The 121,896-nt window shown below is 46.6% G+C and overlaps 3 protein-coding genes across 12 annotated transcripts; 1 reads left to right on the top strand and 2 right to left on the bottom strand.

The window, feature by feature from the left end:
• Positions 1-2,356: 2,356 nt before the first annotated feature.
• Positions 2,357-13,433, top strand: TOMM34 (translocase of outer mitochondrial membrane 34). Its single transcript, XM_075901271.1, has 7 exons — positions 2,357-2,562; positions 4,657-4,756; positions 6,488-6,640; positions 8,455-8,624; positions 10,222-10,369; positions 11,281-11,407; positions 12,297-13,433. The coding sequence occupies exons 1-7, from the start codon at positions 2,442-2,444 to the stop codon at positions 12,399-12,401; spliced, it is 924 nt and encodes a 307-aa protein (XP_075757386.1). The 5' UTR covers positions 2,357-2,441; the 3' UTR covers positions 12,402-13,433.
• A 4,674-nt stretch (positions 13,434-18,107) lies between these two features.
• Positions 18,108-55,838, bottom strand: PABPC1L (poly(A) binding protein cytoplasmic 1 like). Of its 10 annotated transcripts, XM_075901264.1 has the most exons (17): positions 55,807-55,838; positions 54,208-54,303; positions 39,077-39,290; positions 37,373-37,566; positions 36,698-36,813; positions 35,286-35,425; positions 34,102-34,196; positions 33,554-33,691; positions 32,107-32,202; positions 31,195-31,461; positions 29,889-29,979; positions 29,320-29,448; positions 26,101-26,240; positions 23,973-24,066; positions 21,043-21,173; positions 19,546-19,636; positions 18,108-18,562 (listed from the first exon to the last, which is right to left on the bottom strand). In XM_075901264.1, exons 3-16 carry the CDS (start codon positions 39,267-39,269, stop codon positions 19,553-19,555), a joined length of 1,908 nt encoding a protein of 635 aa, XP_075757379.1. In that variant the 5' UTR covers positions 39,270-39,290; positions 54,208-54,303; positions 55,807-55,838; the 3' UTR covers positions 18,108-18,562; positions 19,546-19,552. The 10 variants fall into 10 exon arrangements, 8 of the variants coding, with proteins under 8 accessions (XP_075757379.1, XP_075757381.1, XP_075757380.1 ...); XM_075901266.1 differs by lacking the exons at positions 54,208-54,303; positions 55,807-55,838 and adding an exon at positions 45,792-46,023; XM_075901265.1 differs by lacking the exons at positions 54,208-54,303; positions 55,807-55,838 and adding an exon at positions 45,608-45,757.
• YWHAB (tyrosine 3-monooxygenase/tryptophan 5-monooxygenase activation protein beta) lies at positions 51,809-76,592 on the bottom strand. The gene is made up of 6 exons (XM_075901272.1): positions 76,435-76,592; positions 60,130-60,431; positions 59,161-59,284; positions 55,807-55,970; positions 54,208-54,303; positions 51,809-53,683 (listed from the first exon to the last, which is right to left on the bottom strand). The coding sequence occupies exons 2-6, from the start codon at positions 60,421-60,423 to the stop codon at positions 53,627-53,629; spliced, it is 735 nt and encodes a 244-aa protein (XP_075757387.1). The 5' UTR covers positions 60,424-60,431; positions 76,435-76,592; the 3' UTR covers positions 51,809-53,626.
• Positions 76,593-121,896: the final 45,304 nt, after the last annotated feature.

Here is a 121,896-nt window from a genome sequence, read left to right as displayed (position 1 = left end):
ACACTGGCAACTCTGTGGATTCAGGAGATGGGTTGTGCATAAATGAGGCGAGGAGAGAAGTGGAGCTAGAATCTCAATAAGGGGTTCTAGAGAAGCTGTAAAAGGGGCTACAATATGATGTACCGTAGCTAAGTCTCCCTCTGGCTGCAGAGATGACAGATGTCAGGGGAGTCATGAACTGCATTAGGGACATATTTGGGACCATGTCCCCATGGAGGAGCCACCAACTCTCCAACAAGCCATTAAAACAAAATTAATACAGGCTGTCCCACTGGGTTGAATGTGCTCCAAGCTGCCACTGGAGAAGATGATCAGTTATTCACTCAAGAACTTGGCATAGTTCATCAACACTAGCTCCAGAAGCTAAAGCTAATTGCAAGAGGAAGAGGAAGACTTACCGTGTCATCCCAGGAGAAATGGGAGCTCCCCCCTGTTATTAGCAGAAGAGGGAATCAGAAGAGAGATGTATTCTCTGTTCTCCTTTCCTTTTATCCAGGGGTTAGCAACTTTTGGCACACAGCATATTAGGGCCCTGAGACAATTTGTTTATGTTGCGCATCCTCATGCACAGACTTCTCTGCCCCTAGTGGCCATAGTTCCTAAGTTTCCTGTACTCCTGGTAGTACTAAGTCTTATCTATATCATCACTGACAGGTGTTTGTGTAACCTGCTCTTTAAAATCTCCAGTGATGGAGATTCCATAACCTTGCTAGGCAATTCATTACAGTGCTTAACCACCCTGATAGGAAGGTTTTCCTAATGTCCAACTCAAAATGCCCTTGCTGTAATTTAAGCTCTTTGCTTTTAGTCCTATCCTCAAAGGTTAAAGAGAACAATTTTTATTCCTCTTTCTTGTAACAACCTTTTATGTACTTGAAAACTTTTATCGTATCCTTGCTGAGTCTTCTTCTCTGATCTAAATAAACCCATTTTTAAAAAAAATATTCCCTCATAGTCATGTTTTCTAGACCTTTAATCATTTTTATGACTCTCCTTTGAATCTGCTCCTAGTTTGTCCACATTTTTCCTGAAATATTGTGTCCAGAACTAGACACAATAGTCCAGCTGGGTTGGGTGGGTGGGTGGGTGGGTGTGTGTGTGTGTGTGTGTGTGTGAGAGAGAGAGAGAGAGAGAGAGAGAGAGAGCCTGGAGCTGGGGGTGAAAGGAGCTGTGGCTGAGGTGATAGCCCGGAGCTGGGGGTTAGAGGAGTTGAGGGTGTGTGATAACCCGGAGCTGGGGGTTCAGGGTACATGGGATGAGGGGAGCTGTTGCTGAAGGGAGCTGGGGGTGAGGGTGATAGCCCAGAGCTGGGGGGATTAGGGGAGCTGGGGGGGAGGTGATAGCCCAGAACTGGGGATTAGGAGAGCTGGGGGGGGGGGGGGGGTGATAGCCCAAAACTGGGGATTAGGAGAGCTGGGGGGGGTGATAGCCCAAAACTGGGGGTTAGGGAAGCTGGGGGGGGGGGTGATAGCCCAGAACTGGGGGTTAGGGGAGATGGGGGGGAGGTGATAGCCCAGAACTGGGGGTTAGGGGAGCTGGGGGGGAGTGATAGCCCAGAACTGAGGGTTAGGAGAGCTGGGGGGGAGGGTTAGGGTTAGGGGAACTGGGGGGTGATAGCCTAGAACTGGGGGTTAGGGGAGCTGGGGGGAGGTGATAGCCCAGAACTGGGGGTTAGGAGAGCTGGGGGGGAGGGTTAGGGTTAGGGGAACTGGGGGGGAGGGTTAGGGGAACTGGGGGGGGGTGATAGCCCAGAACTGGGGGTTAGGGGAGCTGGGGGGGAGGTGACAGCCCAGAACTGGGGGTTAGGGGAGCTGGGGGGGAGGTGATAGCCCAGAACTGGGGGGTTAGGGGAGCTGGGGGGGGTGATAGCCCGGGGCTGGGGAGTTAGGAAACCGGGGGGGGGGGGGTGATAGCCCGGGGCTGGGGAGTTAGGAAACTGGGAGGGGGGGGTGATAGCCCGGGGCTGGGGAGTTAGGAAACCGGGGGGGGGGGGTGATAGCCCGGGGCTGGGGAGTTAGGAAACTGGGAGGGGGGGGGTGATAGCCCGGGGCTGGGGAGTTAGGAAACCGGGGGGGGGGGTGATAGCCCGGGGCTGGGGAGTTAGGAAACTGGGAGGGGGGGGGGGTGATAGCCCGGGGCTGGGGAGTTAGGAAACCGGGGGGGGGGGGGTGATAGCCCGGGGCTGGGGGTTAGGGGAGCTGGGGGGGTGATAGCCCGGGGCTGGGGAGTTAGGAAACCGGGGGGGGGTGATAGCCCGGGGCGGGGGGGTGTATCCCTCCCCCACCACCGACCCCCGCCCTGCGCCAGGGGAGCGGAGCCTCCAGCCGGGGCAGTTCCGGAGAAGGGGCCGGGCTCCCGGGCGCAGGAGGCGGGGCCGCCGGTGCCGGCCGGCAGGAAGCAGTAGAAGGCTCTAGAGCGGAGACTGCCGCTCTCCGAGCTCCATGGCCCGCGCGGGCCGGGTGTCCGAGCTGCGCCGCGCCGGGAACGAGCAGTTCCGCAGCGGCCAGTACTGCCAGGCGGCCGCGCTCTACAGCCAGGCGCTGGGGCTGCTGGAGGCGGCAGGTACGGGCGGGGGCGGGCCCCGGGGGGGCGCAGCTGCCGTGTCCCGTGGGGGGGGAGGGCGCGGATCTGCTTCCCCTTGGGGCCCGGGGTCTGAACCCGCCTTTCCCCTCAGCCTGGGCCCGGGCCCTGGTGTTCAAAACGGCCCCTCCCCCGCATTCTGGGCGGAAGCGCCTTTCCCTCCCCTAAAATCACTGCTCTTCCCTGGCCCGTGGACTTGGGGAGGGTGTTAAAGCCTCCCCGCTCCCCTCCGTTCCCCCGCTTTCCCGTGGGCGCAGAGCTGCGTGTGCTCGTTCCTTTGAGCGATGGCATATGGCCCCGTGCCTGTGCCTTACACCGCTGCTGGGGCCCCAGGAGGTAGGTAGAGGCACTGAACCAGGTGCTGGGGAAAGGGAGACCATCCCTGTAGTGTGACCTCCACAGCTGAGCCCGATCCAGTATTTACAGGCATGGCTATTCAAACACAAATCACTAGGACACTGCAAGGGTTCATAAACTCTTCTCCCCCCCCCCCCCCCATTTGAAAATGGTTTCATATAGACAGCAAATGGATGTCCCTTTAATAGTCTAGGTGACAAAATGTCCACAAGGCTGCACCCCCACATCAGAGATGGGCAACCTAAGTTAGTGAGTGGGCCACATGAGTGGCCCTTCTTCATCTCACTGGGCCACATGATTGTTGTAACCAAGACAGTCTCCTGGGATAGGGTAGTTTTGGTAACTACGCTTGCATGCCTGGAATTTTCTGGTGTGCCGACTGAACCTTAGCGGCGCTTTGATTGGATGCAGAGGGAACGCATGGCTTTTACAGTCAGTGTTGTGTGCAGTCAGTATGCACCTCGCTTCACGTGCCCTTGCCTTAAGTGCATGTCACTTTAGTAATACCTGAAAGGAAAAAACTATGTAGACAGAAATGGCTGCGTCTAGATTGGCATGATTTTCCGGAAATGCTTTTAACGGAAAACTTTTCCGTTAAAAGCATTTTCAGAACAGAGCGTCTAGATTGGCACGCACGTTTTTCTGCAACAGCACTTTTGCGGAAAAGCGTCCGTGCCAATCTAGACGCACTTTTCCGCAAAAAAGCCCCGATCACCATTTTCGCGATCGGGGCTTTTTTGCGGAAAACAAATCTGAGCTGTCCACACCGGCGCTTTTGCACAAAAGCTTTATGCAAAAGGGACTTTTGCCTGAATGGGAGCAGAATAGTATTTCCGCAAGAAGCACTGATTTCTTACAGTAGGAAGTCAGTGCTTTTGCGGAAATTCAAGCGGCCAGTGTAGACAGCTGGCAAGTTTTTCCAGAAAAGCGGCTGATTTTCTAATAAAACTGGCCAGTGTAGACATAGCCAAATCAGCAGAATCTGTCAACCTTGCAGATGGGCAACAGTAAAAGTGTTTTGTAGGCCACACATAGAACCCCAATGGGTTAAGTGTTGCCCTCTGGCCAGAGGTTGCCCACCAGTGCCCTACACTGAACAGCTTTATGGACATATACAGCTTGACTTTGTTGCCATGCGTGTGTAAAAGAGTGTAAAGGAAGACCGCTGCAGGTCTTTAGGCCGCAAACTTACCCTGCCATAAAGTTACTAGTGCTTTTTGAAACTCTTCTGCAAGCCATGACGTTTCACTAACTCTGACTACCACCATATGGTGTGTCTACCTATTGCACCATTGAAAAGGCCAAATTACTGAATTATGGACAGGTGAAAAAGAGACAGCCTGGCAGCTAGGTAGTTGTAAGCTCCAAGCCTAGAATCTGATCCTTACGTTGGGCAGTTCACTTAGCCTGCCTCTCTCTCTTCATCTTTAGGACAGGGAAAATAGTGTTTTTCTGCCTCTCAGGAGGCCTGAGGATTAATTAGCTAATGCTTTGGAGATAAAAAATGTTGAGTACTATTGCTAGTACCGATAGTGATATCAGCAGTAAACCTCTCTGTTCTTTCTCCATCCGTGACTTGAATACCTGTAATTGCCACGGTGCATGGAGTCTTGCTTTCTGCAGCAAGTGGCTGCCTCAAATGAGGTAGCTTTAAGGTCTATTGAATACTGTTATGCACGTCACAATTTGATTTGTTTTGTTTTCTGTCTCTGCTCTTAGGGGAGAGGAATGCTGAAGAAGCAAGTGTCCTCTATTCAAACAGAGCTGCCTGCTACTTGAAAGATGGAAATTGTAGTCTCTGTGTTAAGGACTGTTCAGTGTAAGTGTAACCCACACACCTAGTGTGGTTCATTGTTGCACATGGTGACACTTAGACCACTTCCAGCAAGAGATAAGAACAAGGGAGCTCCACAGCCTGAGCTGAAAGCCAGTTGGCTTTATAGCTCAAGCTGTAAAGGCTCCTACACTAATGGTCCCAGGTTCATACTGCCCAGTGGCAGTTAAATAAGCATCTTCTATCTAGAGATAGAGACAGGATTGAATATAGAATTTGCTATATATGTACCCTGTTATGCGGTGATGATATTCTGTCCTGATATAAGGAAATGAATCTTTTTTAGTTTCTCTTTTACTCCATTATGAATATTTTACTCTGTTGGGGTCAAGTATAGGCAGATTCTGCTCTCAGTTATATTGGTATGAATCTGTATTCGCATAGGTGTAATTGAGAACTAGATTTGGCCCATACTTTTTGAAGAATTAGGTCAAGGATTTTGGTCACTCCCCACTCCAAATGCCTCTTTCCCAAACACTTGGAATGTGGTATGACAGAGACTTGTTCCTCAGTAAGAGGCAAATTTAAGACTATGGCTATGAGATCCTAGACAAACCTGGAAAAGGCCTCATAGCTCATGTAGGTTATGCCTTCACTGTGTCCACAAAAAAAGTGTTGCTAACCTGAGTTAACGCTGGTTTAAAATAGCAATGATTACACAATAACTTGACATAACCCTAATCTGCCCTCTCCATCTCTTTTGGAAAACTGTAGCCAGATGCTCTTACCTTTAGGGAACAATTAAGTCTGTATAGCACCAACAGCATGTTACATATACACTCAGCTCTGAAGACAAAGGTTCTGTCTTAAACAGCTTACTACCCCAACTAGTGCAGTGGGATTCTGTGGTTGCCGTATCACTATTTCTTTATCCGTCTTGGAAATCGAAACTTTGAAGTGGAGGGGTAGCCATGTTGGTTCCAGGATATTGGAGAGACTAGGACCAACTTCTGCTAGTGACAACGATGAGCTTTCAAGCTACACAGAGCTCTTCTTAAAGTATTAGAAAGGTATTCTGAGTGTCACAGCTAAATACAAGGTGGTACAGATTAAGCATAAATAGCACATAATATGTATTAATTACACTTCTGCAGTGTACTAACTACACCTATGTGTAGCTCAAAAGCTTGTCTCTTTCACCACAGAATTTGGTCCAGTAAAAGATATTACAGCACTCAACTTGTTTCTCTAAGCTTAAAATATGACAGGTGAGCTGTTTCTCCTCCCCCCCCCATACATTATTCTGGTGTGGATTGGTTAAGAGCCTTCTGCCTATCCTAGTATGTTTCATAAGCAATCAAATGGATAGGAATAAATTTTAAAACAAGTTTTAATGCTAGTGGAATTATTTTAAGTATGGAGAACCTACCTATTGCAGCAAGGAATGAACCATTAATTCTATTTGGAGCAGTGTTCTGGATAGCATAACCTTTCTTCTTTACTAAACAGGTTTTATCCTTTTTTTATTAGACAGTCCCTCAAATTGGTCTTTGTGATTGTCATTGGGAGAGAAGATTAATATTTTCTTTCTTTAACCACTAGTTACGTTATCACAGGAATGAGAGATGAAAAAATTCACCAAAGTACCCACTTCTGCAGCATTTGTTCCCTACGTGGAGGAATCTGATATTAAATAATTGACTTTCTGACTACCTCTCTGATTAATTTAGCTCAGGTGGCTCAATGAGCTGTGTTGCTTTCTCCCCACTGATCTAGTGCATTGGACCTGGTCCCTTTTGGAATCAAACCCCTACTGAGGCGGGCAGCAGGCTATGAAGCTCTGGAGAGATACCAGTTGGCCTATGTGGACTACAAGACTATTTTACAAGTTGACTGCACTGTACCAGCTGCGCATGATGGTGTCAACAGGTAACTCCTAACTCCATATAGTTATGCAGATCAGAATTGAATGTACAGTAAGTACTCGTTTAACATGTGCCCACTTAACAAGTTTTTGCAATAGCATGATTTTTTGGGGAATGTTTTTCGAATAACACGTCCATCTTCGAAATAACACGAAAATAATCAAGTGGCAGACTACTTTGCGCGGCAGTATAAGTTGGTGAAAACGGTGGTAATATGCATGAGCGGATGAATACACGTGGTCACAGCACTCCTCTGCTCACTCCACTTTGTGTTTTAACAGACTGCGGCAACTTGTGTTGCTAGATATCTAATGTTGACGTTGACAACCAGCACTAACAAAAAATTGATTTTGCCACCACCACCTGAAATGCAACCCCCATCTTTTCCATTATCTTTAATGGGAAAATTGACCCCGCATATCACATTTTTGCTTAGCACGAACATTTTCAGAAACACATCTAAGGTGTTAAATGAGGAATTACTGTACAGCAGATCTCATTCAGTTGCCTCTGCAAATCCAGCTCCACATTACAAGGAGCAGGTTGGGTGCATTGGAATGCTTTTTAAATACAGAGATCCAGTTGTTGTGTGATCTAACATCTCTTCTGTGGTGTGAGCTCTTTGGTAATATTTGCTGCCAGCTCTATAGATGCCTGTTCCCATCAAGTTGCTACTTCCTTCTATTATAGCTAAGAAATAACTCCATTTGGCCATGCAACTCTTCAAATTGCCACCTGAAGTCTCCTTGGCACCTTTCTGTTCCCAAGAGGGCTGAGAATAGTTTGTATAGACACAGTGGCTTCAAAGTAGGAATAAGAGATCCTCCGGAATAGGGCTTTATTCCGGAGGATCGGGCCAGTCTAGACGCTTTTTTTCCGGCTTTTCCCCAAGCCGGAAAAAAGCGGCGGACATGTTTATTTAAATCCGCGGGGGATATTTAAATCCCCCGCGGATTTCCCTATTCCCACTTTCAAAATTAGCATGCCCCTTCCGAAAAAGGGGCCAGTGTAGACGTAGCCAGTGTGTTCTACAAAACTAGTTTTGTGATGAGCAAACAGCATCTGAACCTCTGTGCCACTCCATGTTTTCTTATGTTTCAATGCACTGGTGAATTCTAGTGAATTCCTAGCTCCCTTCCTATATTTTCTCGATATCGACAATGCCAAAAGCAGGAAGAGACTTCTTTCACTGAAACCCTTTGTGTATGAAGAGCTTAGTTTTACTTTTCACAAAAGGGAAAGAGAAACTTTCCTTGGCACCTGAGCTGACAGAAATTGGAAAAGGGGACCTGGACAAGAAATATGGAGAATATGTAGAGACTGAAGCTTGTTTTAGATGCATTTTAAGTTTGTTGCAAAAAAAAGTATATAACATTAGCTTATAAACTGCTGTTTGTGGTAACTGGATAGTCTTTTTTTTTTTTTTTTTTTTTTTTTAAAGCTTCCTTTCTGAATGGCATTTCAGGCACAGATGTTCTGTTTATCTGCTCATTGCCCCAGATAGCCAGATCTCCTCATGAAGAAGCATGGCCTTGTGGTTCAGATTCAGGACTGAGTCAGGAGGTCAAGATTCCAGTCCTGGCTCTGCTACCAATTCACTGTATGAAGACATGGGTGTACAAGAGGCTTAAGTCACTAAATATTTGAACTACTCAAAGACAAACACTAAAACAACAGTTTTCCTACCGAAAAGGCACTTTTTCCTGGCTGCACGCAGTTAGCAGGGCTGCATGCACAGTGGTCGCAATAATTGCTCGGTTAGGTGGCCTGCTCTGTCAGCAGACTTGGAAGCTGCATAGACTATATCTCTATTTCCAGAATGACAAAAGTCCTGTTGGAGAAGGATGGCCTCGAGTGGCGCCAGAAGCTCCCACCAATCCCTTCAGTTCCTCTTTCTGCTCAGCGAAGATGGGACTTACCTTCTGCAGGAAGCCAGGAGGCTGCCAGAAAACACAAACCTAATGAAACTACATCTGTAGAAAAACATGGTGAGCCTTTCCCACATTTAGCTAGCACATGGAATTGTGGGACTAAGACAGGACAGGAAAGTACAAGGCATCTGCTAAACTTGGCTGGGTCCTTAAGGCATTGGCCTTGATCTCAGGAAAAGTAGTCTCAGTTCCTGGCTCTGCCACAGACTCCCTGTGTGACTTTGGCCAATTCTCTGTCTCTACAATGGGGATAATATAATACATTCTTCCACCATTTGTCCATAATGGTAAGCTCTTTAAGGCAAAGCCTGTCTCGTACAGTGGGGTATTATTCTTGTATGGTATATGTAAACTTTAGTATAGGGTGGGGAACCTCTGGCCCACAGGCTACATATGCTTCATCAGATTTAGCTGCTAGTGGGTTCCCAGGTGATGTGGTTCAACATTTCTGGACAATGGAAGCTGTGGGTCGCAGTAGCCTGGGATGCAGGTTCCCCGTCCCTGCTTTAGTATCTACTGTATATTTGAGAGAGTCCATCTCTTTGTTCAAGAACTCAAACAGTGAGAGCTAGGACCACCACATTCAGTATACAGCTTCCTCTTCTAACTTAAAGCAAGGTAAGGGTTTGGTTGTGTGGGAAAATGGGAAGCTCCTGGCATAGGATTGATTCTCATAAAACCATACTGAAAAAAGACAGAATCACCAAGCAGGTGAAAGGGACTGGCTGGGAGTGTGCCTTCCGCCCCCGTCCTCATATGAGACTGCACCAGGCCTGAATCTCCTACTCTAAGGCACCCTTTAGGAAGGGCGGGGGGGAACCTGAAGCTCCCCTGCCCCTTCCCTCCCCCCCACCCCATTTGCTGGCAGCTCCCCTTTGTCAGGAAGTATGGGGGAAGTTCACAGTTCAGTTTTTTTGCATTCCTGGTTGGGGAGCGCAGGGGGCAGAAGAACCTGGACCTGCCCCAGATGGGGGACATACACCCCTCTTCTGGCTGTGCTTGCTGGAGCTGTCTCAGCCATGGAGAGGCGCTTCTCACCTGGCCCCAAGATGCTATGGTGAGAGAGGCCTGGGGTAGTCTTCTCTCCTTGGGGCAGCTTGCATGATGACCCCTTCATCCACGGCCCCACCCCAGAGCAATGATTTAAATTAAGCATGTACATTTTAATTTTATTTTCCAAAAAACAAAAATTAATGGAGTTAAGGACCCAAGCAACACTAGGTAAATCTTGTAGTAATACATATAATAAATACTAAAAAGCCAGTTACTCCATTCTGTATCCTGTTGCTGACCAGTCATCCCCTCAGGATTCTTAAACTCTGCTGAACAAGGAATGAAAGTTTTAATCGCTGAATTTTATCAGATGTGTGATTCTATAGCCAACTCCTCCTCCTGTGGCCTCTATTCCTTCGGGCACATCTAGCCATTTCATTCTCAGTGAAGCTGTGGTGCCCAGATATTTAGGTAGGTTTCTGTCCAAAGATAATCTTCCCACAGTGCAGGTCTTCGGGAGAATTCAGGCTTTTCTGTGGTTACTTAGGTTTTCATACTTAAAAAGCTCTAATTTTTATTAACTGTATTGATCAGTCATTAACACGTGACTGCTCAGCTCTTTTTTTATATAGCACTATGTTCTCTTAAATACAACTTCCAGTGCCTACTGCTGCTATGATTGAAAGAGCAAAAACTCTGAAGCAAGAAGGAAATGAACTTGTGAAGACAGGGAACCATAAAAAAGCTATTGAAAAGTACAGCGAGAGTCTAAAACTCTGTAATCGGGAAAGTGCGATATACACCAACAGGTAAAGTACAAGCACCTGTTTACTTTATTTCCCTTTGGGGCACTCCTTAAATAACTGCAGTAACTCTTTCCAAATTGGGACCCAATCCTGTTCTCTCATGCTCACACACAGCTCCCACTTACATGAATGGGAGCTTTGTGCATGCATAATGGGTAGAGTTTTTCCTTTAACATCGATCAGTGTTGGTCTCTGATCAGAATACATAGCTTTGTGTATTATGTGTATGGGAGATTAGGGGAAGTATTTTCTCTGCATAACCTATGTTTGCTCTGCAAGTAGGGATGCTTTTATTTTCCAAAGAGGCTTTCAGGAGACTGCATGGAAATTCAAAGTTTAAATTGTTAAGTTTTGTTTTTCTTTTCTAATCTTTGGTTCTGCTAAGAATGTCCTGGTTTTGGTGATACAATGACTTATCTGAAACCTCTGTTACTTGTGGTGAATTTAAAGGCAGCTAGAGAGGATTTTCCAGGACAGTATAACCGTAGAAACTCTTAAAATGACAGCTGAGGAATGAAAACAATTGAGAAAAATATTAATTCTTGCAGATTTGTGGAGCTATTATTTTCTTCTCCTTTTTATCCAAAATAAATACTGAGCTGAGGAAATGAAAAGATTTTTAGTAGTTAGTAGAATTAACTAAATTTATAGAGAAGTTTTAAAAAATATATGATTAAAGGGCAGCTTGTGACTGGGAAGAGGTTGAGACGAGGTCTTCTTTGGGTACATGTATGCTGCACATATGATTTGCCTTGCCTTGGTTTAAAAAATCCTATCAGTCATTGCAGGGTTTGTACAGTGACTCTGTCCAAGAAAGAAACTTAGCTGAGATTGAATATAGTGCCCCAAAGCAGGGGTCATTGTAGCTGACTACTTGTTGCCTGAAACATTTAATCAACATTGTCTTATGCCAGAGCTCTTTGTTACCTGTCTCTGAAGCAGTACAAGGAAGCAATACAAGACTGCACAGATGCTCTGGGGTTAGATGCTAAAAATATTAAGGCATTTTACAGACGCGCTCAAGCATTTAAAGAACTAAAGGTAAGTGCAAAGGAGTTTCAGACCCCTTTCAGGACTGCAGTAGAGCAGCTGCATTCTCACAGGCATCAAAGAATCTTGAAATCACAACTGTGGAACTTCCATAGACCATTTATAATGCACTTTTTGGGAAATAACTATAAATTTACTACCTAATTATCCTAAGGTCTGGCACATAATGAAGGAAGATTCCTAGTACTTTCACTGTCTGACAGCTGTATAGATATGTGCAAATCTGTTTGGGAGAACAGAGAGACCTGAATCAGGGTGTTTGCCCTTTTAAAATGGTCCTGCAAGTCATGTTTTCTGGAAATAATGCTTGTTTTACTTTAATGAAGTCATTAGCAGCTAACTTCACCTTCCTGTGGATTTGTCATTTGCTAGCTTCAGGTCTCTTGCTGCATTGAGTTGCCTGAAATTCCTGGGACCAGCTAGATCCTGTGTGTGGGATTGAAAATGCCTATAGAATTTATTAATTTTTTTTTGGGGGGGAGCAAATAGCTGTAGTTAAGATTTAGGCTAATAGTGGGGTTCTACAATATTTCATCAGTTAATGCAGCTGGAGTTAAATGATCTGTAATCTAGGTATAATATTAGAATAATTGTATGACTGGAGGAAGTTAATGCATGAGTGTCCCCTCCAGAGTGCATTTGCCATATAAACAAAGTGCCTTTCTAGTCTCCAGTTCACGTGCATTATAAAACAGCTATGCTGTTGTCAGTCTCTTCTGTAAGAAGCACATGTGAAGTAAAAGAGGCTATGGCAGGTACAGTTACGCAGCACGTGTACTGGTAAGAACCATTTACTATTGGGCTAGTTCTTCAGTGTGTGAAGGCCAACCTTAAAAAATGTTAGCATTTTCAGTGTTTTAAAAATGCGTTTTGCTTCTAGGATTACAAATCAAGCATGGCCGACATTACCAGCCTTCTGAAAATTGAACCAAAGAACACAGCTGCACAGAAGCTACTGCAAGAACTGAACAAGAACTTAAAATAAAAAGCAGAATTAAATCTGTCTGCTCTTTACTGCAGAAGACAGGCTTTCCTTTTAATACTCATGCAGGGGCCAACACCGTACAGCCAGCTCTGAAATCTACCATCCTGATTTGCTGAGTAGTAGCTAGTTCTCTACTGCTTAATTACATGTACATTAGTATGTATCATTATTATCAAAACTGGTATCTCCCTGTAAGATCTTTAAAGGTTTTAAATAACCCTGTCTTTGAAAAGCATTCATCTTAATTTCCTTGATATAAGGGAATTGTTTGTAACTGTATTGTTTAAATTAATCTGTTTGCAAAGATGGGTAAAGGGGATAGGACTCCTCCTCTTTTGGCTGAGGCGTGTCTTCAAGAGCAGTAAATTGCATTTATGTATATGTATTGCAGTTGGAGAGAAGCAGATCTATTGTGTCTAGTGGGGCTGCTTACTTAAGCAAGCCACTTACAGGGGCTGCTGCATGAGAAACTAAAGGCAGGGTTTCCCTAGTAAAGTTCAACTCCTTTAAATATGAGTGAGACCTCAACATGAATAAATGGCTCAGGTGTTTCCTCTTTTAGCTGGTGCCTACTGGCCTAAAGAAGCTTTTGTTTGGAATAACTGTTCAGAAGCTTGTGGCTTCTTCTATATCGCTCTTCTTCTTCACCAAAATAGCTACCCACTCTTTAAAATTTCCTTGATACTGTATTTGTGGGCTGTCTTTAATGCACTGCATAAGTTTGGGTCCCAAGTGCTTTGAACCCTCAGAGCTACTTTCTAAATAATGTTTTAGCTTTGGTTTATGTCTCGGTGACCAGCTGCTATTACTACTAGTACAGGCAAGAGGCTGTATAATAGTTCTTCACAGGGGCCTCATGTGAGGTACCATCTTCCTCCATCAGAGACTTACAAGCATGTTATATTCTGATTCTTCCCAGCTGATGGTGGTAATGAAGTTATTTGTTAATACTGAGACTGAAATAGATACGATTTGTTTGGCAAAGCTACTGTATGAACAATGCAACTCCTATTAAAAAGCCAGCATATGTTACAGCTGTATGTTATTAGAATTGGGTATTTAACACTGGGCTTTGTGCATATGTTGCTACCATAATTGTTGCTGGTGGCAGGCAAGACTTTAATCTTTTGCCAGTATAAAGTACTATTTCCTGTGTGCTTATGGTCTAAGAGCACCCACTGTGTAATGGAACTACAGAGATATTTATATACTGATAAAAACACAGCTGTTTTCCAAACTTCTATCTAGGTGTATGCTTAGGTTGTTGGATTGTTGCATCCAGCAGAACAACAGTCTTACAGCATAGCTCCAGTGAGAAACAGAAGTGCTGACAAATCCTAACTGGAGATGTTTTCAGGACACTTACTACCAGCAAGTGTTGACTACTCACACTGAAGTACATGGAGTCTGCTCTTCCCACCTATCATTCCTCCTGCAAGATGAGTGAATGTTGGTTTTATTTCCACTTCTAATCTCTAGTAGGGTTGGGAATGTTACTGGTTAGCCAGTGGGGGGCTGGAGCAGCCCTGTAGGGGCTGCTGCAGCTGGAAAAGGGGAGTGCTCTAGCCTGCTCCGTGCAGCCCCTGTCTGGTGTAGGAGGAGGACTACCCCACCCCATCTGCAGGAGAGCAACAGGTTAATTAAACAGGATTTTATATCCCTACTCAGGACAGCTCAATATTTTTGAATTCAGGAATTATACAATGCCCTCACGATGTTAATGTAGCAAATAGCTTTTTTCTCAGCAAAGAAAGTGTGTGTTCACTTCACGGCCACACAGCTGTACTGTAACACTTCACCTTTTATTGTAAAATCTGTTTACCTTTGCAGCTGCAGGAAAAAACCTCAAACCATGAATTGCATGCAGTGATGTCTACAGCAAGCCTAGACCTGTAGGTCCAAGCTTCCATGGGCTCTTTATGACATAGCTATACTATGGCAGGCCCCCAATTTATGACCCCCCACACTTATGACCTTTTCTGTAACTGCAGAAGGGGCTGAAATCGACTTGTGTCCTCAGCCCCGCATTTACGACGGCGTACAACGTACAGACTCGAGTTACGACGCGCCCCCCCCCCCCCCCCCAACTTGACACAATCTCCAGGACGGATCATGTTACAAGTCAGAGGCAGCCCATATGAGCCATTCTGCTGCACACAGACAGGTATCTACTATTAGGTTTCATCTTTGTGTTGCCAGGTCCTGCCTGCAGTCTGCCTCTTCAGTCTTCCTCAAAAGAGAGAGCTGAGTGGAAGACAGCATCTTGTCCCTCTGCTAGCCCATGGAGCCAGATAGCAGGGAATCAGCTAAGTAGCGTAGGAGGCTGGTTAGTGGTACTGCCTCAGAAATGCTAGGGGCTTGACTTAGTAATCTCCCAGTCTGGTGTGGTGAGAGACCAGGGGCTATCCTCTCTCCTGGGGCAACCTGCATACTAAACCCCTCAGGCCCGCCCCTCCCAGAGCAATGATTTAAAAGCAAGCGTGTACATTTTCATTTTATTATCCAAAACATAAAAATTCAATTAAGGACCAGAGCAACACCAGGCAAAGTGTCTAAATTATAAATCAACTAATATAAATAGCATAGTTACATTTCAGTATATAGAGCATCACAAACAAGTCATTGAAATCTGAATTTGTACTGACTTCAGCAGTGCTTTCTATGTAGCCTGTTGTAAAACTAGGCAAATATCAAGCTGTGCTAATATACCCCTGAGGAGACTTCTCAACCAGGAACATACATACCCCTGAGGATATGCAGAATCACTACTGCCCTAAGCCATTAATACTTGGACAGTAATAGGCCCATGAATACCATCTAACATTGAAATACACTGTCTCCATCCTAAAGTGGAAATGTTTAGATGGGAAGTATCAGGCAGTTGAAAGTGAAAAACCTCATCTTTGTTATAGAGCCTAAATTGTAAATACAGCTATGCTTAGAGTGAGCACATTGCATTCAGGTAGTTTCACAAAGTAACCACAGGAACCCATGTCTACACTCCTGGCCATTCTTGGGCAAGAATCTGCAGAGCATCCACACTGCCCACCCATTCTTGCACAAGGAAATTTACAGTACAGTGTGGTGAGGGCTTCTTGCGCAAGTGCTACACTTATCGGCTACGTCTACACTGGCCCCTTCTCCGAAAGGGGCATGCTAATTTTACAGGTCGTAATAGGGAAATCCGCGGGGGATTTAAATATCCCCCGCGACATTTAAATAAAAATGTCCACCGCTTTTTTCCGGCTTTTAGAAAAGCCGGAAAAGAGCGTCTACACTGGCCCCGATCCTCCGGAAAAAAGCCCTTTTCCAGAGGATCTCTTATTTCTACTTCAAAGTACATTTTTATTGTACTCGTTATTGCCCATGAAGATTCACTAGTGAACTCAGTTACATAAAAATTAAATTACGTTGAAAAATGTTAAGGTTGCAGAGTCAAGTACTCAAAATTAGGCAACTGCAGAATTAAGGTTGACAGTACAACTTTACCCTTGCATTTGTATTATTAGTCAATTATTTGATCACATCTCTCTCCGCCCTCCCCATCCCCAAACAGCATTCAGCAGAGGCACACACATAGCATGGAACATGCCTAAACAGTTATAAATTTAAAAAACGAATGGTCTAGCAGCACCTTAAAGATTAACAAAACATGTAGATAGCATCATGAGCTTTTGTGGGTATAATCTACCTCTCTAGGGGGAGGGATAGCTCAGTGGTTTGAGCATTGGCCTGCTAAACCCAGGGTTGTGAGGTCAATCATTTAGGGATCTGGGGCAAATCTGTCAGGGATGGTACTTGGTCCTGCTGTGAGGGCAGGGGACTGGACTCAATGATCTCTCGCTATATATATATATATATATATATATTCATTTATTCAGATGAACCGTGTATCCACAGATGAACTGTGGTTGTACCCACAGAAGCTCATGATACCATCTACATGTTTTGTTAGTCTTTTTGGTGCTGCTAGACCATTCATTGTTTAAGTTTTCCCAGTTACAGACTAACTCGGCTCCCCCTCTGAAGCTTTCAAACAGTTACAGTTTGGCAAAGTTACAAGAGCTGAAGGAATGCGTTGGGCAACCTTAATGATAGGCAACACTACTTGCTCCACCTACGTTAATGGTATTATAATATTTTTCCATGTTTGCTTTTTATCACATCTGTATTTGTAACAGATAAGAACGGCAATACTGGGAAAGACCAATGGCCCATCTAGCCCAGGAGCCTGTCTTCCAACAGTAGCCAATGCCAGAGGGGTGAACAGAACCGGTAATCATGTGATCCCTCTCCTGTCAGCCATTTCCAGTCCCTGAAACAGAGGCTAGAGGGACACCATTCCAGCTAATAAATATTGATGGACTTAACCTCCATGAATTTAACTTCATGGAGCAGTACAATGACAGGCAGGTCCCTTTCCAGACTGCATGCAGCTAAGCTAGAGTCAAGTAAGATATAGTGATTTCCTGCCCCCGCCACACACCACTTTGCATTTATCAACACTGATCTTAGTTTGCCCATTTACCTAGCTTGGTTACATCTCTGAAGTTCCTCACAGTCCTCCCTGGTCTTGACTAGCAGATAACTGTGTTGTCTACAAATTTTGCTGCTTCACAGCTACCCTCCCCGACCCCCCCCCACTTTCCAAACCATTAAGATGCTGTAACTGTCCAAGAACCTCTGCAGCAGCACTGCCTACTGATCACTACAGCAATTAGCTCATACCTCAGCACGGTGCCCCCTTCTGGCTGGTGTCTCACTGGTCATTGCAGGCCAACAGCAGAGTGTGGAGAGCGTGTAGAGCATCACGCCCAGGACCGTGGCATCCTCCAGGACACTGCCTTCTGGCAGTGTTTCCACTCTGATCTCTCATCCCTTTCCGGGATTATCTGTAGTCAGTTTCATACCAGCTACCATGATCAACTGCAGCCAACATCTAGCCCCCCCACTTCAGGGGCAAGCCGCAGCCTGTATAGGCCACACTCCAGTGGTGGCTAGATGCAGTGTAAAGGGAAAGGGGGGACCCAGGCCTGCCCACTTCTGTGTCTCAGCCCAGGGACCCTCTGGCAGCAGCCTGGTCCTACTGTCCTTCACTCCCCACTGCCACTTCTCATTCCCTTACTCTGGGCCACTTTCCCATGTTCCCTTTGCACCTTCTTGGCCCCTGTATCAAGGCCATAGCCTGGGAGGTATTAAGGCCAGAGCCCCTCCCTCTGGCTCTGAGCTTGCTCAGCACTTTGTCAGATGTGCTTCTTCACTAGGAATCAGTCCTATACCTTTGCTGGTCAGGATGCAACTGCCCTCTGTTCTGTTGAGCAGCTCCTTATAATCTGGGCTTTTCCAGCAAGTTGCCTTTTGATTGGCTCCTTCTAAATCTCTGATTGCCTGGGGCTCTGCCCAGGCTCCCGCCAGCCTGTTTTAACACCTTCTGGCCAGAGTGAGGCAGCCACCCCACTACAGATGCATTAAAACACAGGACCTCATACAGAACTGTGGGGCAGCCAACTATTAGCCTTGTGTCATGATGAAAATGGACCATCAATCCTATTCTTTTTGTCTTTGTTTTTCAGGAATATTATGGGCCTCCTACCCAGCCATCCCGCCATTTTTGCTGCAGATCAGCCTTAGGTCTAATCACTTTTACTGCCATTTGTACAAAATAATTCTTCTTGAAAGAAAGACACTGAAGAGTACACAGTGGGGGTGGCTGTATTAGTTGTTTATGGTGTCAGCTACAAGAAAAAATAAAACATGACAGAGCCCAAAGAACACTTAAAATGACAAGCTCTGATGACTTGTCATCTCTTGGAACACTACAACTGAACCAATCGTGTCTCCCTCCTCACCACTCACAAGGAGAGGTTTACATTCTACCACGTGCCCCCCGTGTTAACATTTTCACCTCCTGCTCTCACTGGCGAGAGTTGACAGAACAGAGCTCTCATGGACAGCGTTACATAGGATGCAGTTCATTTATGGGGAAAATAATTTTGCAGGGTTTTTCATGTACAAAGAAAAAGTAATGCCGGACTTCGAATGCAAATCAGTGTCACTGTCTATACACAGAAAAAAATAAATGCTTCCAGAATACGTGGTGATGCACGTCAGGGTTGTAGTTGCTTTGTCTCCAGAGCCAAGTGTTCTTCAGAGTCCCTCCTCTACAACAAAAACACACACATTAGACACGTTCAGCACAGCAGCTCGGTCCACACTAAGCTAGACGTTCACGCGGCAATACTGAACCTGAATTAAGTAACCAGTGAGAGCAAGGAAACAGCATGACCAAACTATCTTACAAAGAGGTACCTGGAAGTTCTGCACATTTGTTTACTGTTACCAAACAAGAAGGCTCGAAGCTTTCGCCAGAGTTGTACTGGGAAGGGGCGTGATCACTGCTAAGAGCTCCAGATTTGTGACTAATTCTAAAAAGGTACTAGGTTAACAGGGTTGCCAGGTGTCCAGTATTGAACTGGACAGTCTGGTATTTTTGCCTCCTGTCCAGTAAAAAAAATTAGAAGATACCAAACACCTAAAATGTCCAGTATTTTCTAATGTTTTCCCAGCCAGGAGGCAAGTGCTGACCAGGTTCCATAAGGGAGCTATCCGGCCTGGCGCAGGGAGGCAAGATGGTGGGCAGCCGCCAGCAGTCTGCTAGGGCCAAAGAGCCTCAAAAGCTTCTCTTAAAGGGGCCTTTTTTTGCTCAACAATTTTGGTTTCTCCCCCTCCCCCCAACAGAATTTTTTCCCTGGTGTTTTTTTTTGGGGAGGGGGGGTTGGTATTTTTGGTTAAACCATCTGGCAACCCTATAGGTTAAGCTATTCTGCAAATCCAGGTAGAACCATGAGAGCTATTCCTCGATTTTTTACCTCCAAGTTACCGCCCCAGATTTATCTTGTCATTTGCCACTAATTTGTGTCTGGTACAATCATCAAGTTTTGGAAGATAGCAGGAGACATTGGTTCATATGAAGGAATTAAGCTTGAAGCACAATCCAAGACAAATCACTCACATGCTGCTTTCCCAAGTCCAGCTTGACTAATTTTGGAAAGACTTCTCTGGTGCTCACCTTCCAGGCAGAAAGGGACCCTTCTGCACATTATACCCAGCCCTGAGACCAGCTCCCACACTGCCTCTCACCTACCGGTGTCTCACAGGAGGAACGTTGCAGCACTGCTCTTAAGAGACGATTCCGTAACCTGGTGTGCTTGGAGCACTGCAACCGCTTCCTCGATCTCCCAAAGCAAAGCACAAGATAGAGAGAAATTTAATTGTCCTGACATCTGGAAGTTCCTACATAGGCAACAGTTAGCATACTCCATGCTGACTCAAACTTGACCCTAGGACAGCTGTCCCTTACAAGAGGTAAGTTACTGAGCAGGGTCACTATGGTTCAGCAACATTACATTTGGGCTGGATTAGTATTTCCAAGTCTGATTCCCCAAGGCCTCAAAACCCCAGAAGTCTCACTCACTCCGATACTATGAGCCTTACTGGAGCCAGTTCTTAGGTCCGTAAGGAGTTTCTGCATCTGTGATGACTTCACAGGAGGCCTAGCTACCCGAAGACAGACAGAGTCAATGGCAACTCTGACTAGCAAGACTGCAGCAGCTCTCAGCACAATGCATCCCTCATGCCTCACTCAGCAGCCAGCAATCCACCTCCCTCTTCATACAGCTCTGCATGGTTGCTTACTTCAGCTTCTACTTCTGCAATGTCTTCAAAGTGTTTCTAGAATGCGCCTCTTAACTTCCGTGGCGTTCACAATGTGGTAATCTTTCCTGTCTTGGTCCAGAAAACTAGGACATTCCCTGCCTCCACTCCCAAAACCAGCAGTTTCCTATCCATCTCCAAACAGCACCACTGTACCCTAGCTTGGCTTCTTCTCTCCCGCCCCCCCCTTCCCCCCCAGTTTTGGGGAATGAGGGGAAGAAGTAACGATGTTACTCAAGCGGCTTATGTATCCGGATCTGTACCTGCTTTTCATGTTTCTCCATAAAACAGTGACGACATTTACCTCACCCAACCACGTCCTCCCTTCCCTGCAGCCTCTACGCATGTGCGCGCGCGCACACACACACACACACACACACACACACACACACGCGAACAGCTTTACTATTTGCACTACCAGATTCCTTCCCTTTGTGACACACATTCAAGGCCATCCTTACCCTTATGCAGAATATACAGCTGCATAGGACACCTGAACATTTGGGGCACTACTGGGTTTTAATGTCCACCCACCGACCACTTACGATCCCTGGTCTGTGGCTCTGCTTCCTCTGGAAAGTATCTAGTTAATTTAGAAGTGACAAAGCCTGCCAGGCCTTTTAGCAGAACACTGAACCTGTGAAAGAGCCATTCAAGTGGTAATGAAGCCATTTAACAGGCATTTGCCAACCTCAGGTGTTACTGTCAGTTTCTGAATTTACTGAGTTGGTCAACAGGACCTTAGTTTAAAATCTGCTTTAGCAATATTTAATTAGTGTGTTGCTGAAGATCATAAAAATCACATCTCTAAAAGTCACCCCCCCACCCTTGCTGCCATCAGGAATAGGGGCACCAGTTTAACAGTACTGCATAGGGCCCTGTAAATCCAAAGGACAGCCCTGAATACATTGCACTGGCTACTTCCTACCTTGGAGTGGAGAGATTCAGGGGATTCCAGCATAAGCAGCAGCTCTGAGTTATCGATCTCTAGCAGCATTCCTGTGATCTTTCCAGCCAGCGACGCATGCATGGCATGGATGAGGGGGTAAAGGCGTTCACCTAGTCACAACAGCAAGGGCAGCTTTACTCATCACAGAAGAACGCAAGGTGACTTCAGACCATTTCAATTCAATAGCCTCTCTCCAGCCCCTCCCCTTCTGTTGCTGCACAGAATGAGTTCCAGCTCTGGTCTGTGCCCCCTTCAACTCTGATGAGAGCAGACCAAGGAGATCCCCTTGCACACATCTAGGTTTGCTGCAGAGGTGCTTGCACACCCAGACAGGGCTAGATAAATTCATGGAGGTTAGGTCCATCCATGGCTATTAGCCAGGAGTAGTAGGAACGGTGTCCCCTAGACTCTGTTTGTCTGGAAATGGGTGACAGGAGAAGGAACACATGAGGATTATAGGTTATGTTTCCTCCCTCTGGGGCATCTGGTATTGGCCACTGTCAGCAGACAGGACACTGGGCTAGATGGACCTTTAGCCTGACCCAGTGTGGCTGTTACGTAGATACCATGCTCCAAGAAAGCATCTGTGTCCCAGTGAGGGTGTAAATGCACAATCTTTCTTTATGCTGAACTACAGTGAGAACGTGGTGCTAAGATGAGGAGCCAGGAACAAGGATTTTCAACCAGGCTGGTTCTCCACAAGCTCCCCACCCTCATAGGTCTGCAAAAACCCCTCAGCCCTGGGGTCCCCCTGCAACCCCGCTCCAAGGACTGACAATACTCCTCAGCCCTGAGCACACTATGTTCCTCCCTGCAGCTGTTCCATTCCTGAGCCTCTCTTGAGCAGACAAGGGGGGGGGGGTTGTAACATGCACAGATGGAGGCCTGGATGATTTCAAACACTGACAGCGAGCCCGGTGGGTCCAAGAGAAAGCTGAAATCAAAGCCCACTGAGGTGACAAGACTGATGGCCCTGACTCTGTGCCACTCAACCTTCCAAGAACAGCATCAGACATGTCTGCCAGCCAGTCACATTGTGCAAAATGGAGCTGGTGTCAACACACAGTGGCTGAGACCTCTTGTACTTATGTGCTGAATTGGGCTAGTCCTGGTTCCAGCCTCTCGCTGCTTGAACAGGAGAGCAACTGAGTGTAGCAGCATTTGTTCAATCCTGCTGCTTCGCACTAGCTTCCAAAAACCTGAAAGCCTTGGATTAAAATGCTACTAGTTATGGGATGCTTCAGAGATGTACACAGAAAAAAGTTCAGAGGCCTGTGTTCACTAACAAGAGGCATAGCTGCTGCTTCCCTTACAGTCTGCCATCAGAGAATGCAGACCAGAGTCAAACAGGTAAAAAATAACTGCCTTCCTCAGCTTCTTTATCCTGCAGGAGCTATGGTCAGATATGCCACTAAGTAGGTGTGGAACATTGCTACTCAGGATTAATAGTCACAAGCCAACTGAAGTGCCACCTAGGGGAAGGAATGTTCAGAGAAAGTAACCAATTAGTCAAGTGAGGTGGGAGGAGCCCTACCAAGCTCCTCCCGCTAGAGTGATGTTCTTGTACTGACCTTGTTGGCAATGTTTCTAATTCACTGAAAACAGGCCAAAGAAGATTGCAAATGCCACAGTTTGGTTGGGCCATGGAAACAGCCTGCATCACTAGTGTTCCTCCTATGGAACTAGGATTTAGTAATTAAGAAGCAGCACTGAAGCATATGGTAGCCCAGAGGAGAGCTTCTTAGCCTGCAGGCATGAACCCCTGGGTCCTTCAGCATGCACGCTGGAGAGAGAACACATGCCAGGGAGTGAGGCTGCCGGCTGAAACTGGATAGCAGCAGCCACCTGTTGCCACTGGGCTATACTGAAAGTGCAGCCAGCACTGAGGAGTAGGGATGTAAAATCCTGTTTAAAACGTTAACTAGTTAACTGACCCGTCACGTCAGGTCACGGGCAGTGGCCCGCTGGAGCAGTTCCCTGCCTGCACCACAGTGGTCCTGGTCAAGCTGGAGCAGCCCCACCCAGCCCTCACAAGCGGGGGCTGCTCTAGCCAGGCCAACCACAAGCTACCTGTTTACATCCCTACTGAGGAGAGGAGGCCAGCGCCTTCCAGACCCACCAGGAAAGATACTGGGAGACGGGCGGCATGGAGAGTAAGACGTGTGTCCATATCTGCACGGCCCAAGGCCCTTGGACAAGTGCTTTACCCATGGAATCTCCAGCAAAGCTGTGTCAATGGTCAGCTGTTTTAATATGATCCCACCGCGGCTGTGGGGTCCCACTGCTGGGGGTAAGTGGCAAGGGCTGGTTAACCAGTAAGGATGCCATTAGCAGGAGGCTTCCTAGTTAACCAGTTAAGATCCGTAGAACCCACTGCTCAGTCAGAAGGAAGTGCCAGACTCCACGTGAAATTGAACACTTTGGCAAAGCCCAATTGCCTGCTGGAGTCAGCCCCGAGGAGGCAAACAGCTGATTGACAGGCCCCCAATCCTGCACAGGCCAAGTGGTCACCCAAAGCCTGACAGCAGCAGCAAACGGACTCTTTGGAATTCAGGGCAGCCTGAAACCTTGTCCCCATTGTAACCTGGCAGAGCAGGTGGGGTGGAGCCCACAGGCTTTCCCTTAACCTGGCCGAGGATGCGGTGACCCACTGTACCACTCCCACAGGTTACAGAACAAAGGGGCGGGGGAGGGACAGGTCTACAAGCAAAAGCAGCTTTCAGCCCAGATTTAACAAGAGTTAGTCTCCAAGGCAACAGAAACTATCGCTCAGGCTGTGAAAATCCCACATGTACCACGTATGGGGGTAGGAAGAAGTCTCGGGCTTGTTGACATGCAATGCACGTGCAGTGAAGCAACACAGCCTGCATCCTCTCCAGGAGATTAACGACAGCTGCACCGGCACCTACCTAGCATTTGCTTCTGCTCCTGGGGAGGAGCTGCAGCGAGCATGGATGCAGTCAGGGGCTCCTGCCCGTGGATATGAACGGCAGATTCTCCAACCTGAACAAAGCACCAAAGGATACAATCATCCAGAAAGGCAAGCAGCAGCACTTGAGCTAATCAAGGTGCATACATCATATTTTAGAAGTAAGGACTCAGGGAAGAAGGGTGCGATCTATTGGCAAGGCTTGGTAGTTACAGCCCCTTTTCATCTGGGGATCTCAATCATTAATCTTAACCCCTGTTTGGAAGGCAAGTCAGGGCTGGAGTAAGGCAGCCCTGGCCTAAGCATACCAGGACACTGAGGCCTGCTCTGCACTTAAAACATAGGTTGACTTGGTTGTCCCCCTCAGGACTGTGAAAAATTTCACAGCAATGGAAAACCCCCTTCCACACCTCGGCACAGCTTTGTACCTGTGCCACTGCGGGCAGCAGCCTGGGGCCTCCTATCAGCCCCCTCACGAGGAGCAGCAAGAGAGGCCTGCTCTCCCAACAGCAAGGCAGGGGTGGCAGCAAGGAGGTGTGTGTCTTCCAGCGGGGTGTTGTGCCTGCTGCCCTCTTGCCACACTCTCTGCTAGAGTGTGTTGCCAGGGCTCCTCAGACCAGTAAAGCACTAAGCGCATTGGGCAGAGCTGCCAATACGGGATGGGGGAGGGGAAAGGCCTGCAAATGCCCCAGGGCCTGGCAATTCAAAAAGGTCCAGGTCTCTTGGCTACCACCACTGCTACTGCAGGAGCAGCCAGAGCCCTGGAACCTGTAAAACAGCTACTGGAGCCCTGGCTGCATAGTCTAGGTGATGCCGAAAGTCTGGCAGGTGGAGGCTGGCTCCTAGCCCCTCCCCTTCCAATCAAGGCTCCGCCCTTTCTGGGAGCATGGAGCCAGGCTTCCCTCCACCTTGCCCAGGGGCCCAGTAATTGTCAGCTCCTCTGGTATCGAGACTATTGACAGCTCCGCGAGCTAGTGAGTAGCCAGCCTGACGCCAGGCGGCATCTGTTACACTTGACTCAAGTTTTCAAACTTTTCTTCACAGTCATGAGGTAAAATAGTAGTGGCAGCATCCCGTAACTCCAGCAGCTGGGTCCCTAAGCATGGGCCTGTAGTGCCTAGGCCTTAATCCAGCCACAAGGCAAGTCACCCCATTTTGCTGATGAGAAGCCTGAGCTGTATGGATTGCCAGTTGCCCTTGGTCACAGGATCCAATGGCAGAGCCAGAAGTGGCCTCTAAGTGCTGGAATCCCAGTCCCTTGCCCTGGTCACTAGCGCACAGCGCTTTTAACTTACTGGCTTCCTTCAGGGCCACCCACACCCAGCATCTCAAAACTTGAGTTTAAGCAACACTTAAAGCCATTTGAGAAGTCCCATTTGTTATACCAGAGGAAGAGCTTCCCCATTCCCACCGAGGAGGAGGTGCTCGATTCCAGCTTTGCCACCAGCATTAAGAACTAACTCTGCGAAGTGACAAGGGCCTCACAGTTTCCAACAGGGACAGGAGTTGTAAGATAAAAATAATCTGCATGCTTCAGGAGACTCAACTCAGTCTCCTCTTGCCTCCCTCCTTATCAGGGCTGGCCAGATCTGGCCCAGCCGACCGTATTCATGTAGGGTGAAGGTTGCACCAATGTATCGAATGGAGCAGACTACAGCATACAGATGAGGCCTCCACTCAAGGCACTGGACTCGGCCTGCAGTGCTTTGCATTGCTGAGTGGTCTGGCTGAAAAGGCCAAGATGCAGCACTGACTATGTGCCTGTCGTCTCCACAGACCGCCCCCCCTCTCCCTTTTACAGGCTGAGCATCTAGACAGCAGTGCTCAGTGGGCGAAGCTATAGCCAAGTCCCCCCCTCTAACAGGTCCATGCAGAATAGCACAGCTCCCTAAAGGTGAGATTCCACCCTTCATCCCCACCAGACACTCTAGCAGCAGAGTTCACACCACATGCCAATAGGAACCCGAAAGGCCTTTCAGACTGCGGCCACCAGCCTTGCCCTACAGGAGAGGTTTGGAGCGGCCCTGGTTCAGCGTTCTATTCTGCTTCTCCCTTCCTTTGATGCTCTAGCCCCGCGCCTCTAGGGCAGAATCCTGTGAGTGGGTTACCTGTGGTACCGGCATGGATGCCACGCTTCCTATCGGCTGGACGTTCCTCACCGCTGAGGAGTACTTATACTGCGGCATACCCCGCAGTAGGGATGGTGAGGTGGGTGCCCGGGCACCAAGCGTCTGGGTCCCTATGTTGGCTGGAAGAGACAAAGGAATGTTGGCAAGGGTCAGACCTGCCTATAAGCATCTGCACATGCTTTAACTACACCTGCAGAGAGCATGTGGGCAGCATGCCAAGTGGAGCTGGCAAAATACGCCCCTCAACTTCAAGGCAATGTGCTGGTGCCATTCAAATGCAAAAAGGGCTCTCCTAGCACAGGGCAACCAGTTCAGGGCATGGACAAGTGCCCCCAAGTCAATCTGTCTCTGTTTCCCCCCATAGATTGATGTGTGTCAGTGTGACGGTGCGTTGGGGGTCCCCCGTCTCCTGCACCCCGAAATGGCACAAACAGACTGCCCCAGCCGGTGGAATAGAAGAAGTTTATTGCCTCTCCAGGTTACAGCACAGCCCAGATGTAGTCTGGTCACAGAGCTGGGCTAGGATGCCTCAGGCCCCCTTGAGATGGGGGAGACTGGGCCCCTAAACTCCAGCCCCTTTCCCTAGGCTGTCTCCTCCATGCTCCCAGCCTGCAACCAACTAACTCTCTTCCAGCCCTGCCCCCCAGCCAGGGCAGCATTCCACCTTCCTTTGTTCCTCTCCATGGGGGGGTGTCTGGCCATACTGGTTTGCATAGTGACTCATCCTGTTTTGCTGGGTCGTGGTACCCACGGCAGCCAGTGGGGGTTACCCCAGAGCCAGCAGCATAGAAACCAGCCAGGTACCCCCACTACGTCACAGTCAGCATCAGCAGCTAAAGTGCAGCAGCAGGCTTGGGACCAAGGATTTGCCCCAGGACTCCTCCTGGATGGTATGGTGCTTGCGCACAGCAGGGGCCACAGACAGCGTGCTGCCATCCAGGCAGGAGCAGGAGGCTGCCCTCCTTGGGCTGCCTGCCTGACTCCACAAAAGGACAGAAAAAGGACAAAAAACTGAGGAGGAACAAGATCGACAGGTCCCACCACACATGCTCTCTCACACAAGGGTGTTCACAGACTGTGGAGCCGCTGGAACCTCCTTGCCACTTGGGAGCAGCACTGCCACTTCCTAGTGCGTCCTGCTCCAAAACTCCCTGGGGAACCACCTTCTTTCCCCTCAGCTCCCAGCTGCTGGAAGCCCCGGAACCTTGTCCACAAGCATGGACTCAAAAGTGTCTCACCCCAACTGCTTCTCATCTCCTGTTCATTTCGAGCACAGAAAAAGCCAAGGGCCAAATACAGGGGCAGGTCTAAGTGCCAGAGAAACGAGAGTGAGAGTTTAGGCCAAAGCAATTTATTCTCTCTCCTGGCACCTCCAGACAGTAGATTACATCTCTTAGACAGCTTCAGACTCCTACCATGTTCCAGCGTACACTTCTGCATCATCCCCTTTACACACCACCTACAGTTTGAACTACAAGTCCGAGGGAGAGCTTGTGAGAGAGCCTGAGCTGGTGTAACTCACACACTAAGGAGCCACGAACGCAGAAAGCAGCAAGAAGAGCATTAAGTCCTGCATACACGTCACCTCTGCACCTGGCCCTTAGATTCTGCTATTAAACTTCCTCAACTTTCCACCATGTCACCTATGCTAGAGAGAAACATAAGTAGGTAAACTGACTGACAAGCCACTAAGTCTCTCTCCTAGGCATCCTGTGCTAGGTATAACAAGTCAAAAGAGCCAAGATAGTCAGAACCATTCCCCAACCCCGAGGAAGCAAGAGTTGCAAACCAGTATGCCCTGGTCTATCGTAGGGCTTGATTTTGAAATAGGGGGATGGAGGAGAGAGTTAAGTTGAATTTATAAGCGGAGCATCTACACTCCCAAGCCTGTTATTTTGAAATAAGGGTCCACTTATTTCAAAATCTGTTCTCCCACTTCTCAGGGAATAACGCTAATTTCAAAATAGTTATTTTGACATTTCAAAGTAACTATTTTGAAATTTCAAAATAGCTATTTTGAAATAGCGTTAGTGGCACCGGAGCATCCGCACTATTTTGAAATAGCTACTCCCCAGAGTAATTCAAGCTAATTACTCCCCAGTGCTTGCTGGAACTCTAAATTGAGATAGTTAGTGTGGATGCACTGAGTCTGTCTTGGACTAAATTTGAGGCTTCCCCACAGTGGGAACAGGCTATTTCGATTTTGTAAAAAATCAGGAGTTAAGTAGAACGTAGTTATTTCAAAATAGTTTCCTAGTGAATAGACTAGTGTAGACATGGCCTAGGTAAGCCCAGGGAGATGCAGTCATGGGCAGGTGCTCATTGCTCCGAGAAAATCCTGAGAGTAACACACAAATCAAATCTAAAAGGCACAAGATAAGCACAGAGCATTTTCAGACCACACATCTCTGTCAGTCTTCACTCTAAGCAGTGGCAATCTCTATTCCACTTAGCATCTCAAAACCTTTGCTGTTGTTTAACTGGAGCCCATGAAGAACTATTTCCTTTGTCCAGGGAATCCCTTAAAATCTGGTTTTGGCTGAAGAACACTTTGCGTAAACATTAAACCTAGGATTCCGTGTGGTCATTACTACTGAACGGCACACAGTGGGACCAATCAGGCTCAGGGTCCTTTTTGCATTAAGCATTGATCCAAAGACGACAACGTTCCCCGAGAACCACAGACAGCACTAGTAGCACATGGGTTTAAGTCCCTTCTGTGCACTGGGGACAGCACAGCATCCTACGGCAAGTGTTTAGGGCAAGTGTTTTTACCCACTCTCCAACTTTTGAAAATACTGCTCCTGAAAATGGGGCTCAGCAGAATTCAATTTATTTATAGTTCTGACAGGTAATATCAATGCTTATTGGGAAGTTACATTTGCACAGATGTGAGAAGTTATGGGGGCATCAGGCAAGGACTTAACCATATAGGCTGAGATTGAAAAAGTTTCATAACCATTAAAAATACAAATCGTTAAAAAAAAAATCACACAATAAATAAAGGCAATAGTTGGAAATTGTAATAAGTACTGCAGCAGCATTTTTCTCCTTTTCTCTCTGCCAATTTGGATCACCATCAGTGGTAATATTTCAGACTATGTGTACTATGAAAATGACACAGAACAAGACTGTGGCAAATGCCCTCTTCGACACATGTTCACGAGATACTTCTAACCCACTGCCTCCTAGACTTACCCACTCTCTGGGCATGCGGTGGCACTCGGGGTACCTGCGTAGATGCCTGTCTCATGGTGCTGATGTTGGATAGCAGGCGCCTGGGTGGAGCTGTCGCTCTCAGGAGTGGGGTGGCCGTTTGGTAGGCTGCTGTAACAATTGAACATTGTAAGTTTCCTAATGGTGAAGGCCAGGAAGAAACATCTGTGCTGGGAAGTGAACCCAAACAAGCAGCATTTACCCGGGGGGGGAGGGTGAGGGGGGTGAGAAAAGGAAAGGTTTGAGATGTAGATGAAAGAGGAGGTCTCTCTTACTCAGTGCGATGCAGACAGTTTTGCTTCCCAATGCTTATCGCCTGCAGGTGACACTCAACCAGCAATGTCTGCACAGCAGTTTCCCTAGCCTCATGGCTTGTGCTACTTTTTGAGCATGTTCATTCCTAAATCATCCCAGCACCAGAAGGAAAAAGCCAAAGCCCCACACCAAGCTGCTGAGAGCACACACAGAGGCACACACTGGCTCCCTCCACCACACGCAGGCTTCCCACCATGAGAGGCGGGAGGAGGCACTGCAGAGTTAGACTCACTCACAGGGAAGTCTGGAGGGCTGCGTGCTCCAGCGAGGGGCAGGACGCACAGGGGCCACTGGGCTAGGACTGTAGAAAGTAGCTCTAGTTTGTGGCTATGAAAGGAGCAGAACACAGAGTGACTCACTCGCCAACCTGAGCCAATTACTACAACCCTCCGGCAGCAGCAACAGACACCGTGACATGGGAACTGCAGACGTAACTGGATGAATGGATCGAAGCAGAGCTCAAAAGAGCCCTTCATGGAACTGGCAGCAGCAGGATTCAAACACCTCCATGAGTTACCAGAATGTCTACAAACCCAGGGCCCACTAATACCCAGTCTGCAGGCTACACAAGTGTTAGTACCCAGGGAAAGAGGCCAGTCAGGGCTAGGACATCCTGAGGGGCTGGAAGCAGAGAAGAGGCCTGTGATAATTCAGAGATTTCAACAGTGTCTCAGTAATCTGTGTAGAACGGCATCATGCTAATGCATTCTAGGCCTTTATCCCATGGGTAGTGCAGTATCCTGAAGTGTTTCACAGTCCCCTTTCCTGCTGCTTCCCCTGGCGCTAGGCCATATCAACTTACTCCTCTCCTTGTCTAACAAGCCACATCTTTGCTATGAGCCTATCCCTGCATCAGACTTCTTCTGCCAGGCTTTTCCACAGTAACTAGCTCAGCGTGCCGCTCGCAGGGGAGTCATGTGAACCCAGGACTGCTGACCGGAGCAAGAAGAGAGGCAAACCCCAGCGATACAAAAGGGCCCGGGGCTTTAGGTACCTAACTAGATGGCCTGATTTTCGAGAAGCATTGAGAAGGTAGCACCCACCAGCAATTCCAAGGAAAACAAACCAAAGGTTTGTTCATTTAAGGGTTGATGCAGAGACTTTAGTCGCCCAGACTTGAAAATCTTGCCCGTTGTGTTTACATGCTGTACTATGCACAGTTAGACTAAGTTCTTCGGGGCAGAGACTCTGATGTCTGCAGTGCTGGGCATCCACCAGGCAAGCAGACAGATGCTCAGGACAGATTCTAATGGCAACCGATTTGGAGGGGCTGAGCACACAGAACAGAGCAGCACTCAGCATGTCGCCTGTAGCTCTGGCATCCCTAGAATGACAGTCATTGGCTTTTCACCTTTGGGTCCCTAGATAAGCTAGCTGGTTCAATTATTCTCAATGCTGGAGGTGCTGAGGTGCCAGAGAATTTATACACTCCTCCCCCATGTCCATTCCCCCCACCCCCAGACTGGGGGTCTCACCCCAGGCAAGCTCCGAGTTCATATCGGTCTGCTGACAAGCCCGTCAGAGGGGTGAACGGGGTCTCACCTGTGGGATGGCAGGCAAGAAGTACCCTGTGGGTGGCTGGAAGGAGCCCAAGAGAGGGCCAGGCAGGGCCCTCATGGTGGCCAGTCTCTGCATATACTGGTTGGTGAGAATTGCTTTTCTTTCCTCCTTTCTTTGAGCGAGGGCGACGTACAAAGGCTTGGTGCTGACGATCCGCCCGTTCATTTCCGTCACGGCTTTGGTAGCCTCTTCTGGGGAGGAAAAACATACAAACCCAAACCCTTTGCTGTGTCCACCCTCTGTCATCACCTAAAATTAGATTAGAACACAACAAAGTCCACTGAATGCCAGGCACACCATCCGCGCAGCGCACACAGCAGTCATCACAGGTGGGGACGTGAGCAGGGAAGGAGACCGGCATGCGGACAGCAGCCAGTCTTTGGACTCTAAGGCAACCGACACTCTGGCCTGAGGCTCTTGGGGCTGATTTCTTTTAAGCAAGGCTGGAGGCAGGTGCTCCCATCACATAACCAAGGATCATTTTTTTCCCTTAAATGGCTATTTCTAGGCGCCTATCCCCAGATGACCAAAACACAAAAGCTCTAGTAGCAACCCAACATGCTACCACTTCAGGGTGGGGCAGGGGACATATCTGGGGGGGGGTCCCAACCTGCATTCCCCAGATTAGCAGGGGCTGTAAACACCGTGGAGACAGCAGGTAAGAGACTCCCACGGCAGCAGGGAGTATCAGCAGTGACTTATCTGAAAAGCTACAGGCAGAAGATGCAAGCCAGTCACAACTCATGTGCCAGGGTCTACGGCTCACACAGCTCTGAAGTCTAGGACTTACTGTGTTCAGTGCCCCGCAAAGCCCAGCCAGACCCAGAGATTGGTGACTGTTTAGGATCTAATGCCTTGTGAATTAGACTCCCCGGGGTAGCCCACTTCTCTTACCTTCGCACTAGTAATGGTACCATACGGAGCAAACTCCTTCCTCAGCCGATCATCATCAATACCATCATCCAGATTTTTCACATATAAATTCACCCCCTGAAAAGAGAGGGCAGTAACTAGATTTCTCCAAACAGCACAGCAAGCACTCCCAAATTCAGGGTGGCTATTGAAGGCCCACCATAAACATTCCATAGGAACTAGCTGGGCTGTGTCTTACTGACTTCTTCCCCTAAGGCCAGATTTCCATACGACTAAAACAAACTCACTGTCTTCTGGGCATGAAAGAAGGCGGCAAATACAGCCAGGGTTTAGGACCACACTGGCTTTCCACATCCTCGCTTACAGGTGTCACCTCTAAGACATGACCCGGAGGAGTGTGTAATGCAGGGAACCAGGCTGGCACCTTTAAGGATCCAGTCCCAGAAATGCAGATCTATGAAATCCCAGTACATCAGACAAAGAAGGAAGGAAGCTCGTTTCCCTGGCAGAGATGCTGGTTGCTGTTGGGATTCCCACTCAGCAACAGCCTGGTCTTTGTATTAGAGATGTAATAGTGTAGTCGATGAACCAATAAGCAACCTCTTGTAAGTTAATGCTATACTACACACGTTCCCACCCGCCCCAGGTAATTTTTTTAGCAGGCTGGTCAGCAACCTGGCTCAGTCCTGGCTTGCAACAAGTCCAGGACCTACCCCCTGCTGCAGTTGTGCATTTAAAGTGTATTAGGAGTTAGGCTAGCAGGCAGCCCAGCTCAGTTCTGGCTCATGCTGGGTCCAGGAGCACAGACACGCACCCCCGGACAGGGGCTGCTGCCACCCCGCGCTACTGCCTCTGTATGACAGGGGGCTCCTTGGAAGTGGGGCTGGAGCGTAACTGGCTGCTAGCCCCACCTCCGGGAACTACAGAATAGTCGATTAACCAATAAGAATTCATGAGGTTACTCAACTATTCAATTAACTTATATTTACCATCCCTACTTCATATCGAGTAGGCCCAGCTGAAGCAAAATGCAGAACGATGTAGCACTTTAAAGACTAACAAGATGGTTTATTAGATGATGAGCTTTCGTGGGCCAGACCCACTTCCTCAGATCAAATAGTGGAAGAAAATAGTCACAGCCATATATACCAAAGGATACAATTAAAAAATGAACAAATATGAAAAGGACAAATCACATTGCAGAACAGGAGGGGGATGCAGGGGGGGGGGGGGGAGGAAGGAAGGTAAGTGTCTGTGAATTGATGATATTAGAGGTGGGGAGAGTGGGATGTTTGTGAGTTAATGGTATTAGAGGTGATAATTGGGGAAACTATCTTGGTAATGGGTGAGATAGTTCAAATGTTTGTTAAGTCCTTTTTGGAAAGTGTCAAATTTTAACATGAATGACAGTTCAGAGGAGAGCAAACAAGAACATGGCATGAGGCCCCCTCCGCTTCCCTCCTGTTACCTGGTATCTGCTCACTCTCTCCTGTTTGATCTGTTCAAATTTACGCTTCAGTTCACTCTGACGCTCCATCCTCTTCTGAGCTCGGCCAACATACACCATCCGGCCATTGATCTGTTTCCCGTTCATGTCCGCCACAGCCTGCCAGATGACTCCAAGTCTAAGCCCACGGAGAAACCAGAGCACCAGCAGCTTCCCAGCCCCGCCCCCGCCCATGGGGTAGGCTCCATCTCCCCTCCCCCATGGCTACCAGAAAGCTTTCCAAATTAAAAAATAAGGCATAAAAGCAACTTGGCTTCTAAGCTTGGATTGCAAGGCAGGTAAGAGCCTCCCTTTGCATAGGACGACTGTCCACACAGACTCACCGGCCACCCAAACACATGTTGTTAACAAGAAGTTACAGGAACTGAAAGTTATGAATCTTTCAGACTAACAGATCATTTAGTTACATTCCAGCAGCTGGCACGAGTCCACCCCTGCTTGTGAGACCAAAGACCCAACCAGGCTTCTAGTCGTCAGCGATTTGATTAAATACACAAAGACCCTCTTGCCTTCTGGGCTTCTTGGTGCTTCTCAAAGTTGACAAACCCGAATCCTTTCGAGCAACCAGTCTCATCCATCATAACGCGGACACTCAGCGTCTTTCCTGCAGACAGAAGAGCACAGTAACCGAGACCAGCAAGATACAGTCTACCAATGCCTCTGCTCACAGGTTGAGGAAATCCCATTCCCCCCACATCTCCTGCTTTGGCTAGCAATCTAGACCTTTGTTAGAGGTCTAGCCAGTGCTGAGTAATATGGGGGCCGTGGCAGCTGCATAGGAGATCCAGATATTGGGGTAACTCCAAAAAGACACAGACATGGAACAGGGACGACCATAAGTGCCTACTGCAGTGTGGATATTCCCCTGCCAGCAAAGACATCCAGCCTTACAGGTGCGACAATGGTGTTAGGAAGTATACAGACACCCCCAACTTACTAGCTTGGTCTCCCTAAGTCCTCTCCCCTAGAAAGGACTTTACAGGAACTAGCCAGCCAGCGAGTCGTGACCCAAGTATCTAATGATTGTACAGCAGATCTGGGTTCTATGCCTGATGCCCGCAGTTAGTCACAAGTTCTGGGGCCTCAGTTTTTTTCCTGTAAAATGGAGAGAAGTATCCCCGTCTACGCAGTGCAAGGAATCTAGTCACAGACGCAGCCTTTGAGAAGCACAGATGAAAGGTGCAACAGAAAATGGCAGATGATTTAGTATTTCCTCAAGCACCAACAGTATGCCCAGGGCTCTACCAGAAACGGATGTTGCTTCAAGAATGTAGGAGACAGTCGCAACCCGTTGGAAGACTCAGAGGAAGGAATAATTTTTGCTTTTCAATCAAGACTAGTCACTGGCCCTTCTGTAACTGGCTTCCACACTCCAGTGCAGCTTTGAGACGTTCTATGCACTCACTTGGCTGGCGAGAGCAAGAGTTTGGTTTTGAAAAGCAAATAAGCAATCGGGTCACCCACTATCATGAGAGAGAACAGGCAAACTGATGATTAAATTTACGATAGTTTTGCAAAGCTGTACTAGATCATTTGGATCGACTGGTGTGGCCCTCGGATAAGTGCTCACCCTAAAACGACTATCAGTAAGAGGAGAGGTCTCATGCCTCACTCAGGTTCTTGCCCTTGGACCAGTCCCAGTGCCTCCTATTCACCCTACGCAGTGCAGGCCTTGCTGTGGAACACTACTCACCAAACCTGGAGAATATTTCCCGCAGTCGATCATCATCCATATCATCCCCGAAGTTCTTGATATAGACATTGGTGAATTCCATTGCCCGTGCCCCAAATTCTGCCTCCCGCTCTCTGCGGGATTTAAAATGGCCGACAAAGCTGCAGAAGGAAAATGGAGGAACATGAATCCTCACTATACATCCACTGTGCAGGGGGAAAAGACATGGGAACCTACCGGTCAGTAGAGTTGCTCCTGAAGGTGATGGTCTCTATCACTAATAGCTGTGCATTTATGCATCTCAGCAACCTGCGCAGATCCAATGTGTACACTCCCCACTTCCCCACAGACACTGGCTATTGTTACCTAACTGTAGCACCCAGCGGCCCAAGTCAGGACAGTGTCCCCTTTTCTTGAGGTTGTACAGACATAGAACAGACAGTTCCTGCTCCAAGCACCTCACAAGCTAATAGCCATCCCATTCCATCCCATCCCAGGCATTCCTGAAGGTGATCTCACCTGATGAAGCAGATCCTAAAGCAATCATTTGCCCTCTCCCTCCTGGATGGAGACCAGTCTACCCCTCCTCCCCGCAGTGCCAGGTTCACCTTCAGTGGACCCTCACCCTTGCATCCCAGCTGGGCAGAAGTGGCAAAACACAGGCAGCAATCTAGAGAGCTCACTAGACCCAAAAATGGCAACATCTTTCCCAGGAAGGAGTCTAAACCCTCTCTCTTCCGCATGATCGGAAACCGAACTCCTCAGGGGTCAGGGAGCTTCGAACTGCAGCATCACCAACATGACGTGCACCTGCTCTTGCCTAGACTAGGGATTGTTCCCTCAGTGCCAGCAGTTCTCACACTACAGCCTCCACACTTCAGCCCTACCAGTATCTTTGGCATAACCCTAAAGCAGCGGTAGTCGACCCATTTAATAAAGAGCCAAAACAGCAGCGGGGAAAAATGTGAAGAGCCGCACCATAATTGTTGGGAGGGGGAGGAGGGGAGAGAAGGAGGCTGCCCCTTTAAGAAACAAGCTTAGGCTTTTTGGCCATAGGCTCCAGTTGACAGTCGCAACCTTGGGCACCATTCTGAATTGCTGCCCCAGTGGACACAGGGGAGCTGAGGGCGGGGGCCATTGCGGGGGTGGAGAGGGTGCAGGAGCGGCTCCATGAGCCGTACCTCTGGGGAAGAAGAGCTGCATGAGGCTCACGAGCCACGGGTTGGCCACCTCTGCCCTAAAGCCCAAAGGAAAGAGGGCAGAAACAGCAAGGGCCCTCATAAGGAGCCTGTTTGCCCACTGTGCTGATCACGTCCCACCCCACTGAGCAAGCAGCAATAGCCAAGAGTTTAGCAGCTCTCGAAAGGCTGCCGTCAGAAAGCATTACTGAAGGGAGAAGCAGACCAAAGCAAGGATCCCTCCTCCCCACTTACACCTTGCGGTCATTGAGCAGCATCCCGTTCATGGTGTCAATAGCCCGATTCGCTGCCTCATGAGTCTCAAAGTGAACGAAGCCATAACCGCGGGATCCGTTCTCATCGCACACAACCTGCCCAGGAGAAAGGCAGAGCAAGACACACAAGAGCCCTGATAAACAGAAGGCAGATCTGTCCCTTAACCTCCTTAGCACCCACCCACGTCCCCTCGCCAACGTTCAGCCTCACTAGCATCTGCTTTTTCACCAAGCTACAATACCTAGACCCCCACCATTCTTGTGCCATGTGGGCCCGTGCAGGAAGAGATACAGGTCACAAGCTCAGCTCCCAGGGTTGAGAGATGCTGGAAACACCCCTGAGGAAATGTGCTGAAGCCCTGGGACAGGAAGTGGTCTGCACTGCTCCTAGCAGATCCCTTCTAGCTGAGTCAGCATGCATCAGCTCTGGAGGCAGTTGCATCCAGCCTTCTTTGCTGGGGGAAGTAAGATAGCAGAGATCCTCCCCAGTAACTCATTAAACACTGGCTTTATTTGTTTCATGAGCGAAAATTTAAAGACAAGGACACAGCACGACGCAAAGAGAATTCATCTCTCCACTCGTTTGACATCCCTGGTGACAAAGTGCAGGCAAGTCCTAGGATAAATCTTGTTCTTGCAGTCAAAACATACATACCTTGCAAGAAAGGATATTCCCAAAGGCTGAGAATGTATCGTACAAGGCTTTGTTATCAATGGAGTCGTCCAGATTCTTGATAAACACATTCCCAACTCCCGATTTCCTGAGTCCAGGGTCTCGCTGGGACCACATAATTCGAATGGGCCGACCTTTGATCACTTCAAAATTCATGGTGTCCAAGGCCCTCTCAGCTGGCAGGAAACATGCACATTTATTACAAACAAGTGAAAACAATTATAAAGAGACACTAAGTGGTACATGGCCCAATATTCCTCCTCTTGTAACAGTGGCTGTCTTATGAGCAGATTGTTACAATGAGCAGGGAAGTGTTATTTTCTAGCCTCATAGATGGGAAAAAAGACCCCCATTAAATTACAATTAGGGATGTCAGCAAGTGGTCGACTAGATGATTTATCAGCTGCCCGTGCGGACCATCTGCCTGTCACCCCATGCTGCTACCTCTGATACAGAGGTGGCAGCAGCCACTGTCTGGGGTGGGATCTGAACTTCTGGAGCTGGTATGAGCTGGAACTGAGCTGGGCTGCCTGCCCGCCTAGCTCCTAATATACTTTAAATGCAGAGCAGGGACAGGGGCAGGTCCCGGACCTGTTGCAAGCCAGGAGTGAGCTGGGCTGCTGGCTAGTCTGCTAAAAAATGTACTGGCGGGGGGCAGGATGCGTGTAGTCTATAGCATTAACCTATAAGCTTTTGCTTATCGATTAATCGACTACACCCGCATTTCTCCAACTGTGGGTCCCGACCCCCTGGGGGGTCGTGAGCAACTTGGGGGGGGGGTCGCAGTATTACAAAGTTTGAGAACCCCTGGATTACACTATTACATCCCTGCCCAGGGGGACTATAAAATAGTTGACTAATCACTAAAAATTCATGCGGTTAGTTAGTTATTGGGTAATAGAATAGTCAACATCCCTAATTATGACCAGAGAAGCAGCTGCGAAGCTATATTGCAAGCCAGGTCCCAAGCCACAGCAGACACACTGGATGATCCTCTAGTAACATGTACAATGGAGGAGTCAGGCCTGGGGCTCTGTTCAGGTAGCCACCCAAAGCTCATCATCTCCAGCAATCTGTGAATCCCTCTGTGCACTGGCACATGGGGAGTTTTCTTCATTCACAGTAAAATGGAAAACCCTTACTCTTGGCTGCCTGTGTTGGTTCTGCTTTGAGCAACAGAAGAGTTTCAGTCTCTAGTGCTATTGAACTGCCGCTCTTCACCAGCTCGAACCTCATTCCAAAAAAATCGAAGGTGCCTTAGAGGTTTCGCCATGGACTTCAGCATCGTCTTTGTTAAAATAAGAACAAATCCCCCACTTGGCGGGATGGATCCGGCCCATGGAGGCCCTTTTGCCCACCCCATGCTAGAAAATGAGAATGCTCTACAGGTGGGCACAGCCATCATGAAGAGAGACACAGCCATTCTCTACTGCTCTCTGATCTCACAGGAGGACAGTCAAGTCCAATGTATCTTAATGTGCATGAATAACATTCCCCAAAGCACTCAGACTTTTTCACCTGGGCAGAAAAAAAACTGTAGGGTCCTTGGTGTCTCCCCCCCACACACACTATCTAGGCGCTGTAATCAGCCCTCAAACCCCAACCCAGATCACAGATTTTTTTTATTTTTTTTTTTTTTTTTTAAAAACACACCACTTTCCAGAGGTTAAGTTTTATTAGGCTTACCGTCAGCAGGCTGCTGAAAATTTATGTAGGCATAACCGAGCGATCGACGTGTGGCAACATCCCGACAAACTCTGATAGACATGATCGGTCCAGCAGGGGAGAACTTCTCATACAACATGGCTTCGGTCACATCTGGGTGCAGATCTCCCACATACAAAGAAGCTAATGGATATCCAGGGCCACTTGCATTCATGGTCAACCACAAAGCTTAAAACTTTAAAGTGAAGCAAGACCTGGTTACTTGCTGTGGCACAAAGGATGTTTTTGTGCCAAGATAACAGAACATGGACTTTGATCACCTGCAGCAACCACCAATTAGAGTCTCACACCAAACTCCAGTTGCCTAGGAAGAAGTTAGCTGCAAAGCACAGACTAGAATCCAGAATCCATTAATTCTTGCAAGTTACATCTGAACTGAACTGCAACAGCCCTCCAGGTATACCACACAGCCGGTATTTTCAATAAGGTTTTGCTCTCCCTTATACTGAGATGAAAATCATGAATGATTAATGTACATTCCTAGAACTGTCCCCCATATCAAGCAAACTGTACAGACAACTGGATACTCAGCTGGGTGGCTGTTCATGATTGAGACACATCAAATGGAATTTCATTCCACAGTAAGCATAACCACCCAAGTGCATTTATATTATAATTCCTTATGGTTTCCTTCTTCAGAAGGAAGAGAAAATCCAAAGACATTTTGCCTCAAAAGACATTTCCTATAAAGTCACTGCCATTCATAGTATGACATCATAGCTTTCAGTATGGCTATATAGTGTACCATTCCAGAGTGACAACACACTGTAAAATGAATGACGCCGAAGTCTCTACAAGAGTGTATTGGGAGCCACTTTTGTGTGCTTGTTTTGTCAGGATACAGGACAGACACGCGCTCCGTGGAAGTCTGGCAAATGCCCTCTTCAGGGTTTGGTGGGGAAGGGGGAATAGGGCAAAGTGGCAGGACTTACAAGTCAAGATGCTGAGGCTCTGTTCTGAACTCTGCCCAAGTCTGTACACTCTCTGAACTTCTCCTGCTGTAACACAGAGGTGACTAACACCGCCCTATGCAAGAGGGATCCTTAATGGAAGGTGCTAGGGAAATCCATGGTAGTGCCAAGAAACACTGCTGCCCCTCACGTCAGAGAACTTGAGCCACAACAAACTAGCCCATGTACCACTCAAAAACTAGAAAAAAGGAAATGGGGACTATCACAGAAAAAGAAAATTGGGGTGGGGAGGGCAGGATAATTCTTGCCAAGAGTACTGGAATTTGATGTCTTGGGGTAGGTCTTCAATTACAGTTAACCTGAGCTCACACCGGTCTTAACCTTCTCCCCTTACCAGCCACACAGAAAACCACTTTGTTTCAGCAAAACCAAGAAGCCCCGTGGCAGGTTAAAGACTAAAAACATTATTTGGGCATAAGGTTTCTTGAACATGCATCCCACGAAAGTTTATGCCCAAATACATTAGTGTTAAAAGTGCCACAAAACTCCTTGTTTTTACTCTAAGACACTGAAAACCCATGTCAAACCCAGCCTAGCTGACCTGGCAGGGCATAATGCAGACCTTGGTTCTGACCTATAACACTCTAGGGCTGTGTCTAGACTGGCAAGTTTTTCCGGAAAATCATCTGCTTTTCCGGAAAAACTTGCCAGCTGTCTACACTGGCCACTTGAATGTCTGGAAAAGCACTGACAATCTCATGTAAAATCATCAGTGCTTTTCCGGAAAAAACTAAGCTGCTCCCGTTTGGGCAAAAGTCTTTTTCCGAAAGACTTTTGCGCAAAAGGGCCAGTGTAGACAACATAGTACTGTTTTCCACAAAAAAAGCCCCGATCGTGAAAAAGGAGATCAGGGCTTTTTTGCGGAAAACCGTGTCTAGATTGGCCATGGACGCTTTTCCGCAAAAAGTGCTTTTGCGGAAAAGCATCCTGCCAATCTAGACACGCTTTTCCGAAAATGCTTTTAACGGAAAACTTTTCCGTTAAAAGCATTTTCGGAAATTCATGCCAGTGTAGACATAGCCTAGCTGAACAGAGGTATAGTCAGTGAGATTTTGCAATGAGAATGCGGGCTTCCACCCCCATATCACTGAGATGCTGACAGGTCTCCAAACCTCTTTCTGTTCTCCCCAAAGAACAAACAAAGTTCTACTGCAACTGACTGGGAAACAATTATGGAGCATCTCAGCACAAAAAAAACTCATTAGATACATCCCCAGACAAGTACAGAAGCAGTGGGGTGCAGTAATGAGGATACGGATTTGCAATGGAAGTGCTCATTCCTGAGCTAGGCTATCCCAGGCACTGCTCACCTGAATTGGGGACACACCTCTAGAGAAAGTGAAGTCAATAGGTGTACTGAGGACCAAATCCAGACTGTCGTTTTGGAATGGACTGTGAAATCTTTTTCTTTTTTAATCATTATTGCTATTGTTTCAGTATTACCTCCTCTGAAGTCTGGACCTTGACTATACCCCTCCTGAGAAATCTGGACTGACAAAAACTGATTACCCCTATTCTAGAGGTAAACCAAGAGCTAGTGGCAGAATTTTCCTGGCAACAATTCCAAGCCTGTGGCATTCACGCCCTGCAGAAATACCAACCTATCTGCTTCCAGAGCTACAATACAAAGGCCTTTGCGCAAGTCTTACCAATTGATTAAATCCTGGTTGGCCGGTAAAGGTGCAACCAGCAGGGAAGAGTTGGGTTGGCTTCTCTCTCTGAGATTTCTAGGGCCCCAACTTAAATATTACAAGGCTCCTTAGATAACAATGATGGATGCCAAATCAATGTTTGAAATAAATATGTATAATCTTGCACTAAACTATATTATATGCTAAATACTTTTGACACAGACAAATGCTGAACTCCAGAGAGTTTTGCATCAGCTCCAGAACTCAAAGCCGGGATGTGACGTACTGCCGAAGTTAGAATCTCTGTGTAACTGAGGTCCTCATTAAGGATGCCACTGGGGCTCTTGTACATTTCAATGGAGGAATGCAGAACACCCTGTTCAGCCCCGGGCCAATGGGAAATCCCACTGACTCCGGGCTGCACGTGGGTGCCAGCTTTGAAATGTAAATAGAGTCCCCAATGGGGGCTCTGGTGCATTTAAAAGCAGAAGCGCATTCATGGAGCCCAGGGTCAGCAGGGGACTCAGAGTCCACCACTGATCCCAGGCTCCATGTTGCGCTGCCAATTTGAAATGCCACATGGAGCCCGGGGTCCCCAACTGATCCCAGGCTCTGCACAGCATTTCCGCAGGACCCAGGATCAGCTGGGGACTCCCCATCTGACCGTGGGTTCCATGCGGCATTTCCCCAGAACCCAGGGTCAGCTCAGGACTCCCCAGCTGATCCTGGGTTCCGCGGAAATGCCGCGTGGAGCATGGGATCAGCTGGGGAGTCCCTAGCTGCCCCTGGGCTCTAGGCAGCACTACCCCTTTGAATGTCACAGAGGTGTCGTTTCAAAGGGGCAGCCCCTCAACTGAGCCAGGGATCAGTTGGGGACCCCGGGCTCCATGTGGCATTTCAAATTGGCACTGCCCCTTTGAATGCCACCAAGATTTGCTGTGCAGTGCTGCCCTTTGAAGTACCCCCTCTTCCACTCTCCTTTGCCGCCTCTATCTGATAAAGGTGGCAGAAAAATCAACTAGTCAACTGACTATCCGATAAGCATTTGCTTGTCGACTAGTCTTTAACATCCTTAGCCCTCATGCAAATACGGTCACCCCGACCAATGCAGGCTCAGGAAGAAGGTGTTAATCCCCTGAAGCTGGGGAGAAGGCTGCTGTTTTGTAAAGCCTTGAGCCACAAAGGGAGGGAAATTTTTAAAAGGGGGTGCAGAAAGCACATTAGAGAAACCCAAGAAGCAGAGGAAGTAAATCATTATTTGTGAATTTTATTACAATTCAAACTATAAATTCTGCAAACACCCACACTTGGGCCAGTGGAAGACGCTTCTTCATTTGTGTGGCTGAATCTGGGAAATGTGGCATAAGCAAATAAATCAATACACAGGAAAGGGCGAGAGGGGAAGAGAAAAACGAGGCAAAGAGCAAGCTGCCTTTTCAAATCCATCCCTTTTGCCTGAGAATGCTATGAATAAATAGGCCAATACCAGTTCTGAGCCATGAAAAAGTCAGTCAAATAGCATCTTGCCTTGCCTGTGGAGCCAGCAGTACAGATGCAGCCCACCAACAATTAAGATGACGATGGGGTTCCCACTCCAACAAACAATAGCACCTGCATCAAGAGCACACTGACAGGTCAGGCAATCAGGAAAGAAACTTCACCTGGGAACAGACTAAAACTTAGCCCTTAGCAGGAAGAAACCTGGTCCCTGTGTGTTCAGAAGTGCTCTTTTGTCCACACTAAAACAGTAGATTAAGACTAGAAAATGCCAGAATTTTAGAATCCTAGTCTGCAGACCTGGTCCCAGCCCTCACAACCCCAGGAAGCTGAAGTTCTCCTGGCTTATCCACAGACCATTGCAAGCCCCTGGGTGTTCTTTTCCCTGTCAGCCAATAAGAGCCAAAACTTGGAAATATTGTTCTGTTTCATCTATCAGAGAGAAAACAAATTTCCCAGCACTTCTCTGGTTCTTTTGGTCTGTGAATCTCAAAGGCACTCGATAAAAACGAGAGTTAAATCTCACACCATTCTGTGGTAGGGAAGTATTATCACTGAGGAAAGCCTCAGGATAGTGACAGACCTATAGCCACAGAGGAAGTCGGTGGCATAGCAGGAAACAGGATAGTTAGGTGCTAACATTCCAACCGGTGAATACTTCATCTCTGATGCTGGAAGGCCTAGCAGAAATTTCTCTTCCCCTGAAGAGTAGAAGTGAAATAGTGAGTCAGCTAGGGAAGAAGTCAAAGCCACATTAGCAACGCCTGCAGGAGAGATCTGAGCAGGACACAGCAGAAGAGCAATGTGGAGGGAAGGATCTGACCCCGCATTCTGCGAAGCTCTCATTCTGTCTGCCTGGCAAAAGGTGATTCATAGGACTGGGACTCTCAAAGCCAGTTTGTACCTAGACAACCTCCATTTTGGACAGAGTCATCCACCATTTCAGCGTACCCTCAAGCCTTGATTTACTTGAAAGTCTGTACCATAGCTTCTTTCTAAGGGACTTCCTCCTTTCTGAAGGATCTGCATGCAAACAGATCTAAAAAGAAATTTCCTCACATCTGATTGTGTTGGAGTTGAAGACTGAGATTTTTGCCAGATTTTGAGTAAATTTTATGGCTCAAGAAATCCAACCAGTTAGACTACCAGGCTCAATGTAACTTTCTACAATAGTACAACCTTGTACTCAATATGGCTCAATATGCCAACCCATTACAGGGCCCATAGGCAGTTCAGGATTTGCATCAGTGCACGCTCCCCAATATGGGAGGATTATTCTAAGAGGGGTGGGCGAGATTCTGTGGCCTGCACGGTGCAGGGGGTCAGACTAGATGATCATAATGGTCCCTTCTGACCTTAAAGTCTATGAGTCTATGAGGAGATCAGCCTTGGAGGCCAGATCCAGGCAAGCTGAGGGGCCACATCTGGCTCCCAGGCCTTAGGTTTCCCATGCCTGCTTCAAAGGTTCAAATTTTACACCACATGCCTTCAGCGGGATCACGTGAGGCATGAACCAGCATAAAAGGGGAGACTGTCCAAGTCCCAAAAGGGCAGCTTAAGACCCAACTTCCACTGACTTTCAGTCACAACTGTGTCAAGCTTCCTTCGAAAACTTTCCCCCTAAAACCCTGTGTTCATTTTAAAGGTATTATTAATATTGAATATTTGTGGCCCAACAGAACTAGCCCCGTGTGTCATTGATCACTTGGGCATCAGAAGCCATTAATGTGCCTGAGAAAAACCTCAGGTAGTAGAGAGGCAGCAGCAGCTTTTAATACCGTTAGCCCCACCTGCTGAATATGCTTCCCATTTCTGCGCTGCTCAATCCCTTACAACCGCTTATCCCAGTATTTCGAGCCAAGAAACCTCCATTTGCTGTTGCTGGCAGACGCTCACCAGCTTCTGATGCACGTAAATGAGTTTCCTGCCCAGGGATGTTTCTGGGGAAGGCGTTTCTGTGTCTGGTACAAGCCTGTCTCAGGAAAGGAGGGAGGGACCCATCTCTTGCGCTGAGAATGCACCACTCGGCCAGGGTTCAGCATTCCCAACCCCACTAGACCCATGCCCAGAATCAATTCCCCCAGCCGCCCGGAAAGCGCCTAGGCTGAGGGGCTGCCCCGGTGGGAAGCATTTAAGACCTGCCCCCTAAGGAGGGGGTGTGCCGGGGGGGGGGGCGCACTGGAGCATGCTGGACCTCTTGAACAAGGGACGGGGGAGGGACTCTGGCCGCACCCTTGCTGCCCACCCCTCTGGGCGCACGAGCCCTCCGGGGCAGCGGAGCGGGCTGGCCCTGGTACTCCAGCCCCCCGAGCGTGGGCTAAGGGGGCGCGGGAGCCGGCTCACCCCGCAGCGGCGATGCGGCACCCACCTCCCCGCGGGCCGCCCCCACTCACGCTCGCGGACCCGGCAGCTCCAGCGCAGGCGGCGGGAGCCGGCAGCCAGCGAAGCGCTCAGGGCTCCCCGGACCCCGCCCCTTCTCCTTGCCGGGCAGGCGGGGCCAGCGACCCCTCCCCGCGCCGCCAGCTGCACGTGGTTCGTGCCCGGGCAGCCTCCGTCCCGCTCCCCCACCAGACTTACAGGGAGCACAGAGCGCGAGCGGGGCTTCTCCCGGGGCCAGGCTGCGCCCCCGGTTCTCCCAGACACCCCCTTTCCCTTCAGGGACTGCGCCTAGCTCCCCCACCCCTAGCTCCGGCTGCTCCGATCCCCGCTGGCTGATTTAAAGCTCCTGGAGCAGAAGGGGGAGCCAGTGCTCAGGACTCAGGTGAGAGGCTTCCTAAATGGCCACGGATCGCAGGAACCCAGGGAGTTTGTGGAATCTCCATCACTGGAGACTTAAGAGCACTATTTGAAACCCCCTGTGGGGCTGGGCCATGCCTGCAGGGGGCTGGGCTTGATGGCTGCTGGAAGTTCCTTGCAGTCCCATGATTCTAGTTAAGGAAGAGGCTGGGTTCTGCTTCCTCCACTGCCCCAGGCATCCTGCTTGATTTTGGGAAATGCAGGGAAGACGAGCTCCATGTAAGCTCAAAAGTTCACCTCGCTCATCCACAGAAGTTGAAGCAAAATGCAGGACTATGCAGCACTTTAAAGACTAACAAGATGGTTTATTAGATGATGAGCTTTCGTGGGCCAGACCCACTTCCTCAGATCAAATAGTGGAAGAAAATAGTCACAGCCATATATACCAAAGGATACAATTTAAAAAAATGAACAAATATGAAAAGGACAAATCACATTTCAGAACAGAAGGGGGATGCAGGGGGGGGGAAGGAAGGTAAGTGTCTGTGAGCTAATGGTATTAGAGGTGATAATTGGGGAAGCTATCTTTATAATGGGTAAGGTAGTTGGGGTCTTTGTTCAGTCCCCCCCAGAGAGTGTCGAATTTTAGCATGAATGACAGTTCAGAGGATTCCCTTTCAAGTGCAGATGTAAAAGGTCTTTGTAGCAGAATGCAGGTAGTTAAGTCATTGAGACAGTGTCTTTCTGGTTGAAATGGCAAGAAATTTTTTTCTTTGTGATCCTGTCTGATATCTGTTTTGTGGGCATTAATCCTTTGGAGAAGAAGTTGATCTAATCAAATATGTTAATCTCATTCGCCTGGACCTTAGGAAAGTCACCTCTCCCTTTGGTGCTTTGGCTCCCCATGTGTAAAACAGGGAGTATACTGCTCTTGTGTCTTACTAAGGTGCAATGGGCCATTTAGTTATGATCATAGGAGCCAAAGAGAAATATAGGGGGAGATAGAAATGAAATAGAATCAGGGAACCCAGCTGATCTTTTCTCAGTAGCCATTTAGCATTTGTCAAATGTAGGCAGGTGTGGAAATGTGTAACTGAATCACAGGGACTAAATTTGTTCTAGCAGAATCTTAAGCTTGCTGTTCACATTAAACTATCAACTCTACTATGGGAACCTCCTCGTTTGTACTCAGTGTCATTAGGAGGCCACTGAATGACTAATGATATCCTGAGAAACCAAACAAGGGAGGGCAGAAAATACACATTGAAATATACCTTTTTGAAAGATATTAAAACACTTTGAAATAAATGGGAGCAGCAGCAGCTCTAAACTAGAATTTGGGATATATGGGCTTCCCTGAAAACCAGGCCCTGTATCTACTATGAAAAAATGAAGCCAAACTGCACCCAAAATAATAAGATGCGAATGACAGTCCCTGCCTCCAAAGAAAGAACACAATCTTAATTGTCACAGAAAAGGCATATAGAGAATTGCTCCTTTATTAAGACTTGTATTTATTTCCTTAGATTGTAAGTTCTGTGGGGAAGAAATGATCTTGGTTCTGGGTTGGGGCATCACTTAGCATAATGAAGTCCTGGTCCACAGGTAGGGCTCGTAGGCATGACCACAATGCAATAAATAATGTAAACACTGTCCTCCTCCAGTTTATCTTAGATTCAAGGATATTGTTCCTTAGCTCCAGCTTCCTACCAGGGTGCTGTGAGGAAAAAGAATTCTCATTAACCTGAAAAACTGCAAGGACATGGTTGGGATGAAGTTTGTAAGGATTTTATTTCATGAGATCTTTTAAAATATTTGCACTGATTTTCCTTCAGCAAATCATGGCTTGGCCTCTGACACTAACAGAGTGCATAAGCAGAACTTTAGGCCGGCTGAGTACATGACAAGGAAACCAAGGTACACTCAGAGCTGCAAAAGAAGCTGGAGATTTCAAGTCTCCAGCAGTATATCAATAGATATTCAGCATGGTTTTATGGGGCAGTATAGTACCTTTTTCAGGGGACATGCAAACCTCCTTAGTCTTTACAGACTAGGATCTAATTACAAGTGCTACAGGTGTATTAAACACTGCAAGTTGGCTCTAGTCCAACGGGTGTAATCATGTTCTACCTACTTAAATAGAAGTGCACTGTAGTAATGATCAGAAAAATTATTCCTTTTAAAAAAAAAAATGCTGAGACGCGGTGCTGCTGCAGAGTGACTGCAGCAGTCCACCCCAATCACACTGCAGTAATGACAGCAGTAACTCAGCTAGAGATTAAGGGTTTATTATAAGAGTGAATAGGTGAGGTTTTGTGGCCTGCAATGCACCGTTCATCAGGCTAGATATGTATCATGATCATCCCTTCCGATCTTACATTCTATGATTGGTCAGTATTTAGTTAAAACACCTCAAATGTATTTATGTAATAACAGCCACTAAAAATCCAGAGGGGAAGTGGTCCAACGACGATAGTAACCCTTAACGTACATCTTATTTATACACACTGACACCTCTGCTCCATAAACTCCCTTCCAGGCAACTAGCCGCCAGCATGTGGAGAAGTGGTTATGTGCAAACTCACAATACATAACCTGAGCTTGGTCTAGCCTCATACTTTTCCCATGTGTAAGGACATTATAGACTTTAGCCCTACAGCTAAAGGAACTTAATTCAGTACTGAGCTCGAAGTTCATCTTGCACATTTGACCGTGGCAGTGAGAAACTTGAGCATGCATTGTGGTCAGTTTTGAATTTGAACAAGTCTTTGCTGTGAAGTTCAGGAGTTTGTGTTTGAGTGATAAGGTGCATCAGTTAATATTAATAGTGGCTTATCTGGCAACTTTAGCAGAACCTTAATTGTAATTGACATACAGAAATCTTCAGCAGCAGTATAAAGAATGCTTGACACGCTGGTCTCTGCTCCAAGATGCCATTCCTCACAGTGCTGCCTGTGAGCAAAAGCAGGCTGGGGAGGGAGGAGGCATGACAGAGCATTAGCATTTGCCTGCATTCTCAACCTAACACATCTGCATGGGCTCAACAAGGGTATTTACTGTGTTCTGAGCCATAGCAGCAGAACAATTGGATTCTTCTTCAACAATTCAGTGCAGCCTTGGCTCCTCCCACCATCGCCATCATTTGGAGACTCAGACTATGGCCTGGACTGGTGTATGAGGGCCACGGGATAAGTGGAACCATGTAATAAGGGAGTCCTCCTGCAATGGCTTACCACAAATGGATTTCCCTTTCCCTGCACTCCCTTGCAAGTCTATAGGCTTATAGCAAGGAAAACACTCTTCTCCTCCCATACTTTGCATTTCTGTCCCCCCACATACCTGTTTGCTCTTCCGCTTCCTCTGCTGGCAAGCCTGCCTCCTAAGTTCCCAGGGGCAAAGATGGGAAGGTGTCTTCCATGAGGCAGGCAGCTCTGAATCAGCAAATAGCAGTAGCTGGCACAAAACTGTGCTATCCACTTAACAGTGGAACTTTATCAGGGTAAGAAGTAGGAAGTGTACAGTATAAATGCTGTAGCAAGCATTGGGACTTAAGGCTGGATGTGCTTACAGAGGATGGAAAAACTGGCAGAATATCTGATTGCATTGAATAACTTCCATTTAGCTGTAAAATTAGTGGGACGGATTAGTGTTTGACCCTCAAATAGCTAGGTTTTAACACTATGCTTCTCTAGCAGTTGAATGGAGTAAGATGATAGGTCAGTACCACTAGTGTGATAAGAAAGTGTTATACACAACTGCCTGCCACAATGGGGAAGGCGTGCAGAACCTCTTAAAGAAAACACACATTTACTGCCTCTTTTCAGACATCTTACATTTAAGTTATAGCTACAGCAGTTACAACTCAATCTACCATATCAAGTCCCCAAGGGCATAGAATTAAAAAAAAAAACTCAAATGGTATCAGTAATGGCCATATTATTCTACTATCATCAAGTCAAGCTCCTGGAAGTTTAAAGGGAAGAATTAAGAATAAGACTTAGAATACTTTCCTTGTGCCTACCCCTTCCCTCCTCTCCACCACAGGTGTGTGTACGTTGAGACAACACTTGGAGAAAAGGACCTTCAAAGACTTGCAGGAGAAGTGTCTTACCAACCCACCTGGCTACAGAATACTTTTTAAATGGAGATGAGATAACCTGAGTGTGCATAGCAATTGTACTCCCTAATGTTCTAAATATGTTAACAGGTGGTTTGTACGTGGAAGGAATGTGTATGCCAACATTCTTCCAAAGTAGTAAATGCAGTGTTGCAAGACAATATCAAAAATCCCTCCAGCACTCAGGCTCTACCTTGCTTTGAGAGAGAATTGCCAAGAGAAATGTCACTTCACAATTTTCATCAGATGCTTTCCCAGAAACCAAATTAATTCAATCCCCTTGTACAGCGAAAAGGTCATTAAAACAATTATAAAAGCTAAAGTAGGATGAACTGCTTTTTTCATTCCTAGCCAACCTGCTTCCAAGGTTCAGGATAACTCCTGGATCATAAAGTAATTTGATGGTTACTATTTACTGAAATTTAAAGCACCAGATTTTCAGAAAGTAGCCCCCACTTGCATTCATTGTTGCGCTCACACTTGTACATTTTCATGCACTGCCACTGATACCTGTGTGTAGTGCAAGCTTTATCATCTGTGCATACAGCTGACAATGTACAAAAAGGGAAAACTGACATGCACATGGAAAGCAGGCCCTATATTTACAAGTTTTAGATTATTAGCAATATAAAGCTGCATAGATCTATTAGTAAGCTGTGCAGGAAGTGGGGAGATGAAGGCCGTCCAAGCTTGGACAGTTTTCCCACAAACTATTTAGCCTTAATAAAAACTTTTGAATTTATCCCCAGACACTGGAAAAAATTTTCAGCGCTTAAGTTTCTTTCATTGAGAAACAGATGCCTCTATGTCCCAGTCACCTAGGCACTTTTGAAACATTTACCTTATTTTATTGATCACATCAGAGTTATGACTAGAGCAGATGGGGGAGGGGGAGAGGCAAGAAGAAATGAGAAAAAAAAATCTGTTAATCTTTGTGACAACTATAAAACAGGGGGAACCATCAAGTGCATTTACTAAGAAATGCTTAGTCATGTGTATGAATATCTCCAGAAACAAACTGTTTGAGGCAAGGGATTCAAACGCCATGTGCAAACATCTGTCATGTGAGGCCACAGCATTTGCCTAGCAGTCCAGTATAAATACTGCAACATACCAGACAATGATTTGTGAAAGAATTACAATTTCACACAAATATTTTGGCAAGATCATATAGGTATGAAACAAGAAAAAGCAACACTATTAATTTGTTAGATTAGCTTCTAACCCTCTCTCCACTGACTGACTTCTATCCTTCCAAAACTGTTGAGCTGTCTCGTAGGCAGATGCAGAGCTGTGGCTTTTGTTACAGAGATTAAACATTGTTGAACGTACAGGTACATACAATGCATTCAGCATTTCCTATGCAAGCAGCATTACAAGACAGATAGGAATCTAACACTAGTACCCAAGTCAGTATCCTTCGTGTATTAGCCATCATCTTACAATTCCATTTCTTTCTCATCTCCCTCCTCAACATGAAAATGTACAGGCATGTGCCTCACAGAATGGACATCAAGCAACAGAACCAGTGGCGGCCTCTACTACAAAGTGAGTGGTGTAGCAGAGGGTTTTTCATTTTCTTAGTGAAAGGAATGAGTTAAATATTTGTACCACTTAATTCCGTAAGAGTCAACAAGTCACACAAAAGTCCAAATTCTGGACATAACTATAATGGAGGTGGTGATTCTACTACCACAATTTTCTGTTGCCACAAGTGTGACAAAGATAACAGACCACAAGGAACTGATAAAATTTTTTATTCACTTTTGAATTTTTACACTTCCTGATTATTTTGTGTAAGGTGAAACTAGAACTTTTTAAAAGACATACACAAATCTAGTACATCAATAACCAGGTATTTCTTTTTGCTATACTATTCTCACAACCACGTGTGCTAGCAATATAACCGTCACAGAAGCAAACTTTAGGCAGAATACTGGTCAGTAAAAACAAAGCAAAAAGAGCTACCAGATATACAGACAGGCTCGGTTCCACATTCATCACTACTGCATTTACCAAGCGCCAAGTATTAACTGCACTATTTGTTCAGCTAGTAGAGGGGAGTTTTAAAATCAGTGCATGAAATTCTCTCTCCAGCAGACAGATGGATAGACAAACAGATGGATTCTACAGCTAGATGAAATGGTAGAGGGATGATATTGCGAGACTTATAGATGACTAATCCTAATCTTTTTCACTGCATTATTCATGCAACTCTTATTAAGTCTTATTTGATTGGACCTGTTTGAGAACACAACTAAATGAGAACATTTAGAGTTCTAATATCACAAGTTCCTAATAAGCATTACAAATGTGTAGGCCTGCATTCCAGTAAGAAATAGCGGGAAATCTTGAAAATTTAAGCCAGATCCTTGTATTACTTAAAAGTGGCAGATGTTAAGAGCGGAAGTCTATAGCAGCACTGGCAACTCTCAAACATTTCAATGAGAGACCTGCCCACTAGCACACTCATGTCTCTCCATCACCCTCATATCACCTTTAATCCACAAATAATGGAACGTATGTATATAGGAGTCCAGAATTTTTTTTTAAATGAAGTTTAAAAGCAGGTGAGAGGGTGAGGATGAACATCAATTCAATGGGAGGAAGATTTCAATAAAGTGAAAGATGGCAGATATTAGAAATATTTCTAGATAGAATTCAGAGTGGGAATACCAAAGGAGATTTTAATTCTCCTAAGTGAAATGCAATGTTGGCATTATTTTACTCTAAACATTATTATCCAAAAACTAATAAGGCCATTTATACAATATTAGTCTTTTCCTGTTGCAAGTTGACAATAGTGCACCAAGAAATCTCACTACTAAAGAACAGTCCAAGTTATAACTAGCTAATTTATTGCTGTGGGAAGGGGGTTTAAGTCATGCATATTATATGAGCACTGGATCATTTTTCAAAGTCAAACCCTAATTACTTGTAAATGTAATTTGGAAATCAGGCTACTATACTCCCAAAAAACTGAATCCTCAGAAAAGTAAGATTACTAAAAGTGAGCTTTTGACTGAAAGTGGTGCACCAAACTTGGTTAAAATGTCTATAGAGTGTGCCTGTTAAACTAACTCACTGAAGTGTGTTACTGAACTGGAATGCCACACAATGGATTGCTCTCCTTCCATGCTCCAGTGTCACAATATAATTTTAATAACTTTCTGTACAACTTTACAACAGAATTGTACTTCGACTATTGAGAGCCAGATTAATCTTTCCAGAGTTACATAATTAATGTCTAGTTTCTACCAGGAAGAGTTTTGTAAAGTCAACTGCAATCACAAAACCCATAATCACAGTGTTGAGTTAAAAATATAAACACGGTAATCATAACTGCAAATATTCATGATCAGAAAGTTCAGAATGCAGTTGTATAACCAATCTCCGTTTTAAGTACACAAAACACCAACCAATTGTTTTTACCCCACAGACAGTTTTTGCTACGTTGAGGTTGTGAAAGTCGATGTACTATTCTTTTTGCTTGTCGCACAAAGGGATATATGTGTAGGATACAGAGTGACATTGAACATATAGTGAAGCGTGACAGCCATTAGTTCTCTCCCTCCCCAGCATCCCCTTCATCTCCCTGGTTTTCCGATGTCCATAGCTGTAAGAAAATACAAACACATGTTTATGCTGAAAGCATGCAGTTAATTACATTGTCAGGAAAGGGGAGATGGGGTAATTAGCTGTAGGTTGTGCAATTTTCTTAATGGAAGAGTATTACATGATAAATTTAGTGGCAAAGAATTAGGAACTAAAACCAGAAGGCTGGATGGAGGCTTAGGAACAGAAAGCAAATGAAGCTTACAGGCAATACGCACTAGAGAAAAGGTAGCTTTTGGGAAGCTGTCAACAAAGTGCACCTTTCAACGACAACAGATTGCAGAAAGGCTTAGTGACTTGTGCTAGTGCAGTAACTGTGTTGATGCAACATACAAAGGATTTGGCTCTCAGATAGGTCCAATTACATCAAGTTGGTGTGGTTGTTTCTCCAGAAGAGAAGTGGCTTGTAAAGCAGAGAAACATACAAAACGTCTCATGATAAAGCCTACTTATTGGAGCCTGAAAGTATAACATTTACAACCGTGACAAGTTTAAAATATAGCAGTTTGTCCCAATGATACTTACAGTAAGGTTGTCCCTAAGTAGTTGCATGATCAGAGTGCTGTCTTTGTAAGACTCTTCATTCAGTGTGTCCAGCTCAGCTATTGCTTCATCAAAAGCCTGAAATGGGCAAGACAGTTTAACAGAACAGACAGATTCTCATTCTGTGCTCATTTGTATTCAGTTTCATTTACATAAATTTCTGATTTTACATTTAAGATTCAGTGACTGACTAGGAGTATTTTTCCCTGTCTAAAGAAAGTACCACATACAGGCTCAACTGCAATTAAGTGAAGACTAGGCCACTAGCCAAATGGAAGCATTCCATTCCATTATATGAGTTTTAAGAGTAATTCTTGGACCAGCCTTACTTCCCAGGCCACCATAAAACACTCAAGAAATGAGAGTGCTTACTCCCACAGAATGGACTGCTTCAAAGGCTCAAAAGCAATCCAGCCACTCTATTGAAGAGTAGCGTTGTCAGACAAGTTCCTTAGCGTGTCTTCACTAAAAATGGAGTACTCAAAGGTTTGAATGAGTGGTGAGGGCATGTATGAATAAGGCTGAAAAACTAGAGGTATCTTCAGGGTCATACCGGCTGCACATAGGAAGACAACTGAAGAAATAGGAAACAGTCTGACAGTGGAAGGAACAATGTACTTTCCACTAAACACCAATATGACCACAGTTGCAACCAACTTTTTATAAAATCTTCTATCATAGTTCATGTAGCCTGTTTGACAACTACCATGAAATAGGCCCTTTTTCTATTTAAGTATATTTCTATCACAAACGTACACACATTTCTTAAACAGACTGAGGCCAGTAACTTAAAAAGCAGAACAGTAGCAAGTGCAGTGCAAGTGAAAATCTCTTCTTGATACAAAATACTAGGACCCAAAACAGAGTGCACTCTATGTATAGGCTCACTAACTCCTAAGCAGTTACTTGACAGCTTTCAATTGAAGTAAGTGGAGGTGAAATAACAGAAATACCACATGGAGCTATTCAGCTCTCAGAGATTTGGTGGAATTTCAAGGAAAGATTAAGGACAAAATTAACTCACTGGTCATCTATTTGAGCACAATTAAACCATCAAAGAGTTTGCCACACCAATGAAACCAAAATGGTTCTGGCCTCTGAAGAGAAATTGGATGTTTTCAGAAGAGCACTCAAGTCACACTGGAGAAACTGACATCAAATTTTTGAAACATGTTCCACTAAAGACTGTGTTAGTTTCAGTTTTAGAAGCGCTAGATTAATGCAACCATTTTTAAATTTCCAAAGCAAGTCATTTCTGGGAGAATTCTGTGAAAGTGTGAAGAGGGAAGCTTGTTTTATTTCTCACAAGGCCACTTTCAATAGTCAACTGACTAGTATGCCTTTGCTAGCTTATGTGGAAAGATATTAAGATACAGATATTAGTGTGAAAGAAGGCCAGCACCTCTGAGACATGCATCCTCTTTACGACAGATTCTCCTTAAGGAGTATTCTATTTGCTTTTAGAAGAATAAAATCACTCAAAAGTATCTTCAGGAGGTACCACTGTACACATTTAATAGTTTTCACCTTAAGTAATTTCCTCCCCTTCCCCCACACAAAAATTCCAGTAAGTCTACTTACCGTCTTTGCCAGACTACAGGCTTTTTCAGGGGAATTTAATATCTCATAGTAAAAGACAGAGAAATTGAGAGCCAGACCAAGCCGAATGGGATGTGTAGGTTGCATCTCTTTCTTGCTAATTTCAAATGCTTCCTGGTAAGCCTGCTGAGAGTTTGATACCGTTGCTGCAAAAAGCGATTTCAGTAAGATTAATGCATGATAAGTCACTGCATCTCCTATCTTGGGTATAAGGCACAGTTTATTAACACGTTGGTCTGGACAATTTAGGAACTTCTGACATCAGGTAAATTCCAATTAGAAGATTAATAAATACCTACATGTAAAAAAAACAAGCACAAAGGAATTTCTTTCAATAATTTTAATCATAAAAACTTAGCAATATAAATGCAGGACTGCTCACAAGATTAAAAATGCAACGATTCATATAAATTTTTTAAAAAAAAAATCAAATATAGTCCTATGGTTAGTGCTGCCAAACTGCATTGTGTTTAAAAGCTAAAAGCCAACAGAAAAACAAGAAATAGTTCTGGAAAATAAATGCTGACAAATGAACTTGGGAGTGGAATTGTCTAATGAGCCATCCTTAATGCTTCTGAGAAGGAAGCGTTCAAAAGGTAACTTCAGTCCTGAGCTCCCTGGGTTAAAAATTGGGAGAATACTGGAAATGTGACTGCTCCTTCCCCAGGCTGATGGGCTCTAGAACAGTGGTGGGCAACATTGGGGTTCTGTGTGGGCTGAGACATGTCTTGTTTACTGTTGCAAGATTACACTGTTTTCCATCCGTGTAGCTTTTTCCTACTGGTATTACTAAACAGACATGTACTTAAATAAAGCAAGAGCACACGAAGTGGAGTGCATGCTAATTGCAAGCAACGTTGACTGACAGCTGTGCACTCCCTCTAATCAAAGTGCTGCTTTGGTTCAGTTGACACACCACAATTCTAGGTGCACAAATACAAATCAGCAAAACTAACCTACCCAGGGAGACCATCTTGGTAATGATAATTTTGCAGCCCACTGAGATGGAGGGCCATTCACACTGCCCACTGCTGCCTGAGAATGACCATCTAGCCTAGTGTTTCCCAATTGGTGCTCTGCAGAACCCTGGGGTTCCATGAAGCAAAAGTAAGGGTTCCATGAGAACCTGGCACTCCCCCGCTCCCTCTTAAAGAGACAGAGGCAAATCTCCATGGGTTTTTTTTTTTTTGCTCAAGAAATATCAGTGTGACTAATTTTTTTTTTTTTTTTTTTTGGCCTCGGAACCTAGGGGTTCCTTGAAATTCTTTCAAGCCAAAAAGGGTTCTGTGGCCAAATAAAATTGGGAAACACTGGTCTAGCCCTATGATCCTATTCCACGATCTGCACTGACTGCCCACTAATTTGTAGGAAGAGTTCAAGGTGTCAGTTTTTAACAAGGTAAAGGTCTCTAGGTTAAGACTTCTGAGTCCACCTATCAAAATGTGTTACCAATCAGTGAAGTTATTTCAGAAAGATCCTTTGATATAATCAGGAAGGTGTTACTGGCAGGACATTTTCCAACACATTTGTCTTCTCCAGCTACCAGAGCCTGGATTTGCTGAACTTTTGGACAGGTAGCAAAGCCTTTTCAGGCATGGGATAGGAGACGTTTGGGGACAGAGTAAGCTGAGAGATGGCAATGTGCTTGGCATGGTGTTAGAACCCACCTTTTGGGGGGGGGGGTTGGGGGAGAGGGAGACCGGTGTTGATCACTGCTGTGACACTGGCAGATTATGTTCCAGCTCTCATGCCAAAGCCTCAGGTCTAGTCACCTGTACATTATTATTGATCATAGTGATTGTTAAAGGTATAAGTGTATATTTAGTTTACATGAAGTTTAAACATCAATTGGATGTTACTGGCATTGTTTGCACTCATCTGTATCCTGTTATAATGAAACAGACAACATTGACATTGTGTAGAGTCTCATAACTAAATGCCATCAATTGAGAAAGAAGCCTTATGGACTGCAAATGAAGAACTAACAGAAAAGAGCTAACTTCAAAGCTAGTGGTCATTGTATGTGGTGATAAGAGGTCAAAGACTCAAAATACATTCCTCACGGTCATAAAAAAACCCATGTGGGTAGTGACACTGTCAGCTTGTTTTCTGAGATAAGCTCTCTGATGGAAAGATCCTGGACGTTTGGACATGTACAGGGAAGTGTACCAGATTCAAAGCAGAGATCCACAGAAACCACCTGGGTATCCTGAAGAGACTTTTTGGAAACTGTCAGTTTATTACATCACTACTACCATTTGGACTTACAAACTGACTCACCTTTGCATATTTTATACCCGTTTTAATGTCTCAATAGCTCATCTCCTTTTCTTAGCTAATAAAAGCTTTAGTCAATACATATATATTTTAGAGTGTGGCTATTTACATGTCTGAGTCAATTTGTTCAAGAGCCCCTCCTAAAAAGTAGGGGCTAAAGCTACCAAATTTGGGATGCAGCTTCATCTTCTCCTTACTTAATGCAAAGTCAGGGTTTGGTTGTCCCAGGAGAACTGGAAGCCTGCGAGAAAAGGGCAGTTTTCCATAACGTGCAAAGGGAGGGGCTGCTATTTGGAAGGACACAATAGGAATGTGGCCACTGGGGACAGCAGACCCGTAGGGGAGAGCTATCTGCAGTGGCCACTGCGTACAGCAAGCCATATCACCAAGGGAGTGGACAGCAGAGCCGGGGCTTTGCCATCTTGCCTACTAGAACACTGAATAAGTAGCATCCCCTTCCCTCAACTCTCTTCCCCTGCCCTGGTCCTTAGCTGCAGGGAGAGGTTTGGGGAGGGGCAAGAAAAAGACCCCTGGTGGGCGGGTGAGGGAGGATGGATGAGAAAAGGGCTGTGCCAGATGGGACCTCCCACCCTGAGCCCCTTTCTCAAGGCCCTGCCCTGAGTCCTGCACCCCTACACCACCAGCCTTCTCCCCTAAAGGGCCTGGGCAGCACCAAGTAAGACTGCTAGTTTGTTTATACACAACTGGCAATCAACATTGCCTTTGGCGTAAGATCTAGAATAGGACCGAGAACCCCCTTAGGTGGTGTGATTTTTGATTTAAGAAAGCTTTTTGTGGCAAAGTCCAAAGGTCTGTGACTCCATGTAAGATTGTTACAGTGATCCAATAGTTCACATTTGTCCCTGGCTTGGTGAAATCTAATTATAGAGCACACCATCAGGCGGAGGTGCCTGCCCTTTTCAGCACTCCAGACAGCATGACAAGAACATTCCCGCTGAACACAGAAACATATCTCTTCATACTTCATTCTGCTTTGTAGCTATGTGACTCCTGATAAGCTTTGTATATACACATCTAAAAGATTTTAACTCCACCTACTTTGTTTGCTGTCCCCAGATGCCACCTCTGAAAGATATCTGAAGTAATCGCCTTTCATTTTCAAATAGAAGACCTTGCTTTCTGGCTGTGTGGCATTGACAATAAGGTACTTATCCAGGAGTTCCTGAAAGAGGAAGTATCACAGAATTTCACACATGTATTTGTCCGGGGGAAAAAAATCAAATCACAGGAGTGAAACTTTAACTATCATGGTAAGCATTTAACATGCAGATGCAATTTCTAAGTGCTTATTGGTGAATGGTCACAGTTAACTGCAACACTCCCCTTCCCCGCACATGCTCTGCATTTAAAACTTGAACTGACAGGCTGGCTCAGTCCTCGCCTGCTAGTCTGAGTTTTAAACGGAAGAGAATACAAGAAGCCGGCTTCACTAGGCATGCAAGCAACTAGTCGATCATCAGATAAGCAAATGCTTACTGGATAGCTGATTAGTCACTCCCCCACTCCCCGACTGCCTCTATCAGAGAGAGGCAGCAAAGGGGGGGAGGGGAAGCAGGAGCTGGTGATGGGGGAAACCAGTAAAGCCAGTTCCCCCCCAGCACCATCTCCAGGATGCTGCCTGCCCCTCCTCCCCTGCTTCTATCAGAGGCAGCAGGAGGGGGTGGGGGGAAGGGGATAGGAGACACTGCTGTGAAGCAGTCCCTGTCCACAGGGGTCCCAGTGGTGATCTGGACACTGAATACAGTTACATAAAAGAAACTAAAATGCTCAGTTACTAAACCCAAGTTCTTTAGCCAAATCCTTAAGAAATTATTTTCCTGCCTGGACCTTTAGCATCTCAGATAAGTGAGGAACAGGACTCAAAAATGGTTGCAAAAGGAGTGAGCACCAGGAACCCTCCTGTATCTGTGTTTCTCTACCTGCGAGATTGAGACAATCAACCCTGATATTGTCCCGGGCAATTGCTGCAATGCTAACTGCTGTTATTTTTTCATCTTGGATTATTACCAGAACATCGTTGCAGATATCCTGCAATTCAGCCTCAATTTTCTCACGATACTCTCTTCCCATTTGCTGTTTCTTCTCATTCCTCTCTGTTTTCTGTTCAATGCTGGATATTACACGCCAGGAAGAGCGACGGGCACCAACCACATTCTTATAGGCAACAGAGAGTAGATTCCTTTCTTCATTGGACAGTTCATGTCCTTGCTCAGTGACAGCCTTCATAGCAGCAGCCATGTCATCATAGCGCTCAGCCTGTTCAGCCAACTTGGCTTTCTGTACCAGCTCGCTTTTATCCATGGCTATTCCTTGAAAGGAGAGAAAAAAAATTCTCGATTGCACAGTCTGTAGAAAGTGAATGAAAGGTAAAGGGATGTGGTATAAGTCATGATGATTAATAAGTGGGAAGTCTGTCTTCTTCATGATCAATGTACAGGCTGAACCTCTCTAGTCCAGCGACCTGGGGACTTGACTGGCATTGAACCACAGTATTTGCTGGACCCCAGGAGGTCAATACCAGGGACATTAAAATTAGTTTATTCAAGTAAACGTGTAACCGCTGAATTTTTCCAGCAGTTACGTGTTTACATGCTAGGGGGAGAGGGTGTCCTCCGTCAGTTCCTGCTTGACCCCTTGCTGCTGCTTCCTGCATGCCCCCCATGCTGCTGACTAAAATCATACTGGACCACAGATGTTGCCCGAACCAGAGGTTCAATCTGAAGTGAATTACTACCAGGAATTTAACTTTGTATTTTGGTTGTTTCACTAAGAGCAGCACCTTCTGATACATTTAAGAATCACAATTAATTACTCTCCCGGAAGAACCTAAACATTATCCTCTCAAATGTGAGATTAATACTGATGTCCAATCATATATCTTTCCTCCAAACAGATTTCTCCAATCTTCTCTGTCATGATACCATGTCCCCAATCTAACATCACCAGAAGTCTGAGAGGAAAGGCTGTATGTTCAAACACTTGCCAAAACAGAAAGCCAGAACTTTTTCATGTTATTGTATCTTCCAGTACTCTTCATGACAGAAATAATGTTCTTAAAGCAGAAGTATCTAAAATACTGGACAGCTCCTGCTGTCATTGAATAGCCCAGCCCTCCTTTACTTTGATGTAACAATGTTTTTGTGGATACTTCCAAAACAGCAAAAGAAAGCTAGCATTTCTTGCCAGAGATAATGTTTTTAATACTGCCATGCCAGGAACATTATTTCTTATATCTGTGTTTTTCTCTGCACATGAGATTTTTGAGACAAGCAACCCTGATATCTTGCAGCATTTTCAGAGTCAACCATATTTTAATACATAGATTGAAGGAGAATGCAATTGTAAAACAATAGAAAGAAAGACATTCATTTTTTTTTTAAATGCAATTTAACAGCTGGGAAAAAGGTCAGATATATACTGTGTGACTAGCCAATTCTCCACTGAGCACAGTTTAAGAATGTATGCCTTATGACAATGGATGGTGAAGTTAGTAAGGAAAATGGCTTTTCCTCACTGCTATGTTCTGTGTCTGCAAAGCACAATGGTGACATGATACATCTACGCCTAAACAAAGGACTTGTGTGGCATATGCATAGTCACTTTATTGATTTGCCTGTTCTGTGAGCCATTGGATCAATACAGATTTGTTTCTGAAAGAAGCCGCCCTAGAAAATGGGAATCATCCTGCACACATGTAATTAAAGTTCTGCACTACGTCTAATTCTGTTCCAAACACAGCTTTTTAGAGAGAGAGACAGATTCTACTGATTTAATGTGCCAAACTGATATTAAGATTGCAACTCTCGCCTAAGACATTAACTCACATTACTTCACTATCATAGCTCTATCTTTACCAGTCTACTCTAGGGAGACTCCAAGTCAGCTCATCACTGACCCTGCCAAGGAACCACCAGGTTTTGATTGTCAGAAAGATGGTGCAGATTGAGTCCCATCAGGCATTTCATTAGAGATCAAGTGTAAATTTGATACAGATGCAGATACATATTGGTAGTCATTGCTACTAGGGATGTGAATGGTTAACCAGTAAGCACCACCCTGACAAGGTGATGCTGACCGGTTGCAGTTAACCGGTAGGGGCTGGAGCAGCCACCCCACCCCCTGCCTTCTGTGGCAGGCCTGGCCCAGGCACACTGGGAGTGGGGGTGTTCCAGCCTGCCTCCAGATGGGATTTTACATCCCTAAAGACTATCTACCCAAACTATACAAAAGATGACTCCAAATAAGGGTGCCAGCTGAGACAGGATTTTTTATACTGCATACACTTAAGCTACATTTTCTAGAGGTGTTATTTCCCTGCTCATACACACAAGCTTGCGCTAGCTCTTACTGAGTACAGCTAGTATGAATAATGGTAGCAGAGGCATGACTTAGCCGTGACAAGTGAATACCCATGAGGTTCAGGTGGGCTTGTACTCAGAACAGCTAAGCCGGGCCTTCACTAGCACTTCCACTTCCACAGCTCCACTGCTATTTATATTTGCACTAGTTTGACAAGGGCTAGCACAAGTATGTATATGTGAGCAGGGGAATCAGACCCTTGAGATCAGTGTAGACATGGCTTTCATAAATATACTGCTTAGAAAATTGTGAGCTGAAAAGACAGATCAAAGTTAAACATCTTTTGGTCATTATTATTACCAACATGAAATTTTCAGCAGTTACATGTTTACATGCAGGGGAGGTGGGTTGCCAGGAGCCGGTGTGCATGGGAAGCCAGCTCCTTCCACTGCCTCCTACTGCTTTTGCTCCCTCAGGAGGAGAAGGGAGGATCTGACTGCCTGTAACCATGAAAGTTAACTGGAGAGCCCAGGATCATTGGTTACTTGTTTACACTTTCACATCCCTGGTAGAGATGCAGTGCTCTGTATTCCAATTCAACACAGTCATCCACTGCCTTCTTACCACTTCCCAAATTGCTATACAGGCAGTCCCCGGGTTACATGGATCCTACTTACATCAGATCCCTACTTACAAACGGGGTGAGGCAACCCCGCACTAGCTGCTTCCCCCCAGCAGACCAGGGAGACGTGAAGCTAGCGCCCCCCCAACAGACCAGGAGACGCGGAGCGGCTTTTCTCAACAGACACCTCAACTTGAGAATAAAGGACTGAGGAAAGTGAGGTGTGGGAGAATAAAACTGAGCTCTGGAGAAATGTTTGGCTAGAGTTTCCCCTACAATATGTACCAGTTCCGACTTACATACAAATTCAACTTAAGAACAAACCTACAGTCCCTATCTTGTACGTAACCTGGGGACTGCCTGTACTTTTAATTATGAAATGAATTCAGTTTACATGCTTAACACCGTAACTAATTCACAGCTGTGGACCCATCCTTTCACTCAATTGCCAAACTTTCACTATTAATTTGAAGATCAAAGTATGTCTGTATCAACAGTGTTTTGTAGCATTTGAAAGCCAGTCACAAATATTAAAACATTCCAACTAACTGTCCGACTCCAATTTCCTCATAACCTGCACTGTAGCATTTTCACTGTAGTCACTTCTAGGTTTACCACAAGAAGTTTACACAATACCACTACCAAAGGATTGAGATTTTTGTTGTGAAAAATAGTCTGAATGCTGAAATTTAGAGACAAGTAGTTTTAAAACCATTTCCATGTTGTCGTTTTAAAAGTCTGCATTCTATTCTGTCTGTGCTTATCTGGTAGCACAGCACAAGTAGTGCTGTGAATTGTGAAAATATCACCTGTGCAGAATTCACATTAGGAACTGTGGAAGGTTTATTAATATGATGCTAACTAGGAATGTCAATGTGTAGAGCCTAGGGTTATCAGTTAATCTTGTTGACTACATGCCTCCCACCCACCCCCCCCCAGCTGCTGCCAGATCTGCCTGCTCCCAACTTAAAAGCCAGTTCACCCCAGCACCAGCTCCACAGTGCCACTTGCCCTCCCCTATACAGCTGCCTCTATGGGGTCTGATTCTCCCTGCTGACCGAGGCTGCTCTAGCATCTCACAGAGCAGCCTCTGCCTGCAGTGAGCCTGGGCCTGCCACAAACAGAAGCTGTTCCACATCAGCAGCCCTGCTCATGGGGGGGGGGGGTGAACTTCTCACAGACAGGGGCTATTGTTGTGGAGCAGCCTCTGTCCTTGGGGAGCTCAGACCCCCCGCAGTCAGGGGCTACTGCAACAAGAGTATGCAGTGCTGTTTAAAAAACAAATCTAATAAGAATTCAAATACCGTCAAGTTTTCTTCCAATAAGTAAGGTATCGCCACACACCAAAATGTGAGTACCATGGCAGTACTCACCTACCATCACTCTCACGCAAGGTTTTGCTGTATAAAGGAACACTGTTAGTGTCTTGATTCTCCACCGCTTACCTTGTTAGAAGCTTGGAGAAGGGCTTTGCAGAGCTATGATGGCTTGGGCTCCATAAGAAGGAAGTGTTTGCCAGAAGGAAAAAAAACACAAGGAAAGTAGTAATGTTTGGGGGGGAAAAAGCCACTATCAGCTGTAGCTGGTCCCTCCCATAAAGGAGCTGAAAGCTATGTCCTTCCTAACAGATTAGTGTGCCACAGCCTGGAACACATCCCTAGGATGCCTGTAAAATAAGCTGCATATGTTCTTAGGCTACAAGTGAAAGTCATCAGCAGCAATTATCTGCCACTAACAGCAGTACATTCAATGACAATGGTAGTGGGGTAGTGACAGGAATTGTATAATGCAGTGGTTCTCAAGAACTTTTAGGCCCGTGGTCTACCCCACTCATCATAAATCTTTCCATGGCCCACCAGCCCACCAATGATGACAAAATGAGTGTAGGAGGGGGTAGAGTTGCAAGGTCTGAGCAGGAAGGAGGGTGCAGGCGCAGGCGCAGGCTCAGGGTAGGGAGTCTGGCCAGGAGGCTGGGTGCAGGAGCAGGTGGAGGATAGCAGGTCTGGTTGAAAGGGAGCATGCAGGGATAGGGGTGCAGTGTCTTGGTGGTGGGGGGGAGACTGATGGTAGTGTGGGGCTGGGGCATGAGGGGGATGGGGGCACTTCTCTGGCTCTGCACCCCCAGGCACTGCTTCCTGCTGCTCCTATTGGCGAGGATTCCAGCCAATGGGAGCAGCAGAGAAAACCTCCAGGCAAGCAGTTTCCTGTACTGCTGTTCCCCCAGCTGGGGTGCTGAGAAGCACCAGCATGCAGAATTGTTTCCTCCCCCAGGAAAGGAGCCAGTACTAGCATTTTAACCTTGCAGGGGGAGAGAGAACTGGAATGCTAGCATGGGCTTCTCACTGTGGGGGGGGGGGGGGGGGGGGAAGGGAGATGGGGAGAGTCCCAAAGCCTACAGCCCACCTCCAAGATCACAGACCACTAGTGGTCCTCGGACCACACAGAGCCACTGGTCTAATGTAATCATGATACTTTTTACAAGTCACAACCAGCAGATCTAGAGAAGTGATTATTCTCCTTTATTCAGCTCTAGTGAGGACATCTGAAGTATTGTATCCTATCTAAAAATCTAAAAGGAGTTTATATATAAAGTGAAAACTAGGCCAAATTACAAAGGATGAATATTCACACACACAGGTACGCAGGGGCAAGATTAGAAAGGCAAAGGCACAAAGTGAGCTCAACCTAGCTAGACATAAAGGGTAACAAGACGACATTCTACAAATATATTAGAAGCAAGAGGAAGACACCAACGACACAGTAGGCCCACTGCTCAGTGAAGCAGGAGAAAACAACAGGAAACTTGGAAATGGCAGATGTGGTTAACCACTTTTCTTTCTGTTTTCACTAAGAAGTTTGATGGTGATAGAATGCCTAACATAGTGAATACTAGTGGAAATGGGATAGGTTTAGAAGTTAAAATAAAAAAAGAACGAGTTAAAAATTACTTAGAAAAGTTAGTTGCCCTCAAATCACAAGGGCCTGATGAAATGTATCCTAGAATAGTCCAAGGAGCAGATAAAGGAGGTCTCTGAGTCTTCAGCTATCGTCTTTGGAAAATCATGGAAGTTGGGAGAGATTCCAGAAGACTGGAAAAGGGCAAATTAGTGCCAATCTATAAAAAGGGAAATAAGAACAATCCATGAAACTACAGACCAGTCAATTTAACTTTGATGCCAGGGAAGATAATGGAGCAAGTAATTAAGGAATTCATCTACAAACATCTGGAAGATAGTAAGGTGATAGGTAACAGCCAGCATGGATTTGTAAAGAACAAATCATGTCAAACCAATCTGATAGCTTTCTTTGATAGGATAACAAGTCTTGTGGATAAGGAAGAAGCGGTGGACATGGTATACCTAGACTTCAGTAAATCATTTTATATGGTCTCACATTACCTTTCTATCAATAAACTAGGGAAATACAACTTAGATGGGGCTACTATAAAGTGGGTGGTCCATAACTGGCTGGATAATAACTACTCTCTGAGAATGGTTAACAGTTCACAATCATGCTGAAAGGGCATAACAAGTGGGGTTCCACAAGGGTCTGTTTTGGGACTGGCTCTGTTCAATATCTTCATCAACAATTTAGATGATGGCATAAAGAGTACGATTATTAAGTTTGCAGATGATACCAAGCAGGGAGGGGTTGCAAATGCTTTGCAGAATAGGGTCAAAATTCAAAATGATCTAGACAAATTGGAGAAATGGTCTGAAGTAAATAGGATGAAATTTAATAAAGACAAATGCCAAGTATTCCACTTCGGAAGGAACGATCAGGTTCACACATATAGGAATGAGAAATGATTGTCTAAGAAGGAGTACTACAGACAGGGATTTAGGGGTCATAGTGGACCACAAGCTAAACAGGAGTCAACAGTGAGAGACTTAAAAAAAAGCGCGCAGCAGCAAACGTGATTCTGGGATGCATTAACAGGAGTGTTGTGAGCAAGACACGAGAAGTCATTCTTCCACTCTATGCTGATTAGGCCTCAATTGGAGTACTGTGTCCAGTTCTGGGCACTACATTTCAAGAAAGATGTGAAGAAATTGGAGCAGGTCCAGAGAAGAGCAACAAAAAAGATGAAAGGTCTAAGAAAACGACCTATGAAGGAAGACTGAAAGAATTGGGCGTGTTTAGTTTAGAAAAGAGAAAACAGAGGGGACAGGATAGTGGTTTTCAAGTATCTAAAAGGGTGTTACAAGGAAGAGGGAAAAAAAATTGTTCTCCTTGGCCTCTGATGTTAGGACAAGAAACAATGGGCTTAAATTGCAGCAAAGGAGGTTTAGTCTGGACATTAGGAAAAAGTTCCTAATTGTCCGGGAGGTTAAACACTGGAATAAATTGCCTAGGGAGGTTGTGGAATCTCCGTTAACTGGAGATATTTAAGAGCAGGTTAGATAGACATCCATCAGGGAAGATCTACAGTGCTTGTTCCTGCTGTGAGGGCAGGGGACTGGACTATGACCTCTCAAGGTCCCTTCCAGTACTAGTGTTCTATGATTCTGTGATTGTGGATCCTCCATTAGGGATGTTAAATATCGGTTAATTGAACAGTCGTGAAACCTCATGATTCTATTCTATAGTCCTGGGGGCAGGGCTGGTAGCCAGTGCACTCCAGCCTCACTCCCGAGGAGCTCTCTGCCACTCCATGCTGCTGCCTCTGTATCAGAAGCAGCAGCACGGAATGCTATGCAGGAACTGGTCCATGAGGGCAGCCAGGTTAAAAATCAGCTGCCCTTGTGGACCAGCTGCCTGATGCCTTGTGCTGCAGTCTCTGATCAAGAGGCAGCAGCACCCGGTGGCAGCAGCTCCTGTCTAGGGGGAGTCTAAGCTTCTAGACATGGCATGAGCTGGAATTGAGCTCAGCTGCCTGCCCACCTGGCTCCTAATACTCCTTAAATGCAGAGCAGCAGCAGGGGTAGGTCCTGGACCTGTTGCAAGCAAGGACTGAGCAAGGCTGCTGTCCAGCCTGCTAAAAAATTTACTGGCAGGGAGGGGAGGCAAATGCATGTAGTCTATAGCATTAACCTATAAGCTTTTGCTTATCGGTTAATCAACTACACTATTACATCCCTACCATCCATTACAAAAAGGATGTGGACACATTGTAGAGTGTCCAACAGAGGGTAACAAAAATGATTAGGGGGCTGGAGCACACGACTCATGAGGAGAGCCTGAAGGATTTCGGCTTAGTCTTCAGAAAAGAAAGGAAGAATTTGATAGCAGTCTAACTACCGGAAGGGGGGTTCCAAAGAGGGTGGAGAGAGCCTGTTCTCAGCAGTGACAGAATGAGGAGCAATGGCCTCAAGTTGCAGTGGGGAAGGTCTAGGTTGGACATTAGGAAAAACTATTTTACTAAGAGAGTGGTGAAGCACTGGAATGAGTTACCTAGGGAGGTGGTAGAATCTCCATCCCTAGATGTTTAAGTCATAGCTTGACAAAGCTCTGGCTACGATGATTTAGTTGGGGTTGGTCCTGCTTTGGGCAGAGGGTTGGACTCGATGACCTCCTGAGGTCTCTTCCAGCCTTATGATTCTATAAGAGTTTGATAACGAGGCTTTTTAGTTGCAAGTATAAGATGTTCATATTTGAGATACTGCTTTTCAGATTTAAGAGCCTGCCAAACCAGGGCTTAGAACCCCTCCAAAAGGTAATGACTGGACACCAACTCTGATAAAGAATGCCAGCAAGCAGAACGTTGAAAGCCATTAAGGACTCGGACACCAGAACTCTGAATCTAACACTCTTGACTTCTCATTCCTGCGAACTGAGAAAAATCTCTAGAGCCTGTCTAGCCTCACTTCCAACACCGCAACCAGCTCAAGTAATCTTAAAGGAACTGACCTGTGTTCACAAGGAAATTAAAAGGTTTCAAGTGAGTTTGCCTGCTCATGTAGAGATGGCCTACCTTGGATTTCTTTAATTGTACAGCCTGAGAAATGTATCTGTAAAAGGCACTCATTTGTTTTCATGGGGAAGAGGTGGCTCTGTGGGAGCTGGTGCACAAGGCAGCAGGTGGCTTAAAAGCTGGCTCTCCACCACCTTTCTGCTGCCTCTAATACAGAAGCAGCAACACAGGGGAGGGGCAGGTGGGAGCTGGTGCTCAGGTGTTCCCACAGAGCTGCCTCCCCCCACATTGATGCTTCTGATACAGAAGCGGGGGGGAGAGAAGAGGTAAGGCTTGTGTGATGGTTAACCAATGAGCACAGGCTTATCGGTCAACCATTTAAACCAATATGCTATCATATCTTTGTGAGGAGTGAGAGAAAGGCACAAGCATTTTAAAAATGGCACTCAAGGTCAAAGTAAACCCATAGGATTTGCAAGCAAGGACAAAGGGAATTTTGGATTTAGGGAATTTGGGATTTATGTATATTTTAATGACAGTTGCGAGATAAAATATTTAGCCGTTTCCGAACAGATTACAACAGTTCTATGAGAAATCGCATTTTAGGCCTAAGTTACTTGAGAAAAATCATAACTGCTTTTATAGACTTTATTGCTTCCAATCTTCAGGAACTAGTCAAAACTAACTGTCAAATCAGATCAGGCGTAACTGCATTTAAACACTGTAGAAAGCATATGAAAAACTGGCACTGAAAAATATCTGACTTACATAATATATTGAACTGGAGAAACAGTACTAATAAATCTTCATTGTCCTGAAGTCGGCTTTCAATGACCTGTTCTTCTGACAACAGACGTTTTAATGCTTACGTTAAAATTAATAAACATTTCTCTACTAGAAAAGATTTGGGAAAGAAAGGAGTGCAATAACTGGTTTAACATACATCAATAAGGAGTCAGGCACAGTGGTCCCTCTAATTTTTCCTGACTGTGTAGAATACATTGTATGTCCACTGATATGGAGGGTGATATGTGACATCACCTTCATAATGGTGCACGCAACAAAATTCACATGGCAGTGGTGGGTCAGGCGGTTCAGGCATGGGGCAGAGGGTTGGGATGCAAGCGTGTAAGGGCTGAGGGTGCAGGCTTTGGGATGGAGCTGGGGGATGATGGACTCAGAGCTCGGGCAGAGGACTGGGGAGCCTGGGTATGAGGCTTCTGGCTGGGAGTGAAGGTTCTGAGGTGGGGCTGGCTGAGAGGTTTGGGGTAAAGGAGGGTGCTCCACAGCATTGTGAGGAGAGAGACTCCCTCAGCTCTCCTTCACAGAAGCACTTGGCCTGGCGGGGAGAGGCGCCTCTACCCACCACAGCAATTCTGGGGCTGCAGGATAGGGCCTCTCCCGTGGCCATAGCAGGTTCAAGCCAGGACTGGGTTGCAGCTGGAATAGAGGCTGCCCTGACCGCAGCTGAGTCCAAGCCAAGACAGAGCTGTCCTGGCTGTGGCAAATCCAGCTCACAGCAAAGTTGTGGACAGGGCACACTTACCTTGCCACCATAGGTCTGGGCCAGCACTGGGTTGAAGCCACCCCGCCCAGGACACAGCAAGCTGAAGGCCAGGCTAAGTTGGGGCAGGGGAAAGAGGCAGCTTTCCCACAGCTGCAAGAAGTCCCCAGGCAGGTTCCTTGAGCACCTATGCAGCACTAAATACTGAGCTGCATGGCTTACAGGGAATTTTGTTCAGGCAGAAAGGTGAGTTAATACACTAACCTTTCACTCTGGGAGAAGTTAGTTTGAATCTAGATTTGATCACAAGTATAAGTTTGTTAGTTTTGGATCCATATGTGTTTATTCTCATCATAAAGCTATAAGGGTGTGTCTAGACTACATGGCTCCGTCGATGAAGCCATGTAGATTAGGTTTCTAGACATGGGGAAAGAAAGGGGCGATTTAAATAACCGCCGCTTCATTTACATCAAAATGGCTGCCGCGCTGTGCCGATCAGCTGTTTGGCGGCACAGCGTGGTAGTCTGGACGCTCCGCGGTTGAGCACCGCGGAGCGTCCAGACTACCACGCTGTGCCGCCAAACAGCTGATCGGCACAGCGCGGCAGCCATTTTGATGTAAATGAAGCGGCGGTTATTTAAATCGCCCCTTTCTTTCCCCATGTCTAGAAACCTAATCTACATGGCTCCATCGACGGAGCCATGTAGTCTAGACACACCCTTATAGCTTTATGATGAGAATAAACACATATGGATCCAAAACTAACAAAGTTATTATTATTTAATCGCTGCTTCATTTCCCTTTTTTGAGTATTCTAATCTACATGGCTCCGTCAACGGAGCCATGTAGTCTAGACGCACCCTTAGATTTAAAACAGGAAGAACAGAATAATACTGGAGATCTTTGCAGATCTGCCTACTAAAAGTGAACAGCACTTCACGATCTTATTTGATTTTAGCTAGTGACATTAATGCAGCAATTCACCCCAAAATGAAAAATCTATATTAATGTCACATCCCACACTCCAGTTCCATAAATGTGGAGACTAGATGGGGATTCAAAAGGAGACTACTGCCCTCAAAACAAAGGGAAAAAGCTTCCGTCATGATTTAGTCATGTGCATGCTAATGCAGGAACAACTGCAGTATTGACAAGAGAGTTTGGATGATGAAGAGGATATCCACCATGCAGTAGTTCTCAACAGGCATCACTACTGATGGGTACCCTTTAAAGGGAATGGAATCAATGTGTTTCTCAGCTCCCAATGAATACAAGAACCTCCTTTGCCTTTCAATACCAGGTTTTTCACTTTGCTAGAGCTGTGTTTTTTATCTTGACCTAGGGATTTAGGAGTGGTGAGAAAGAACACTGGAAACTAAATATAGGCTACTCTCTGACATCAGCATTTCTCATTCATTTCCTTTCCACAAAGGAAAAAAAATTCATCACTCCAAGTTAATGGAAAAATAAAGTGCTCACTTTTATATATTAGTAAAATGTGACATCAGGAAATTGTACCTTCCCAGTAAGATTTTACCCAAACAAAGAAAGCTAATTTCTCCTCTATCAAGAAGTCAAGATGACCAGTAATATTAGTAAGATGCTCTTTGCATATTTTATGGCTTTAAGCAGGCAGCAGAACACATGAAATATCCTCTCTGACCTTGTGTCATGCAGCCTCACTCTCTTCCAAAATCCTCAACAAAACATATCTTTCAGTTAGCTTTCCAATGTGACCACCATTGTAGGGTGACCAGATAGTAAATGTAAAAAAAAATCAGTACGGGGGTGGTGGGTGCATATACAAGACTAAACGCCAAATATCAGGACTATCTCTATAGAATTGGGGCATCTGTTCACACTAGTTCACACAAATGCTACCCCAAATCTTCATTAAAATTTAGAAAAGACTGACAAATCTTATGCTTTCATTTCTGCACAGTCACCCGCCTATGCATACACAATCTTTTTCTCACCCCTTTTTTGTCATCTCTTGTTATGTTATTTACTTAGGGCTTGTCCTCACAAGGAAAGTCTGGTGAAATAAGCTAGGTTGTGAATTTAAAAGCCCAATTGCTATTCCACTCTTGCTCTGTATGTTAACACTTATTCCACACCAAGGGTACAAATACACAGCAGTCAGACGGTGTAACTGAAACATACATGGGTAGAGCACTGCCCAACTACACAGTTTATCAGCACCTGACCCATGATCTGCAAAAATTATCTGCAGATATCCACATCCACAGATTTGAGGGCTCTACACGGTCTGAGGTTGGGAGAGAGCGACCTTCCAGTTAAGAAGTCACATGGACAGCTATGGGAAGCCCACGGGGATTTATGGCCTTTCGCTTGCCCTCTGCCAGGCGGGAAGCCTGAGGAATCGGAAACATAGCTGGAGGCTGCTCTCAGGCCCCCCTCTACTCTTCCATCCCAGGGCTCCATGAGTTCCCACAGTTCCCAGCCAGAGCAAGATGGGGGAGACCTGTGGAACCACCAGAGGGCTGCTCAGGCCCCCTACCCACAGCAGCTGGAGGGTCCACCATGGATCCCCACAGCTGCTGCACAGCTCTCCCCAACCCAGCTCCAGCTGGGTGATAGCTGGGACTGGCAGTTGCAACTCAGTCATGGTAGAAATCAGCCAGACAGCTGTGCTGAGCCATGGCAGGCCCTCCACCTGCCCAGGGTAGGGAGCCCCAAGCAGCTCTTAGCCATATCCCTGCCCAGCTCAAGTGGAGGGATCCTGGCTCTCCACAGCTGCCAATGTAGCTCTTCCTGACCCAATTCTGGCCAGGAAGCAGCTTGGACCTGCAGCCCAGCCACAATAAGAACTAGGCAGGCAATTGTGTGTAAATGTAGCACACTTCACCTGCCCAGGATGGGGGGCCCAAGCAGTCCCTAGCCTGGGGCCTCGCCCCTCAGCCCCACTGCACAGTGTCCCTGATTCCCAGTTCCACAGCCATGTGGAGGTGAAGGGACCCAGGCTCCCCACAACTACCAGGGCAGCTCTTCCAGAACTAGATTGGGTGGGAGGTGGGAAAGGGAGGACAAAGTTAAGAAAGGAGGGAAAGAAGTGCTGAGAGCTGCAGTCTGTCCACAGTAAGAGCCAGGCAGGCAGCTGTAGGGAGACAGGACAGACCCTCCACCTACCCTGGGCAGGGGGCCTGAGAAGTGTCTGGCCCCAGTCTCTGCCCCCCAGGGCAGATGGAGGATCCCAATCCCAGTTCCTCACAGCTGCCTGAGAGGTTATCATCAGAGCCCTGCAAGAATACAAATTTTGTATCCACATCTTTGTCATCTGCAGAAATGGTCTACAAATATCCACATCCATGGATATAAAAGCAGATACTCGCAGATTTGTAGAACTCTATGGATAAGCACACAGAAACTAGTTTTGATCTGGCTAGTTAGCTAAAAACAACACGACAGCCATATCAGCACAGGCTAGCCACTGAATGCAAGCCCTTTGGGAGTCTAGATATGTATTTGGGTGATGAGCCCATGCTACTGCGGTTTCACTGCTATATTTAGTGAGCCAGTTAGAGCCAGGTATGGCTACATGTGCTGCAGTCAAATCTCCTAATTGCTGGGGAGATGTACTTTAAAACAAGTCTTTTTGAAGTTAATTTAATCCACCTCTAAAGTGGATTAAGCAAAACTGAATCCCTACATGTGCACCTAGTGGTGAACAGGTATTGTACATTATCTATTCTAGGCTATTTTCCCATGTAGACAAGTCCTTAGACTGTAAACTTTTTAGAGCAGGGACCTGTCATTTTGTTCAAACCATTGCACATATTTATAGTGGTGTATAAATAAAGGACAGTTGCAATTGGAAACAGGAAGGCATACAATGTACTTAACAGGGTTAGATTTTTATTTCAGCTACCATAATCATTTCTGGCTAAAGTCCAGATGAAAGTAGTGAGTTTCCCAAAACCCTCTTCCCTCTGGTGTAAACTTCATGCAAAAATAAATGTTTATATTACAACAAATCACCTTCACTAATAAAAAGAATGTGAAAGTATTTACTTTACAGGATGGGATACAGGTTGCGGAAAAAATAAAGAGCCATACCACTGCAATGCTTTAGTTTTAATGTAATGTGCATTGGGACACTAGCCTTCACTCAAAACCTTACTTATATTGCACTCAGTCTCCTAGTCTATTTGAACACATAACGAAACCCACACACTTAACCTCCTCTGCTTAAAAGATACTGAGAATCAGAAGAGCAAGGATCTTTCTGGTCAGAAGAAGGTGCATTGACAAAACCAAGTGTGCAAATCTGCACTGGATCTTTTTTGCTTTAATGCTGTCTCACTTTATCCATTCCAAATTAATGCAAAAACTGTGCATTATAAATACAAAATCCGAATATGATTATATGGTCAGGACACTTCATTTGCAATCAGCTACTTTGCCAGGTGCCTACCACTTTGGGATCTAAGAGACAAAAAATAAATGGTAAATAAATGATAAAAAATGGTGTTTTCTCCCTCTGGAAGAGGATGATGGTCTGTATATGGTGGGGGGGGGGGGGGGGAAGGGGGAGAGAGGGGAAGAGTATGAATGTATACCTTCCAAGTTTTTTTAATGGTCTCTGTCATGCGGAACTATCAAAAAGGATACAACCCCCTACATAAAGTGCAGTCAGGCACTTTGTGAGATCTCTGATTCAGATAACCTAAGCACACCAAACCTATGAAAATTTCAGAGCCTTATAAATATTTTCAAGCTATTTACGTTACAAATACAGAATAATTTAGCTTTTAAAGTATTACATATCATTCAATTTGATTGTTAGGAACATAATGTCAAAAAGACCACATCAAATAAATTACTAGTTTAACTGAAATCTTCACTTGGGACAGACTCTTACTTCCAGCACATTATGACAGCACTGATACTTGCACTAAACAAGATAACATCTGTAGATTATAACATCAAGTCAATTTATGGGGTTTTTCTTAAGAAATCCTACAGATTGTGCCTGATGCCTGAACCAATAGTCTTTCCTCTAATACCCTCCCTACGTTTCGTTCTGCTCTGTGCCACAGCAGAGGCTAGCGATAACACATAATATGCCACCTTTGTTACCTGTATTACTGGAACACCTAGGAGCCCTAGTGGTGGAGTAGGACTCCATTGGGTTTGGCAGCATAATGCCTGTGCACCCACACCTGTACAGGATTTTATAAAGATGCCAGGGATGCATCTTTACCTCCTCCCTATTTGTCAGAAACACCACCTGGAGTGGCTATGTGAAAAGGATGCTATGAAGTGCCATGAAAATGATTCACATCTCCCCAACCCAGCAAGGGATTTTAGTTAAGAATCATTTTCCTGCGCTGTAGGCATTGCCTGAATGGAGCAGCATGGCGAGGCTGCTGGGCATCAAGGCCCGCGGCAGAACACCGCAGGGAGGCTTTGGACGCCAGGCCTAGAATCGGCTTGACCCCGACAGGGAGAGGCGCGTTTTCCAGCCGGCAGGAACCGATGGACCTTGGTCAGTCACGCCAAGGGAACAGCCCCTGCCAGCGACGGCTGCCGCACACAGGTGTGCGAGGCCAGTCTAGCCCTCGGGGGAGAAGGTGACTCAGCCTGGGTGGGGCACGGCGGGGAAGGCGGTGCCGCCAGTGCCAGCTCAGGCCCTGCAGCAGCCTGGGGGAGGGGAGCGGGTCACACCGTTACCTGGGCGGCTCCCCTTCCCCGCCCGGCTCCCCTAAGATACACGAGCTACTGCAGACTGGGGGGGGGGAGGAGCTGCGCCCCCGGACGAGCCCTCGGCAGCCCCGCGGCCTGCGAAGGCCTCCGCCCGCCCCTCCCGCCCGCGGGCCTTGCCGTCCCCGAGGGAGGAAGGGAGGAGCTGGGCCAGCGGAGGCTGGGGGACCTGCCCCCTCCTACTTCCGCGAGCCCTGCGGCCTGCCGGGCCGCGCAGCACCCACCTCCCCCACGGCGGGGGAGAGAGAAGGGGCGAGGCCCTTCGCGGCTCCCAGCCCCCGTGCGCGGGGCCGAGCCCGAGTCCCTCACCTGGCGGAAGGCTCACACCTCAGTCCCGGGCGGGTCAGGAGACTCCGAGCGCGGCGGCCCCTTCGCTACCACGCACACCCTGCGGCTCCAGCACCACTTCCGGCGCTAGCGCCACACCCCTTCCGGGGGCCGGGCACGCCCCTTTCTCCCCATTGGGCCCGCGGGGCCGCGGTGCTGGGTGCGTGTGGGGGCGGGGGGAGGAAAAAAAACTTCTCGGCAGCTATGGCAACAGGGGAAGGGAGGGGCTAGTGCAGATGAGGGGCCCGAGTGGGGTTAGGGTCATAGGGGACGAGATAATGGGATAATTGGCGGGGGGGGGGCGGCTGAGAGGGGTTGGGGTAGTAGAGGGGGTGGGGTAGTGGGGCGGCTGAGAGGGGTTGGGGTAGTAGAGGGGGTGGGGTAGTGGGGCGCCTGAGAGGGGTTGGAGTAGTAGAGCGGGTGGGGTAGTGGGGCGGCTGAGAGGGGGTGGGGTAGTAGAGGGGGTGGGGTAGTGGGGCGGCTGAGAGGGGTTGGGGTAGTAGAGGGGGTGGGGTAGTGGGGCGCCTGAGAGGGGTTGGAGTAGTAGAGCGGGTGGGGTAGTGGGGCGGCTGAGAGGGGTTGGGGTAGTAGAGCGGGTGGGGTAGTGGGGCGGCTGAGAGGGGTTGGGGTAGTAGAGGGGGTGGGGTAGTGGGGCGCCTGAGAGGGGTTGGAGTAGTAGAGCGGGTGGGGTAGTGGGGCGGCTGAGAGGGGTTGGGGTAGTAGAGCGGGTGGGGTAGTGGGGCGGCTGAGAGGGGGTGGGGTAGTAGAGGGGGTGGGGTAGTGGGGCGGCTGAGAGGGGTTGGGGTAGTAGAGGGGGTGGGGTAGTGGGGCGCCTGAGAGGGGTTGGAGTAGTAGAGCGGGTGGGGTAGTGGGGCGGCTGAGAGGGGTTGGGGTAGTAGAGCGGGTGGGGTAGTGGGGCGGCTGAGAGGGGTTGGAGTAGTAGAGCGGGTGGGGTAGTGGGGCGGCTGAGAGGGGTTGGAGTAGTAGAGCGGGTGGGGTAGTGGGGCGCCTGAGAGGGGTTGGAGTAGTAGAGCGGGTGGGGTAGTGGGGCGGCTGAGAGGGGTTGGAGTAGTAGAGCGGGTGGGGTAGTGGGGCGCCTGAGAGGGGTTGGAGTAGTAGAGCGGGTGGGGTAGTGGGGCGGCTGAGAGGGGTTGGGGTAGTAGAGCGGGTGGGGTAGTGGGGCGGCTGAGAAGGGTTGGGGTAGTAGAGCGGGTGGGGTAGTGGGGCGCCTGAGAGGGGTTGGAGTAGTAGAGGGGGTGGGGTAGTGGGGCGGCTGAGAGGGGTTGGGGTAGTAGAGCGGGTGGGGTAGTGGGGCGCCTGAGAGGGGTTGGAGTAGTAGAGCGGGTGGGGTAGTGGGGCGCCTGAGAGGGGTTGGGGTAGTAGAGCGGGTGGGGTAGTGGGGCGCCTGAGAGGGGTTGGAGTAGTAGAGGGGGTGGGGTAGTGGGGCACCTGAGAGGGGTTGGGGTAGTAGAGCGGGTGGGGTAGTGGGGCGGCTGAGAGGGGTTGGGGTAGTAGAGCGGGTGGGTCAGTGGGGCGGCTGAGAGGGGTTGGGGTAGTAGAGCGGGTGGGTCAGTGGGGCGGCTGAGAGGGGTTGGGGTAGTAGAGGGGGTGGGTCAGTGGGGCGTCTGAGAGGGGTTGGGGTAGTAGAGCGGGTGGGGTAGTGGGGCAGTTGAGAGGGGTTGGGGTAGTAGAGCAGGTGGGGTAGTGGGGCAGCTGAGAAGGGTTGGGGTAGTAGAGCGGGTGGGGTAGTGGGGCGGCTGAGAGGGGTTGAGTAGTAGTGAGGAGTAGGGTAATGTGGAGGTTGACAGGGAATGGGCTCACAGGGAGGCTAAGTGGGGATGCGGTCACAGTGGATGGGTAATGGGGTAGTAGAGAGGGAAGAGTAGTCGGGGGCTGAGGGGATGGCACCGTTGAGACAGATTGGGAGATGAATGGGAGCTGACAACATTGATCTCCCAAACTCAGACCTGCTTTCTGGACATTGTTTTCAACATTGTCCCACTCCTGACCCTGCCCATGGCCACCCCCCAATATCTGAATCTTGCTGCTTTTCCCCTCTCTGGCTATGTCTACACTCAGAGCTTCTTGCACAAGAAATATGAAAATAAAGCTAAGCGTGGAATATCGCCGAACCTCATTTGCATACCTAATGAGCCACCATTTTTTCAGAAGAATCTCTTGTGCCAGAAGGATCTGTCTACACTGCCCCTTCTTGCGCAACAAAAACCCTCTTGCACAATGCCACTATGCTGATTATTTTCAGGAATAAAGGCATTGCATAAGAGGGTTTTCTTGTGCTAGAAGTATCAGAGGGGTAGCCGTGTTAGTCTGAATCTGCAAAAGCGACGAGGAGTCCTGTGGCACCTTATAGACTAACTGAAGTGTAGGAGCATAAGCTTTCGTGGGCAAAGACCCACTTCGTCAGATGCATGTAGTGGAAATTTCCAGAGGCAGGAATAAATATGCAGGCCAGGATCAGGCTGGAGATGACCAGGTGGATCCAATCAGGGAGGATGAGGCCCACTTCTAGCAGCTGATCTGGAGGTGTGAATTCCAAGAGAACAGAAGCTGATGAAAATATAGTTGAAGAGAAGGCAATGATCTTGTATCATGGAATTTTGACAAATCACTGCAAACTGCTGTTCTCCCATTGTGAAATGACCTCATGATAACTCCCGAAGACATCATGGCATGACACCACTGCCAAATTGTCGTACACTTTGATCACTTTGCATCAATATGGCATCCAAAGAGCACTGCATCAAATAATTGTTGTGCTGCTTTCATTTCAGTGTGTTGGGTGAGCATATCCTGTTGGGGGCAAAATGTAATTATGTCATTTTGAAACATATATAACACAAGACACCATGTATAAGAACATAAGAATGGCTGTACTGGGTGGCTGTGTCTACATTGGCATGATTTTGTGCAAAAGCAGTTGCTTTTGCACAAAAACATGCTACCTGTCTACACTGGTGGGGAGTTCTTGCACAAGAACACTGATGTTCTAATGTATGAAATCAGTACTTCTTGCGCAAGAACTATGATGCTCCCGCTCAGGAACAAGCCCTCTTGCGCAACTGTTCTTGCGCAAGAGGCCAGTGTAGACAGGCAACATAAATTTATTGTGCAAGAAAGCCTGATGACTAAAATGGCCATCGGAGCTTTCCTGCGCAAGAGAGCCTCTACACTGGCATGGATACTTTTGCGCAAAAGCACATCTTTTGCGCAAAAGCACATGCCAGTGTAGATGTTCTCTTGCGCAAATACTTTAATGCAAAAACTCTTGCATTAAAAGTATTTGCACAAAATCTTGCCAATGTAGACATAGCTGGTCAGACCAAAGGTCCATCTAGCCCAGTAGCCCGTCTGCCGACAGTGCCCAGTACCTGGTGCCCCAGAGGGGGTGGACCGAAGACAATGATAAAGCGATTTGTCTCCTGCCATCCTTCTCCAGCCTCTGACAAACAGAGGCCAGGGACACCATTTCTATCCCCTAGCTAATAGCCTTTTATGGACCTAACCTCTATGAAATTATCTAGCTTCTCTTTAAACTCTGTTATAGTCCTAGCCTTCACAGCCTCCTCTGGCAAGGAGTTCCACAGGTTGACTACACGCTGTGTGAAGAAGAGCTTTCTGTATAATGTAAGAGTCATCACATTAAGCTGACCCAACATCATGATGGAAAGTAATGTGATAGTTCTCTTTCTGGCATCAAAATTAATTGCAAGGGGATGAACTGTGGGCTCTCGTGGTTTCTGGTATGCATATATCTGCTGTGAACCTTTGGGCTGCATGATGGTCCTTAGTAAATTATTATTTATTTGTAGTAGTGCCCACTATTTGCTAGGTGATTTACAAACATTTAAGGAGGACAATCCCTTCTTATGATGATCCCACAAACTCAAATTTGGAGAATTCCAGTTGACTTCAGTTGAGCCAGATTTTCACCAACATTTTGGTGCTTGGTCTCTAGTCCAAAGCTGAATTACTTTGGAAGGAAGTTTTCTCAGCATTGGGAAGTTATGAATGTGAGAAAAATATATTCAATGGAAAACTTAACTAATTCAGATAGATCAACTCACATTTTAGATTTGAAATAATTTTGACTAACAATACAGCCAAACAATACCAAAAATACAGCCTCAACAGATGAGCAGTCAGGTTCCCAGCTAAATTAACTTGGTGCCACTCCAGCAGCACAAAAGGATGTAAAACAGCAGTAAATGGGGAGTTGGCCATTCCTGTTGTAGAGCAATCCCCAAGTGCTGTAAAGCTGTCATTTCTTCCCTCCTGTGCTGAAGATGTGTCTGGGAGTATGGCTAGGGCACGCTAATCTGGCAATTCTCACCTGGTAGAAGGGCCACTGGAAGGCCATTTTAGTAATTTAAGTTAGAGCAGTCCCATGATTGCTCTAATTAGTGCTTCCAGGATCAAAGGGAAAAAGTTGTTTAACAATAGCAGCATAACAACACTTCACAATCATTGTCTCATAAAACAAAACTGTACTTGTTCTAAACAGAACAAGAGAAGTTAAATGGAGCTCAGATGGGATTAGATAGTTCTAAAATCTGTTTGAGGTGCTTTTGGCTTCAGTAATTTGTAACAGTGAAAAGATGTACAAAACAAGGGTCTTGAGCTTAAATTGCAGTGCAAGCAAAGGTGACCCATGCCTGTGGGTCAAAGAGAGGGGCAGAATGAGGGCACCTGGCTTCAGCAATTAAAATATGGAGGAGGGGCACGTGACCCCCACATGCCTCTCCAAGTGTCACCCATGAGTGCAGTACATCAGGAAATATCCTAATCTATAATTTACATACACTGTATATAATATCTGCATATTTACCCAAGCAGAGCAATTCAGCATTGGCTATCCATGTACTTGAAAATGCCTTTGTATTCTGTTCCAAAAAACTAAATACCTTTGTTGTCCATCACCTGTATATAATGTCAGAGATCTTACCCCTTCTGGTCTCCTCAAATGAGGGTTGAGGCACTTGTAGGTAGTGGCAGGTTGTGGATGTAAGTTTGCTCTTTTGTTGCCCATAATATAACCTGTTTTTGTTAGTCTCCAGGGTCTTTAATGCCCTTCTCCAACACTAACTTCTTTTAACAATAGCAAGAATGAAATTAAATGATAGTCGTAGGTAATGTGCTGTCAACTGCAAAGAGGATGCATAGTATTTACAAGTGGTACTGCTGATCTAAGTCATTTCCAGAGGACGGCACAAGTGTCTTAAATGTTAATCAAATGTATGCTGACCTTTCTCAGTAACAAATAGCATTTGAAAAAATATGCTGTCTTGGGAGGGTATAAAGGAAGAGCCTGCAATTTAGAGCAGAACACTGAACCTAAACTGATCAATAATCTTAGCCATGCCATCATGACGTGTTTTGTATACTCATTTATCATGGTGATGAGCATAGTACAAGAACTTAAATCAAATAGAATCTCAGAGGTAGCCATGTTAGTCTGTAACTTTAAAAAAAGTTGTTTTTTTAATAGAATAAACTCATTCATACGTATGTAGAGGATCCTGTTATTCAAAATGAATATTTGTGGAGCACAAGACGTCATAAGCAGTATGCCCAGCTACTTGACCTAGCTGAACTGTTCAACTACCAGCCTGGGGCTAAGCTATTTAGCTGCATGGCTGTCATCCTGTGAAATTTAAAACACATTTCTTTTTGTCCTGGTTTTGGTAATCATATGTTTAAATTATGCATCTCTGGCCTACTTGGTACACCTCTCACTCTCCTCCATTCCATTTAAAACCCCACCATCAAACTCATCTTCCTCTTATGCTGTTCTGATCATTTCATCCCTTGTTAGTCCCTGCACTGCTGCCACTTCTCTTTCCTCATATTCAATCTCCTCATCTTCATCTCTAAAGCTCTAGGCCTGAATTTAACAAATATTTAGATGTCTAAAGATGCAGATAGACTCCTATCTGGATTTTCATAACCGACGAGGTATGGAATCCACAAAGGAACAGTGAACTGTGGCCAGTGAAAACTGCAGAGGCCTGTGCCTACAGAGAGTCAACATAAACAAAATGTCTCATGGCCTGCCAGGAGATTACCCTGATGGGCTGCATGCGGAAGGTTGCTGACCTCTGTGTAAGGAGCGTAGAAAATCACAGGGACAAACACTGCAATTCACAAAGCAGATTTAGGCATCTGAAGAAGTGGGTTGTACCCACAAAAGCTCATGATATCATCTACATGTTTTGTTAGTCTTTAAGGTACTGCTAGACTATTTGTTGTTTTTTAAGTTTTTCCAGATTTAGGCACTTAGGCTTCTAATATGATAAATAGAGGAAGAGAGGAACTTTACACTGTGATTCATGGAAGTCAGCATGCTGGGTGGGGAATCATCTAAGCCAGTCAACAGGAGATCCCAGCAAGAGGGATATGACTTAAAGTGAGGCCTGCCTGGGGTGGCCAAAGAGAGCAATTGCCCTGGGGCTTAGTGATTCAAAAGGGCCCGGGGCTACAGACCGCTGCGATGGCAGTAGCAATGGCTGGAGCCCCAACCCTTTAAATTGCTGTCGGAGCCCTGGGTGGTGCTAAGGGTGGCTGGTGGGGGGGAGGCATATTGTGATCTGGGCAGTGCTAATGGCTGGCTGTCCTCAGCCCCCTGCCTTCCACCTGAAGCCCCAGCCCTTCCAGGACTGTGAAGCCAGGCCTCCATGCCACTTTGCCCAGGGGCCAGGCAATTCTGTCAGCTCCCCTGCCTAAGGCAGCTATCTGGAGTGAAAGGAGGTGCCTGTCCCTGCTATGACTGAATGCTTAAATACTCCTTGGGTCAGAAACAGAGAATGACTCTGCAGTCCACTGGTTAAAGCACTCAGGTGGGAAGCCCTATGTGTAATCCCCTCAGACCAAGGAGACGGGGAGCAGCTTTTCTCACCCCGGAGAACGCGGGCGGCGGGACCACGGCTCATCTGGGCGTCCTGCCGCTCCCGTCCTCTGGGGCGAGAAAAGCCCCGTTCGTAACTGCGGATCCGACATAAGTCGGATCCGCATAACTCGGGGACTGCCTGTACAGGGAAAATTTAGGAACCAAGTCAGTTAAGGTTTCTGTGGGGATCATTGGTGAAAATTTTATGCATCAAAGCGGAGCCAGAACTGGGATTTAGGTGCTTATATCTGAGACTCAGGCTGGGGTTTAGGCACCTAAGTTCCTGGTGTGGATCTGGGCCTAAGTAGGGTTGCCAGATGGTTTCAACAAAAATAAAGGACATACCTGACATTACATCACAATCTACATTACATCTTTTAAAGCAAATACTGGACATTTATATTTTCTCGATTTGTTTCTCGAACAGAAAGCTCAAATATTGGACTGTCTGGGTCAAAACCGGATACCTGGCAACCCTAAGCCTAAGTGCCTAATACCCATTTATGTCACTGGAAGTTAAACAGCCTAGGGCTATGTCTACACTGGCGCGATCTTGCGCCAGAAGTATGCAAATGAGGCTAAGCGTGGAATATCGCCAAGCCTCATTTGCATATCTAATGAGCCACCATTTTTGCGGAAGAGGCTCTTGTGACAGAAGGAGCTGTCTACACTGCCCCTTCTTGCGCAAGAAAAACCCTCTTGCGCAATGCCGTTATTCCTGAAGATAATCAGCGCTTAGCCTCATTTGCATACTTCTGGCGCAAGATAGCACCAGTGTAGACATAGCCTATGTGTTCTGAAAATCCCACTGGCTTCCTATCTTCATCATTAGGTCCCTAATTAGCTTTAAAAACCTGGCCTGCTGTCCCTGTTTTATCCTCATCCCTTATCTCCATCATGCTCTTGTCCAAGCCCTAAATCCTGCCAATAAAGCTTCCTTTCCTGCCTCATTTGTTTCTCTCTCCTACAAAAGCTTCTGTGCTGTCTGCAATGCTGCCCCATGTCTGCAGGGTTCTGTTGTCTCATCCAGATCTCCCATAAAGCCCAACTTGTCACCACCTCTATCCTCATATAGGCTATGTCTACACTTGCTGCTTCTTGCACAAGAACACAGCCACACCGCCCACCCGCTCCTGCGCAAGAAGATTTACAGTACTGCGTGGTAAGAGACGGCTTCTTGCACAAGACAGCTTCCACTTCTAAGAAAAGAGCGTAGCTCTTGCGCAAGAAGCACAAGTGTGGACGCTCTCTTGCGCAAGCAAGCTATTTTAGCTATAGAATTTTATTGCGCAAGAACCTCTGCCGTGCAGCCACACTGTCATGGGCGCTCTTGCGCAACAGCACATCTCACACATGGCAGTGTGGACGTGTTCTTACTCAGGACTCCTTGCACAAGAATCCTTGCGCAAGAAGTTCTTGCGCAAGGAGCCACCAGTGTAGACATAGCCATAGATTCCCACTCTAAGCCCACCTCTTTTCACAATCTCTCCAATAATGATTCACTCCTCAGTGAATTCACTCCTCTAATTAGCTACTTGTATCATATATTTTCTATATTTCTCCCTCTTGCCTTATGTCAATACTCTCTGCATCGTATGTGTCCTATTAGCCTGGACTACGTGTGCTTTGGGGCATGGATTGGGACCCAGACCCTCAAAAATATTTAGGCAGCTAGTTCTCTTTTTCCCCCACCTCTCTCTCTGTAAAGCACCACAGGCCCCAACTTGTATCTGGTTCTCAGCCTCTTGCAGTCTGTCAGCATACATTATTTAAAGCAGTGTGCATGAGCCTTAGGCTGGGCCTCAAGTCTATTATGAAATAATGGGCTTCTCTGAGGAGCCATGGCCATTGTCTAGTGTTCTCTGCTTTCTGTCCTCCTCTGGATGCTTCGTTTTGGCCCTACGAGCTTTATTCTCATCCCTGGTGTCTCATTTTTGTTCTTTCCTCAACTCAGTTTTGCTCTGACCTTTGTAGTTTCTCCGCCTCAATGGAGGGAATGGGCCTTTAGTTCTGGGTAGAGGTAGACCCACCAGTCCCAGGATCTGTTAGATCTTTCTGTAGTTAAACAGTGGCTCGCAGAAAAATCAGGAACATGAACAGTTGCATTTGCCAATGTCCCAATGCCCAGGAACTGCTTTACATTGTCCTCATATCTTCAGGACCAATGCGTGTCTTCTCTCCCTCCCTTCCCAAAAGGAGAAAGGAGTACTTTGCTGCAAGGAAATTAAGCAAAAGTCAAAGGAGTAGATGGGTTGCAGCTATCATAGGATTTGCTAGTGGAACAGGTGACAGCAAAACTGGTAATAATAGATGGCTGATGATCTTAATTTAACAATTAGCCACAAGAGATTGTGAGCTGCATAAAAGGAGAGGCAGGGCTTATACGTGAGGGGAATAAGCTATGTGAAATTGTTATGGTTTTTAGTCTGGTTTAGTTAAAGCAGTGCTAAAGGCTAAGTGCACATTTTTATTATGGCTTAAATTGATTAGGAAACTACTTCAGATAACTCAGTTCTAATTGGAGTAAGAGAGCTCATACACTTATGTGCCCTAACTACATTGGTTTAAAAATGATGTTAATGAAACTGGTGTACCTTTCTCTTGTAAACAGGGCCTCTGTGACACATATTTGGTTCAGGTAATAGGGGAGATATCAGGGTTCTGATTATACGGGCATAAGAATGAACATAAGAACATAAGAATGGCCATATTGGGTCAGACCAAAGGTCCATCTAGCCCAGTATCCTGTCTTCCAACAGTGCCAGGTGCCCCAGAACGGGTGGACCGAAGACAATGATCAAGCAATTTGTCTCCTGCCATCTTTCTCCAGCCTTTGACAAACAAAGGCCAGGGGCACCATTCCTTACCCCCTGGCTAATATCCTGTTATGGACCTAACCTCCATGAATTTATCTAGCTCTTTTTTAAACTCTGTTATAGTCCTAGCCTTCACAGCCTCCTCTGGCAAGGAGTTCCACAGGTTGACTGTGCGCTGTGTGAAGAAGAACTTCTTGGAGAGTGCTGTTTTTGTTACATTTACACATGTAATCCAAGAACTGTGTGTGTAGGAAAGGGCAGGGACCAATAAGGCAAAGCCTTTGCAATTTTATTATGAGAAATTGTCTTTTGCTTCTCATGTTGTATAGAACTGTTTCAATTGGGTGTGTTAACTGATGTGTTTGGTGATATAAGCATGGCAGTCAGTAAAAAGCAGATGAAAATGAAGTCAGACTGATCTATTTAAATTTTTACCTGGGTGATGTGAGAAAAATTCTGTTCCAATGGGATCCAAAGCTGTTGTTGCTTCAGCATTTGTAAACACTATTGTGTTTTGGGCACATCACTATGTAGAACTGTATATCTAAAAACAGTTTCTTGATGTGCTGGTGCTTGTTTTAAAAAACAAAATACAGATGCAGAAAGAAGACAGTTAATAAACAGACCATAAAATTGTTAATTGTAATTATAATCTGTGCTTTGTATCTAATAATGTTTGAATAGGTATGGTAGAAAGGGTTTCACTTTCACAGTCATGAGAAAAATACTGATAAAATTCCATTATTTGATAGTTTTTATTGATAGTTATTATTTGTATTTTATTTCTTGATTCCTGTGCTCTTCTTTGATCACAGTACTTCAGACACATGCCTGCATGTGTCCATTCCTTTAATGTTTTCCATCATGTGCAGAATCAATTCTGTTATGTGCACCAAGGCAGGTGTGGACATGTTCCACCAATAAAAACATGCTGCTGGCTTTGGGCATTCTGCTAACCAGAAGGATGGCACCTAAATCTCTCCTGGGTGGCCACCCAGCTGCACATCTTACAGGGAACACAGTATGTGTTCTTTCTGCATATTTTTCTTACTGCAGTCTGCAAACTGTTTCATCAATACTCTCATTCCGTAGTTTGATCTCACAGATCACTAAATAATGTAATGGGGTTAATGTAATGGCTAATAGCAGTCATTATAGATATCTTGTCTCCTCTGGGACTGATTAATTAGATGTCCAGCAGATGGCAGATTAGGTACATTTGAAATATCATTCAACAGTGCAGGTTCAGGGCATGCAAAGGAGAGGAGTAGGGAAAGTATGTGTCAGGAGGCAACTCTGGGTGTATGATATGTTTAGACTATTATTGCCATTAGAAAAGGCCGAACAAGAAACGTACTAAATTCCATTTCTGTCTCCAATCATCTGTCTGTGTAGAGCAGTGATGGGCAACATGCAGGCCAAACATAGAACCCTCATGGGGCGCAAGACATTTTGTTTATCATTATCCACGCACTGGGTTGCCAGATTCTGATGGTTTTTGTCTGCATCATTTTTTCCCTACCAGTATTACTAAAGTGATATGCATGTAAAGCAAGGGCATGTGAAGTGAAGTGTGTGCTGATTGCACACAACATGACAGTAAGAGCTGTGTGCTCCCCCTGCATCCAAAGCACTGCTTTGATTCAACCGGCACACCCTGCATATTCTAGGTATGCAAACACAGTTAGTAAAACTACCCTATCCTGGGAGACCATCTTGGTTACGACAATCGTGCGGCCCACTGAGATAAAGGACTCATGAGGCCCACTCCCAGCCTAGGTTGCTTGTTGCTGATTGTGACGAATGGGAGAGGTACTACCTTTTTCTGGACATTCCAGCCATTCAGCTAACTAAATTGCCTGTAAGCATTAAACCTACAGACTGGTTGTAGAGAGTCTCCAGGAATGCTAGAGAAACAGGAAGTTGGCAGGAAATCCAAGGAAAACAGTGTGAGTTTTTTAATTGGAAGCAGCATCTTCCTGCTGCAGTCTTTGTGTGACCACAGCAGATCTGGGAGACATGAATTAAGCTAGGGGGCCAGGCACTGAATCCAGCAACATCCATGCCTAAGGAAGATTACATCTTGGAACAGCAGATATGTGAGTAGAACAGGGAATATTTAGTCAGATGCAATCAGGTTATTTTCTTTAATTTTGGGTTTGTTGGACTTCTGTGCTGAGCCCATGTACTACCTTCACCCGCCTCCATACACCGTAACTTTTAAACAGAATCCCAGGGAAGATGTTTTCTGGGTTTTTTATCTGCCTTTTTTCAGTTGTTCTGTAACACCAGTAACCAAATAATGTTTTGCCCAGTATTTCTTCTTTGTTTTGTTAATAAACTCACCTTTTAAGACTATGATCTGATTTCTGCATCCTAGAAGGCAGGAGGTTCTGTGGGCACCTGGCTAAAACTGCAAGGCCAGCTATTAAGGAATTTACATGTTTTTAAAGCTCTCTCCAGAGGGGGAGTTAAAGAGCTTGAGAGTTCCCCACACAAATAAATTCTCAAGTGCATCTTCCTGAGTTCTCAAAGGGATTTTTTGCATTTGGGTGGTAGCAGCGTACCATCCAGAGTCAGAAAATCTATGACCTTGGGGAGTTTCTTAAACAAAGCTTTTTGAGACAGGGTATTTTAAAGTCTCTTGGAGGCCCGCACCTTTTGCACTCATAGATTTCATAGATTTCATAGACTTTAAGGTCAGAAGGGACAATTATGATCATCTAGTCTGACCCCCTGCACAGTGCAGGCCACAGAATCTCAACCACCCCACTCGAAGTGCCTGAGTGGGGAACAGCCTTGACACTGGTGTAGAGACTACTTGTAACATTGCAACTGGTAGTTGTAGAGATAGTGTTACAATCAACCTAGTTAAGATAAAAACTTAAGAATACTGGTACTTTTGCTTCAGGGCATAGACAGATCATCAGTTATGATTATTGGCCAAGTACATTATGATGATGTGAATTTTTTTTTTAAATGTTAGTTAAAGAGACATTGTCAAGACTATTGTGACTCACAATGGACTTATCTAAAACATGGGTTTGGGCAACAAAATAACAAAATATTGATGTTTGGGCCTCATGAAGTCAAAGCAAAGCCAGTAACTCAGTAGTTTCTGTACCAAATACAGTACATGCTGGTCTGAAGTAAAAAACCATCATTGCAATTTGGAGGTACCTGAAAGTGACATAACAGACCATAGCTAAAACCATAGTTTAATCAAACAATTTGGTGACAGAAATATATATAAGAGTATGGGTTTATAAGTAACCCAAATAGTAAAAAATAATGTAATGATAGGAAATGGAAATGCTATAGAAAGAAGTCAGTTCTGGGAGAGCGGTGTTGGTAAGGGAGGCTCACAGAAAGGATAGAATATTGACTCTGAGGAAATGCAATTAGTTTTTTCCCTGAATCAAATGAGATTAATCACATTCAAGTTGCTAAATAGCCACATTGTATTTAGCAAACAAAACTCATCAGTGTAGCAGAAAGATGACTGACAGCCAATGTGATACTGTAACTTTGAAAGTTGGCGACAATAATACAATCAGTATGTGCATGTGATCCAGCGTAATGCTTGGGGGAATTAAACCATGAGATGAACAAGTGTTCTTCAAAGCTGCCAAGGCAGCAACTTTAAACAAATTTTCAAAGCACAGGATGTAGAGGGAGCCAGAGGTAATTTCTCCAATCGTATACTTTATTTACTCGCTGTTCTAACAAGACCTAAAAACTGTGGCCTTATTATGGATGGCAGGCAGTATATGGAGAGAGATTTCTTATGTATCTATCGAGAAGTATCAGTAGGATTGTGTACACTGTTCTTTTCTCCAAAATATTGCTCACCAATAACAATCTTAACATAACTCTGAGATCTTCTGAGACTGTGTACACACCAAATCTAGACTGTTTGGAACTCCTTGTGAAAATGGGTCTTGGCTTGCTCACAGAATCATCTGAAGTTCAAATACTTCTGCTATGCAATTTCAGTCAGAAAATTAGCTATGGAAAAACACATTCTTCTACACTTCTTCGCTGTCGGTGTAGCAATTTATCAGCTTAGTTTTATGGTTAAGTATTTTCCTCCAGGCAGCCTCTAGAGGGATGGGAATGGCCTGGCTGGGTTACCTTACTGGGAAAAGTATCAGAGGGGTAGCCATGTTAGTCTGTATCTGCAAAAACCTTAAGATATCCTGTGATGCCTTAAAGACTAAGGGCAATAACTCCCCTTATTTTGAAATAACAGGGTAAGCATCCACACTACCAAGCCTGTTATTTTGAAATAATAACTCTTGCTTGTGAAGAAGAATAGTGCTATTTTGAAATTATTACTCCCTAATGTAGACATACCCTAAGGGTGCATCTACACTGCACCCGGAACTCAAAACAAGCTACACAATTTGAACTATGCAAATTGCATATCTTATTTGGATGTTATTTTGAAATTTGGCACTATCTACACAACACTTACTTCAAAATAAACCGCTATTCCAAAATGTCCCTTAGGGTATGTCTACACTACCCTCCTAATTCAAACTAGGAGGGTAATGTAGGCATACCGCACTTACAAATGAAGCCCGGGATTTGAATTTCCCGGGCTTCATTTGCATAAGATGGGTGCCGCCATTTTTAAATCCCGGCTAGTTCGAACCCCGTGCCGCGCGACTACACGCGGCACGAGTAGCTAGTTCGGATTAGGAAGCCTAATCCGAACTAACTACTCCGTGCCGCGTGTAGCCGAGTGGCACGGGGTTCGAACTAGCCGGGATTTAAAAATGGCGGCACCCGGCTTATGCAAATGAAGCCTGGGAAATTCAAATCCCGGGCTTCATTTGCAAGTGCGGTATGCCTACATTAGCCCGCTAGTTCGAACTAGCGGGGTAGTGTACACATACCCTTTCTCTTTGTGGAATGAGATTTACAGGGATGTCAGAATAGCAGGCCTGGCATATTTTGAAATAATGCGTGCACTCAAGAGATGCAGAATAGCTATTTCGGGATACCTCTCGTACCCCAAAATAGCACTGCAGTGTAGACGTAGCCTAACAGCTTTATTTGGGCATAAGCTTTTGTGGGCAACTCCACTGCATCTTACAAAGTGGGTCTTTTCCCACAAAAGCTTATGCCCAAATATATCTGTTAGTCTTTAAGATGCCACAGGACTCCTCGTTGTTTTTATTGAGGAAGAAATTTAAGGATTCAGTTCTTGGAAAAAAATCCATGGTGTTGTCTGGAATGATGCATCTTTCATGGAGAACCTAAGCTTTGATGAACCTGGGTCCTATTTGACTTATTCCATAGGACTGCAGATGCACTGGGCAGCAGCCCCTAAATATAAATGAAAGGGAGTTGCTGGTGGGGTGTTCTCTGCACGAGCCACTGAACTTGGGAACTCACTCTTCCTTTGAAGCAGAATAGCCTGCTGAAAATCCCATCTCTTATCCTTTGTTTCTGGAGGAGAGGAGGAATTATAGGAGGAGAGGAAGATTTTTTTCAAGCATTTTCCTTCGTGGCTGTTTTTGATTGCAGGGTTGGATGGAATTGATGGAGAAGTGCTAACTATAGTAATTGTATTGTGAAGGGCATCTTGAGCTATGGATATGTTCTGTATAATTCAAAATAAAGAAACGAAATGTTCAACCTTAATCCACCAGTGTGCAAAATCTGATAAAGGATTAGCAAATGTGACTCTTACCAGGGAGAAGCTATTCCTATTTTATATGCTCTCTGAAATCTCAGATTTTTGCATGTAATTAACTGTAGAATGGAAAATGACCAATACCTCTCCCCAGCCTTGTAAACAACTCTTACGAACATCCTTTCTTTCTGTGATAGTGGGCAAGTTCTAAAGTGGCACTGCCCTAGAGGAATTTCCATTTTCTGGCCTGGCTTGTTCTGATTCATGATGTCTTCATTTCTCATCACAATGTTCATTTAGTAGTTTAACAGTTCACAAATAGTTCACTAAAAGGCTTCCCAAGAGCAAGAACTGAAATCAGAGGATGACACAAGAGTGATAAAAGGATATGTAAATCTCAATAGTGAGAGCTGTGAGTTCTGTCCCTCCATAGTCATACAAAGGATTATTTCTCAGATTCAGCACATACCGTTGCTGCCTCTTCAGAGCACCTTTTGTGGGAAATTTAGCTTGGCATAGGATTTCTTGAGCATTCCGGAAAAAAGGTAGTAGGAAAATTTCTAATAATTTGACGTTTAGTGTCCGGTTTTTAAACTCTTTATTTGAACCCCAATAACCAGCCATATCTGAATTAAGGCTGCTGTGAAAACAAGAACACCACCATTAAACCATTGTGACTGATAGCGGTATCTGGCTCCAGATCTTTGACTGCAGCCTGTATTTGTTAGTCAGGATTTCTTGGAATTCTTCTTGATGTTTTTTCTGAGAATGAAAGACTGTTTGTACCCTTGCCACCTGCTGTTTCCCTACTAAAAACTGTTTTGCTAGAATGGTGGTACAAATTCTCCCCGAGGCAAATTCAGGACAACTCAGTATATTGACCTTTGCAAGATGTCACCAGCAAAACATTAGTGGAAAGCATACATTAGTGGAAAGTATACTGCTTTATCATGGATCAAATTAACAAAATCTCTCATGTAAAAAATCTCAGATTGTGCATGAGAGTATTTGCAAACTAAAATCTGATCTATTTGCACAGTTCTGAGGCAGAATGGCCTTAGTAAACTGATAAAGAGAAACTCAAGCCAAGATTCTGTTTAATCTGTGGAGGGAATATTGAGTGGCAAGCCATTAAGGATGAAAGAGAATATAATTTTCAAATATGTATAATATTTGTATCTCTGGCAGAAGTGGAAAAAAAACCACTTGGCTCCCACGTTTTCTACTCCCTTCACTAAGAACATAATAAATGACCATACTGAGTCAGATCAATGGTCCAGCTAGCCCAGCAATTTGTCTCCTGACAATGGCCAGTGCCAGATGCTTCAGAGGGAATGAATAGAACAAAGCAATTATTGAATGATCCATCCACTGTACTTAAGTCCCAGCTTCTTGCACCCAGAGGCTTAGGGACGCTCAGAGCACAGGGTTGCATCTCTGACCTTGCTGACTAATAGCCGTTGATGGACCTTTAAGGTCTCAAGTTTTTTATATGAATATCCCCTTTCAAAGGTACACTCTTTGCACTCTCACAGAAAATGATCAGCTGTTTCCTGAATCTTGCACATCCCTCATAGTCCATCTTTGTCTAGTCCTCAGACTGCTGTTTGGATTTAAAAGACGGTCTGTTAAGCTTGCCCACCAAGCAGGCATTGTAGGCTCTCAACTCCTGGCGGCGTGCTAGAGGCCAGTTGCATTGGTTAGATTGCCCAGAAACTGGCTTTGCTGCTCACCCTGATTCCTGGCTCTATTTAGGTTCTTACCTATCTGTGCCCAATATCAATTTATAAACCAAGGCTAAGATTTTCAAAGGAGTCTTAATGAGGCTAATTCAAATGGGCCCCTAGCTCCCTTTGGCTCTTTTGAAAAATCCAGCCCAAATTTCTTTACATAGGTTTAAGCACTCATCCTCGTTTACATTGGACTAGATGTATAGAACCTAGGATGCATGTAGGATGCAATTCTGCCAGCCTCGTGCTGAATAATACCTCATTCTTCAAATGGTTCCATCAGTTTCAATGGGATTGCTCATACAGTAGGATGCCAATCAATGTGAGCCAGCATGGCAGAACCAGACCCTCTGGTGCATGTCATATGCTAGGTGTTTTTTATGTACAGGCAACTCAAATAAGCCAGTTAATGAAGGAGTGGCAGTAGTAGAAGCAGGCAGGGACCAGATGTCAGAATACAGCAGAGATGGGCAAGAGAGCCTCTGTGGGCTGGATCTGGGCTGTCAAGCAGGTTGATTCAGACTGCTGTGGCTGCCCTGTCACTCCCCTGCCCCCCAGGCCAATCAAGACCTGGGGAAGGGGAAGTGCGCAAAGTCTCCTCCCCCTGCAAGAGGCGCTCAGCGCCTTGAGTGAACTTCCAGCTGTTTTGAACAACTGGCAGTTCACTCTAGGTACTACTCACCACTTGCAGGTCGGGGGCAGGAGGCAAGAGACTTCACGCACTCCCCCGCTTCCAGTCCTGATTGGCTTGGGGGCAGAGGGAGCGTGTGAGGTCTCCTCCTTCCCCCTCAGGTCTGTGGGTGGGGAGCATGGAAGTGTCCTTGCCCATTCTGCCTGAGGCACCACCCCTTCCAGTGGCCCCCCTTCTAAAATTATTGCCCACCCCGGGAATACAGAGTGGGTAGAAGGCTGAAGCAATATGTGTGAAAGTATTAATGTTGTTACCTTTAGAATTGTTAATGCCTTACCAAATTGTATATGTTAATATGCTGAGAAATACAGAAGCCACTGACAAAGAATTGAATATTGTGAACAGATCACAAAACTAGTACAATTCTCAGAGGGGTAGCTGTGTTAGTCTGTATCTGCGAAAATGAGAAAATGCCACAGAATTCCTCATCGTTTTTGTAGAACTCGTACAGTGAGAAGTGCCCAACCAAATTAGATAAGCTTAAAGGATATAAAAACATCAATATGTGGGGTCTAGAAATGATGTAATCTGTAACCTTATTTTCAGTGGTTCAAGGACTGAACTAATTCAAGCTTTTAATTAGTTTTCTATCTGGTTCCTTATATGTGGAAGGGCAAGAACTCATACTACATGCAATAATGATCTCAGCCATTAGATGTCCCAATACTATAGTCAAATCCTGCAAACCATTATACTCAGCATTTAGCTCAGGGATGATGATAAGCAAGATGAGACTAGACAGGAGGTTGATGTCAAGATAATTTGTCACAGATAAGCCATGCAAAATGCTTTGTGTTGAGCTACGTACAAAATGCCATGTTCTATAGCTTTGCATTTTACTTGCTTTACCTCTGGTTTGGTAGCTTAGTTAAGCAAGCTGTCAGCTAGCTTTCTAGAAGTGTGTGTGTGTGTGTGTGTGTGTGTGTGTGTGTGTGTGTCTGTCCTTGAGACCATTGTTCCAGAACTCCTCCTAAACGGTGAGAGCTAACACCACCAAATTTGATATGTAGTGTCTTTTTATCTTAACTTAGAGTAAGGTCAGGGTTTAGTTGGGCCAGGAAAACGGGATCGGACTGGAATCCAATTGTTTTCCATAACACATGAAAGAAGGGGGCTGCTAGGAGGAACAGTTATACTGCAAAGTGACCACAGGGGAGCAGCCATATGACTGTCCGCCCACCCCGCCCTGCCAATAGGGTAGCCCAGGCCCTCCCCTGCCATCCGCCCTAACACTGGACAAGGGGACAAACAGTGCAGTCCTGCCCAACGATGCCACAGGAGCTGCTGCTGCAGCAGCACAGCCCAGGCCACCTTAGGAGCCACCATCACCAGAGGCCCAGCACAGCCTCAAGAGCCGCCACTGCTGGACCAGTGCTGCCCTTGTCACTGCAGATGGCCCTAGTAAGCCCCCCAGGCCTCCCAGCTCCCTGTCTGGAGCCCCCACCCCCTGCCTTGACTCCATCTCCAACCCTTGCTGTGGTCCCCCCGACCCAACCTTCTGCTCTGAGCCTCCACCCCCTTCCCTGACTCCTGCACCCCCACTCCCTGACTTCAGCCCCCCCCACACCTTCCATCCCACTGTCCTGACTTCTGCACCCTCCACACCATGCCCTGACTCCAGCATCCCCCCCTCCAAATACCATTAAGGACCTGAGCAACACTGGGTATGTCTGCTAGCCTACTATATATTTGAGAGAGTTTGTATGTGAGAGTCTGTGTCTTGTCTGTTTGTTCAAGAATTCCTCCTAAACGGTAGGAGCTAGGGCCACCAAATTCGATATGCAGCCTCCTCTCATCATAACTTAAAGCAGGATCAGGGTTTGGTGGTGCAGGAAAATGAGATGTGTCGAATGTGATTGCTTCTCATAAAACCCTACAGAAGAGAGACAGAATCACCAGGAAGGTGAAAGGGGCTGACTGGGGACTGTTCCCACCCTGAACCTCCCATGCCCCAGACATCTGTTAGGGAGCATGGGGAGGGAGGCTGAAGCTCCCTCCCTCCAATTCATATGGGAACATTGCTGGCTGTTCCCTTTCATCAGGGAGCGAGGGAAAAGTCCACAGTTGGCTGCATTCCTCACTCTGGCTGAGCAGTGCAGAGGGCAGATGAACCTGGACCTGCCCCAGCCTGGGACAGGCACCCCTTCCTCAGCTGTGCTTGCTGGAGCTGGAGCAGCTATGGACAGGCAGTTCTCACCTGGACACAAGATGCTACAGTGACAGAGGGCTGCATACTGACCCCCTCATCCCCAGCCCCACCCCAGAGCAATGAATCAAATGAAGAAACTAAAATTGAGTTATGGACTTGAGCAATACTAGGTAAATCTTCTAGTTATACATAAGAACGTACACTACCTAATATATCCTTTATATCTCTGCACTTCTTTGTTCCTGCATTTATGTTTAGTACATTGACTAGAAAGGCACAGTTGCTATTAAGGACGAGTCTGCTTTCACGGTACACAAAAGCAGTGTGAAGGTGGGAGAATAAAAAAATGGCTCTGAAGCTAGAGATTTCTCTCACCATCAGCTGCAGTGGAAAAGGAGTCACTAGTGCTATGCGGACCACACAAGCACGTGAAAGCATGAGGGAAAGGGTCACAAGTCAAGTGCAGATGGCATTTATCCCCCATCCTGAGAAACTTACAGTCCTTTCAGGGGTCTTTAAAGAACAACTTAGCTCAGCAAAAAACATGTTAAATGTTTTATTTCAAAACTATTTGATGTCCACCATGTGTCTGCTTTCTCCTGCTATTGTTCATTATACAGCCCAAAGGGACTATTTAGATCAGTGGTTACTACTCATGAGGGAAGGAGATCTCTCACAGCTCTGAGTTTATAAGTCTCTCTCGTGTGTCCTTGTGCAATTTATATCCACTGGGCTAATGAGTTAATTGGTCTATTAACTCTCCTCAGACCATCTCAATGTATCAGTTGGGCACAGTTCACGTAGTCAGGAGTGCTCTGGGGCAACTAATTGGAGTTGCAGTGACCTGAGTGCTGACTCAGGTGCTTGTGCTATTGGCACCAGTCCTCTCCCAACCCCTCCACTCTGTCAACGACAACATCCTAGACACCCTCTTTGTTTACTTCTTCCACAACCATTGTTGTGTTTTCTTCCTTCCCAACCGCTGCCCTGGGCAGGCCCAAGGTTTCATACTGAACTGACTGCACCACTGCGCTCTCCTCATTCAAAGCTGTCCACGTCAACCATGATGGCTACAAGAAATTAACTGCCTCATTCAATCAAGGAAAAGAAACCATACCATGTGACATGACGAGTCACAATTAAGCAACTCAGCTACGTTTTTTAAATTCATTCCAGAAAGGGAAATACAGAAAAGTCTTCTTTGAACTAGGGATGTAAAGGATTAACTGGTTAATTGGTTACCTAGTAAGCATCACCCTTGCCAAGATACCTTTATTTGCTTTCATTAGCAAATGGGAAGTTTAGGTAGTGTGCTTTGTGCCCAGTATTAGATGAGAATGGATGAGCAGAGGAGTAATTCATCCATCAGTAAGAAACCATTAATTAATGTTTTCCTTGGCAGAAACATCTCTCCTTCCCTTTCTCCTGTGTTTTTCATCTTAACTATAATTAACTCATATTTTGCCACAATTTCTAGCTTAGTCATTCTATTAGGCCTATGTGATAAATCAGTGCCCCATGAGGCAACATTTGTAATAGTTTGGGCTCTCATGAGATACAATTTACTTGGTCTTTGAATAGGAATGAACACAATTATACACCCATTGTCAGGGTCCTGGCAGGGGGAGAGACTGACTATGCTGATCCTGATATTCCTTCACAAGCTCTTTGAGACCACACTTGTACATTTTTGTCTACTTAAGGGTATTGTAATATCCATCTCCTCCTTGCTTAGAGCTTGTTTTGCTGCTTTGTCAGCCATCTCGTTTCTGAGTATGCTGATATGTGCTAGAACCCATGCTGTTGTTATACAGATACTGACTTGTATTATTTCCATAGTTAGGAATATTATTTCACTTACTGTCATTTCTGCTTTCCAGAGTCCCTGTTCTGATTGTCATACTGCCTGACGAGGAATCAGATAAAATTGTAGCTGCTGCCGGTTGCACTTCTCTAATCCAGGTTGGCGCTAACATTATCATCAGTAGTTCAGCCATCAAAATTCTCACGTAATTTGACAGCCTTTTAGATTTCTGCATTCCAAAACTAGGAGCAACAGTGTTGTCCACATTTTACTGTGCTGCCCTCTTTTGATCTATCTCTGTAGACTTGACAAAACTGGCTCCATTTTTCATTTAAAAAAATCAGAAATGTCATTGGTTTTTTGCAGTTTTTCCCTTGTTTCGTTTTTTTCATAACCCCCATTTGTGGATTTGGAATTGTATCTGTCCAGCTGTACTTTGATTTCCCATAACCAAAAATGTTTGGTTTTCTCATTTATTACATACTTTGTTATACTTTTTTTTTTGACAGATATTATGAGGAAGTCAGAAGAAAGTAACATTTTTGCTGTTAAACTCCTAGTAATCCCCCTCTTCTTCCTTGCTACCTTCCTGTTTTAGCCTGCGCAGCTCAGTTGGGCTTCATCATCAGTTAGACTTTGTCAGCCCTGACTGTTCTCCAGGTGCAGCTTTTCACAGGTTAATTGGCCCTTTTTACCTACTCAGGCCTCTTGTGGGGTGGACACCCTAACGGGTTTAGTGTAAACAAGCTAAAAAGGTGTGTGATCATGTGTGGGATACCCATACAAGGCAGAGAGGGACAAAGTAGAGTCAACACCAGCACAGATAACAGCCCTTTGCACTGTTACCAAGAAATCCACCATGAACAGTATTGAGGAAATGTCAGTGAAACTGTTCATGTTACCTGGACAGATGCAACAATGTTCCATCATTGACAATTTTTAAATCAAGATTGGATATTTCTGTAAAACATCTGCTCTTGGAATTATTTTGGGGAAGTTCTTTGGCCTGTGTCATAAGGAGGTCAGACCAGAAGATACTATTGGTCCCTTCTGGCCTTGAGGTCTATGAAACAGTAATATTGGGAGAAGCAGCCACTAAAGGTGACTTACCCCCATGTTTTGCTTGCACTTGTATTTATAGTCCCATTCAAGTGTATTAGGAACATTAGAAATCAGAGCACTTTGGAGAATACAGTAATTACTTGTTTAACACATGCCCGCTTAACACGTTTTTGCAATAGCATGATTTTATTTTATGAATACACGTGGTCACAGTGTTCCTCTGCTCACTCACGTGTTTCTTTGTTTTAACAAACCACAGTGATGTGTGTTGCTAGATATCTAATGCTGACGTTGACGACCCATCACCAACAAAACACTGACTTTGCCACCACCATCTGAAACACTCCCCCCCCCCCAACCTTTTCCATTACTTTTAATGGAAAAATTGACCCCTCATAGCACATTTTCGCTTAGCACGAACATTTTCAGAAATGCATCTATAGTGTTACATGGGAAATTACTGTATTCCTACCCAGAGCATTCCTCATGCAGGGGATGTGCAGAACACCCCTTTATTGAAACAATTCCTATTACCTCCTTCATTAGACTTGTTACACTACATTTCCATGAGGAAATGCACAATACCGGGGAAGCTGTAAGAGCTGAGTGAAAGGAAAGGGTACAATTTTTTTTTAAATAAATAAAAATAAAACAAGCCCCTTCTTTCTCTTGTTTAGTTCCAAAAGAATGCATGGGCCAGAGCTGGTGTCAGTCATCCTTGCCCTGTTGAACTCTTTGAAGTGATGCTAATTTACACCAGCTGATGATCTGGCCAACTGACTTTAGAAGCACAAAATCAGCTGCCTGCAGGGAGCTGCTGTAGGAAATGCCGGTTTCCTGCCATCACTGTCTCATGCCACACACAGCCTCTGGGGACTTACAGTACTGCTGGCTCTGCCTGTTGTGCCTTTTCAGACAAAAAAAATACAAACATCATTCAAACCTCCCGTGGGGCAGATTTTATTGCTATTAAAATATTTGGGTTCTGCGCTCCAGCTCGCCCTTTCGACAGAGCACATGCTGCGTTGATAAGTAATGAGCAATTTTGTCAACTCCTAGTCAGCCCAATGTTATTTTGTTAAGTCTGTAAATATTGTACACTGGGTTACTATAATCAGCGGCATGGGGGCTAGTCCCACAGAGCTTGTTCTGCCCCACCCTCTTTGAGGTACTCATTTCCTTCTTGTACTAAGGCTATCCATTTCCTACTGACTGTTCCTAAGAATACAAAGAATGGAGACCTGACCAGTGCGGTTTGTCTTCAAAAGCTTTTTTTTCCCTCTAAATGTTTTATTCCTTTCTTTCATTTTTCACGTGCGTTTTCTTTTGCATTGCACATTCACAGAACTTCTTATAAACAGGTTAGTTTTCATTTTCACGTGCCTGTTGATTTAAAACAACCCTGTAATGTTTTCCTGTGCTGCTTTGTAACAGGGTCAACTCATGGCCACAACGCCTCCTGCTAAATCACTGTGGGATCAGCTCTGACACCCAGCAGGGCATGCCTTTCTGGGGGGTGGAGGGTCTTGCTCATCGCTCTGCTGGTTCTCCTTGGATCCACGTCACTCTCAGGGCCATGGTGTCCTCTGGCAGAGCCCTCTAGTACAGTCTCTCACCCCTTCCCGGAGTGTAGCAGCAGTCCTCAGTCTTTATACTTGCCATTGTGGCTAACAGCAGCTCCAAAATCTAGCCCCTTGTTTCAGGTGCTAGCCACAGTCTGGATAGGCTACTCTCCCTGGTACCAGGTCTTGTGTAAGAGGCAAGGAGGGACCCTGACCCACCCACTACTTTTGGTCCCAGCCCAGAGACCCTCTGGCAGCAGCCTTGCCCTTCCCTCCTTCACTCTCCCTTAACTGATCATGTCCCTTGTACCTTCTTGGCCCTTGTCTCCAGGCCACAATGTGGCAGGTATCACTAACTGGTTAAAAGGTAGAAAACAAACGGTTGGAATAAATGATCAGTTTTCACAGTGGAGAGAGGTAAATAGCAGGATCTCCCAAGGGTCTGTACTGGGACCAGTGCTTGTCAACATATTCATAAATGATCTGGAAAAGTGGGTAAACAGTGAGTAGTCGAAGTCTGCAGATTATACCAAATTATTTAGGATGGTTAAGTCCAAGGCTGATTGTAATGAATGGATAGCAGCCCAATGATCTCCGCACTCCAGCTGTAATATGACACAAAGGGAAACCGATGGTGAGAATCAGAAAAGCTAAATCTGCCCCTTCTGGGAAAACAGCAGATGATCATTTTGAAAATGACCCTTCACCCAAAGGGGAAAGGGCCACAACCAATTCCACAAGCCAAATACACAGAGAAGGATTGGAACTCCACTTCATTCACAAATTTAATTCTCATGCTAATGGTCGAAATCACGCTATCTGGATGGCTCGCACATTATCCACCAACCAACCAATGAATGTGCCAGTGGTTCTTGATGTCTGTGTAGAATCTGGTGTTAGTTCTTTTCCTCTCCTAGTGCAAACTAATGGTTCTTATCAGCCTCTTTTAACTAGTTAGTCTTTAAGGTGCTAATAGACTATTGGTGGGTTTTTTTAAGTTTTTCCTGTTATAGACTGGCTCGACTATCCCTTTGAAACTTATCTACCCAGGGTGTGTCTAAACTACATGGCTCTGTCGATGGAGCCATGTAGATTAAGCTGATCAGCAGAGGGAAATGAATTATTTAAATCGCAGCTTTATTTAAATTTAAATGGCTGCCGCGCTGAGCTGACAAACAGCTGATCAGCTGTTTGTCGGCTCAGCGCGCTAGTCTGGATGCTCCCATGCTGACCTGAAAGCCCTTTATCGACCTCCCCGTTATGCCTTGTAGGATGAGGTTTACCGGGGAGGTCGATAAAGGGCTTTCATGTCGACAGGGGAGTGTCCAGACTGCCCTGATCTGCAGACAAACAGCTGATCGGTAGAGCGGGGCAGCCATTTAAATGAAGCCGTGATTATTTAAATCGCGGCTTCATTTCCCTTTGCCAAACAAACAAATCTACAAATCCGTTGACGGAGCCATGTAGTCTAGATGTACCCCCACTGTCTTCCCCTCTCCCCCTAATTTTTTCCTTCTACCCTCATCCCCTTTCCTCTTTCCCTTATTTATTCTTGATTCTGGACTTCCAACGCTCTGGTCATCTGAAGAAGTGGGTTGTGCCCACAAAAGCTCGTGATACCATTGACATGTTTTGTTAGTCTTTAAAGTGCTACTAACTATTTGTTGTTTTTTATGTTTTTCCTGTTACAGACTAACTCCGCTACTCCTCTGAAACTTGTTTAAAATGTCAGGAACAGCAAATCAGGCAGATATAAGGGCCTTGTCTAGCTCCTCAGGCTTCCTTTTTGGCATCTAAAAGTTCTTAGTGTGCTGAATCCCTACACTCCTTACAGCAATGCAATCTATTCCTTGTATAGTCTGCATGATGGAGCATGTCCATTAACAATATAGGACAAATAGATCAGCAGGCATTGACTCACTACATCTTGTTTAGTTCTGTGTGGAAAACGTCACCTCTCCTTCTGCCAAGCTTGAGATGAATCAGGCAGTTTCACAGTCGATGATGTACTAAAATTACTGTGGCAATTGCAGAAAGGCAATACTCTTCCAGTGTACTCAGTAGTCAGGATGGGAAGCTGTTAGACAATGAGACACTATGAGCAGCTGAAAGAGGGGGCCACTTGGAATCCATGTAAGAAAGTAGGAGACCCAGCCTAAGCTTTCTCTTGGCTCTGCTGAGTGTTGGAAAGATTATGCTCCGACAGCCTCCATGGGGCCCTGGGCTAGGTTGGGGGGGGGGCAGCTCCACTCTCCGGGAAAGGGTGGGGCTGGGGGCAGTCCTGAGAGGGTGCCATGGCAGAACAAGTTTCTCAGATGGAACTTGGAAAGGGCTTTGAAGGGGGGAAAAGACCATGCTTTTGCACAAACTAGACTTGAGGACTAGAGAAGGCTTGATGAGTAGCAATAGGAAGGTCCAGCTTCCTCTTACCAAAGCATTATGGGAATGGGAGGAGTCTGGGGCTCATTATAATGCAAGTGCTCGGGTGTCTATATTAGTGCTTAGGAGAGGACATCAGAAGAGGAGAGAGAGCCTAGGGCACTTGCAAGTGGAGGATCTAAGACCTACCGAAAGCCTGCTGACTGTATATTGAAGATGATGTTGTGGACTTAGACTACATGTAACCTATTCTACCTATCTTTTGAAGAAAGTGTTCTTCATCCCCCTTTATCCTTCCACCGTAGTAATGTTCAGGGCACCTCACTGTCCTAGCCAGCTCCCTTTACAGAAACATGTAACAGCATTCCACATCTATGGGCTGGGTAGGTGAATGTAAAAAGTCCCACTCCACGCATCTAGGGAGCAGACTATCACTCCTATCACGTTTGACACTCCTTCTTTGGAGGGAGAGTGGAATTGTCTACATGGAGACACTCAGGAAAATTAATCCAAATGCTCTGTGCTCTGGGCAGTGTTGAGGGCTGGCTGCCCTCATCCCCACCCTTTCCGGGAGAGTGGAACTGCCCTCCCCCAGACCAACCTAGCTCAGGGCTCCATGGAGGCAGGTATAAATATGCAGGCCAGAATAAGGCTCGAGATAACGAGGATAATTCAGTCAAGGAGGGTGAGGCCCACTTCTAGCAGCTGATGTGGAGGTGTGAACACCAAGAGAGGAGAAACTGCTTTTGTACTTGGCTAGCCATTCACAGTCTTTGTTTAATCCTAAACAGTCTTTGTTTAATCCTGATGGTGTCAAATTTGCAGATGAACTGTAGCTCAGCAGTTTCTCTTTTAAGTCTGTTCTTGAAGTTTTTTTGCTGCAGGATGGCTACCTTTAAATCTGCTACAGTGTCCAGGGAGATTGAAGTGTTCTCCTACAGGTTTTTGTATGTTGCCATTCCTGATATCTGATTTGTGTCCAGTTATTCTTTTACGTAGGGACTGTTCAGTTTGGCCGATGTATATAGCAGAGGGGCATTGCTGGCACATGATGGCGTATATTATATTGGTAGCTGTGCAGGTGACTGAACCAGTGATGATGTGGCTGATCTGGGTAGGTCCTGCAATGGTGGCGATGGTGTAGATATGTGGGCAGAGTTGACACCGAGGTTTGTTGCATGGATTGGTTCCTGAGTTAGAGTTACTGTGGTGCGGTGTATAGTTGCTGGTGAGAATTTGCTTCAGGTTGGCGGATTGTGTGTGGGCGAGGACTGGCCTGCCTCCCAAGGCCTCTGACCCTCGTTATCTCTAGCCTTATTCTGGCCTGCATATTTATACCTGCCTCTGGAACTTTCTACTACATGCATCTGACAAAGTGCGTCTTTGCCCACAAAAGCTTATGCTCCGATACATCTGTTAGTCTATAAGGTGCCACAGGACTCCTTGTTGCGGTTAATACTGGTTCATCTTAATTTCATTGAACTCACCTGAACTACGGAAAAAATATTTCCATCGATAATCATCAAAATACACACAGGCAAAGTAAGAAACATGCTGCTTGAGAACTCATTAGAGTTTGTTTTAAGAGTATTTACTTTGTATGTTTTGAGATATGATATTGACAACTTGTATTTTAACGATTAAAACTGTATTTTAACAATTTTTTATTCTCTATTTTACCATCCTCATTAAGTAATTGCCTGATCCTTCCTAATGTCTGATTTCTCCATAATTTCCTATAATTATGAAAATTTAATTTTGTAAAAAAGGTTAATGATAAACTTAAATATCATCCACTGAAATTATAAAACATAAAAATTGAATTCTGCTAAGCCTATCTAGGGGGCAGTATAGGCCTGTTTACATTGGCTGTATGCTGTTCTTCCTTTGTGGTTTATGGAATTTATATGCTGCTAAAGCAGCTGTAAAGAGAGCCCGGGGCAAAAATCAGTACTAGCACAAGCTGATGAGGTTCAGTGAAGGAATTACAGGGTGAAACCTATGGCTTGTGTTCTGTAGGAAGTCAACTAGATTATCATTATCATTATTATTATTATTATGTCTACACTACAAAGTTAATTTGAAATAACAGCAGTTATTTCGAATTAACTTTAATAGAATCTACACAAGAAAACCGCTATTTTGAAATAAATTCGAAATAGTGGAGCCCCTATTTCAAATTTGGTAAACCTCATTCTACAAGAAGTAACACCAAATTTGAAATAGCTATTTTGAAATAAGTGCTGTGTAGAAATTTGAAATAGGGGGCCTCCAGCCCTTCCCAGGGAGCCCTGGTGGCCACTCTGGGCACAACCAGGAAAACTTACTCTCCTCTCCCCTAGCCCCCGAGACATTAAAGGGGTAGACCCTGGCCACAGTGCCTGTGCCAGCTCCAAGCCTGCCAGCCCAGAGCCAGCAGTGGCCGCCGGGGTCCCAGACCCAGTGGCCCCAAAACATAAGCCAGCAAGCCACTGGCAGCCAGCCCTCCACTGCTCCCCAGGAGTAGTCTGCCAGCTCCCAGGAGCCTGACAGGGGCTGGAGAAGGCGGGTGCCTTCTTGGTCCAGGGTGGAGATCATGGACCTTATTCAGGTTTGGGGGGAGATGCCCCCAATGTCCATCATCTCCGCACTTGATGGAGGAATGTGACCGTCTATGGCAGGATAGCTGCTAACCTGACCACCAAAGGCCACATGCGAACCCAGGAGCAGGTTAGCGTGAAAGTCAGGTTAGTCCGGTGAGACCCCCCGCCCTGAGCTTCCCCTCCCCCTTCTTTCCCTTGCTTCCCCCTTCCAGCTCCCTCCTCCCAGGTTTCCCCCTCTCCTCTTCCACCCTCTCTCTTCCCCTCTCCCACCTCCTTTTCCCAGTCTCCTCAGAGGTTCATCTCCCCCCAGTTTTGTTCAATAAACCCAGCTTCTGTTTTTGAACACATGTGTCTTTTATTTGACATCAGGAAGGGGGGCTAGGGAGGGATAAGTGGAAAGACATGAGGGAGGAATGGGGCACGAGCCCCCAGTGGGAATGCCTGGGGAGGCTGTGATGGCTTCTCGGAGTGGACGCTTTCCCTCAGGGCCTTCTGGATCCTTACAGCCCCCGGATGGAGACCCCAGATGGCAGCCTGCAGCAAGTGCAGCAGGACTGATGGCAACAACCCCACGAGATGCACCAGCGTGCCCAGGGGCAGCTCTGGGCCATGTGGCCGAGTGCTGTGGTGTTCCGAGTGTGAGCTCTCAGGGCACTCCAAAACAGGACTGCTTTGCTGTCCCTCATCGAGGTAGACAAGCAAGCGGGGAACCCTGAGAACTGTCTGTCTGGAGTGGGGGTAGTGTCCCTTTAAGCATGGAGCTCAGTTAGCCTCATGCAGCAGCCCTACACACTAAGTCCTAACTTGATGCCCTGCCGGCACTGGTTCCGGCCAGCCTTAACTTCGGTTCAGGGTCCGCTCAGTGTGGACGTGCTATTTCGAAATAGCAAAATGCCATTTCGAAATAGTTTTTGTGTATAGATGAGTTATTTTGAATTAGTTAATTCAAAATAGCACTGTAGTGTAGACATACCCTCACTGATTCCCTTTTGCACTGAGGCAGCATTGTCTTGTGCACTTGTAACCCACACACTTAGTGGATGTGGTTCACTGTCCCATGTGTTACACACTCAGCAGGAGACATGGATTTGGACCAGGTGTTGGATGAAATTTTCACCAAAAACTTTTTTCATTGGAAAGTGCAGATTCAGCACTGCCTGAAATATTTCATGAATTCATTCTTGGGCTGGGAAAAAAAAATCAGAAAAAGTCAAAACATTGGTTTGTTTCAAATAATGTGTGTTTTTCACATGGTCTGAATAAAACTTTGACAGTTGCACTTGAAAAGGCTTTCTGTTTGAAATTTCCTTCCGTTTAAACATTTTTAAAAAACTGCTCAAAATCAAAACAATATATTTCATTCAAGCCAAGGCAGAAATCTTTTTTGACTTTTTAATTTGCCAAAACTGTAAATTTTGAGTTGACACAAATTTGTTTTTGAGAACTGACCGCAACAAACAAACAAACTCCCACAGACCAAGACACAAGGGGCACTAGACTCTGACAAAAGAACAGATGTCAAACCTGAAGACCTAGTTTCATTGCTACAGTCATCAATATCACAAGCTTTCAAGATCCTCAGGCCCTGCATATGCCACATGTGGTGTACTTCATTCAGTGTACAAGGTGCTCCCAAAACAGTGTAGGTAAAATAAACAATCACTGTACTCTCCAATGAACTCACAGAAAAAATGATAAACGACAAAATCACCACATCACCCATGGGTGAACACTTTTCACAAAGCGATCGTTTTATATCTGAGCTCTCAGAACTCCTCCTCAAAGGAAACACCTTCAAAAAGCAAGCCCGGGAACATAAATGCATAACTCTTCCAGACATCAACAATCACAGTCTCAGAGGCACTGGTTTTAGGGCTTGTTACCACAATTTGTAGCACACAACAATTCATCTGCTAACCCTAATTGCTCACTTCACTTTAAGTGGTCTCCCATAACATGTGTTAATCCCTTAAAATTAACAATCAACCGGAGACAGGCTGGTTTCCTTCTCCAGACCTGAAGAGGAGTCCAGTCAAGCTGAAAAGTTTGGACCTTCCACCAGACGTTGGGCTAGTAAGAGATAGTGCTTCAGTGACCTTGTCTCTCAGCAAACCAAAAAATCAGTTATTTGTACAGCTCTAATGGGGACTAGGGCCAATAAGCCCTGCCGGGCAGAAATACTGGGGAAATATACTTGAATCAGTACTAAATTACAGGAATTACAAGCAGAGTCATCACATTTATGACAGTTTAGGGCCACCTGAGGCCCCATGCTTTGAGGGGCCCCATGGTGGCTGCCTCACCTGTCCTATGGATGGGACCCAGAGGATTTCCTAGGGGCCTGGTGCAGGGCAGCAGCAGGGGTGGGACACAGAGTGATTCAGTAGTAGCCGGCTCTGCTTTGTCCCATCCTACCCCCACCCTCCTGTCCTGGCCCGTGGCTCTTGGCTTCTTTGCTTTTTTGTGGCAGCAGGAACCAGTACACCCTGGCCCCAGGGTGCTCCACTTCCCACTGCCACAGAGAAGCCGAGCATAGTGGGCCAGGAGAGGACAGAAGGGTGGAATGAAGCCGGCTACCCAGCTGCTCTTGCTCCCACCACCACTGAGAGTCCTGGTGGGAAAGTGGGCGGAGCGGGGAAATCCCGGCTGCCACTTCAGTGCAAGTCCTGGTAATTCCCTGGCTTGCATCTCATGAAGAAGGGGGCAAAAGGGTGCATCAGGGTTAGGAGGGGCCCAGCGGGGGTGGGGCTTGTGGGAATGGGTGGAGCACAGGTAGGGTGGAGGTGGGGCCTGCTGTGGAGGGGTTGTCCCAGGTGCTGCACCTGAGGAGTTATGTTAGGCCCCACACCCTCCTAGGGACGGCCCTGATTATAAGTGTCTGGGGTCTGTAGAGTTCATGAGAAACACAATTATCTTGCTGCTTAGCCGGGCCCTCATTTGTGTTTTACTTGCTTGTCAGTTTACAGCAGTACAGTGGCCTGTGCTACATCTTCCTTCCCTGGATGGCATAAATAGTCTCCACCTCTCCCCTTCCTGCTAACAACAGCCCATATTCAGTCACACTCTTCCGGAACAGTTTTTCAGTTTCACTACTAGCCTCAGCTTCCAAAGTTAATTGGGGCTGGTGAGGTATAAATAGACTTAGGACCAGATGGAAACTGTCCTGATTTACAGATAGCTGAGCCATCATATATGTTCCATTTGTACTCTGAACCAGGGCACTACTAATTATTACTGTGCCCTGAACAACTGCAAGCACAAGGTTTAAATACTGCCAGGTTGCAACATTTTGCTGAAAGAGCTAGACTCTGAACCGACCTACCTATAGCCAGCAGTAGAGACAATGGCTGTTTCAATGTGTGTTTGAAGTGTTTAGGCTAACTACCAAGCACAGGGTAAAACCAGTGCAGGCAACATTGGTTCCAAGAAGGACCCTGGTGTCTGGGCTTGGATGAAAGTTCTTGTCATTGAGGTTTTCCTTTGTTCTGTAGCATCATACTAATTTGGCATGGGAAAGAAGTAGTATGAGATGCTTAGCAGAATTCACAACCTTTAAAGCCGATAGGGCCCATCACATGAAGGCTTACTTATCTCATAGAGCTGGAAGGGACCTTGAGAGGTCATCAAGTCCACTCCCCTGCCCTCATGGCAGGACAAAATACCATCCCTGACAGATTTGCCCCAGATCCCTAAATGGCTCCCTCAAGGATTGAGCTCATAACGCTGGGTTTAGCAGGCCAATGCTCAAACCACTAAGGTATCCCTCCCCTCCTGCTGATGGACCTCTGATGGGCATGATACATTCAACAGCTAGAGGCAGTCCTTGTCCAAAAGAGTCTAAACAAACAAGGCAGACAGGCTGCGTCTAGACTGGCATAATTTTCCGCACATCAGCACTCGGCCATCAGACCGGCTGCACTTGCTGCAGGCTGCCATCTGGGGGGAGGGGGCAATTGGGGGGCTGCAGGAGAGCTTCCACCCCCAGAAGCCCGCAGAGCCAGCCCAGTCCTCCCCATCGGGGGCTCGTACCCCATTCCTCCCTCACCTCCTTCCACTTACCCTGCCCTAGCCCCCCTTCCTGATGTACAAAATAAAGAAAACATGTGGTCAAAAATAGAATCTCTCTTTATTGTACAAAATTCGGGGAGACTGGGAAAAGGAGGTGGGAGAGGGGAAGAGAGAGGGTGGGAGAGGGGAGGGCAACTAAAATGATCAGAGGTTTGGAAGAGGTCCCATATGAAGAGAGGCTAAAGAGACTGGGACTTTTCAGTTTAGAAAAGAGGAGACTGAGGGGGGATAGGATAGAGGTCTATAAAAGCATGAGTGGGGTGGAGAGGGTGCATCAAGAAAAGTTCTTCATTAGTTCCCATAATAGAAGAACTAGAGGACACCAAAGGAAAGGAATGGGTAGCAGGCTTCAAACTAGTAACAGAAAGTTCTTCTTCACAAAGCAAAGAGTCAACCTGTGGAACTCCTTGCTGCAGGAGGCTGTGAAGGCTAGAACTAGAACAGAATTTAAAGAGAAGTGAGATAAAGGGATGGAGGTTGGGTCCATGGAGTGGTATTAGCCAGGGGGTAGGAGTGGTGTCCTTGCCCAAAGTTTGTGGAAGGCTGGAGTGGGATGGCACGAGACAAATGGCTTGGTCACTGTCGTCGGTCCATCCCCTCCAGGGTTCTTAGGGTTGGCCGCTGTCGGCAGACAGGCTACTGGTCTAGATGGACCTTTGGTCTGACCCAGTACGGCCATTGTAAGCTCAGGGCTCAGGGTCGGGAGTCTCAGTGGACCACCTTGATTTTCATGCACACCTGCTCCTGGGTGGCCAGGCTGGCAGCTCTCCTGCCCTAGATGGCCACTTTCCTGTGCCTAGTGCAGAAGTCGTGGACAAAGCCCACGATGTCCGCACTAGACCAGGCGGGTGCCTGCCTCTTGCGGTCCCGGGCAAGCTCCCGGGAGCCTCCAGCCTGGTCCCGGGAAGAGGAGGAGGGCTGGGGGGCATCAGGTGGCTGGCTCGAGCCGTGCCAGGTGTAGGGTCTGCTAGCTGGGTGCTGGCAGGCTTGCACCTGGAACGGGCAACGTAGCCAGCCTGTGCCCCTTTAAGGGGTCCGGGGCCGGGAGGGGGGCAATAGAATTTCCCTAGTGTTGGCCAGAGTGGCCACCAGGGAAAGCGGGGGAGGGCTAGCCTCCCACTAGTTCGAATTAAGGGGCTGCACACCCCTTAATTCGAACTAGTAAGTTCGAACTAGGCTTAGTCCTCGTGAAATGAGGTTTACCTAGTTCGAACTAAGCGTTCCGCTAGTTCGAATTAAGTTCGAACTAGCGGAGCGCTAGTGTAGCGCCTATCAAAGTTAATTCGAACTAACATTCGTTAGTTCGAATTAACTTTGTAGTGTAGACATACCCTTATAGACTAACAGATTTATTGGAGCATAAGCTTTCGTGGGCAAAGACTCACTTTGCCAGATGCACGTAGTGGAAATTCCAGAGGCAGGTATAAATATACAGACATAAGAAAAGAGTACCAATCAAGAGTAAGGCCAGAGATAACGAGGTCAATTCAGGGAGGATGACTGAAAAGCAGTTTCTCCTCTCTTGGTGTTCACACCTCCACATCAGCTGCTAGAAGTGGGCCTCATCCTCCCTGACTGAATTGACCTCGTTATCTCTGGCCTTACTCTTGATTGGAACTCTTTTCTTATGCCTGTATATTTATACCTGCCTCTGGAATTTTCATTACATGCATCTGACGAAAGCTTATGATCCAATAAATCTGTTAGTCCAGGGGTTCTCAAACTTTGTGATAAAATGCTAAATGAATTTGTATGGACCTCCCCCCCCCCCCCCACTGCCCTGGTCGCTTCCTCCCCACTTCTCACCAGACTCCTTGCCCTCCAGGGGTTCCTTCAAGGCGTTTGAGGTTCTCAACGCCCTTCCCCCCTGCAGGTTCCTTCCCCTGTCTCTTTCTCCTCTGTGCCTCTTTTCCACTCTGCGTCCCTTTGGTTCCTTCTCTCTCTCCTCTCCTCCATCCTCCACTCCTCTCCCATGTCTCCTCTGCCTTCTCCTCTGATCCCCATGTCCCCTTATTTACCTCCGGGTCCTCTGCCCCGACCCAATCCCCCAGCCCACTGCCTGAGTGACCCTGCCCTCTCCCAGATGGGGAAGCATTCAGTCACCTGGCAACCATGCCCTGGCTGGCCCCTCGTGCGTCTGTTTCTGCGCCGGCGCTAGTCTCACTCTCCCGCCGCCTTGCCTCCTGCTGCAGCTGAGCCGCGCTTCTGGAGTCCTGTGGCCCCAGCCACACTGCACGGCTTACCAACGGCTGCCTTCCGCTGCCCTGCCGCTCTTCATGGCCCGGGGGAGAGGGGTCACAAGTGAAAAACCGAATCCAGCTGCGGCCCCCCTCTAAGTTGCTCGTGACCCCCTGGGGGTTGCGACCCACGGTGTGAGAAATGCTGTGTTAGTCTATAAGGTGCCACAGGATTCCTTGTAACAAAATCTTAAGTCACTCCTTATGTGAATGCTGTACAATGAGATTATACTAGTTACGAGGTGAAGCACTAGTAACAGGGCAAATGTCATGTACGACAAATACCTTTTCCCAGCTTCCTGAGCATGGGGAGTAGAACTCCCATCCTTTAAGAAACACTCATTCTGAGAATGCCTTTTAGATACCTTGATTGTCTGGAACCTACTGATGAATTATAAAACAGGAACATAAACCCTAGCCTTTGCACAACAATAGATTCCGTACATTCATGGCAATGTTTAACAGTGCCAAGGTTTCTCATTCTTTCCACACACATTTTCATTGTTGTACAAATATTGCCAGGAGCTGCCTCTGAAAGTTCTTGTGTGATCAACTGAATAGGCACTGCAATTACAGAAGCCCATGATTTAAGAGCCTAAAGCCCAATTAACCTGATAAAAGGAGTCGGATTTACAAACAATATGTTGAACATTTAATCTGGCAGTGAATACAGAGATGTGGGGGGAAGATTGTGTTTTGGATTAAGAGCCAAATTGTTGCATAACTTCCCATTCATTCTTTCTATTTCCCGTATTACCTTATTTTGACTGTTCTGGGATGGAATCTTGTTTTTATGAAATTCATTAATCTAGAAAAATAGCTCAAATTCTCTCAGATGGGCAAAAGATAAACAAAACAGAGTTGTATCTTTTCCAGGATGTTAACTCCCGAAAGCTCACACATTAGCATTTGGTTAAAAACAAGTCATCTTCCAGAAGACAGAGAAGAAAAAGATTTCTAATTTTCACAGTATACCTTAAAGGAACAAAAAGATCTAAACTGGTGGTATCCAACAAGTTCTGAAGCAGTAGCCCTTATAGAACTACTATACAGTAGGGCTACGTCTACACTGGCATGAATTTCCGAAAATGCTTTTAATAGAAAAGTTTTCCGTTAAAAGCATTTTCGGAAAAGAGCATCTAGATTGGCAGGATGCTTTTCCGCAAAAGCACTTTTTGCGGAAAAGCGTCCGTGGCCAATCTAGATGCGGTTTTCCGCAAAAAAGCCCCAATCGCCATTTTCGCGATCGGGGCTTTTTTGCGGAAAACAGTACTGTGCTGTCTACACTGGCCCTTTTGGGCAAAAGTCTTTCGGAAAAAGACTTTTGCCCAAACGAGAGCAGCATAGTTTTTCTGGAAAAGCTGCTGATTTTCTGGAAAAACTTGCCAGTCTAGACACAGCCTAGCAGAGCAAACTAGCCACACTCAACAGGCCAAATAGCTACATGTGGCTAGTGGCTAGCGTGCTGGACACCACAGATCTGAACATACTGATAGCTGCAGACATGATACCCAGCAAAAATAACACTTCCCCACCCCCATGTATGCACACGCTCACAGTGTGACTACTGGATCCGGCCCTGCATGAGACTTAGGCACCCGAATGCCTGTCTTCCCCTGCTTTGTGAATGAGTCTGGGTAAAGGTGGACAACGTGTACCTGGGTGAAAGAGGAAGATAGCAGGGCACCTGTCCATAGGTAGAAACATAGACATTGAGGGAACTTTTACTACCAAAAACTTAGGTGCTGAGAAGTGTTCCCTATAAACTGAGTGCTTGAGCCGCTGCTCAGGAGAGATTACAATGCCACCAAGCTGATTAACAGCCTCCCACAGCTCTCAGCGTGTATTTCTACTGGTGGTGCACAACTGTACATGCCTTGGTGCACATAACATTTATTCCACTCATGGTTTGGGAAAAAGTTAGAGGGATCTTTATTGCTGAGTGAGATTAGATGTCTTCAAGGTTCAGTACTTTTGTGCATCATGGTGATTCTGAAACTATGCACTTAAAACAGGAACTTAGGTGCCTTACTTGTTTTGTGGTTCCATGCTCATAAGCTGGGCTCGACAAACCGCTGAATCTACTCGACTGTGGTGAGTAGATTTCAGCCGGGCGCTCCATGCACCCCATTCACCGGCACGTCGTGCATGTGTAGTGCCGATCTGGCGCATGCGCAATGCGGGGCTGGCGAGTAGCTCTCGCCGGGGCTTGTCAAGCCCTTCTCATACGGACTCTTGTGTTTAAAGAATGGGTTGTTACCACAACCTATTAATATGTTCAACATGATAGCCCTTGTCATCAGCACTGAGGATTCCATTTATCAAAGTAATTAAGCATGTGCTTATAGCCCACTGAAGTCAATCATGATTAAAGTTAAGCACATGTTTAAGTGCTTGGATGAATCAGGGCCTGAGTGATTTACATATTAGTTAACACATGCACCAATCCAGAGTAATTTCCCTGGGATATGTAAGCCCCACATTGTAACAGCTAAGCATGAGTTAATAGATGGACAGTAACACTTCCAGCTGTAACTGAGGGAGTCAGATAGCAACAGCTGGTCCAGCAGGCAATCAGCCACTCAGGCAGGGTATGTCTACGCAGCAAAGTTATTTCGAAATAACTTTACTAGCGTCTACACAGCCAAACCACTATTTCGAAATTAATTCGAAATAACGGAGTGCTCATTTCGAATTTGGTAATGCCAAATTCGAAATAGTTATTTCAAAATAAGTGCTGCGTAGACACTTATTTCGAAATAGGGGGGCTCCAGCCTTCCCAGGGTGCCCTGGTGGCCACACCAGCCTCAACCAAGAACACTCCTCTCCCTCCCCCCTCCCCGGAGCCCTTAAAGGTGTTGACTCTGGCTACAGTGCCTGTGCCAGCTCCTAGCCTGCCAGCCCAGAGCCTGCAGTCACTGCCCCGACCCAGTGGCCCCAAAACATGAGCCAGCAAGCCGCTGGCAGCCAGTCCTCCACCGCTCCCCAGGAGCAGTCTGCCAGCTCCCAGGAGCCTGACAGGGTCCGGAGAAGGCAGGTGCCTTCCTGGTCCAGGGTGGAGATCATGGATCTTATTCAGGTTTGGGGGGAGATGCCCCTAATGTCCATGATCTCCGCACTAGATGGAGAAACGTGGCCATCTATGGCAGGATAGCTGCCAGCCTGGCCACCAAAGGCCATGTGCAAACTCAGGAGCAGGTTTGCATGAAACTGAATGAAACTCAGGAGCAGGTTGGTCTGGTGAGACCCCCAACCCTGAGCCCTGAGCTTCCCCTTTTCCTTCTTCCCCTTGCTTCCCCCTTCCAGCTCGCTCCTCCCAGGTTTCCCCCTCCCCTCTCCCACCCTCTCTTCTCCCCTCTCCCACCTCCTTTCCCCAGTCTCACCAGAGTTTCATTCCCTCCCCCCCCCCATTTTTCTTAAATAAAGAGAGTTTGTGTTCATGAAAATATGTGTATTTTATTTGACATCAGGAAGGGGGGTTAGGGAGGGGTAAGTGGAAGGACGTGAGGGAGGAATGAGGCACAAGCCCCCAGTGAGGCAGACCAGGGAGGCTCTTAGTGCTCCTCAGGGTGGAAGCTCTTCTGCAGGGCCTCCTGGATACGCACAGCCCCCCGATGGACCTCCCAGATGGCAGCCTGCAGAAAGTGCAGCCAGGCTCGCAGCAACGTGTCCACAAAAAGCACCAGAGTGCCCAGGGGCAGCTCTGGCTCCGTGTTGCAGAGTGCTATCGTGTCCCGAGTGAGGGCAACCAGAGCACGCAGAGACAAAATGCTTTGCTGTCCTTCATCGAGGTAGGCAAGCAAGCAGGGAAAGCTGAGAACTGGCTGTCTGGGGGGAGGGGAATCCCTTTAAGCACAGGCCTCAGATAGCCTCAGGCAGCAGCCACACAAAGTAATTCCTGACCTGATGCCCTGCTGGACCTGGTTCCAGCTGGCCTTAAATGCGATTCAGCATCCACTTAGTGTGGACGCAGTATTTCGAAATAGCAGAATGCTATTTTGAAATGCGTTTTGTGTATAGATGCATTATTTTAAAATAACATATTTCGAATTAACTATTTTGAGATAAGCTATTTCGAAATAACACTGCAGTGTAGACATACCCGCAAGAAGTAGGGCTGGTACTGGGTGGAGGAAGCTCCTTAAAAGCAGTCACATGAGGGAGCTAGACCTCCAGAGCATGAGTTGAGCCCAGTGAGAGATTCTGACAAACAGGGGGAAAATGGGAGCAGCCTGGCATGGCTGCAGGTTATAAGGTGCAGTAGAACACAGAGTCCAAGGGCTGGCACCAGAGGTGAGGGTGGGCCTGGATTCCCCCTCCCCAAGCAGGAGGGGAAACATGAGCCTTGGGGATTATTTAAAAGAACCATGAGCTGCTGTGTCCCGGCATGACGGCGAGTTGGGGTTCCCCCTGATCATGCAGCCCTGTGGCAGCAAGAACAAACTCCGCCAGCCAGTAGAATAGAGGAGGGTTTACTGCTTTTCCAGGATACAGCGCAGCCTAGATGTGACGTGGCTACAGGAGTCTGGACCAGGATGCCTCAGCCCACAGCCCAAGCACAGCAACCAGCAAGGTACTGACACTACATCACACCCGAATAGGCTAATAGTCTATACGCCAGCCCTGTGGCCCTATTCAGTTCTTTTGTGGGGACTTTTCTGTTAGCCTGGAAGGGGGCTGAACTAGAAGAGTGTCCTGCCTGGGGAGCCAGGCCATAGGCGCTCCAGACAGCTCCTGGAGCAGAATGGCAGAAAACAGGGCACCAGAGAGGAAAAACGTCATCAGTGCTACTACTTCTCTCAGCTGGGCGCACCCCGCTGGGTTTTCCCTGCTAAACACACAAGCCCGTCTGAGCTGCCTTTCAGAGGTGCCGAGTGTCTGCGACTCCCATTGTGAGCTGTGGGCACTCTGGGGGTATGTCTACACTACCCCCCTAGTTTGAACTGGGGGGGGAATGTAGTCATATGGAGTTGCAAATGAAGCCTGGGATTTGAATTTCCCGGGCTTCATTTGCATAAAGCCGGCTGATGCCATTTTTAAATGCCGGCTAGTTCATGCCACGTGTAGCTGTGCGGCACGCAGTCCGAACTAGCCGGCATTTAAAAATGGTGCCGGCTGGCTTTATGCAAATGAAGCCCGGGAAATTCAAATCCCGGGCTTCATTTGCAACTCCGTATGACTACATTCCCCCCCCTAGTTCGAACTAGGGGGGTAGTGTAGACATACCCAGAGAGACCAGACCAATGTCCTCTACCTGGGCCTCAGTTTGTCTATCTCTGTAACAGGAACACTGCTTAATAGGTTGTTTGTAAAATGCCTTGGTCCAGATCTGCAAAGACACTCCACTGTGATCCACACAATTCCTGCCGAATTGTGTAAATTCACTTGGTGTCTAAATTTCCAGGTAAATGTTCTCGATGTGCATTCTGGGTATTTGTACCTCTGGCTCCTTCTAGGCCTCTGGTCTCCAACCTTTTTACACCCAAGTTCACTTTTTAAATGTCAGGGCAAGCCAAGATCTACCCCATCCCTTCCCCAAGACCCCACCCCTTCCTTGAGGCCCTGCCCTCTCTATTGGTCTCCTCTCCATCATTTGCTGTCCCCAGCCCTTACTCTCACTGGGTTGAGACAGGAGGTGCGGGCTCTGGGGTGGGAATGAGGGATTTGGGCGTGGGAAGGGGTGAGAGGTGCAAGCTCTGGGAGGGAAGTTGGGTGCAAGAGGAGGTAGAGAAGGAGATGCTGGCTCAGGGAGGGGCTCCAGGCTGGGGAGTGTTGGGTCAGGTGGAGGGTTGGGGTGCTGAGCAAGCTGCAGGCTTGTGGATGTGGGGGTGCAGGAGTTTGGGTTGGGGTGCATGAGGGGCTCAGGGCAGGGAGATTGCAGTGTGTGGATGGTGCAGTAGTGTTGTGGCAAAGACTGGGGATGTGGGGGTGCAGGAGTTTGGGGATGTGAGGGGCTGAGGACAGGGGGGTTCCAGTGAATGATGGGCTCAGGGTTGAGGTCTGTGGGAGGTGCAGGTGTGTTATGATGCTGCAGCCGGATGGGGGCTTGGCCCCGATTGGGGGCTTGTTGGCCAGGCTTCATTTTTAAATAAAATATTATGTCAAACACAAAATGTTTCAGCATTGTCTTTATTTATGGGAGGGGCGGGGAACCTGTTTTGGGTCAGGTGTCACTGACCCACAGAAAAATCAGTCGGGGACTATACAAGTGAGATGCAAAAAACCAACCCCTCCCAAATCCCCCAAGCCTCACTGATGTGGCCCCAACTGAGACACCTCATTCCTCTGGCATTTTAGCCCCATGGGGGGAGGGAGGGTCGGAAGGACTGAGGTTCAAAGCCTCAGGCCAGATTAACTCTTCTGAGTTCCAGAGTTAGTGGAATTTGTGGGACCCTCTAACCTCTGAAGTGGGGCCAAAAATGAGGCATCCGGTGTGCGGGACAGGGCTGCCAGTGAGTGGGATAGAGATGGGAGTGCAGAATCTGGGTGGGAAATAGAGTACAGGAGCAAGCTGCAGGGAGGTGTCTGGCCAGGAGGGAGGGGACAAGAACAGGGTGCTGGTGGGTGTCTGGCCAGGGATAGGAGCAGGGTGCTGGTGGGTGTCTGGCTAGGAGGCAGGGTCAGAGTGCTGAATGGTGTCTGGCCAGGGGACAGGGTGCAGAATGGTGTCTGGCCACAAGGGAAGAGAAGGGTGTTGGTGGGTGTCTGGGTACAACACAGGGGCAGGGTGTTATATGGTGTCTGGGCAGGATGCTGGATGAGGTCTGGCAAGGGGGCAGGAGTAGGATGCTGATGGGGGTCTGGCCAGTGACCAGGGTGCTAGTGGGGGTTTGGGCAGGGGGAAGGGTGCTGGTAGGGGTGGGAGTAACGTACTGATGGTGGCCTGGGCAGGGTGCAGATGGAGTCTGGCCAGGGGTCAGGGTGCTGGGTGGGAACTGGGGCAGGGTGCTGGTGGGAGCAGGGGGCAGAGACAGGGTGCTGATGGGGCCCAGGACATGGTATTCATGGGGGTCTGGCCAGGGGGAGGGGACAGAGACAGCTTGGCTGGTACCTGGGGGTCCCACGGCTGCACACCAGATCCAGCGTCTCAGGAAGTACACGCACTGCTCCTTCCCTCCCCAAAACAGCTGGTGCACTTCCTGAGAAGTTGGATCTGGTGTGCAGCCATGGGGGCTGAAGCACATGACCTATGAGGAGAGGCTGAGGGATTTGGGTTTGTTTAGTCTGCAGAAGAGAAGAATGAAGGGGGATTTGATAGGGGCCTTCAACTTCCTGAAGGGAGGTTCCAAAGAGGATGGAGACAGGCTGTTCTCAGTACTGACGGATGGCAGAACAAGGAGCAATGGGCTCAAGTTACAGCGGGGGAGGTCTAAATGGGATATTAGGAAAACTATTTCATTAGGAGGGTGGTGAAGCACTGGAATGGGTTCCCTAGGGAGGTTGTGGAATCCCTAGAGGTTCTCAAGTCTCAGCTTGACAAAGCCCTGGCTGGATTGATTTAGTTGGGATTGGTCCTGCCTTGGGCAAGGGGCTGGACTTGATGACCTCCTGAGATCTCTTCCAGCTCTATGATTCTATGACTTCCCCCACTCCCCCATGCCGCAGGAAGCCAGTGCTACCTCCATTTTCCCAGGAGGTTGTAGTGCCAGTGTGGGCTTCTTTTTGGGAGGGGGGGGAACAAGGGGAAGGCCGGAACACCTCACGATTGATGGATTGGTGACCACGACTCTAAGCATTTGGACTCCTATCTCTTGCCTTAGCCCCAGAGCAAGTCACAAAGTGGAGGAAGATAAGTGGTCAGCAGGCCCAGTCTGGCAGGCTGTATACTGGACCAAGTCCAGTTCAGAATCTGAAGGGGGCAGAGGAGGAGAAAGTGGTGCTTCTACTGCAATGCTTAGCCCATTTCCCTGTGCATCCAGGTTATACCGTTTCCTGGGGATACAGGAGAACCAGGTTCAACTCCCCTGTCTCTGCCAGAGGTGAGTGAGATGGAAGGAAATGAACAGGAGTGCCCCACCTCTTAGGTCAGGGGTGGCCAACCCATTCTGGGCAAAGAACCAAGATATCAGTGGATCCAGCGCAAAGAGCCGGGGCAAAGTTGTTGACCAAAAAAAAAAAGGACTGCCCCTTTAAAAAGAGCCCCCCGTCGCATTTGGTTTAGAGGCTTTTTGGCCACATCAGGCTTCCGCCGGCCAATGCCATCTTTAATTCTCCATCTTTAATGGCCGTGCCAGATGGCTCCCCTGCCCAGGTCAGCACAGGGAGCTGGGAGGAGAGGGCCATTTTTGCGGGCATGGGGGTGGCAGCTTTATGAGCCATGGCGGGGGAGGTTCGCCAGCTGCACCCTGGGGAGGGAAGAGCTGCATGCGGCTCACGAGCCACGGGTTGGCCACGGGCTATCTTAGGTGAATGCTCTAACCACTAAACTGTGGGATATTCTGACACTGAGCCCTGCCAGTGTTGTTAAAGCAGTTCCACTATGGATAAAGGGTGATTGGAGCAAGGGCACTGGTATGGGGATCTTCCACTGAACTACAGAGTCATTCCCTCCAGAGTAGGAATCGATAGTGGCATAGCATCAGCAGGAGAGACTAGGGGAGCCCCCACATCAGAATATCCCATAGTTCAGTGGGATATTTCAGAGAGAAAGAAGGAAAGCTGAACCTGGGTTTCCTGGAAATGCTCTGACCACTGGGATAAAAGTTAGTGTTGGTGCCTTTCCTTGTTGCTGCTGCTGCCAGCATTTAATGTGGAGCAAGGCATTGCCTAAGTTAGTCCTGCAAGAAACACCTTAGGCAGATAGCTGCCTGACTCCCAAAAAGGGGTTTCTGTTCATGGGAGGCTAAGGAAGGTGCCCATCTCTGTGAGAAGAGCAGGGCTTTGGATACACCCTTTCCATTGCTTAGCTTAGAGGCTCCTTACCTAGCATCCTACCTTTTGTGCCTCCCTCCTCTCCCCTTAGGAGCCTAACTCCAGCTATGTAGAGCTCACTGATGTGCCTGTCATTTTCTAGGTGCTAAAATGTTAAGCAGCCTGTTGCAACACCTCATTCTCCTTGTGGATCCTACTCCTCGAGGTCTTTTCATACCAGGAGCTATAAAAACGAAAACTATCTTCCTCCTCCTTGCATTCCTTCTCCCCAGGAATGCATCCCCCTCAGTCCTTTAAAGAGTGCCATATTGCACTCGTACGTGCAGTAAAATGCACAGGAATTCACAGCCAACATTTCTCTTACGAAGGCTCCTTCTGTAATGTTTGCCATCCTATAATTAAACAAAAACCATAGCCCGAGTGTCTGCAGGGAGCCGAAAGCCCCAAACAACCCTAGTAACGATCGGTTTGAGTAATAAAACACAGACCAGAATAGCAGTTTGCATGCTAAACAGACTGATGTGTAAAGCTAAACATTGTAAAAGTCCAGGAGAATCCCTGGTGAGAAAAAGTGAAGGCTAGTGTCTGGCAGTGTGCTGCACTGGCACTAAATCGTGGGCCTTCTTCACTAGCACATACAGTACCTGGCAAGTACTTGCCCTTGTTCTCTTCCACCAAGGAGAGTGGCGGCTACGCTGCTTGTGTTCAATGCCGCCTGCAGAGCAGGAGTTACTTACAAAGAGATTTCAAGTGTCGGCAGCAAGAGGAGCTAAAGCCTCTAATTAGGATAGTGGGGCACTAACAGACACAGTGATCAGACTTCTTGGCTCTTAGAGGACATTTCAGCAACCATAGACAACCCCTGCTGGCGTCAAGATGGATAATAAGCATGTTTCTGAGCTGCAGCTGTTGGGGAGGTTCAGTCCCTGTTTCTTCTGTAATCTC

This window comes from Pelodiscus sinensis, chromosome 18, assembly GCF_049634645.1.
Source record: "Pelodiscus sinensis isolate JC-2024 chromosome 18, ASM4963464v1, whole genome shotgun sequence".
NCBI classification, from domain to species: Eukaryota; Metazoa; Chordata; order Testudines; family Trionychidae; genus Pelodiscus; species Pelodiscus sinensis.
Note: the sequence above shows the minus strand (reverse complement) of the source record. Positions and strands in the feature narration are given on the sequence as shown.

Bases quoted from the DNA above. Each gene is read 5' to 3' on its own strand.
- TOMM34 (XM_075901271.1), top strand. From the start codon at position 2,442: ATGGCCCGCGCGGGCCGGGTGTCCGAGCTGCGCCGCGCCGGGAACGAG. The intron at 4,757-6,487 runs GTAAGTGTAACC...CCACTGATCTAG, and splicing joins TGTGTTAAGGACTGTTCAGT to TGCATTGGACCTGGTCCCTT. The intron at 11,408-12,296 runs GTAAGTGCAAAG...TTTTGCTTCTAG, and splicing joins AAGCATTTAAAGAACTAAAG to GATTACAAATCAAGCATGGC.
- PABPC1L (XM_075901264.1), bottom strand. From the start codon at position 39,269: ATGAATGCAAGTGGCCCTGGATATCCATTAGCTTCTTTGTATGTGGGA. The intron at 37,567-39,076 runs GTAAGCCTAATA...GTTTCCTGCCAG, and splicing joins TTTTCAGCAGCCTGCTGACG to CTGAGAGGGCCTTGGACACC. The intron at 34,197-35,285 runs GTGAGTAGTGTT...TTCTGTCTGCAG, and splicing joins GGAAATATTCTCCAGGTTTG to GAAAGACGCTGAGTGTCCGC.
- YWHAB (XM_075901272.1), bottom strand. From the start codon at position 60,423: ATGGATAAAAGCGAGCTGGTACAGAAAGCCAAGTTGGCTGAACAGGCT. The intron at 59,285-60,129 runs GTAATAATCCAA...TTCCTCTTTCAG, and splicing joins ATATCTGCAACGATGTTCTG to GAACTCCTGGATAAGTACCT. The intron at 54,304-55,806 runs GTAAGTAGACTT...TGCCCATTTCAG, and splicing joins CCTGTAGTCTGGCAAAGACG to GCTTTTGATGAAGCAATAGC.